This window comes from Bos indicus x Bos taurus, chromosome 20, assembly GCF_003369695.1.
Source record: "Bos indicus x Bos taurus breed Angus x Brahman F1 hybrid chromosome 20, Bos_hybrid_MaternalHap_v2.0, whole genome shotgun sequence".
NCBI classification, from domain to species: domain Eukaryota; kingdom Metazoa; phylum Chordata; class Mammalia; order Artiodactyla; family Bovidae; genus Bos; species Bos indicus x Bos taurus.
The window spans coordinates 5,151,974-5,296,152 of record NC_040095.1 but is presented as its reverse complement, the minus strand read 5'-3'; the positions used below and the strand labels follow the sequence as shown (position 1 = coordinate 5,296,152).

Below are 144,179 nucleotides of genomic sequence, written 5' to 3'. Positions count from 1 at the left end.
TGCCTCCTCCCTACAGAAGCCCAGCCCTGTGTTCTGTCCCCTGCAGCTCAGAGGGGGCCTGCCCTTCCTTTCTGCATCTGGCAGGCAAGAGAATCCACAGACAGACAGCACTGCCAAGTAAGTGCACTCTGGACCCGGGAGGTGCGGCAGGGGTGGGGTCAGATGTCTTGACTTTCTTAGAGCAGGAAAAACAGTCATCAACTTCCCACCCCCATGCGTTGCCCTGGACGGTGGGATAAGCAGTCTTTACCTGCCTTCCCTCCACTTTTAGAGAATAAATGAGTAAATGAAATGTCTTGTCTATCTGGAGCTTCTATTTAGACCTACACCACTTTCAAATTTGCTGTGGCCTCTGAACCAGCTTCCCTGCCTCCACCTCTTCCCCTCCTACCATGCCTCAAATGCAACCAGGTCTCCCTCCTGCTTAAATGCCAACAAGAGGTCTCCATCGCCTCCAGAATAAAGTCTAAGGCCTTGGCCAACTGGGTGCGGCCACCAAGCTTCCCAGCTTCATCTCTCGCTTTCCCATGAGTAGTGGGCACTCAGGCTAGGAAGCCACAAGCTCTCACCTGTTCTTCTGCTTTGCCTTTGGTTCTTCTTCTACTAGGGCAGCCTCCTGTCAGTGCTTTAGGGGTCAGCCTAACCTCCACCTCCACCCTGACTCTCTGTCTCAGTGGTTAGATTGTCTTCCTTCTTCTCTGCGCTGACACCTCTCTGCTGTGACCTGCACAGTTGCGTGATGTTTGCAGATCTGAGGCTCTCAGACAAGGACCTTGGGGTTTGTCTGTGTCCTCAGACCCTGGCACTGAGCCTGGCAGGAGGAATGGCTAATAACGACCTGAAGAACTGAAACGGTGCAGTACTGGATTTCAGCCAAGACACAGAAGGGTGTTTGAAACTGGAAGAGGTCGTCCTTGGGTTTTTTGAGAATGTCTTCTGTTTCATACAAACAAAATTTCTGTCCTTCAAGGAGATGATCATGGGCTTCCTTTCCATTTGCCAGTCACAAGGCCCTTCCTCTTCTTCCTCCCACAGAAATACATCCTTCCATCAAAGACACTGGACCACAAAGTGCCTTGAGTTATGACTGACCATTTTATGGCTCTAAATCTTATTAGTCCAAATGGACCGTAAGCTCCTCAAGGATAGATCTGTGATATTCATCCATCCATCCATCCATCTATTCACCCGTCCATCCATTTATCCATCCATCTATCCATCTGACCATCCATCCACGTAGCACGAATCCATCCATCCATCAGTCCTTTCATCCATCTGATCACTCATCTACCCATCTATTCATCCAACTATCCATCCATTCATTCACCCAACCACAAGTTCTGTAACAGGGTGATTGCCCCAGGTGTGGGTGACAGGAAAAGCCTGGTGTGGCAGGAGCAGCAGCAAGAACACGGGGAGGTGCAGCTGAGCGGGTGCTTCAGAGCTGGGAGGCTGCATCCAGGAGCCCTCTGTCTGGGTATCAGCAACACTAAGACATCGGCCTGTGTTTAGGCAGCACTGTAGCACTGAGCTGGCATTCCAAGTGCTTCATCGCTCACTCGTGTATACAAACATGCTCAGTAATAGAGATGTATTTTTCCTGTGATGTCACTTTCTCTTACATGATGTGAAGTGTCTACTTATATACACCATATATGTTATATATAAATAGACAGACACACAGCACGTATGTACAAGCACACGTGCACATTGCTTCTTTCTCCTCCCTGACACTCGGTCTACAGAAAATAATTCACTGAAATGCAGACGCTGTCATCATCATCTTCGTAATTATATAAGTACCACATCTTATAATCTGTCACTAAGCTGTGTCTGACTCTTTTGCGACCCCATGGACGGTAGCCCACCAGGTTCCTCTGTCCATGGGATTTCCCAGGCAAGAATACCCGAATGGGTTGCCATTTCCTACTCCAGGGCATCTTTTAGACCCAGGGATTGAACCTATGTCTCCTGTTTGGCAGGCAGATTCTTTACCACTGAGCCATCAGGAAAGCTATCACACCTTATACTTCTACATAATATTTTATATGTATATATATATATATATATATATGTATATGTGTATATATATATATATAATATATATAATATTATGTAGAAGTATAAGGTATATATATATGATATTTATATAAGTATAAATATATATATTTATATTTATATATAAGTATATATATGTGTATATATATATATATATATGATATTTATATAACTCTTTAGTGAGTACCACTTTACCAGGAAAATCAAACGCATCCTCAAATCGAATGCAGTCCCACTGGATAGGAGAGGTTTGGCTGCCCCGTCTCACAGATGTGGAGCCTGAGGCTCAGAGTGATGTAGTAGAATGGGGTGCTGGGGTGCGGGAAGCAGTCCTGGAGCCCAGGTCTGCATGATTCCACCTCCCTGCTGCCTCCGTCCTAGAATTTCCAGACCCAAAGTGACCTGAGAGAGTGGTCAGACGGTTGGCTGAGTCAGGAGCTGCCTGTGGCTGCTGAAGAGTTCGCCTCTATTTAAAGAAAGCGCCATTCAGGAAACGGGGACCACGGCCATGGCTGCACAGACCAGCTGGGCTCCGGGGACTCGTTGGAGCTGCCCAGCCATTAAGAGCCCCTGCACAATAGATGCACTGACCCAGCAGTCAGAGTTGACCCCCAGAGGTCACTAGCCCCTGGTCAAGGAGAAGGAGCACAGACCCGTGATGACTTTTCCCGTGGACCACACAGGGAGGGGACTGGGCCGCCTGGGAATTTGTCCAGGCCTTCGAGGTCAGACTGAGAATCATATGCACTAGCTTGGGTTATGTGTCTGACATCCATTAGGTACTTTCACACGCATTCTCCTAGTTACCCTTCAAGAAAGGTACTATTAATATCCCCATTTACAGAGGAAGAAAGGGCGGCACAGAGAGGTCACGTGTCTGACCCAGGCTTCCACAGCTACTAAGCAGGAGAAGTCTATTCAGTACAGTGTAACATCCATCCATCCATCCATTCATTCCCTCATTCGATAAATGTTTATGACATGTCTCATAAACACGTACCAGACACTGTTCTAGGTACTTGGAATTCATGGGTAAACAAAACTGACAAAATCCCCACCTTCATGGAGCTGGCATTTGAGCGCCACAGTGCCAGAGCCTGTTCAGTAACTACAGAAGCTAAGAAAACTAAGACGCAGTTCTTGCCTTCAGGGTGCTGTTGTCCAGTGGAGGAGACACATCGACGGAAAATTTAACGGCACTGTGGAAAGTTCAGGATGTTTTGATAGGGGTTCGCAAAGGGGCTGAGAGAACAAAGGATGGGCATCAGGGAAGGCTTCCTGGAGGAGGTGTTACCTAAATTGAGCCCTGCAGAGAATGAAGCTCGAACCTGATCTCTTTTGGCTGCCGCACCCTTAAAGACCTTGACAAAGCTTCCTAGACCTGACTTGTTCTTTCAAGTACAGCTTGGGTAAGAGCCCAGAGACAGCAGGCAGGTCTTGGGTTCAGGGAATTCTAGTTCTGGTTACAAAGGTCAGGGATCAACCCAGCTAAAGAGGACAGTGGGCTCCGATGGCCTCGGGCTTTCAGGAAGCACTGGTGAGTTTTAAGCAGGAAAGTGGCCCAATGCCACTGAGGGTTTCAAAGATCCCTCTGAGGCTGAGTAGAGGCTGAAGTGGAGGTGGAGAGGATGGTGGCTGGATGAACTGTGGGCTCATCCAGGCAATGGCAGTGGAACTGAAAATTGTTTTGTAATTTATCTTTTTAGAGGCAAAACTATCCTTGCTCATTAAAATACAAGGGAGGAAGGAAGGAAGGAAGGAAGGGAGAGATTAGGGAGGGAAGGAAGGAGGAAAGAAAGAGGGAAGGAGGAAGGCAAGAAAGAAGGAAAGAAGATGGAAGGAGGGGAGAAACATAACCAACAGCAAAGTCAAGCCAGCATTCTCTCTTGAAACATTTTAACATTTTATTATGAACTATTTCACAGGGATAACTGAATGCAGTTTATACTAAATCATAAAACATGATGATAAAACAAATACCCATAACCCCTCCACTCAATGTAGGCACTAGAACTTGCCAAGGCCATCCTAGCTGGGGCGGATCCACCTTGATGCCCTCCCCACCCGCATCCCCACACATCTAAACCCATTGTGAGCTGACCACACCCTGCGTTTCATCTGGTCTCTTCCCCTGCTTCACTCTTGTATTTACCAAATAAAACGTGTGTCTAATGTGCTTCTGTGCTTGTTTTCAAGCTTTATCAAAAATGCATCTTGGATCCTTCTGCAACTTGCATTTTAAGTTCAGTAGCCTGTGTCTCCAATTTAACCATGTTGACCCCCGTGGCTGCAGTTTTTTTTTTTTTTCCTAAATTGGGTTTCCCAGGTGGGCTCAATGGTAAAGAATCTGCCTGCCAATGCAAGAGACACGGGTTTGATCCCTGGGTCAAGAAGATCCCCTGGAGAAGGAAATGGCAACCCACTCCAGTATGCTTGTCTGGGAAATCCCATGGACAGAGGAGTGTGGGGTCGCAAAAAAGTCAGACACAACTTAGCGACTAAACAACAATAGTTGACGTACAGAAATGTTATATGTTACAAATGTACAATATAGTGATTCCCAATTTTTAAAGGTTACATTCTGTGAATAGTTACTAATAAAATATTGGTTACATTTCCTGTGTTGTACAGTGTATCCTTGTAGCATATTTTATATCTAATTTGTATCTAAGTTTGTGCCTCTTACTTCCCTTATTTTATACCTAGCACTTTGTACCTCTTATTCCCTCTATCACCCCTCCCTTCTCTCCACTGATAACCACGAGGTTGTTCTCTGCGTCTGATTCTTTCTTGTTTTATTCACTAGTGTGTTGTATACTTTAGATTCCACATGTAAGTGATATCAAACAGTATTTGTCTTTCTCTGACTGATGTATTTCACTTAGTATAATGTCCTTCAAGTCCATCCACGTTGCTGCGAACGGCAACGTTGTATTCTTATCACTGAGTGGCATTCCGTGTGTGTGTGTGTGTGTGTGTGTGTGTGTGTGTGTGTGTGTGTGTGTGTGTATCACGTACTCTTTTATCCACTCATCTGTTGATGGGCACTCAGGTTGCTTCCATATCTTGGCTACTGTAAACAATGCTGCTGTGAGTACTGGAGTGCATGCATTTTTTGAATCCATGTTTTTGGCTTTTTTGGATATATACCTAGGAGTGGGACTGCTGGATCATATCGTAATTCGACTTTCAGTGTTTTGAGAAAGCTCCATACTGTTTCCATGGTGGCTGTCCCAGTTCACACTCTCACCAATGCAGGAGGTTTCTCTCCACACCCTTGCCAACACTTGTAACTTACGTTATCTCTGACGGTAGCCTCGCTGACAGGTGTGAGGTGCTATCTCATCGTGGTTCTGATCGGTATTTCTCTGGTGATTAGCGATGTTGAACATCTTCTCATGCGCTTTTGCGCATATGCATTTCCTCTTTAGAAAAACATCTCTTCGGTTCTTCTACTCATTTTTTAATGGGGCCGTGTGTTTGTTTGACATGTGAGCTGTTCATATATGTTGGACGTGTGTGTGCTCAGTTGCTCAGTTGTGTCCAACTCTGTGAACCCCTTAGACTGTAGCCCGCCAGGCTCCTCTGTCTATGGGATTTTCCAGGCAAGAATACTGGAGTGGGCTGCCATTTCCTTCTCCAGGAGATCTTCCCAACCCAGGGATCGAACCCACATCTCTTGCGTTTCCTGCATGGGCAGGCGAATTCTTTACTGCTAGCACCACCCGGGAAGCCCGTATATGCTGGATATTAACCTCTTGTCATTCATACCATCTGCAAATATTTTCTCCCAGGATGTGGTTATACTTTATTTGCTCTCTAAAGTATATGGTGTATTCGACTGTGTGTCTATGACTCAACTTACTTACCCATCCTGCTGTCAGCGGGCCTGTGGATGGTATCCAGCTATTTGCCATCCAAAGAGAGCTCTTTTAGGCATGTGCGGGCACAGCTTGTGAGCACCTGTGCGTGTTTCTCTGAAGTTTCTCTAGGCAACCTTGGGGTAGAACTGATGGCTTGTGGGTCCCCCTCCATGCCACTGACCTAAGCAGGTCCAGCAGCCCCCACTTGGGTCTGGGTGCTGGTACGTGAGGAGGCAGGCCTAGGCCAGCCCCTGGTCATCTGCCAGGACTCAGTAGGCACCCCGTCTGTCCCTCACTTGCCAGCAAGACCAGCAGCCCTCCAGCTGGATACTAACCAGGTCACAAGAGAGCATCTCTCACACTCTGAGCTTGTTCCCTTTCCTCCAGCACTTGGGCGTAGTGAGGCTCTGTTCACAAGCCACTGGGCCCAAGGGAGAGGATCATAATAGCAGCTCTTGAACTGACTGCACCCCAGGCCCTGTTCAAACCACCTTCGGTATGTATCAACTCACCTCATCGTCATAACCGACCGCACAAGGTAGACACCGGATTACTCCCATTTTACAGATCGGAAGTTTGAAGTTCTGGCCCAGAGTAACCCGTGTAAGTGGAGAGATCAGCTTCAAGCCCAGGCAGCCTGGTTCCTGCCCTCCCGGCCACCCTGCCAGCCCACCTCCCACGAGGTGGAGAGAGCTCCTCACCACTCCTGGATCCATCAACACTCTTTTACTTGCAAAAAAAGGGGGAAAGAAAAGAAAAAAGAAACAGAATTCAAATGAATGAACAGAAGTAAAATGGAGGAGTTAGTGGATGACAAAAATAAATCCAGATAAGACAGGCAGGAAGCAGACACAAGGGCCTCCTGGGAGCAGGGAGGCGACACTCAGACACCCCTCTCTCTCCCCTCCCCTGACATCTCTGAATGTGCTGTCTTCATTCTCTTTACCACGCGAGGGGCTGCCTGCAGCCGTCACCTCCCCTTCTAGCACATCCACCAGTTAAGAGCGAAGGATACTGATCAGCTCTGCCAGGGCCCGCGTCCTCTCCTGGATCCTCGCTCGTGGCCGGGTGAGGTTGGGTGGTAGCCGTGCTGCAGAGAGGTTCCTGGGCCCCCGCTGTTCCCAAGAGGGGCAGGGCACAGCCACAAGCCCTGGGACCTGAGTGAGGGGTGAGGGACCGTGAGCAGGGCCACCGCCTGCAGTGATGGGTTCACCGGGACCCTGACCCTGCCAAGGAATGGAGGAAGCATGGGCAGGGAACCGAAGGCTGGGGGTCCCCACCTCCTGTGGGCACTCCTCACAGTGTGGGCAGCTCTTCCTTCTCAAGTAAGGCCTGGGTCTTTACCCAGGATTCAACTAGACTGAGAGGAAGTCCTCTTTTAACAGCTTTCTATTCGGCATTCCAGGAAAAGAGATTTCCTCTTGGGACTTTTAATCAGCAAAACCCTCCTTCCACATACATTACCCACGGAGGGCCCCAGGACCAGCAGCAGCGTGGACATCCAGGGCTAGGGGAGCTGCAGAGCCTTGGGAAGGGACCGGAGGTCCTCTCCTGACCTACTGATTACAAGCCCTGCAGCTCAGGGTGCCACTGGCCCTAGCCAGGGGGGCACAGGTCCTCACCCTCAGCGGAGTCAGCTCAGGGCAGAGGGAAAGGAAGCAGAAAGCTGGGAGGGGGGCACATGAATGGTCATGAGAAAATCCCGCATGGGTTGACCTGACTCCTCACTGCCCATCTCCCCTCTGAGGTCACCCAACCCTCACCTAGCCCTGTGCTCTGGCCACCCCAGTGGAACCCACAGAGTCTGATGTGTTCTCAGTGAAATCAGGTCAGGGAACATTCGAGAAGCAACTTGGGGAGTCCAGCAGACACAAATCTGGACAGGAGAACAAAGCCGACCTGTCCACCAAGGAAACTCAATCTGCTTAAGGCTGGCGCTCCCGTGTGACAGAGAAGAAAGGGCGCCTTCATGGGCCCGGCCCTGCTGCCTGCAGCACGGGGCCCGTGGGTGCCCTGTCCGCTCTCATTTGTATCCTGGGACCTGCTCGCCCCTCACAGCCTGGGGGTGAGTGTGGAGAACCGCACCCCCACCCCTGCCCCGCCCCGCCCCGGGCCACCGAGGAGAAGGGAGGTGGGAGGAGAGAATCAGGAAAAGCCCTGAGTGATTAATGACCTCAAGGTTAAGGCTCTGAAGATGAAAAAAAAAAAAAAAAAGACAGTGTGTTTTTGTCCTGAAATTGGCTCATGGACAGATTAAATTTAGGAGTAACTGGGGCAGATACGCAGGGAAGCGTGTTTCCTTAATGAGCCTGTCTTTATTTAAGTGCTTAATCATTTACTGGGCCAAAACATCTAGAGGTGACTCCAAAAGTCCCCGTGATGGAGACCCTGATGGACTGTACCCTGTTGATAGGTTTCAGGGCCGGGCTCCCGTGACCCGGCCTTGCCATGCCAGTGGGGTGAGGGCGGGCGGCACCAACCGCCAGGATGGTGCAGCTATGTCGGTGCCCCCACGACACAGCCGCTCTGCTCAGGAATAACAGTCTTGCATGTCATTTTCCTAACAGGGACGTGAATGAGAAAGGCAAAATCAATTTGGGTGGTGCTTCCTCCTCCTGCCCTGACACCACCTCCAGCCGGCTGTGTTCCCTCCACTGCACTTCTCATTCATCTAACAAAGTGGTTTCAAACAATCAGTATATGTCCTGTGTGGGGCAAAAGGGCATTGAAGAAAAAGCGAAGAAAGCTGGGTTCAGAGGGAAGCGTGGGGGGAATGAATGGGAGGAGCTTGGTCACTTTTAGGGAAACTATCCTGTCTGAAGGGTCTTCCCATGTGGCTCAGTGGTAAGGACTCTGCCTGCCAACACAGGAGATGTGGGTTCAATCCCCGAGTCGGGAAGATCCCCTGGAGAAGGGCATGGCAACCCACTCCGGTATTCTTGCCTGGAGAAGCCCATGGACAAAGGAGCCTGGAGGGCTGCAGTCCATAGGGTCACAGAGTCAGACACGACTGAAGGGACTTAGCACACACATATTGTCTGATACAGTTTTGGTGGATGTAGGCATGATGCTTTTGTCAAAACCCATAGATCTGTAGAACCCAGAGTGAATCTTAATGGAAACTATGGACTTTAGTTATTAATTATAATAATATCCTAGGATTGGTTCAGCAGTTGTAACAAGGGCACTGCCCTAATGCAAGATGTTAGAAATAGGGAAATGTGGGGGTGGGGTATGGGAACTGTCTGTATTTTTTAGGCAATTTTTCTGTAAACCTGAAACTACTCTGAAAAGTCAAATCTGTTTTTTAAAAACTATAAAAGACCATAAAAGGGGGCTTTATCTACACTCAAGCACCTGCAGAGACATGCTTAAAACCGTAATCTGGTTGATGGTCCTTTGGCCGTGGTCACATGACTGCCTGTGGGAATGGGAGGGAACCATGGTTTAGTGAGTGAGCATCAGCAGGCCCTGCCTACTTGCTACATTTCTATGGAAGTTGGGGAAAGAAGCTCATTATTCCGGGAAATATAGCAGAACCAAGATGACGAGAGGCAGAGAGAGGCTATAGCTCAAACTATAGCTACAGAGAGATGTCTATAGCTCAAAACAACAGAGTCAGCAGAATAATAAGATTTTATATTTTTGGGGGGGAATCTTTTCTTTCATAATACAAATTGTGGGAAAGCTAGACAAAATGTTCTCGGTTGGTGGATGTGCATGAAACGCTCATCAGGCCGTGGAGAGCTGGAGCCTTTAAGGAGGAAGGCCAAGATTTTTGTATTGAACAAAAGAGGACACAGACTAGAACAGGTTGAGAAACACTGTGCACGTGAACTCACCACCACCCTGCGAGCAAGACGGCATGACTCCCGCTTTCCAGAAGAGGCAACTCAGGCTCAGAAAGTTGATGTCCCCTGCCCATGTCACGCAGCTCAGGAGCTGCAGGGACAGAAGTTGAACCCCAACGAGACGTGCCAATGCAGTAGTCGTCATTACGAACAGCGTGGTGTGGGGGCTCCAGAGGACACCAGTGGTGCTCCTGGGGAGAATGGAAAGTCACGGCCCAAAGTCAGCAGGCCAGCAAGTCACCCTCCGCCTGCAAGGGACTGAAGTGGGGGGGCCCCCACAGGGCTCTGCTCCAGGGGAGAAAGACCTTAGGGGGAGAAAGATCTTGATGCCATCCAGAAGCCAGAGGCATCAGCCCAGGAAATACAGTAAAAGTCTCATTCATCTGGATGTCACTCATGTGGGACACTGTCAGCCCAACCTGGGCTGAGTTGAGTGAGATCCAGGCTGTCCCAGGTGTTAAAAAGTTTATAGAGCTAATATGGGAGGGAGGGCACTTAATCAATCTCAATCAGCTCTTCGGGAATTTCAGATTATCTGTTTTGTTCTTTGGTTGTTGTTTTTGTTTTAAAGAAGGAGCTAAGGTCTTCCTTGATGGCTCTCCCGGTAAAGAAGGAGCTAATTAGATCATGCAGTGCGTGTAAGCTAAGTCGCTTCAGTCGTGTCTGACTCTTTGCAGTGCTATGGACTGTAGCCCACCAGGTTCCTCTGTCCATGGGATTCTCCATGCAAGAATACTGGAGTGGGTTGCCATGCCCTTCTCCAGGGTGTCTTCCCAACCCAGGAATCAAACCCGTGTCTCTTACATCTCCTACACTGGCAGGTGGGTTTGTTACCGCTAGCACCACCTAGGAAGACCCAAATCATGCAGTGGGTGATTTCGAATGTGTGTTTCCCTCTTCCTCCTAAAAGCAGGTGAAAGAGGACTTCCAAAGGGCTAAGTGTCATGTGAGGACGTGAAAATAATAAACGCCTAGGAACATCATGATGCAGCACAAACGCCTCAGCACCGTCCAGCTGGACTTTGCCATGGTGGACATGTCCTCTACCTGCCCTGTCCAATAAGCCACTGGCCACTCCTGAAATGTGGCTGCCACTCCAGAGAAACTGCATGCATCATTCTATTTAAACAGTTTAGTTAAACAGTCATATGTACCCAGTGGCTCCCACTTTGAACAGGGCAGATTTAGATGGTTCCCCTCTCAGTGCTGTGACTTCTCTCTCTTTTAGTCCAAGTTGTTATTCTCACCAAAGCAGCCATGACAACAACTCATCTTCCCAGCATGGTCCCTTGTCACGGAAGCCCTTCAATTCAGTTCAGTTCAGTCGCTCAGTCATGTCCCACTCTTTATGACCCCATGGACTGCAGCATGCCAGGCTTCCTGTCCATCACCAACTCCCAGAGCTTACTCAAACTCATGTCCACTGAGTCGGTGATGCCATCCAACCATCTCATCCTCTGTCGTCCCCTTCTCCTCCTGTCTTCAATCTTTCCCAGCATCAGGGTCTTTTCCAATGAGTCAGTTCTTTGCATTACGTGGCCAAAGTATTGGAGCTTCAGCTTCAGCGTCAGTCCTTCCAATGAATATTCACACCTGCCAATTGGCACAAACCCTGGGAGAGAAGGGGGCTTCCCAGGTGGCTCAGTGGTAAAGAATCTGCTAGCCAATGCAGGAGACACAAGAGATGTGGGTTTGATCCCTGGGTTGGGAAGAACTCCTGAAGGAGAAAATGGCAACCCACTCCAGTATTCTTGCCTGGGAAATCTCATGGATAGAAGACCCTGGTGGGCCACAGTCCAAGGGATCACAAAGAGTCGGACACGACTGAGCACACGCTGGGAGGAGGGAGTTCTCAGAGCAGGAGAGAAGAAAAGCGGCCCAGAGAGGAAAAGTGACTTTGCCAAGGTCTCCTAGCCTCTGAGGGGCCGAACGGAACAGGATCTGAGGCCTCTGCTCTCAAGAGGGTGGCCCTGCCAGGTACTCTGAGCTATAAGATACAAACATTTGCCACCAACAAACAAACATATGTATCAAGCATTAGTCATGTGCAACAGCCCGTGCCTGCTTTAGGGACACAGCATTGGAGTCAATAGATGGGACCCTTTCTGTTCCCTCTGCAGTTTCCTACCCAGTAAGCATGTCACAGGTACCCAGGTACCTGAGTTGAAGGGCTACTTCTTTGGAGTCAAGGGCACAGGTCAAGAGACCTTGATTCTTCAGCATCTTATTCTCATGAGGTACTCTGTACTAGGAAAACAATAAGAAAGAAAAGTTTCCACTAATGAGTATGTTTTGGAATCACTGCAAGCAATATTTCTCCTCCAGAAGACTGACAAATGTTCATCAGCATTTTCAGGAAGTGTGCAGGAAGGAGGGTGGCAGTCGGGGAGTGGACTCGGTTTGGGATTGGCTTGCCTCACTTGTAAACCCTGTCTTGGTCCACTTACCAGCTGGGTGACCTGGCAGGAGCCTTTCTGAGCCTCAGTCTGTGCCTCAGTAAAATGGGGACAGTGGGGACACTGCATCTTATTTTGGACAGGGCATGGGTCTGGTCCAGCCTAGTTGATCCTCCGTGATTGATGGTTTCCTTTTTCTTCACCTGGCAGCAATATGGAGGACAGGGAGGAGAGGCTGACCAGGGATGATCTGGCTGGCCAGCCTGGGCAGAACTCAGTCACCAGATAGAGAAGTACTTAACTGTCACCAGGATCCCAGCAGAGCGTGCAACACACTGGACGGTGGAACGAAAGGCAGGACACACACTCTGCCCTGAGTCCCCCAACTCCTCACTGCCCCTGAGGCTGCCTATCCCAGCTTAGGGTCCTCCGTGCAAGCACAAGTCAGCTTCAAGTGGGGACCAGAGCCAGCCCTCAGAAAGGACGGACGGGCCTGCGCACAGTCCACAGGCCAGAACCCACCACAGCCCAAGTCAGGGCCCGTAAGACAATGCAAGCGACCTCCTGGAGCCACCCAGGGACAGCCCGCTCAGTCAGCATTGACACAGTTTTCTATGTTCTTTCCGGTAGAAGCAAAATCAAAATGTAACATCTGCTTCCCCGAGGCCACATCTTTGGATGGCAAATCAAAGACCAGGCTGGGTCCTGGCTCTGTGACCTTCCTGCCATGGACAAGTCGCCTCCTTTCACGTCCCGCATACTGGCTCAGAGCCTCTAGGAAAGCGAATTCAGCTGTCCAAGCCTTAGTTTCCTCTTCAGAAAAAGGGCAGTTCAAAACCTCTTATACTTGGGTAGCACTGGGCTTACAGCAGGTATTGCCTAAACCAGTGGTTCTCAAAGTGGGGTCCTTGGGTCAGCAGCGGCACCTGGGGATTTGCTAGAAATGCAAATTCTCGGATCCTGCCCCAGATCTACTGAATCATACTTCTGGGAACGGGGCCCAGCAATTTGTGAATTTTAACGAGACCTCCAGGGCTTTCTGACACTCACAATTTCAAGGCACCGCATTAAGCTGTCTGGGGGTTATCAACAATCTCAAAACCCCTTCCAGCTCCCAGTCGGACTGCAGCCCTAGCCAGCCAGACCTGGGGAAAGTCCTGGTGCCTCTACTCCAAGCTGCTGACCTTGGGCAAGCTGCTTGCTCTGAGCCTCAGTTTTCTCATCTTTGAAATGGGCGTAATGCATGTCTGGCAGTTTGTCATAGGCAGCAGATGTAATTATCTCAGTGCCTGGAGCATCACAGGAGCTCGGTAATTGGTGGGTCTATTACTGTTGCCAGTTTTCCTCTTAAGTAGGTACAAGGGATTTTTGTTCTCAAAAAGGGTAAAGTCCTCTGGCGTGAATTCCCAGCCACCCTGCCATCATCCCCCCAATGATGTTCCCCTGAGGAGCGGTGAGTAAATTACCCAAGGGCCCTCTGCTACCCACCGAGGAAGGCTTTCCACGTCCGAATGAGGAAGAGGATTTCAATTACCCAGGATTACAAAGGAGGACCTCGGATGCACCATATGGCCTGGGCCTGGCCGCCCTGACGTTCTGCCTGATCGGAGGCTCTTGTGTGAGATATTAACATAATATCCCCTCCAAAAGCGATTACAGAGTTGCAGGCAGCAGAATGTCATTTGGGGGCCGCAGCCCGCGCTCATCAGCAGCGATGACTAAACAAGCTAATCAAATCAGTACAAATTTGCACATGGGCCTGGCAGCTGGGCCTGAGATCGCCGAGGCGAAGGCATAATCCTGCCAGAGGACGGCTTGACTAATGGGCTCCCGGTGGGCAGCCAGGCCTTGGTGGGCTGCCTGGCCAGTCTGCCTGGTGAGGGCGGCTGCACACACAGGCAGCCGGAGTCAGGGTTCCAGAAGGGACAGAGACCAGGTTGCTGCTGCTGCTGTTAAGTCACTTCAGTCGTATCCGACTCTGTGCGACCCCATAGATGGCAGCCCACCAGGCTCCCCGTCCCTGGGATTCTCCAGGCAAGAACACTGGAGTGGGTTGCCATTTCCTTCTCCAATGCATGAAAGTGAAAAGTGAAAGTGAAGTCGTTCAGTCGTATCCGACTCCTAGCGACCCCATGGACTGCAGCCTACCAGGCCCCTCCATCCATGGGATTTTCCAGGCAAGAGTACTGGAGTGGGTTGCCATTGCCTTCTCTGAGAGACTGGGTTAGCAAACAGCAAAACGATGGGGAGGAGCAGGAAGAGCAGGGGAACCTTGCACCAGCCCCTCCGCCTCGCCGTGTTCTGTGGTGCGTGTATGGAGAGAGGGACAGCCAGAATGGCTGCCACATGCCAGAGGAATGTGGGCTCCAGAGGCTGCTGTGATTCAGCTTTCAGTTCTCTCATTTGCTGTGTGTCCTTCAGCAAGACGCTTAACACCTCTGAGCTCCAAGCCCTCATTCATAAAATGGGGATACCCAGTGAGCATTCAACAAACAGTGACTGTTGTTGTTAAATTGCTCACAAACTTCACATGGGCCTTCGATGTGCCAGGCTCCAGGCTCTGAGAATGCCAAGGTAAGGAGGGCACTGTCCTTCTTTCAAAGAACACATCATGTAATGGGGGCTCCAGATGAGTAAGTAGAATGCTGACAGAGGAGAGAATAGACGGTTGAGAGCACCGACCAGGGACTCCCCAGCCTTGGGGACCTGGGGCATCCCCTGAGAGGAGCTATACTACAGCTGAGCTGCGGCGGGTTGGTTGAAGTTATGTAGCAGAGTGATGGCAGAGGTAGAGCCTGGAAGTCAGGAACACAAGCACCTGGCCAGGCAGCGGGAGTCCCCAGAGGGGCAGACAGACACCTGCTGCCCAGAGCAGCAGGCAATCTGCCTGGGGCGGGGGTGGGGTTCACAAGTCAGAGACCGAAATCAGAAAGTACAGCCACGTCTCGGGACGCTGGGGACGCAGGCACACATGGCACTGGAGAACTTCATCCGCCAGATCGTGGCTCCCAGGAGGCTCCTCTGTCCATGGGATTCTCCAGGCAAGAATACTGGGGTGGGTTGCCATTTCCTTCTCCAGGGGATCTTCCCGACCCTGGGAGCAAACCCACACATCTCTGACATCTCCTGCATTAGCAGGCAGGTTAGAGGATGAGATGGCTGGATGGCATCACTGACTCGATGGACGTGAGTCTGAGTGTACTCCGGGAGTTGGTGACGGACAGGGAGGCCTGGTGTGCTGCGATTCATGGGGTCGCAAAGAGTCGGACACGACTGAGCAACTGATCTGATCTGATCTCTTTACCCCCAGCACCACCTGGAAGCAGTCCATTGGGCCACAAAGTGTTGGACACGCCTGAGCGACTAACACAGCAGAGGAAGCAATAGGAGCGAAAAGTGGTTGCAAGGTGACTGCTTATCCGGCCTCGCCGTGAGCCTCTGGGCAAGACCCTTCCCCTCCGTCTCCGGCGTGGGAGGGCCCGGCCTTGTGCCTTCCAGCCCCAGTCATCTCCTTTCTACTTCACAAGTCACCACAGCCTTGGAAGCCTGCATGATGACCGATTTGATATTTGTCTCAAAACAGAGGCACCCCTATTTAAAAATCACTCATTTCTAAATGAAAATATTTTTAAATTGCTCATTTGAACAAAAACTTTGTAACAACCGAAGAGCCAGTATCATTTGCCATCAATAGAAAATAGCTGTGAACAAAACAAGGCGATACACCACTACTCAGATGCTGGCACTTCCTGAAGACTCTGGGCCTCGGGTCTGGAGTGAAGGGGTGGAAGAGATGAGCAGATGTCCTGGGAGGTGTTTAAAACACCCCAACACCTAGGTGAGACTTTACCAAGGTGAGACTCCCTCCCTGCAGAGTTGTAAGGGTTGGAAGAGACCTGGAGAGGGAACGCAAGCCTCTCTGGGTAATTCAGTGTCATTCAGTACCAAGTGTGTGGAGCCCCTCCGTGTTCTTGCAGACCACAGGTAAGAGCACATCCACTTGCTCTGCTCTTGGGGAAATGCTGGCCCCGATCGCCTTGAGCACCATTTCCAGTCGTAAACTCTTCACTGCTGTGAGTGTACCAGCTCCACAGAACAAGCAGAAGTGCCGGGCATGACGCATCCATCCTCTCTACTCCCACCCCAGTGACACAGACCTCAGGACATTCCTGGGAGGGCTGTGCCCCGCTGTGCCCCATGCGGCTCAGCAGGCAGAAGCCCCCTGCCTTTGAAAGATGGCCATGCTCCGCGTGCTCTGCTCAGGTTCCTTTTCAGAAAGCTCTCAGGGAAGACCATCCACGTTCCCTCCCATGGGCCTGCTTCACAGACATCTGTGTCCACAGCCTCCCTTCGCCCACAGGTCCAGCCCACCCCGACCCTCGACTCCACTCCAGTGACTTGACCCCAACTCGGGAACAGAGGCAAAGCCCACGGGGCCCAGGCAGCTCTGAGCCGCCCCTGCGGGGCCCCCATGCTGCCTCCCTCCTGACTCCTCCCTGCACCCCTCTCAGAACACCTGGCTTCAAATGCTCACTCTGCCGCTGGCCGTCTGGACAGCACACCTCACCCCTCTGCACTCAGGGTCCTCATCTGCAGTTATATGACTGACCTCAGGGGGTTGTGTCAAGAGGCAAATGAAACAGGGCCGACATCACAACAAATAACTATTCAACAGACTGAACAGATGAATGAATGAAACCAGCTGGCCTGTGACTGAGACCTGAACCAGAGGTCACATCCAGACCCCTGGGTTCTGGTCCCAGTCCAGAGCTAGCCGACTATATAACGCTGGGCAAGTCATTTTGCCCCACTGGGCTTCAGTTTCCCCATCTGTCAGCAAAAAGACTGGACTTCAGTTTCTGCAGAGGTTGCTCTCAGTGTTAACTGGTAAGCTATATGATTCAGTGTATGAGACCAGGAAGAAGGTGTCTGCAAGCCCTTGGTCTCCATGAAGCACAGTCTACACCTGTAGTTTCTCCAGCACGAGGCAGTGTAGCCAGGAAGCTGGTTAGCTGAGTGGGTAGGAAAAGTAAGTCGGCATAGAGTGTAACAATGCAGCTGGAAATAACAACCCTGCCATGTCCTAGCTGTGGGATGATCTTAAGAAAGTCATGTGAGCTGTGAGCCTCAGTTTTCCTCATCAGTAAAATGGGGATAATTTTCCCACCCTCTGTGGCATTTTAGAAGGCTCGAATGAGAATACTGATTCCTACTACTTGCTGGTTCCTGCTACTACATGTAACAATCTCTTAAGGAATGATAGAATCCTTATTTTTCACATTTTTAATTATTGTTACCCTGGTACAAACAGCCATCACATTTAATATAAGGGCCTAAAAGTAGGGGCAGGAAGTGAAGTCACAGGAGTTTGGGGTGCTTGGTTCTCCGGCCCCTCACAACACACCTGGGACAGCAGGTCCCAACAAACCTGGAGGGGCACAGAAGGGTGGCAGCGGGGCCTCAGCTGAAAGGGGAGGCCAAGTCTCAGGGATGGATGGCGGTCCTGTCTGCCTCTGACCCTTCTCAGCCCAGCTGAGCACACACTTCCCTGGGGCCCTGGAGGCTGGTATAGAAGCCAGATACCCAGCCCCATCCACGCATCCATGACTTCTCCAAGGCCCATGCCACAACCTTAACTAACAGATATAAAGAATGCCGGGCACACGTGTGTGTGAGCACACAGCAGAGTGGCTACTGGGGCTGGACACGAAACAGGCCCTGAGTGTAAGTCCTGGTCCCACCGCCCACGAGCTTCGTGGCTGGTGCAAACCCTCCGCCCTCTGGGTCTCAAGTCTCCTCCTCTGTCTAATGAGGGCAGCGTGGTGAGGGTGACGTGGCATCACACAGGGAGCCCATTAGCATGGTGCTGGTTCATGGGGCACGCTCCTTTCATCCCAGTTGCTCTGTTTTGCTTTAAAGGATGGTTGTGCATTTCCCATTAAGCCAACCCGGGATGACAAAAGGCAAAAATCAGGAAGGGCAAGCCGGCCTTGAAACCAGCCCCTTGGCTCTCTGTGAACTCCATCATGTGAAACGGATTTCAGATGGGGGATCTCTATCCTGGCTGCACATCCAGATCTCCTGGAGAGCTCTGAGGAATCCTACACTGGGGCCACAGCCCAGGCCAAGTGGTTCAGACTCATGGGGGTGGCACCTGTTGCAGGATGATGTAAAGCCCCCCAAGCACACCCAGCGTGGAGCCAGCGTTGAGAATCAGGGGCTTAAATCAGAAGGACGAGCTCAGGAGTGAGACTGGCCTGCGTTGGAATCCTGGCTCTGGAACTTCTAAGTGCAGCTCTACATGCAACACTCAACACACCACGCAGTCCTGAGCTGTTCAAGTGTCTAAAATCAGCAATAACAACACAACCTCACAAGCATGGGATGGAGAGTTCGCTGAGACAGCAGGTTCTGTGCTCTGTGCATCACTAGGTACTCCAGCTGGTTACTCTATGAGTCCTTCCAATAAATTTGAACTCACAATATAACATTAGGGAAAAGCAAATTTAGCCACAAATATGTGAGACCATAGGATCTTCCTTGGTGGCTCAGATGTTAAAGCATCTGCTTACAATGTGGGAGACCTGGGTTCAGTCCCTGGGTCGGGAAGATCTCCTGGAGAAGGAAATGGCAACCCACTCCAGTATTCTTGCCTGGAAAATCCCATGGACGGAGGAACCTGGTTAGGCTACAGTCCATGGGGTCGCAAAGAGTCGGACACGACTAAGTGATTTCACTCACTCACTCATTTGAGACCATAACATTTACTTATGTATTTATTTATTTTGGTTTGCTGGTTGGAGTCTGTTAAACCCCACCCTGTCTTAGGAAACAAGTAAGACTACCAGGTATGTGTGCAGTACAAGTATTGTAAAGTTATTCAGTTATTCAAAGTAGAGTCTTTCTCCAACAAACATGAACGCTTTCCCAGCTTGGTCTTCTTTTTTTTTTTAATTGGAGTTGACTCGATGGACGTGAGTCTGAGTGAACTTTGGGAGTTGGTGATGGACAGGGAGGCCTGGCGTGCTGCGATTCATGGGGTCTCGAAGAGTCGGACAGGACTGAGCGACTGAACTGAACTGAACTGATACTTGCTTTACAGTTTTGTGTTAGTCCCTGCTGTGAATCAGCTATATGTATACATATATCCGGGGCTTCCCAGGGGGCTCAGTGGATAAATAATCCACCTGCAATGCAGGAAATGCAGGAGACATGGGTTCGATCCCTGGGTTGGGACAATCCCCTGGAGGAGGGCATGGCAACCCACTCCATTATTCTCGCCTGGAGAATCCCATGGACAGAGGAACCTGGTGAGCTACAGTCCATAGGGTTGTAAACAGTCAGACACGACTGAGCATGCACGCATACATACGTATATCCCCTCCTTCGTGAGCCTCCCTCCCACCCCAACTCATCCCACCCCTCTAGGTCATCACAGAGCACAGAGCTGAGCTCCGCGTGCTATGCAGCAGCTTCCCTCTAGCTAATTATTTTATTAATACACATGGTAGTGTATATATGTCAACCTCAACCTCCCAATTCATCCCTTCCCCCACTGTGCCCACGTGTTTATTTGGTTCTTCATGGCTTTGTTTCTAGGAAGGAATCTGGGAGCCACTAGAGGTTGCTGGGAGCTAATAAAGTCAGACTGGGTGGATGCTCCCTTCCCCTTCACAGAAGGGCCCTCGCCCCCACTGGCTGTTTGCCTGGTCTTGGAGGAAGTTACTTTTAGTCAGTTCGGTTCAGTTCAGTCACTCAGTCGTGTCCGACTCTTTGTGACCCCATGAATCGCAGCACTCCAGGCCTCCCTGTCCATCACCAACCATCCCAGAGTTCACTCAAACTCACATCCATCGAGTCGGTGATGCCATCCAGCCATCTCATCCTCTGTCTTCCCCTTTTCCTTCTGCCCCCAATCCCTCCCAGCATCAGAGTCTTTTCCAATGAGTCAACTCTTAGCATGAGGTGGCCAAAGTACTGGAGTTTCAGCTTTAGCATCATTCCTTCCAAAGAAATCCCAGGGCTGATCTCCTTCAGAATGGACTGGTTGGATCTCCTTGCAGTCCAACGGACTCTCAAGAGTCTTCTCCAACACCACAGTTCAAAAGCATCAATTCTTCGGCGCTCAGCCTTCTTCACAGCCCAACTCTCACATCCATCACATCCATACATGACCACTGGAAAAACCATAGCCTTGACTAGACGGACCTTTGTTGGCAAAGTAATGTCTGTGCTTTTGAATATGCTATCTAGGTTGGTCATAACTTTCCTTCCAAGGAGTAAGCGTCTTTTAATTTCATGGCTGCAGTCACCATCTGCAGTGATTTTGGAGCCCCCAAAAATAAAGTCTGACACTGTTTCCCCATCTATTTCCCATGAAGTGATGGGACCCGATGCCATGATGTTCGTTTTCTGAATGTTGAGCTTTAAGCCAACTTTTTCACTCTCCTCTTTCACTCTCATCAAGAGGCTTTTTAGTTCCTCTCCACTTTCTGCCGTAAGGGTGGTGTCATCTGCATATCTGAAGTTATTGATATTTCTCCCGGCAATCTTGATTCCAACTTGTGCTTCTTCTAGTCCAGCGTTTCTCATGATGTACTCTGCATAGAAGTTAAATAAGCACGGTGACAAGCAGTTGCTCTGGGACCCTGCAAACCTGCCCTGACTACAGAGTGAACCATCATCCAAGGATGCATGGTACAGGGGGAATGTAGAATGTTCCAGAAAGGCCAGAGGGAAGAGGAGGACTCCGGAAAGCTGGATGTCAGGCTCGTGAAGCTCACTGGCTACGCAGCTTTGAGCCACTCCTTCCTTCCACCTCTTGAGCCCTGGTGTCCCTCTCTGTGAAAGAGTCGTCTCCAGGGCTGCCGACAGACCTCCCCTACTTCCTGTGCGGTTTCGAGGTGAGATGCTGTGGAAGAGCACTGACTGAGTTTCCTGGGGCTGCTGTAACAAATCACAAACTGGCTGGCTTAAAACAATGAAGATTTATTTTCTCGCGGTTCTGGAGGCCGTAAGTTTGAAATGGCAGGGCCGTGTTCCCTCCAAAGGCTCTACGAGAGATTCTTCCTCTGGCTTCCAGCTTCCAGGGAAGGCATTCCCTGGCTCTGGGCTCCGTCACTCCACTGTTTACCTGTCTGTCCTCTCTGTGTGTCTCTTCACATGGCAGACCTTTTATCTAAATGAGGCCACACTCACAGGTTCCAGGAATTAGGATATAGGTATATCTTTTGCAGGAGGGCAGACGGCTTCCCAGGTGGCTCAGTGGTAAAGAATCCACCCGCCAGTGCAGGAGATGCAGGAGTCATGTATTCAATCTTTGGGCGGGGAAGATCCCCTGCAGGAGGAAATAGCAACCTACTCCAGTATTCTTGTCTGGAGAACCCCATAGACAGAGGAGCCCGGCGGGCTGTAGTCCATGGGGTCACAAAGAGTTGGACACAACTGAGCACACATACACATCTTTTGGGGACCACCATTCAGGCCACGACAGGTAACTTGCAAACCATTTTAGTGTTTTCTGAACACTACTACTATTATTTCTATTATGAGGTGACCAGTAGGTCTCAAAGTGCATGCTAATGTGATAGACTGGTGATGGACGCCTGGAGAGTAAGAACACACCATCGCTGAGCGTCTACTACATGTCCGACAGTGACTGCTTCTCACCATTAACCTCACTTTATCCTCACACCAACCCAGCCAGGATTCCTGCCACCTTCCTCAGACGGGGAACCGGAGGCTCAGACCCTGGGAACTTGGCCAGGGTCACTCACAGAATAAGTGGTGAAGGTGGCATTTGAACAGAGGCAGGCTCTGACTCCACTGGCGATGCAAGTAACCACCATTACCACCAACCGCAGCAATCCACATCCCCCTGTCACCCTGGCCAGAAGCCCCTGCTCTTCCTTCTTCCCCAGGGTCCCCATTCAAGGCATCATCCTGATGTTAACTCTGCACGGTTCTCAGATCCACAGCCGCCTCTCGATCCCTGCATAATGCATGGTTCGGTCCTACATCACCTCACTCCTGGACCACTGCCCAAGTCTGCCCTAATGACTGTCTGGATTTTGGTATTTCTCAACTCTCTGCTCATTAGATTCACCCTCCTCTCAGCAACTATGAATTTAGGAAAACTGCATTCCAGTCACGCTGGTCCAAATTCAACCTCATTAATTGTATGTACTGGAGAAGACTCTTGAGAGTTCCATGGACAGCAAGATCAAACCAGTTAATCCTAAAGGAAATCAACCTTGAATATTCATTGGAAGGACTGATGCTAAAGCTGAGGCTCCAATACTGTGGCCACCTGATGTGAAAAGCTGACTCTTTGGAAAAGACCCTGATGCTGGGAAAGATTGAAGGCAGGAGGAGAAGGGATGACTGAGGATGAGACGGTTGGATGGCATCAATGAGTCAATGAACATGAACATGAGTTTGAGCAAACTCCGGGAGATAGTGAAGGACAGGGAAGCCTAGCATGCTACAGTTCAGCAGTTGCAAAGAGTCAGACATGACTGAGTGACTGAACAAGAACAACAGTTGCGTGTACAGTACGGACCACTATCTTCTGGCCCCTGCCTTCCTTTTCAGCCTCACCTCTCACCTCTCCCTCAGCCACACGGCAAGTTCCCCCAGCACTGATGGGCCGGCAGCCCCCCACCTACAACATGCTGCTTGCAACTTAGGGCCTTTGCAAATGTGAGTCTCCCTGCCTGGAACATCATTCCTACCCTAGCCTTTCCGCCCCAGCTTCCAGCCTGCATACTCTGTGAGAGACTCGGTCTGTCTTGTTTTACTGTTTTATCGCTAGTTTCAGCATAAAGCCTGGTAAACACTTCTGAGTAACGAATCGACAATTTGAAAAAAGATGTCCACAGGCTGAGCTCAGTACCTCTTTTCTCAGCTCTGGAAGTATACGTTCCCTTGGGGTACCACATTGAAATTTTCCATCTCCCCCACCAGTCTGTGAGTTTGTCCAGGATGGAGGGGTTCAGTCTGAGGCCCCAAGATGTTCCCTGACATGCTTGGTTAGGTCTACCCCCACGTTTTCTATCTCTCTCAAAACAAAACAAAAAAAAGGTTTTCATTAATTGCCAGTCTTTTAATACTGGGTGACTTTAAAAAAAATTCTAAATTCAGAATTCTCTTGAAAAATATGCCCTGGCAGCCTGGTTGGGTCTCTGCATGACAAGGACAGGACGGGGTTGAGTAGCACCTGGCCCTTCAGCCAGAACATCTGCTGCCCAGTCCAGTCGTCATGGGTCCGCCCAGCTCACTTTCTGCATCTCTGTCATCTGCCCGCCCCCTCTGGAATGTGAATTTTCTGGTCTCAGATCATATTCATCTGAGAAACTCTTCTTTTGAGGACCCAGTGGTGCCCTTATTAGGTCTGTGCTATGCAGCATGTCTTATGTTGTTGAACATGAGGTCAAATAAGCTGACACTTCAGTGGGATTAAACCTGCTCTTCTTAGCAAAGAGGAAAACAAGATCAATTACATAAAGTCAAAGTGCCCATGAGATTTTTTTTTTAAATGCAAGCTGTCCAAAGTCAGTGCAGGCATCCACAGGGCCGGGTGCCCTAGGACAGTGCTTCTGCAGTTTCAACGTGGACAGCAATCACCCGGGCGTGGTCTGTTATCAGACACATTCAGATCAGCGGGGCCAAGCAGGGCCCTAGACGCTGCATTCTAAGGAGTGCTGGAGAGGATAATGCTGCTGGCCCCTGCTTCCTGTGCAGAAGCAGCTCTCTAGTGCCACCATCTTTTCCAGGCCATCCAGCTGTTCTTGGGTCAGCCACTCGCTCGGTGTCACCGTGATAGATCCCTTCGAGGATGCCTAACTATTCTTTTAGTCCAGGAAAGGGGGATGTGGGAAGCAAGGGACACACAGCAGGCAGGGTTGTGGCGCGTGGGGGGAGCTTAGCTGCCTTCGCAGCTGGGTTCCCCCTCCCCGCCACTGACCCCCTTAAGTCCCCCAGTGGGCTATCGGATGGGGTCTCAGACTGGAACCGCACATTGGGATGGGAGATGCTCCCAGAAAGACCTGAAGATTCAGGTTCAAGTTAACCTGAGTCACCACCACCAACTTGCCAACTTGGTGTTTGTTTTTAGCAGCGCTCGCAGTCAGGCCCGTGTTCCCAGTGTATTATTTTTCCAGGTGGCAGAAGGGAAGGCCTTTGCCCTCACAAGGTCAGAGATCTCAGAGGAAGCAGAAGCAAAGCTGACGCGCACAGAGCTGGTCCCCAGGGCTCCTCCTCTGGAGTTGTAAACAGGAAGTTGAAGGTACATGCTTCAGGAACACCCCCCCTTTTTTTTTTTTTTTTTTTTGCTGGTTTACTCTATAGCCATTCTGCCCATTCAGAGCAACCAGGGAGAAGATGATCCGAAAGCCTGTTGGCAGCCCTCTGAACCACGCTGGCCAGATCTGATGATAGCAAGGATGCTGGGCAAAGATTTGCACCCGGGGAGGGCACAGGCGGTGGTGGGTAGGGCTACAAGTTTCCGGGATGCACCCTCTGGTTACTCTAGCCCACTTTCCCCAATCCCTCCATGCCACCCCCCAAAGTAAATATTTCTCAGGGCCATGGACATTTGAGAAGCCAACCCCTGGGTGGTGACGGCAGCTGGCGAAGCTTTCAACAGCAGGCCAGAGGAGGAAGGGGAGCTGGGATGCCCAGGCCCATACCAGGCTGCTGGCTCTAGGCTTTCACTATTGTCCCCTGTTTTCAAAGTTCCCAGTCCGGAGGGGGCTGGGAAGGGCAGAGTTTGGGGATTTGTTGGGCCTAGGTATACATAAATAGCAGCAGACAAAATGTCCTTTATCAGCTATTTCCCAGGAAACAGGGAGAAAATTCTTCTCGTTGCCAGATTATAAAAGAAGAGGGAGACAGCCCTCTCTTCTTCCCTCTCCCCGTGCAGAACACTAAGTCACTGTCTGACACCCACCAGGAGGGTCCCTGTTGGAGAGAAGGCAGGGGCGGGCTGGATGACTTGGGCAGCTGCTGGGAAGACAGGTTCACTGCCAGCCGGAGCAGAGAAAGTCTTTCCCAGGAAAGGGGAGGGGACGTTAGCCTGCTGGGTAAACTGGAAATTATTAACCACAGGATGAGCAGAATTAAAAAGAGCTGAAAACCGATTGTTGGCTTTACCGGGAGTTATAAGCATGCTAGAGGAAAAAAGGACAAATATATTTGAATTTTTTTTTTTCCTGAATCAGGAAGCACCATTTCCAATAATTCTGTCAAGTAAAGCTCTCCAGTGTTCTCTCCTGCTGGCATTTCAAGGCTGGTTTTGTTATTTCTTCACACAGATGGCCTAGGAAACACTCACCCCACTCAATATATTTTTCTTTTCTCTCTCCCTGCCACCTTTTTCATTCGCCCAAAGAAACCGAATCTTTTGAATCTGCCCCTTTCTTGTTTTCTTTTTATTTCTGATTTAGATAATACTTTAAAGGGCCTGTGAAACTATTTACATCACAGGAGAATTTGAGATGCTTTTTTTTATCATAAAAATAATAGGTCCTACTTCCTGCCATCATCAGCTAACATGTTATGGCACATTTACAGTGTGTCTGGGTGTGTGCCATTGCTTTTCACAGACTGACATGTGGTAGTTCTATTTTCAGTTGGGTTTTTGTTATTGTCGTCATTATTGAATTGTATGTGTTCTTTACATATCTTGGGTATTAACGCTTTATCAGATATATGACTTGCAGACATTTTCTTCCATCCTACAGGTTGTCTTTTCATTTTGGTGATTGTTTTTTGAGAATTGCTTTAGCTTGATGCAGTCCCACTTGTTGATTTTTGCTTGTCCGCCATCCTGTTTCTTGGTATTTATCCAAAGGAAATGAAAACAGGGATATTGACAAGATACCTACACTCCCATGTTCACTGCAGCATTATTCACAACAGCCAAGGTGTGGAAAGGACCTAAGTGTCTGTCAGTGATGAATGGATACAGAAGATGTGGTACCTATATATACACTGGAATACTATGCAGCTGTGGGAAAGAAAGAAGTCCTGCCATTTGTGACAACATGGATAAAACTGGAGGGCGTTATACTAAGTGAGATAAGTCAGACAGAGAAAGACAAGTACTATATGTATTCCCTTATGTGTGGAATCTAGAAAAACTGAACTCATTAGAAACAGCAGAATGTCATTACCGGGGTTGGAGGTAGGAGAACTGGGGAGGTGCTGATTAAAGAGTACACATCTGCAGTTAGAAGATTAATAAGTTCTGGTAATTTAATGCACAGCATTTTTATTATAGTCAACAATACTGTATTACATACTTTAAAGTTGCTAAGAGAGTAGATTTTAAAGTTTCTCACCACAAAGATGAAAAGATCACTATCTGAACTTATTTGACATGATGGAGATGTTAGCTAACAGGCTATGGTGGTAATCATATTGCAATAAACATAATAAATGCATCAAATCAACTGACATTTATACCAATGTACACCTTAAATTTATACAAGGTAATATATCAATTACATCTCAATAAAAATAAATGTAAAAAGACTGATATGTGAACAAACCACCTAGAAAGTGAAAGTGAGGTCGCTCAGTCGTGTCCAACTCTTTGCAACCCAGTGGACTGTAGCCCACCAGGCTCCTCTGTCCATGGGATTCTCCAGGCAAGAATGCTGGAGTGGGTTGCCATTTCCTTCTCCAGGGGATCTTCCCAACCCAGGGATCGAACCTAGGTCTCCCGAATTGCAGGGAGACGCTTTAACCTCTGAGCCACCAGGGAAGCCCTAGAGAGTGTATCAAAACACAAAGCCTGGATCAATAGTGTAGGGCCCTGGGAGTCTGCATTTCTAATAGCTTCCAGGCAATGGCAGTGCTTCTAGCCTCTGGGCCACACATGGAGCGGCAAAACTTACACCCGATCTCCCCTAATCCTCAGGCTGGTGAAACTGATTTTATCAAAAGAAGTTAAGGGGTTTTCCGAAGGAGAGGGAGGAAGACAGGTGTGAAACGATACTCAGTTTTGGAACTGGCAATGTGGATGTGAAAAGGTGAGCAGATATATAAGAAAGACAGCTGCTGGCAGGGGCATGCTCAGGTTTGGGACATCCTCCTTAGCTACAGAGACAGAAATATAGGCCTTGGGCTTTGGAAAAGGAAAGATACAGATTCAAGTTCTGGCTCTGTCATCCCTAAGTGGATGGTCCTGGGCAAGTAATGTCACCTCTCTGAGCCTTAGTTTCCCCATCTGTAAAATGGGGGTAAAACCTACCACCCAGGGTGATTGTAAAGAGCAAGTGAAAAACCACACTTCCAGTACTTCACATGTGCCTACTGCCTGGTCCCTGCCCTGTACATGGGAGCTATTCACTCATTCAACAAACTTAACGAACAGCTACTAATTTTCAGATCTATTCTACACACTAATGACATAAAGGGAATAAGCTGATGTGGTCACCCTAATAATGACCTAATGACCCTCCCCACCACCAAATGTTCACATCCCAATCCTTGGAACTTGTGAATGTATTATCCTATGTAGCAAAAGGGATTTTGCAGGTGGTGAGAGGAGCATGGATTATCCAGATGGGTCCAATCTAGTCCCATGGAGATGGAAGCAGAGACACTTCCACATGTCAATATCTGAGCAGCAATTCTAAATCCTCCAAAATTACTCTGCCTATTAATAGATGCTGCTCAGAGCGACCTTGAGCTCCTGAGAGGAAGTCAGGATCATCTAAGACTCAGGTGTAGGCTTATGCTCCTCACATCTTGCAGTTCTCATCCAGGTAGGCTTCCATGTGCAAGAGATGGAATGACCTTCACCCAGTTCCAAAACTGCAGCTGCAGACGCCTGAAAAATCCCGGAGTCACAGCCACGTGCCCCACCAGCAGCTGCTCTTTGACCTGACTCTCTCCACTTAATGGAAGCTGGTTTTCCCTGGAAATCAAGGGGGATAGTGGGATAAGTCTTGAGCAAAATCAATCACTCAAAAGCAAAAGAGACTGGCCTGGGGCAGGATGGCGGCTGTTCATTCTTGAGAATATCTGTTCCTGGCTTTAATACATACAAATTTGAGCCCAGAAGATTTTGGTCTGAAAAGTTACACAACCATATACTAAGAGGTGTGCTTTTAGGCCCAAGACATTTTTATATGCTCCTGACCTTTGTACAGGTGTTTACGCTGTGTGTTACCTGTACTGCATGGCATCTGCAGAACGTATGTAGCAAGCTTAGGATCCAGTGCATTAAACAGCTGATAACTGGCCGCATTAAGGAGGCTGGCTACAAACCAGCCACTGCTGAGCATTTCATGTGCATGAGGAACAGTAACACGACAAGAGCAAGAACAGGAATCCTAACTGTGCTGAATACTGGCTTTGAAAGCCTGAGCTAGCTACGTAAGTCTCAGTCCCTTCATCTGAAAAATGGGAACAATATGACCATATGTCATCAATTCTAAGATGCAATTTTTCACATGGTCTGAAATCAGACCATGCCATACAACCAACAGAGTTTTGGATGCAATTAGAAATGGTATCGCCCACCCAACAATGTTGTTAGGAGGATTAATGGAGATCACTACACTTAGAAAATTCTGAGCCTTGGCTCTGACACACAGTCCTAAAATATACATCAGCAAGTAATACTTAATTTCTGTCTCCAGCTCTGGGCTCCCCTGCCCCTGTCTAGTGATGATCTTAACTTGTCCAAGTAGGACCCTGATTTCCTTGCGCCATGGCCTGCTTCTCCCCAGTCTTTCCCTTCTTGGTAAATAGCACCACCTTCCACCAGATGCTCGGGGCCAGAAATATGAGTCATCCCTGAGTCTTCTTTCCCTCATTTTGGAGACAAAATCCATCCCCAAATCCCGTCACCTCCATCTTCGAAATACATCAGGAAATTGACCACTTCTCCCTACCTACCTTCTCCTCTGCTTCTACCACCCTAGCCAGAGGCACCATCCCCTGTTACAACCACCTGCCGACTCAGTTCCTGGCGGCCACCCTTGCTGTGTTCCCTCCCACACACCCCTGGACACTCCTCAACCACGCAGCAACCAGAGGATCCTTTAAAAACCAAGCCCCTCCCCTAAGGAACCCTACTACCCTCCATCCCACTCAGGGCAAAATCCTCAGTGTCACCTGTCAGAGTGCAGCAGCACGTGGCCTCTGACCTCTCATCCTCCCCCACGATGTTTCCCCCTGGCCGTCATGCCCCTTCCACTCTGGCCACCCTGCTGTCCCTTGGACTTGCCAAGTTCATTTCTGCCTCAGAGCCTTCACAGTTGCTATTCCCTCTGCTTGGGATGCTGCTCCCTCACCTCCTTCGGGTTCCTACGATTTTGTACAAGAAACAATGATGTACTCATATGCTTATTGTCTCTTTCTCCTCCTAGAAGAAAAGCTTCTTGAAGACTTTTATTCTACAAGCAAGACTTACCGTCTCGTTGGCTGCTGTATCCCCGGCACCTGGCAGCACCTGGAACATGGGTGAGCAACACAGATGTGTTGAGCGATTGATTGAATGGATTAGTGGACATCAGGTAAGGTTTTCAGACATGAGGATATGTAGGTACATGTGCTGTTATATACACATACATTTACATACACACACTATTCATATCTATATGTCCGTATCCATATCTACATTTATCTATAAAACACAAAGCAGAACATATTCATTCATAAAGAGATACACACCAAGATTTTATTTGGGGCTCTGTATCCACCGAAGAATTTTAGAGACAAAACAATACTGTATTTGAAGAAATACAAGCCCAAGATCATACCAGGTCTAGCAGTGGCTACTCAAAGAATGTTGGAGCTAGAAGGTTCTTCAGGATCTTCTAGCCCAGAGTCAACAAAACGTGTCCTGTCGCTTTCCTCTCTCGTGCCCTTGGCTACTCAAAGAATGTTGGAGCTAGAAGGTTCTTCAGGATCTTCTAGCCCAGAGTCAACAAAAGGTGTCCTGTCGCTTTCCTCTCTCGTGCCCTTGGCAGACATCACCAGTAGATCAAAGCACTTTCTCCCTCTGAACTTCCGAGTGCTTCTTAATGTATTGCTCCAGGCAGCCTCAGCCACTTAACTGAAATGACTTGATATCCCAGATCTGGCCCACCCCAATAAATTGCTGGATTGAGATTCTGAGACCCTAAGGGGGACCCTTATTCCCCCCCAGTTTCATAGCGCACCAGAGGCAAAGCACAGGCCATCACGGCCGGACACCTAGTCTGCAGTCCTAAGGTCAGACATTAAGCTGGAAGGGAACTTAAGAGATTATCTTTAATATGAAATCACATAGTCAGAAAGTCATTTTTTAAAAAGCTCTTTCATTACTTATGATTACTTCAAAAGATTTTAATCATTTGCAGCCAAAGGCAACTCACTAGTAAAATAACCTCAGGAATCAGACCACTCCTGGCTTTCAGGAAGACACTAAATAGAACCAATTTAGCAGTCAAGAGATCAAGAAGAAATTCTTGCCTTTGGGGAGACCAAGAGACAGCTCAGCAAAAATAGAAAGGGGCTGAACAGCTTGAATGGTGGGAAGTGGAGGAAGAGCAACACATTTTCCAACTAAAAATGGAATCACGATTGTGCTCAGATTCCACTCCAAGGAAGGTAACCCTATCCTCAGCTCAAGACTAAATCCCAATTGTCCAAGCCAAACACACAGTCCCATTCCTCTGACAATAATAAGCACAAAACTGCCTATGACACATTTCTGACCATGGTCCTGCTGCAGGACTCTGGGGAAAGTTTGTTCACTCTTAAAATGAGAAACACAGAGAAATTCAGTATCTCTTACTTATGTCAAAAAATTGTTGCAACTGAGTGTGATGACTGGGCTGTGGCAGCCACCTGGGCACCATGAGGGAAGCAGCCTAAGGCAGGACTGATAGGCCTAGCGTGTCAAAGCAGTGAGACGGAAGGAAACGGGATGCTTGGGAACATAAAGAACAAAGGAGTCCACAGGCCCTGAAGACACTCTGCCTTGAATCATAGATCCTCCTTTGTTTAAATCATTGAGTTGGATTTCTGTTACCTGCCTCCAAAGCACCTTAACTGGTACATGAAACCACCTCCCATTTCCTTCGAGAGATTCAAACAGGCCTAGTCAAAGCTCCAGACATTTCCCAACTCCCAGACACTGCACTCCCACTCTCCTCGTTGTGTAAAGACAGAGCAGACAGGGTCTGCTCTGAAGGCAGCTAGGAAAGCTCTACCATTACCAAAACGTGTTCCTGGTCTCTGAATACCACTCTGAGTCAGGCATGGTTCTCTTTAGGCAGGCAAAACGTCCTGGGATGGAATAAGTCCCCTAACTGTGAAGGAACTAATCACATCTCTCTCTTCTAAGAAATGTAGGCAGTAACTATTCCCCACTGAAGCAGATGCAAAGACAGTAACGCATGTACAGGGGTTTTATTAAAGGAAATGCCCACAGGATTAAATGGGGGAGGGAGGGGGGATGCAGACAGCAGGCAGACTATGATGCACTTTGACCCTGAGTTAGGGAGAGGGGAGACAGGGTGGAGATGCCCTAGGCTGTCATGCTGCAGCAACAGTCTGGCAGGACTGTCCTTCTGCCAAAGTCTACTGTGAGAGGAGTCCTGTGTCCGCCAAGGATGGACCACCTTAGTTTTCCTGCCACACAGATGCAGCAGGCCCCTGGTCACTTACACACCCTGCAAGTAGAGGACTGCAAGGAGCATTCCCTGGCTGTCACAGGCAGCTGAGGCGGGGAGGCAGGGCATGAATGGGCTCCCAGCAGGGTAGGGGGGAAGGAGACCCAGGGATCTAGCTGGGGACCAATGTCTGTGTGACGGTCACATTCCCCGTCACCCAGGGATTCTGTCAACCTCTCAGTGAACTCAGCTCCGTCCACCGAGGTATCATCTGGGCACCTGGCTGTTGTCACTGTTGTGAGAACTCCAGGGCACGGTGTGGTGTGGGCCAGGGTAGCATGAGAAGACGCAGGGCTCACAAGGTCCAAGAGCCACAAGCATCTGGGTATTAGGGTCACTCTGGACTGTTGTGGGTCATGCACTTTGGGGCAGTTTGACATAATTCATCTAGTGAACCTCAGCTGACTTCTGACTCATTGTGTTGGAAGGATATGAGCTTGGGTGCTGCATCAGAGAGGCAGACACACAGAAGCTTAAAGGAGAAAGCAGTCAGCACGTCCCCGCGCATCAGTGGGGGTGCAAGGCGGCAGCTGGGGCCCGGGCTCCAGCACTCTTCTTGCCCTGCCCTCCCCTGAACACTGCAGAACCACGCTGCCAACAGCATCGCACTGATGGGATAATGCTGTGGCAGCACACGTGTGGGGCTGGCCTTGCTCTAAATGCTTTAGAGCTCTGAATCCTTTAACCTATATCCTATGAGGCAGAGAGTAGTAACTCAGTTTTAAACAAAAACAAAGCCCTCCACCATCTGAGCTCTTGCAACCACACCTATCAGCCAGTTGGGAGGGTGAGGCTGAAGGCTCTCCCTTTCAGAGACAGACACCGGGAGTCCGACGGCCACTGCGGCTGCAATGAAGGCTGACAAATGCATTCTTCGGCTGGGCAGGCACGTGCAATGTAGCCAGTGAAATGTCTCCTCCTTTGCCTGGAATGGGTCTCTCAACCTTTCTGTCATGATTTAGGCTCACTTTACCATCATTCAAGACTCAGTTCATCTTCACTGGGAAGACACTCCCACACCTACCCTGACTAGGTTAATGCCCTCCCCACCCGCCACCACTACCCCAACACAGGCTCTCATAAGCTTCTGAGATTCCTTCTATTTCAGCCCTTATCATATATTATTATAAGATCTCCCCTGGGCCACAGACCAACAGACATTGTTTGGCCCACAGTATTTCTTTCCATTAAAAAAAAAAAAAAAAACAAACAGAAAAAAAATCATACAAAATCTCTTTCTTTTTTTTAAGTTAATTTTTACTATAAAATAATTACATGTGGACCTAGTAATGGGCACCTTGTTCATTCAACAAATATCGAATAATTCTTTGAACATCTACAATGCTGAGAAGAACTGAGACAAAGTCAGCTTATCCTCATTCTAAAGAGAGGGAAAATGAGGCAGAGAAACTGCAACTTGCCTAAGGTTAAAACACCCTTAAGTGCGTTTTCGCCTTAAAAATCACAAAAGCACAGCCACACTGGGCAGTCATTCTTGTGTAAGACCAGTCGACTGGGGCTGAGTAGCTCCCTAATTCCTGTGCAGAAGACGCAGGACTTTTCGCACAGACCCCACCAGGCCCTACTGTCTCATGCACGTCCGCTTCACTTTATTTATGTCGCCTCCCTGGCCCTGCAGGAAGAAGGGGTTGCAATCCCCTGGACCATGGGTTTCTTTGGGGGCAGGGCGCATCTCTTCTGGGTGTACCCTGCACTTGGCACACTGGGTACGTTCAAAAGCACTTGCCAGGCGTGCAACTAGATCCGTGGAAACATTCAGAATTAAAATTGCACTGAAGCGGCAGCTTACACTCCGCCCACCCCTCTCCCCAAAGGATCTATATTTAATTGTCTTTGCAAAATCAGAGCCTGCGAGCAACTTTGCACTGGAGATCCTTCCCAAACGTCAGAAATGCAGCAGCTTGGCCAGTCTCGTGCCCCAGCCTATTAATAGCCTCTGGCTGTGTTTCCTGGGCAGCCGCATTGTTCTTAGAGGCAGAGAGGCAAAGGATACCTTCTAAATCCAACCACCCCCACCCCCAGCCTCATCCATCCCTCCCTGGCGCCCTTCCTCCCATCTCTTTCTCCGAACAGCACACCCTGCTGCGTATTCTGCAGGAGGGCTTTTTATTTATTTATTTTTGTCAGCACTCCTCAGTGTGGTGGGGATGGGAAATAAGAGCCCTGGCCCACGTGAAAGTGCTTTAGCGGGGTCTCCAGGGAGAATCCTGTGCTGCCTGCAGCGCCAGAGGTCACTGTCACCTTGGCCTTGAGGTGGCCTGTTTACCAAAGTGAAATGAAGATATCAGTCAGATGTCAGGGAAATGCTAATGGCGGGCGCCAGGCTGGGAGCCGGCGAGGTGATCCCTTCCTTCCCAACCCTGCAGCACAAAGGCCTCAATGACTTAGCAACTCCGATAAGAGGTCAGCAGGCAAATGCCAGGTCCCTGACGGATTGCTCTTCCCGGCCAGGCTGCAGAGTCTTCCAGGCTGCCTCTCACTTTTCCACATCCAGTCTATTCAACTGCAGGAAGGGTAGGTGTTTGAAACCCTGGCCCGCCCTTTCTCTATCTCCAGCAGGAAGAAAGCCTCGTCTCTCTTGGGTCCCAAGGTCTGGAGGCACATCATTATGCTCCCGCCAGAGATAGGAAGCGTGGGATGCTGACCACATCCCGTCACTTAGCAGGATGGATGGGCCTGGATTCCGCAGCAGAAAAGGATAGGAAACAGTGGGCTCTGTTTATGGCTGTGGGACGGGTACACAGCCGGGCAGCCTCCCCACGCTGGGCCTCCTGAAGAAGTCACCACTGAACCAGGACCCCAGCACCCTGAGGCCAAGAATGAAAGGCTGTTAGGTCTGTCTCCCAGGGAAGCGACTCCCTTTCACATTCCTTCTATTGCTTTTCCACCCTGGGGGTTAACACCCGAGATGAACTTCTCCGGCTCTGCTTTGGGGAGCCAGGGTCCATCTGCGCTAGAGTCGGCTAGCATGCCATCGTCTTCAGGCAGCCCGTTTCCACCATCCCAACATCAGCTGGCTCCTCCTTTGGGTTCTTTTGTGAGATGCTAAAGAGTTACTTTGCCCGTATTGTCTGCATTCATTATCCAGGTTTTCTGCAAGCTCTCCTTTCTCCCCTATCAGTCAACCTGCTGCAATTTTTCTCTGGGCTTTTTCCTCTAGCCCTGCATGGGTCAGGATAAAACCCGTGCCTCCCAGAAACCCTGCCCTGCTACTCTCTAAAGTGAGACCACTCTCTAGTCTGTTGATGTCATGTCAGGGTAAAACAGCAGGAAGATCACATTTTTCCACATTTCCAGAATTAAGTTGAAATGATCACCAATTCACAAAGCCTCTCCTAGCTGCTTATGAAAGGGTAGTGTTGAAAATACGGTTTCGTTTTTCCTGCTGCAAGGCCGGGGATTAGAAGAAAGCCCCCTGGCTCCTTCTAAGCCTGAGAGTAGAACTTCGGGGTCCAGGTCACCGACCTCGTGACTGGGGAGTGCTGCCAGTGGGAGTCTGCAGCAGGAGTGCACAGCCCTGCAGAACTGTGAGCGCACTGCTTGCCAGCAACCTGTCAGCGGGGACTGGGGAGCTCGTCAAAGTCTGGAGGGTGGCTGAGGGGCTCCCCTGCGGGAAACGTGCTGCGAGGTGAGGATGGAGGGAGTGAAGTCCCCGGATCGGTGTGCACTCCATTCTCCCTCTTCAGGTTTCACGGGGAACGGGGAGCATCTGGGTGGTGGTGAGCATGGCACAGACGATGAAGAAAATCACCCACTGAAAGCTCAGGACAAACAGTGACCGCACAGTCTCAAATTGTCCTCTCCTCTTCAGGAAATCAAGCGATGTTAGAAGGGCTGGCTGTGTGTGCGTTTGGGTTTTTCTGAGGATGGAGGGCTCTGCAGAACCACAGGGGCTGGGGGCTCAGGCGGAGTAAGTGTGAGGCCTCACACTCGTTCCTCTCAGTTGGCTATCTTCCTTTTGTGCCCTCCTCCCACCCCCCAAGTGGTTCCCAGCACTGGAAGCTTGCCCCCTTGGGACGGTACCACCCAGTCTTTCCCAACCTCTGGTGTCTGGTTGAGTTTGCCGAATAGGAGGCACCAAAGAGAAAGAAAGTGAGGAAGGGAGAGAGGCTGGGGCATTTCTTCCCCACTGCCATCTTCCTAAAGCGTAGGTCTCTAGCAGCTGTGTGACCCTTCAGACCTGGGGCTGGTAACAGCTTTCGCTATTATGAGACGTATCAGTTATCTATTGGTGTGCAACAAATCATCCCAAATGTAGGGATTCAAATCAATCGTTACTTATTTGCAGATGATTCTGCAGTCTGGGCTGGGCTCATCTGGGCAGTTATTCTGCTGGTCAGGGATCACTCATGGAGCTGCCATCATCTGACAGTTTGACTGGCTATTGGCTGGGCGCCTTGGTTCTCCCCTATGTGGCTTCGCATCAACCATTAGGCTAAATCAGGCTTCTGGACAGGGAAGTCTCAGGTCATCTTCCAAGAAGGTGAAAGCAGAAGTTGCAAGGCTTCCAGAAGCCTTGCTTTGGACCTTTCACAGTACCACTGCTGGCACATTCTGTTGACCAAAGCAAGTGCCAAGACTAGGCCAGATTCAAGGAATGGGAAAATGGATTCATCTTTTCATAGGAGCAACTCCAAAGTCTCTTTGCAGAGGGGCCTGGATACTGGAGTGGGAAGAATTTGTGACCCTAACTTGAAATCTAGCACCATAGTTTCTGAATTTATTTCAATTCTTTGGTTCCCTTAAGTTTCCATTCCTATGTGAGTGGTGGCTTCATCAGTGTCTATTCAATGGAATCATCTGAATGAAGTTCTATTTCCTGCCGGGACTTTGAAAATATACCTTTTAATAGTAGCACTAGCTCCATTCACTGTATAGTTATTATCATCATTGTTGTTGACATGTAGTCCTTGACTTGCTAGCAGTTTGATTTGCAGAGTCACACTTTTATCCCTTGTCTATTTACAACCGTGGCATTTTACATCCAATGCAGCCCTACTCATATGAAGAAAAGCTATCTCATCAGGAGCAGCTGACACGTTTCCAGAACACACCAGGGCCCAAACACTATCCAAGAATTCTGTGTGGTCAAGATCTGACTTAGCGCACACAGCAGCCTGAGAAGGAGGCACCACCTCACAAAAGAACAAACTAAGGCCCTGAGAGGCAGCTAGTTTGCTCCAAGTCATACAGCAATTGGGAGAATGACAGTCAAAAGCCTTCCAAAGAAATTTTTTCTGATTTTTGACACTAATGATATTCTCCCAGCTTGTGTAAAGTCAGAAATCACAAAGGATTTAAGAAATTTGAATGGTGTACAACATCACATACTAAAATGGACACGATTCGTTTTCCTTTGTACAGTGTAGCTGATATCCACATCAGAAGCCTATGCAACGTGTGGGAAATAAGTATACAGCATATGTTAAACTCATCCCTATTTGTGCTGATTTCTATAGACAGCTAAGCATCAGACCCGTGGTCTGGAGCGCATTCCTGAAAATCAGGCATGGCTGATGCGATTCTGTTTTCTTGTTGCTATACAACACAGACTGTGGCCTTTGCTCCTCTCCCCTGGGGTTTGCTCTGAGTATCCACCGTGCTCAAGCCCATCCACACTGCTTCATTATTGCAGAGCTGCTGGTGCTAAAAAAAACCAAAAAACAAAAATCAGATCCTTGCACACAAACGAGTTTCTGGGGCCTGGTTAGTAAAACATACTTCAGGAAGCATTCATAACCTCCACCCAGCTGCCTACTTTTGAGTGAGGTTCTCAATGTCCGAAACAAGCAAAACCCTAGAAATATAACCCCATTCGTTTTGTGGAAGGTGCCTTCTGTCATTGGAGGACAAAATGGTTTTATTCTCCCACCTGGGGTGCTGCAGTAGCTTTCTGATTGGCAGCCCTGCTTCCTGCCTTGTGCCCCTCCAATCCATTCTCCATCCAGAAAACAGTGATCTTCTTAAAACACAAATCAAGTCGTCTGTCTCTTCCCTGCCTCCAAAACTACCACCACACAACATCTCCCCCAAACCCCTTCCTAGATTATGCCTACATTTCAGGCCTTCTCCTGATTGACTGCCAGGCTCCAGCTGCAGATGCTGCCTCACAGACATGCCAAGATCACTTTCTGCTCAGAGGTGTTGCACCTACTGCCTTAGGGTGCTGTGCCCTCAGATCTCTGTATGGCTGGCTCCTTCTCATCAAGTCTCCCCTTGAATGTCACCTCCACCATGGAGCCTTCCCGGCTTGCTCTTTCACATGACTCAGTTTCTCTTTAATCCCAGCACTCATCACCAGCAATATGTTTCTGGTTATTCAGTTATGTATTCTCCTTCCCCCATGAGCAAAATGAGCGCCAGAGAAGCAGCGTTGTTTGGGGTCACAAACACAACCCACAATTTTGGGTCAGTCTCCAGGCAGCTCCTAGTTCAAAGTTCTAGCCATCGCACCAGCCTGCTTCTGGAACAAGTGCTGGCATTTTGTTCTCAGCAGCTTTGGAAATCAGATCTCATTCCCAAGCCGTGTGACTCAGTCGGCAGTAAGAGAGAAGGGTGCGATGAGGACACAAAGGTGCCTTCAGTCTTCAGAGAGATAGCAGCCCTCCAAGGAAGCGAGTCACAGATAAAGGCTGAGAATCAGTCCCAAAGGCTGCCCTGATTGCTGGAAGCTGTCCCCCTCTCAGACCCCGCCAGCTCTCAGCCTCTCACAAACTCAGCCATCTCCCAGCCTTTTGAATGTGCCAGTATCGCCTAGCTACGGAATTACCACGCAGATAGGGCTCCAGGGATGAAATTAGATTTCCCTTTGCAGAACAAAGACAAACACACACTCTTCTAGCCCATCCTGGGAGAGCTGCATTGGGAGGGCCTGCTTCCGGGCCAGCCATTCAAAGCCCATGGGCTGTCTTGCTTGCTTCAGCAGTTCCTGGCAAAGTGCAACGGAGTTCTCCAGCTTTGAAATCTAATTGCCTGCCCATGGCTGTGAATCCCTCTCCAAAGGCAAAAAAAAAAAAAACTGTTTTAAGTAGGAGGGGGAGGGGCAGGGGGAGGGAAACAGTTCTCACGGAACCAGCCGAGATGAACCCATTTAAGCTTTGACATGATACCTTTGGGGGAAGCCAATTGTTAATAGTCTGAGAAGCTCCTGTTTAAAAGAGAAAGATCCATAAATGCGGCTTCTGTCAGTAATGAGAAAATGGAAATCACAGGCAAAACCAGAAAACTCATTCCCCCAGAATCTTAATGATCTCCAAGGTAATTGTGCTGGTTTCTCAAATCAAGGCGTGAACGGTGACAGCTCTGGATTTTCCTATGAGGGTCAGACAGGTTCATGTTTTTTTAATTGGGCTCATTTCTAAGCCATGTGCTTGTCATGATGCCTTAATCCCTTCGCTGTCCCCCAGAAAAATGCTCTCCCTCCGTGCTTCCCGCAAACAAATGCAGCTTCTCAAAGGGGATATGAGCCTCCCTCTCCTGCAAACAGATTTATCATATGACTGCTCTGCTGTGGGTGAACTTGCAGTTCTCTTGCATAAGAGAGCAATTTCCTGAAGGTAAAAAAAAAAAAAATGGAAAACATCAAACTGCTGGCCGCTCCTCGTCTTCCATGTAAATATCTTGAGCCTCAGCTCCCAAAGATAACGGGAAAGAAGAGGTTTTATTTCAGGAGGATGAACAGCAATCTTTCAGATGGCAAATGCTTTCTTGCATTTGTTTTATTTGGTGGGACGTACAACCAGGAACAGATTCATTAACAATTTTAAGAGTTCCACAGGCCAAAAGCTACCTTCTGGTAAGATCTAGCAGGTTAAAGTTCAACAATAATTAACAAATTAGAAAACTCTGCCATTATGGCTGAATATAAATTAATGGCTTTAATTAAGGATGCTTAAAACAGGAATGGAGATCTTAAAAGTAATCAAAATTATAATGAACCTTAGGATTGAAAAAAAAAAGGGAAGTGTAATTTCTCAAGTATGCACAGAGGTGTGAACGGTGACAGCAACCATCAGTTCAATAATGAAGCCCCAGCTCTTTGCCTGACACTGGCCTTACCACAGTCTCAGGGGAGCCTCAGAGCTGTCTTGGCCATTTCACTTGCCTTCCGGCTCCCAGCTTCACCCCACCCTGCGAGGGCAGTGAGGCCTGTCCCAGGTCCAGTGCGAAGGCTGGCTCTGCTAGTGGGGATGGGCTGTCAAAGAAACAAGAAGGAAGGAGGGAAGGCGAAAAGGAGGGAAGAGACTGCCATTCTACATTCATTCACAGATCCGATGAATGCTTGTCACACTGTGTGCAACTCCCGCTAGGTGCCAGGGAGACAACAGTGAGCAAAGCAAGACCCCCTCCAGCCCTCTTAGAGCTTATGGAGAAGATCATTTCAACCACATCAGCATAAATAAACACAGGACTGTTGCCTTGCTGACTGCCGCAGAAGCACATGGGCACACAGTCTGAGCACAGGCATGACCGGGAGACAGGACCCGGGTGGTGGGTCAGGGCAGTGTGCCCAGGGCAGGGGAGGCCAGGGTGAAGGGCCACTAGGTCTGAGTGCTTTCATGTCCTGCCTAAGTGTTCTTACAAGTATCTCTTACTCACATCTCACACCAGCCCTGTGGGGCAGATGCCATGATAATCCCATTACAGACAAAGTCCCCTTAGGCTCAGATAGGTGATAGTGCTTGCCTAAGGGCACAGAGCTTATGATGTGGAAAAGAACCAGACACAAAACAAGGCGGACCTGTCCCCAACGCCATGACCTTGAGCACACAGCCCTCCTGGGAATGGCAGGGCCAGGCAAGGCCAGCCTCCCCCTCCTCCCTCAGGCAAGTACACACACACACATTCATGCTCTCGCAAATGCACACTCATAGACTCTCTCTTTCTCTCTCTTCACACACACACACACCCTGCACTCTTGCTCTCAGAAGCCACGGTGACCCTCAGCCTGCTGCCAGCTTCCCCACCTTCTTCCTCCCCAGTTGAAATGTTCCTTTGGGTCAGGTGGGACTCGCTATGAGCAAAAAGAGATGCTGAGCTCCCACCAGGGATGCAGCTGAGCAGCCTGGAGGAAGGGGCATCCTACCTGGGCCCTGCAACCTCAACAGGCATTTGACCCAGAGGGCAGAAAGAACCAGTGTTCCAGGCAGCTGGAAAAGTCTGCAGGTGTGAGAAGCGGAGCACTTTTGAGGAAAAGGGATGACGTCGACAGATGGCTGCCTCAGACCCCCTCCCAATCCTCTCCACCCCCACCCCACCCCACAGCCTGCTTCTTCTCCGCGATCCCCCATCTTAGCAGAGGTACAACCAGCCTCCCAAGGGCACGAGCCACAAACACAGGCGGCAGGCGCCCTGGCACCTGCCCACTCACAGGTCCAAGCTGTCAGCAAATCCTAAATATAGCCCAAATCTGCCCACCACTCCGCCCCCAGCAGCTCCCCCCAGCTCCTCCCTCTGCTGCCGCCGTCTCCTGATGGTGTCCCACACCCCCAGCCCGCACCCCTGGAGCAGCCACGACAGCCTTCACCTCTGCACACCAGAATCCCTGCTAAAAACTACCCTCCGGGGTGCTGCTCAAATGCTCCTCCCTGACAAGGCCTCCCAGCCCCGACGAGATCAGATCCCTGTTTCAGGCCTCATGATATGATGTTCTTCTCCTCCCTGATGCTCAGCAGAGCTGACACTTCTACACACACGTCTGTGATGACTCAGTCTGATGGGTGGGTCTTGCACCCAGCAAGCCTGCTGTAAATTTTTTTTGCGTGGACAGGAAGATGCTAAAGCCCAGGATGTTTGGCAGAGATGGGGCCTGCAGGGGAAAAGTCGGGGAGGGACACATCCCCAGAGGGTCTCAGGTACCAGGCCCAGTGACTCCAGGACAAGATGAGAGGTCTTTCTGGGATGGAAGGGCTGCAGTGACTTTCTCCTCCCCTGGCGCAGGAAGACTTTGGAAAATGGCCAGCTGGCTTTGGGCTCACTGCAGGGCCCCTCACTCCACCAACGAAGGTGGACAGCTGAGGAAACAAGCTGGCCCCGGGAAGGTGTCCAGAAGATGGGGTGCTGACACCTGCCGCCCACAGCCAGGCGGCATCTTGGTCCCCTCCCACACATGGCTGCCCAAAGACGCCCAAGCCGCAGCAGGGCCCTGGAAGTCGGCACATAGCCAGCACCTTCCTCGGGCTCCAGAAATCCCAGCCACGTAGCTGGGGAAGATGGTGGGGGAACGTCTTCTTGATGGGATGGATGACGCTAATAAAGGTTCTGCCGCTGCCAGAGAGGTAAAGTGGTCGATGTGCTCGTTCGTGATGCCTCCAGGCCAGCAGGCCAGCCAGAGAGCCCAGGCGGTTGTATCAGTGTATCCAAAAGAGGACGGTCCTCTGGATCCACGACCGTGGTCCAGCCAGAAACACCATGAAAAACTCCACTCCTGAGTTCACACAGCAGGCAGCACAGCCTCCCTTCCAGGAGCAGGGCCCCGGGGCTATAGCCGACCCGCTCCTGTCCCTGTGGGACTGAGAGCTGGTTCAGGGTGAACAGGCAAGGGGCTGACAGGACTCGGGCCCTGGGTGTGTCTGGTTTATTCCTAAAAGAAAGTGGCTTTGCAGGGCATCAGTGGAGACACAGACACAGAGAAGATACTGTGGACACAGCAGGGGAAGGAGAGGGTGGGACCGACTGAGAGAGCAGCATTGAATCATATCCACTATCAGGTAAACTCAGATGGCCAGCAGGAATTTGCTGTTTGGTGCAGGAATTTACCGTTTGACGCAGGGGCTCAAAGCTGGTGCTGGGTGACAACCTCGAGGGGTGGGATGGGGTTGGAGGTGGGAGGTTCAAGAGGGAGGGGACATATGTGTACCAATGGCTGACTGATGCTGATACATGGCAGAACCAACCAGTATTATAAAGCAATTATCCTCCAATAAAATAAATTAAAAAAAAAGAAAATGGCTTCCAACATTTAAAAATCAGGCAATTTCACATCAAAGTCTAGAATTCTAGCTTCTCTTAGGAAAATGAGGATTCCATTCCCTCCGGGCATTCATTGCCCAGAGTGGGTCCTGCCACCTCCAGAGGGGCGTGAGCTCTGCTGCCCATCAGGCCCCTACTCTCTGAGGACTCATTCTGTTCTCTCAGCTCTCTGGCCTCGGCAGCCTCCTCATCAGCATCTGAGATGGACAGACAGTCACCGAATAATCCTCCAACTGGGTGATCAGTGTGCGGCGGGGGACATGGAGGAGGTGGGGGGGCGTTCCTGAGGCCTGGGCCTGACGGGGTTGGGCGCCTCCCGCTATGGAACTTGGGGAAGCCTCCCGCTGGTCCCCATTCACTGGGGTCACCCCATCCTCTCCTAAGCGGTGGGGGAGCTTCAGACCCAGCGATGTTCTGGAGCCCGAGGCAGCCAGGTGTGGGGTGAGTCATCCAGCCTCTCCCCGGTACAGATGCCACGGAGCACACCTCACATTCTGAACGACATCACCGCTCATTCATGCCGATAAACCCATCCCCCTGAACAGGGAGCGTCTTCAGCAACTCCAGGCATGACACCCACTGCACCCCAATGTCAAAGCCCCCAGAACTCTGCAAGGCCTCAGCTTGATTCAAGGCCACTCCAGCCTGTCCCTGGGCCCTCCATACGTCACCCTACCCTATCCCACAGAGCCTGGAGCCAGTGCACGCCCCTCACGGGACGAGGGGCCCCTTCCCTGCCCTAGTTCACCGCTCCCTGAGCACCTTCCCTTCTCTCTGCCTTCATCTGTCCCTCCCTGACCTCATTCCCAAGGATCCAGGCCAATCCCCCCAGGAGGCCCTTCTGAGGCCCAGTGTGACCACTCTCTCCTGAGTCCTGGTGGTTTCCACAACAAAGTGCAACTGGAAGGAGCGGCTCACACATCTGTGCATGGCAGGGCCAGAGCAGACCCAGGGCTGGCGTAAGGACGCCTGGAAGCGGCCTCTTTTTACCTCTCGTTCTGCCTCCCCACCCACCTTTGGGCAGCCCCTCTCCAGGCAGCAGCCCCTGGAAGACCCGGGGCTCACTTGCCGGCGTGGCGAGCCCGTGGCAAGAGCTCTCTTTCCTATTGCTCCAGCCAAAGTCCCTCCACTGACCCTCAGCAGGCTGGACCCCGCACTGTGGCCAGAGAGAAGGGTCAGCCCTGTCCACGTCACACGCGGTGAGATTAGAGGACACACTTTCCCAAAGGAATAAGTTTCTAGAAGAAGAGGGTCTGGAGGCCAGCCAAGCACACACAGCCAGTGTCACTGGCTCTTCAGCTGTGCGTCTCCGTAATTGCACATCTCACTCCGCCGGGGCCTGTGGCTGGCTCACCTTTGCAGCCCCTCCAGGGCACTGCTTTACACCCTACACATAAGCTGGTGGAATTAAACTCTGTAATCGACATGATCTCTGCTAGGAAAGACCCTGGTATATGTACATCCTCAAAGTGCCAGGAATCTTCACTTGCTCTCCCTAAACAGACAAAAGCTCCTGGAGAGCAAGCCTGGCTTCTCTGTCTTCAGTGTCATCCATGGTCTAACCCACAGCGCTGGGCACCAGGCTGACCAGTAACTCCCTACCGATGGGAATCCTAGAGGACATCCTGGACAGAATAGAGGCTTCCCAGTCGGATGGAGCTGGGTTTAGATTGAGGTTTCCTCCACCTCTTAGTCACCATGCCTTCCTCAAGGGATCAGTCAGGATTCAAGTGGGGAAAGGCCACGAGGGGCATGGGACAAGGGCTTTATCACTGGAATTTGACCTTACACCGTGCGGGAGAAGGAACGCTGGGACAGGGAGTGGGTGAGTCAGGTGGCTCACCAGCCAGGATCCAGGAAGTCGAGTGGGACTGGTGGGGGTGGTGGGGGTGGGTGGTGGTTAGTGGGGGAGAAATATGGGAGCTGCTGCCTCCATGCATCTGGGAGAGGAGAGCTGGACACAGAGCCAAACAGAGCAGAAGCCCCCAGGAGCCTCTGGCCCCTCTGCATCTCACTGCCTCCCCCCACCTGCAACGAGGTCTACGGCGAGTGTGGTCCCTGCCCACCTCCACTTCCGGATTCTCACACACGTACCTCCTTCCACCAGCTCATGCTCACAGCCATGCAGCAAAGGGCCTTCTGAACAGCATAGTCCAAACTGCCACAGTCAAATACTGGATCCCTCTGGGCCTCTGTTTTCTCATCAGTGAAATGGGGATGTTACTGCTTAGCTCAGAACACACCAGGCACACATATTTTATTATAGTTATCACTTCTATAATAATAATATATTATTATCTACTAACTTTTGCCAGAATCTGGTTACTTGAGGAAATTCTGGCCCTTCCCTCCCACTGCAGCAGTGTCTTTGAGAACTTCCACCCCTAATTATTCAGACAGAGAAAGACAAATACTGCAGGATCTCACTTGACCATGGCATCTGAAAATGCAGAACATATAGAAACAGAGTAGACGGATGGCTGCCAGGGGCTGGGGGTGGGGAACGGGGAGGCGCTGGTCAAAGGGCGCACACCTTTCAGTTATAAGATGAGTAAGTCCCGGGGATCTAATGCACAACATGGAGACTATAGATAACAACTCTGCACTGTACACTTGAAAGGTGATATGAGAGTAAATCGTAACTGTTCTCACCATAACAACAACAATATGGTAATTATGTGAGGTGAAGGATGTGTTCATAAGCCGTGTCAGGGCCAAGACTTTGCAATATACTAATGTATGAAATCATCACATTGTACATCTTAAGCTCACACAATGTTATGTCAGTTGTTGGTGCTACTTACTGCTAAGTCTGACTCTTTGTGATCCCATGGACTGGAGTCCTCCAGGCCCCTCTGTCCATGGGATTTCCCAGGCAAGATTACCGGAGTGGGTTGCCATTTCCTTCTCCAGGGGATCTTCCCAACGCAGGGATCGAAGTGTGTGTCTCCTGCATAAGCAGGCAGATTCTTTACCACTGAGCCACCACATATCTCATTAAAGCTGGAAAAGAAAATTCCATCCCCAAAGCCTCTGCCTCACAGAGCAACCATGACTAAATTTAAGTCTCAAATTTTAAATATTAATTACTGCCCCAAAGGAATGCCCTATGTCTGCAGCGCTCTGGCCTTGCACAGGGTCCTCTGTCCATGGATCCATTTAGAGGACGTTCCTGTTTCCCACCCAGCATGTGTCAGGGGTCACACTGGTATGAGAGTTATACAGGTGGAATGAGAGTCTGACCTTTCAGGCACACTCTCCCTAGCCACAGCTGCAGCCTAGGGAGAGTCCCCACTTCCTTAGGGAGCTCTCATTCCACAGCTCCTAGCTACAGTTTGCCTCCCCAAAGGACAAAACCAAATGAGTGCCTTGCCAGGAAGCAACAGCCATCCTGTGACTTCAGAAGGCATCTTTCTCTGGGGACTGCAGAGCTGGTCCGTGACGTCTCCTGGGCTGGCATTGGAGGGTGCTGGGAGGAGGCAGGGACTCAACTGCTTGGGGAGATAGGGAGAGGGAGAGAGAGAGAGCACAAGAGCAGTGGTAATACCATGGCGACGCCGAACACTCCAAACAGATCTGTTTAATTTGAAGACTAACAGTCAGGGAAATAGAAGGACAACTTGCTCTGGGCTGCTCACAGGTCCCTGAAGGCTGGCTCAGATGAGACCTGGTAGGAGGGACCCACCTCCTCGGAGATGGGGAAACAGGCTAGAAGAGGGGAAGGAACAGGTCCAGAGTCACCCAGTGTGTTAGCAGCAGCTCCAGCAAAAAGGGCATCGGCTCATTTGTTCAGTTGGGCAACATGCTTATTGAGTGCCTACTGTGTACCAGGCTCTGGCCCACTGGTGTGTCCCATCCCCGTGCCTCTCCCTGAAGGGCTGCAGAGGCCAAGCACTGTTCAGGGGTCCAACACAGCCCGTGCTTGGTGTGTACCTGCAGGGGGCTGGCATGTATGAACTGCATGCACTGCCCCATCAGAGACTGTACCATCACTGTGGCCTTTCCAGACTGACTCACCAGGGGCAGTGATGGTACACTGCACTTCCGGGGCCACCCTACCATTCATTCATCTCTGTCACATGTATTAACCACAAATCCCAGGCCCTGAGTTTTAGAGCTGAAATGTCCTCAGGAGGCCAAAGAATCACCTAATCCAGTGGTTACTAAGCCTGGGGGCTCATCAGATTACCTGGGAGCATTTCAGACATTAGTGTGAGAACGGTCTCCTTCTGCATACACACCGGGGATGCTCCAGCTGTACAAGAGGGTATTCAGTAAAGAGTCCCCCAGCGTGTCCTCCCCAGAAGCAGACACTCTTTCTTATGTACTTCTAGCAGGTCACCATATGTGTGCAGGCACAGCTGTTCCTACACTCCTCTACGCACGCCCAGTCCACACACCATTCCCCATTCTTGTTGCCAGTGCACGCTGATGCATCCATCATTATGCCAGGACGTGAAGCTATAACTAACTTTTATGGCTGCGTAGTATTCCATTGAGTGGACCTGGCCCCTTATGGATGGCCATCTATGGACATTCTAGTTATGTGCTCAAGCAAGGCAGCAGCATGTCTTCCTAGCACTTAGATTCCCTTATGCATAAATCTTTGTGTACTTTTGTGAGTTTGCTAAAGGATATTAAGGAAGTTAAAAATGACAGATTCTCAGTCCTTCTCAAAGAAAGTTTGATCCCACTGGCCTGGGGTGACACCCGGGAATCTGAATTACAGAAAGCTCCCCCATAACTCAGATGGACACTCACCATGGGAGTTTCCTGGTTCACCTTGTGAAAGAGGAGCATGCTGCCCAGTGAAAATAAGTGGCCTGCATCAGGTCAGTTATCAGCTCCACCTCAGTGCTGTGAAGAGCCTGATTGCATCGTCACTGCTACCGGTGGCCCGCATGGACGTCCCTGAGGGCGCCCCAGGCTCTCCCCTGGTCACTGCTTAAGTGGCCATGGAGCCTGGTGAATCCCAACCAGTCCCAACTTCATTAATTTTATTATGTTTGATATCCAGATGGACACACAAGAAGCCAGTCACAGTGGCTATTTCTGGGGAGAAGAGTTGGCATTTGGGAGTCAGGGTAAAGAATGGAATTTTTCAATGATTCACACAGGAATTATGGTCTTTTTTTTTTTTTCAAAACCTTCTACGTGCAAAACAGAAAGAAGCAGAGAACACCTGGGTCGACTATTAATACGTTCACTGACTGCACAATCTTGAACAAGTTGCTGTCCTTCTCTGAGCCCCGGTCTACGCGCTACAACACGGGTGGGCGGCAGTAGATGCCAAATCAGCTCATGGACGTGACACACTCGATGGAGCTGTAAACGGCACCCACACGGCCGCACGGAGCGTCGTGAGACAGGGGAGCGGGCGAGGTTTTCATCATTCTGTAAATGGGCAGAAAAACACGGAGAAACAAAGGCCATGAGCTTGCGGTTGGCCATAAGATAAGGTCGGGGTGAGGGCAGCAGGCCCGGCTCCTGCTCCTGCAGAAGCCTCCACCTTCAGGCCCCGGACCCCGTAAGCAAGTCACCTACTGCTATGCTTTCTGCCCAGGGTGGCCCCGTGGGGCACACAGATGCGTGGCGCAGGCGTGGAGTACATCTCCCTCCAGACCGCCTGGGACCTGTGCCTGGGACGGGCATGCACGGCCAGCCAGGCGTAGGAAAACAGGAACTACCTGCCTCTCCACAAGGAGCTTCCCTGGCTGGCCTTCCCTGGGAAGCAGCAGCATTTCATAGGATTAAAGGGCTCAGAGAAGTAAAGGCCAGGTGGAAGGTGGATGATGGGCCAGGAGTCCCTGGTGAATTATCTTAACTACAGGAAAAAAAAAAAAAAATTGGGACATCTGGGAACTGTTTCCAGAGCTTAGAGTGAAAACTCTTTCCTTTTTTTTTTTTTTCTGTTGGAACAAAGGCAGTGGGTATGCTTCCCTCTCTAGAGACTGAACGTGGATAGTTTTTTGGAAAGTCAAAATCTGGGCTTCTGTGGGTCAGATGTGGTGGTATGCAAATGTCTTCTTCCATCCCTCATCCCCGAGTCAGACAAAATTGAGGGTTCTGAACACTTAGTGCTTTTGAAGTTTTGAAAGAACTGGCGATCTTGGGCCGAGCAGCACCTGGCAGCACCAGGAATGGCCTTCACGCTGGCTGGTCTCTCAGAGGAGGCACGCCCCTCCCGCTCGCCAGCGTCCCCACCGCCCCAGCCACGCCACAGCTGCCTGCATCTCTCCCGCTGTGCCACTATTGAAGCCCCGAGGTTAGGCCCTAAGGTCCTGCCAGGCTAACTCTAGCTACCATGCTAAAGTCCTCAAAAAGAGTCGCGCTAAACCCACTGCCTTGCTGTGAGATGCATCCCTGGGATGGTGCCAGATGGTTTACGTTCCAATGACTGATTTCTACTATTATCTGCTGGCAAAATTAGTTTCCATGAGCACATCTGAGTTATAAGTCAGATGATCTGCTGTTTAAGGATTGTGTGATTTAAGGAAAGCTGTGTAACATCTCCGAACCTATTTCTACAGGACTGATGTGAGGATAAAGCTGTATTATTATTATTATTGAACACATTTCGGGACTTTGGAGGTTGACTGGATGATTCTTTTGCTTCACATGGTACAGCTGAAGCCCAGGGATGGTGGGAAAGTCCAAAATGGTCTTGCCCATACGCCTGGTATTCAGCTCCGACCACCATCTGGGGTCTCAGCTGGAGCCGTCTGCCAGGAATCTCGGTTCTCCTCCACGCTCCTCGACCACATGGCTGCCTGTATGCTGTGAAGGGCAACCCAAGAGGTGAAGACAAGCTACAGATTTCTTAAGACCCAGAAGTTACCCAGTGTCACTGCCATCACATTCCATTGATTATAACAGGTGTGAGGGCCCGTGCCAAGATTCAAGGGAAGGACAAATGGACTCTGCCACTGGTACGCACACAGAAGTTTTCACAAAAAGGCACGGGAGGTAGGAAATATTTTTTTTCAGTCACTTTGGAAATACAATTTTCTACAAAGACTTTCACAGTACCCAATAAACGGAAGGCTGCGTATGTGCTAGGTCGCTTCAGTCATGTCCTGTTCTTTGCAATCCTCTAGATTGTAGCCCGCCAGGCTTCTCTGTCCACAGGATTCTCCAGGTAAGAATACTGGAGTGGATTATCATGCCCTCCTCCAGGGGATCTTCCCAACCCAGGGATTGAACCTGCGTCTCTGGCATTTCAGGCGCTGAGCCACAAGGGAAGCCCCACACAGAAGGTCACCAGATGGTCAATATCAAAACCAAATTGACTATATTCTTTGCAATGGAAGATGGAAAAGCTCTATACCGTCAGCAAAAACAAGACTGGGAACTGACTGTGGCTCAGATCATGAACTTCTTATTTCAAAACTCAGACTTAAATTGAAGAAAGTAAGAAGAACCACTAGCCCCTTCACATATGAACCAAATCAAATCCCCTATGATTATACAGTGGAGGTGATTAATAGATTCAAAGGATTAGAGCTCCTAGACGAGGTGCCTGAAGGACTGTGGATGGAGGTTCATAATACTGTACAGGAGGCAGTGACCAAAACCATCCCGAAGGGGGAAAAAAAATCCAAGAAGGCAAAGTGGTCACTTGAAGATTTACATATATGAGGAAAGAAGAGAAGCAAAAAGCAAGGGAGAAAGGGAAAGATACACCCAACTGAAGGCAGAGTTCCAGAGAATAGCAAGGAGAGATAGGCAGGCCTTCTTAAATGAACAATGCAAAGAAATACAGGCAAAAATAGAATGGAAAAGACTAGAGGTCTCTTTAAGAAAATGGGAGGTATCAAGGGAACACTTCATGCAAGAATGGGCACAATGAAGGACAGAAATGGTAGGGACCTAAGAGACACAGAAGAGTTTAGGAAGAGGCGGCAAGAACACACAGAACTATACAAGAAAGGTCTTAATGATCCAGATAACCACGATGGTGTGGTCCTTCACCTAGAGGTGGACACTCTGGAGTGAGAAGTCAAGCAGCCTTTAGGAAGCATTACTATGAACAAAGCTAGTGGAGGTCACAGAATCCCAGCTGAGCTATTTCAAATCCTAAAAAATGATGCTGTTAAAGTGCTACCCACAATATGTCAGCAAATTGGAAAACTCAGCTATGGTCACAGGACTGAAAAAAGTCAGTTTTCATTCCAATTCCAAAGAAGGCCAATGCCAAAGAATGTTCAAATGACTGCACAATCACACTCATTCCACATACTAGCAAGTTAATACTCAAAATCCTTCAAGATAGGCTTCAACAGTACGTGAACTGAGAACTTCCAGATAAACAAGCTGGGCTTAGAAAAGGCGGAGGAACCAGAGATCAAATTGCCAATTCCAGAAAAACATCTACCTCTGCTTCATTGACTATGCTAAAGCCTTTGACTGTGTGGATCACAACAAACTGGAAAATCCTTACAGAAATGGGAATACCAGACCACCTTATCTGCCTTCTGAGAAACCTGTATGCAGGTCAAGAAGCAACCGTTAGAACCGGACATGGAACAACAGACTGGTTCCAAATTGGGAAAAGAGTACATCAAAGCTGTGGATTGTCACCCTGCTTATTTAACTTATATGCAGAGTACATCATCTGAAATACGGGGCTGGATGACTCCCAAGCTGGAGTCAAGATTTCTGGGAGAAATATCAGTAACCTAGATAGGCAGATTACACTACTCTAATGGCAAAAAGCAAAGAGAAACTAAAGAGCCTCTTGATGAAGATGAAAGAGGAGAGTGAAAAAGCTGGAGTAAAACTCAGCATTCAAAAAACAAAGATCATGGCAAACAGATGAGGAAAAAATGAAAACAGTGACAGATTTTATTTTCTTGGGCTCGAAAATCACTGTGGACAGTGACTGCAGCCATGAAATTAAGACTCTTGCTCCTTGGAAGAAAAGCTATGACAGACCTAGAGAGCATATTAAAAACCAAAGACGTCACTTTGCTGACAAAGGTCCATATAGTCAAAGCTATGGTTTTTCCAGTAGTCATGCACGGACATGAGCGGTGGACCATTAAAAAGGCTGAGTGCCGCAGAATTGATGCTTTCAAACTGTGGTGCTAGAGAAGACTCTCAAACTCTTTCTTGGACAGAAAGATCAAACAAGTCCATCCTAAAGGAAATCACCCCTGAATATTCATTGGAAGGACTGGTGCTGAAGCTGAAGCTCCAATAGTTTGGCCACCTGATGTGAAGAGCCGACTCATTGGAAAAGACCCTGATGCTGGGAAGGATTGAAGGCAGGAGGAGAAAGGGACAACAAAGAATGCAATGGTTGGATGGCATCACCAACTCAATGGACATGAGTTCAAGCAAGCTCCGGGAGATGGTAAAGCACAGGGAAGCCTGGCGTCCTGCTGTTCATGGGATTGCAAAGAGTCGGACACAACTGAGCGCCTCAACAGCAAACAACAAGAATACATAGGAGACTACCAACAACGATGTTAATTTCATTCATTTATTCATTCCACTGAGCCACTGGAAAACAACAACTGGAAGAGAAAAGTTTCTTTTCCCAGGAAGGTGAGGCTGGCCGCAGGATGCTGGAGCTGCTGGAGGCAGCGTGCCATCACATGGGATCTGCCAGGGACCATCTTGCAGTGTATGGGGAGGGCTTGAGACAGGTGTGCCAACCGAAGTTATTTTTGCTAAAGTAGTTTGGGTTCAGGTTTCCCCCACTTCTTGTCAAAGAGATTCCAATGAACGCTCCATTCTTGCAGCCCTCACAGTCAAACAGAAAGGACCCACATGCAGCAAATAATTACACTTCAGTGTCAGAAGGGGTAAAACAGAGATGTACGTGGGGTATTTTGAAGAGAGGGGTTGGGTTCATTTTCTTGGAGGCAGATAAAGAAGTTCTGGAACATTTCCTAGAGGAGGGCCCCCCACTCACAAAGCTACCATGGGGCTAGTCACACTGACAGGCTCCGTATGTACCAATGCAAGAGATGACAGAGTCCTAGGACAAAACTGGTAGAGACCAGGTGACCCCGCTTTAAATCTGCCCCCTTCCTAACTTCCTTAATTCTGGAGTTTTTAGAACTGGCTGCCCTGGCATCTATCACACAGAAACAGAACCTCCTTAGCAAAAGCAGAGTCTTTTAATAGACCTCCAGAGGTTAATGGGCCTGCCAGATCTTTGACATTTATTGGATTTTACGAGCTAGTGGATACAACTCAGAGAGCCGATCAGATGTTCCAAATCGATGGCCCCTTGGGGTACTGTCTTCACACAGAACCACAGCAAGGTGACCTTGGATGCCTGAGTGGGGAATGAACGAGAGAGGAGGTCGGCTCCCAGGAACTGCTAAAGTTCAAGCCCTGCTCGGCGCCTGTGGCCTCCCTCCACCCCAGGTGCTTTGTCCACGGAGTGTGTAATCGTGCGTCGCTTCCACCTCACCCTGCCTGCACAGCCACAAGCAGCAGTCTCCTTTTCCAAAGCCCCTCCCCAGGGAACTCTACCCAGTGCTCTGTGGTGACCTAAACGAGAAGGAAATCCAAGAAAAGGGGAGATATATGCAAACATACAGCTGAGTTACTCTGCTGTACGGCAGAAACTAACTCAATATTATAAAGCAAGTATGCGGGTGTGTGCTCAGTCGCTCAGTTGCGTCCGACTCCGCGACCGCATGGACACAGCCTGCCAGGCTCCTCTGTCCGTGGGATTTCCCTGACAAGAATACTGGATTGGGTTGCCATATCTTACTCCAAGGGATCTTCCTGGCCCCGGGACTCAACCTGTGTCTCCTGCATTAGCAGGCAGATTCTTTACCACTGCATCACTTATATCCCAATAAAAATTAATTTTTAAAAATCCCTTGTTTTATTCTACAGACATTTATGGGAAAGCTTCATTATGATGTCACTTAATAAACGAACATTTCCAGGACTGCTGCTCTGCACCAGGCACAGTTCAAGCAAAAGGGACCCAGGGAAGATTGCGACTTGTGCCTTGCCCCCCAGGAGCTTAGAGTCCTGTGGGGGAGCCTTCCAGAAACCCAGGGTCTGTCTGTGCCCTGGCGCGGGCCTGGCAGGAGAAACCACAGAGGGAGCAAAGGCAGTAGAGAGGAAGGCATGCTGATCTGGCAGGATTAGGGCAGCCTCCCAAGCAGAGGGCATTCTGGCTGAGTTCTCAAAGCTATGAAGGAGCTCACCAGGCAGGGAAGAAGAAAAAAGGGCATCCAGGTGTATAACATGGAAAACAAGGTATAGAACAAACACAAAAGTGCAGAGACTGAGAGATTCTGTCACCGGGCCATGCAGACTATGGCAGGGACACGGTGCTTTCCTCCCTTAGCAAAAAAGAAAAAAAAAGTCTCTCTCCCTCATTTTTCACATTTTTCTCAGCTTGGCAAAAAGAAAAACTTAAAGGCTGGAAAGGTCAGGGAAAAGATACTCTCTTACATTGCTAGCAGCAATGAAAATTACTATGGAGCTTTTCAGAAAGCAATTTGGCAATATCTGCCCAATTTAAAATATACATTAAAATGTTGTTGTTCAGTCGCCCAGTTGTGTCCGACTCTTTGCAACCGCATGGACTGCAGCGTGCCAGGCCTCCCGGTTCCTCACCACCTCTCGAAGTTTGCCCAAGTTCATGTCCATTTTATCGATGATACCATCCAGCCATCTCATCCTCTGATGCCCTCTTCTTCCGCCCTCAATCTTTCCCAGCATCAGGGACTTTTTCAATGAGTCGGCTGTTTGCATCAGGTGACCAAAATACTGGAGCTTCAGCTTCAGCATCAGTCCTTCCAATGAGTATTCAGGGTTGATTTCCTTTGAGATCAACTGGTTTGATAGCCTTTCTGTCCAAGAGACTCTCAGGAGTCTTCTCCAGCACAACAAATTTGAAAGGATCAATTCTTTGGTGCTCTGCCTTCTTTTTGGTCCAGCTCTCACAACCATACATGACCCCTGGGAAGACCACAGCCTTGACTAGACGGACCTTTGTCAGCAGAGTAATGTCTCTGCTTTTCAACACACTGTCTAGGTTTGTCATAGCTTTCCTGCCAAGAAGCAATCGTCTTCTGATTTCAGGCTGCAGTCACCACCCACGGTGATTTTAGAGCCCGAGAAGAGGAAATCTGTCACTGCTTCCACCTTTCCCCCCTCTATTTGCCATGAAGGAATGGGGCCGGATGCCATGATCTTAGTCTTTTTAATATTTAGTTTTAAGCCAGCTTTTTCACTCTCCTCCTTCACCCTCATCAACAGGTTCTTTAGCTCCTCTTCTGCCACTCTAATGGCAGAAAGCGAAGAGGAAATACATTTAAATATAAATATATTTTAAAATATATACCTGACATTTGACCCAGAAATTCCTTTGAGACTTGTGTGTGTGTCTACACACACACACACACACACACACACATATATTTATATTTAAACACACAAATAAAACACCAGTATGAAAGGCTATATTTACATTAATATTATCATAACACTGTTCACTGTGAGGCAATAAAAAGGAAATCACCCAAACACCTATTAATAAGAGACTGGTTAAATAAAATATGTCATACCCAAGACATGAAATTCCATGGAGCCACAAAAAAGGCTGAGAGAGACCTCTCTAGTTACTGGCCTAAAAGAATAAGCCTGGTATATGGCAGAAGTTCTCTTCTGCAATGTAACTGGGGTAGGAGTTAGTCAATTAAAAGTCATGCAAAAGACACATTGTTTTTTATATTTTTAAGCTTAAACCCTATGAATGAATACTTCTAGATTTTAAATAATTTCTCCTCTTGTGTTAAATTGCAAAGTGCTGTCACAGATTCCTCCTATCCCCTGTGCATGCTCCTTTGCAGCGTGACTGCTGTTTCTTTCATCAAGAGGTCATTTCCGCTTCCTACGTCTTGAAGCTGGGATGACTTTGTGATGTCCTTTTACCAACTGGATGGAGCAGAAGAGACTGGGTGGCTTAAACAGCAAACATTTCCTTCTCACATCTCTAGGAGCTGGAAGTCTGAGATTGGGGTGCCATCTTGGTCAGGTTCTGGTAAGAACCCTCCTGATTTGCAGCAGGCTGCCTTTTGCTGAGGGCTCACAGAGTGATGCAAGAGAAAGGGCTCTGGGACGCTGATCCCATCACCTCATCCAAACCTAGTTACATCCCAAAGGCCCCGCTTCCACACACCATCATACTGGGGGTTAGGGCTTCAACATATGAATTTGAGAGGGACACAAACATTCAATCCATAGCAATAGGTTATTATTGTTTTAAACCAAAACATTTTGTGGTGGTTTGTTACAAAGTAAAAGACACCATATTATTTCTGATCTTTACCATTGCCTTGATTGCAAATATTTTTAGAAAGCTACATTTGGCAAATCTTTCCTAAGCTTTTAACTTAATTTTCATAGAAACGAGATGCTCTTTCTTTTATATGCTCATTGCATTGATTTATAAAACATCTAATTGCAGAGATACAGTTACAAGTGCAACAGCATAACCAGATTTAGAGACCCAAACAACCTGACTCCTGTAAGCCCAGAAGTCAACAGAGGGAGAGAAGGGCACCAACACACTAGAAGGGAACCTGCTGGCCAAGAGCGTGTCCGCCCTCCAGAGACACCCAAGGATACGTTTACATGGGGAACAGAGAGCAAGGCGAATCCAGCAACTGTCTGTAATAGGAGTTGGTAAAAAAAAAAAAAAAGTCTTTATCCTATGGTTAAATAAGAAAAGCAACTACAGAGAAATTTATATATTGTGTCCCCATTCTAGAAAAACAAAAACAACATATTTATACACAATAGCAAGAGCATGAAAAGCTACACGTCAGACTGTTATTGTTACTTCAGGGGGATTAAAGTAGAGACAAAGAAAGGAAGAGAACCAGGAAGAAAAAGACAGAAAGTGCTCGTGACATTAAATAAAACTGAACACATACAGGCCATAATCATACTGATATCAATATGTAAAACTTGAATAGAAATACTAAAGGTAAAATGGACAAGCAAAATGATGAAGAACACGAACAGCTTTCAGCTGGAATTTCTCTTATTTAAAACAGTTTTTATTTAAAAAAAAAAAAAAGAGAGAGAGAAGAGAAAAACAAAGCCATGCTCTCAGATATGTGCTATAGTACTTGCTGATTGCTGTGCCAACAACGTATTATTACATCCACTGGATATTAGTTATCCCTGCTCTCTGTTTGCATGTTTTTGTGTATTTTTAATAATAGGCACTACATTCTAGCTGGCTTTATTTGCATATAGTTTTATATTCTGTGATTTGATTATAAGGTGTTTGTGGGTAAAAGAACTGTCTTACACAACTGGGTATCTTGAAAATGTCTGTTCATAATAGGTGATCAGCGAACATTTGTTAGCTGAAAAGAAAAAAAAGGGAAGGCTTTACTATGACGGCAAGTTACTGATTCAAGAAGTTGGAGAGTCTGACTTTTTTACCAGCCCTGAGTGAATGCACTGGTGGGAGTACCATAAATAACAGTAGTGCCAGACTCCCAAGGGCTTAAACAATGAGGAAACGTGCTCTTACATAACTAATATCCAGAGGAAGAGCAGCAGCAGTTCGGGACATTACATCCAGACTCCAATGCCCCAAAGAAAATAAGAATGGTTTCTTTCTCTTTCTTTCCTAGGAATATAGAAAACTGTCCCAGAAACCCCCATCAGACTTCCTCTCATGTCTCATTGGCCAGATCTGGGTCACATGCCCAAGCCTAGACCAATCACTGGTAAGTGGAAGAGGGCTACCATGATTGGCCGAGACCATCCATAGATCAGTACAGGGTTCCGTATGCGCATGGACAGTATGCAATTCTATCACATGAAAACTTCCGTGGTTTTGACAGCATCTCAAGGGTCAACACTCTGTTCAACAAGAGTTGACTTCTCATATATCTGCATGCCATGGCAAGGTTCAATCACTATAAATTTTTCTCAACACCCCCTCTGTTTCTATACTCATCTCATAATGCACCAGTAACAAACGGTTTGTGGAACAGCCCTGGTCAATGGATCACACTTTGAGTAACACTGGCCTAGACTACTCAGAATCTCTTTCTAGACTTGGGATGGGGCAGCTTCCCCCAACTCATGTGGGGCAGGATGAAGAGCTGAGAAAGTCAGGGAAACGTTGGCAAGGCCTGAAGGTAGAAAGAAATTTGGGTAGACAATCCACAGTGCTCCCTGCACCACACTTCAACAGAGGCTACTGGGTGTGATTAGGTGAGATCAAGTCACGTTCCATCCACAACTTTGAGAACAACTTTATACACACTGAGATGGAGTCTTCACTGGATCCCACTGCCTTGTCCTCCTCTGGGGCAGTATGAGTTAAGACTATCACTCCTGAGCAACATCCAAGACTGAAAGCAAAGAGTCTGGTCACAGTGGCTTGGAAGGGAGAAGAGGACTGTTTGGCGTATCTGGCCTGTGTCAGTTAGGATAGGTTAGGTTATGTTGCAAAAACAGAAAACTCCAGATCTCAGTGGATTATGACAACAACAGTTAATTGGCTATGTGCCCAGCAGAGTCCACTGACTCTGCTCCAGGACTTCCTCAGGACTCAGGATGATGGAGAGACCCTTACCTGCAACATGGCTACTTTTGTGGCAGAGAATAAATGAATATGCAGAACCGCACAATGACCCTTACAGCTTTCCCACAGAAGTAACACACTTCATTTCTCTCACGTTTCAGGTTGAAACAGGTCACATGGGCAAGCCTGATGTTAATGAAGCAGAAAAGTATCATTTTACCCAGGCGAGCAGGGAATTCAGTCTCTCATGGCCCCACTTCTGAGCCCGAGATCCATTTCTGTGAAGAACAGCTCTCTCCACACGTCATGTAGACTGAAAGTCCTTCCTGGCTGTGGACTCCATTATTACTTTGATGTGATCTTCCTCACAGAATAAATGCTTTGTGGTGACTTCCCAGTTAAATAAAGAGCTGAGAATTGAAGACACTCTGGTAGGTTCCATCCAGATGTTTTCATAGCATCCTTACAGTAACTTTCTAAAGGCAAGCACAACTGTTCCCCCTTTATGATGAGGGAAACTGAGGCTCAGAGATGGTGAATAACTTTCCCCAACTCTTAAATGATAATAACGATTATCTATCATTAGTAATATTAAAAAAAACCCTGCCTTTATCAAGAATTACTGTATATCATGCACTGTTATATACTTCACTTGAATAATCTCATTTAAAGTTCAAAACAATCCTATGACATAAATACTATCATTTTATTTATTCTAGTGAAGAGGAACTAAAAAGCCTCTTGATGAAAGTGAAAGAGGAGAGTGAAAAAGTTGGCTTAAAGCTCAACATTCAGAAAACAAAGATCATGGCATCTGGTCCCATCACTTCATGGGAAATAGATGGGGAAACAGTAGAAACAGTGTCAGACTTTATTTTTTGGGGGCTCCAAAATCACTGCAGATGGTGATTGCAGCCATGAAATTAAAAGATGCTTGCTCCTTGGAAGGAAAGTTATGACCAACCTAGACAGCATATTCAAAAGCAGAGATACTACTTTGCCAACAAAGGTCTGTCTAGTCAAGGCTATGGTTTTTCCTGTGGTCTTGTATGGATGTGAGAGTTGGACTGTGAAGAAAGCTGAGCGCCGAAGAATTGATGCTTTTGAACTGTGGTGTTGGAGAAGACTCTTGAGAGTCCCTTGGACTGCAAGGAGACCCAACCAGTCCATCCTAAAGGAGATCAGTCCTGGGTGTTCATTGGAAGGACTGATGCTAAAGCTGAAACTCCAGTACTTTGGCCACCTTATGTGAAGAGTTGACTCATTGGAAAAGACCCTGATGCTGGGAGGGATTGGGGGCAGGAGGAGAAGGGGATGACTGAGGATGAGATGGCTGGATGGCATCACCAACTCGAATTTGAGTAAACTCCGGGAGTTGGTGATGGACAGGGAGGCCTGGCGTGCTGCAATTCATGGGGTTGCAAAGAGTCGGACATGACTGAGTGACTGAACTGAACTGAACTGATAGGTGAAGAGACCATGGCTGAGAAAGGTAAAGTTGCTCAACTTGCAAAAAAGAAGCAGAGTCTGGCACTTTCCTGATGCCCGGTTGTTGGGACTCTGTGCTTCCTCTGCAGGGAGCTTGGGTTCGATCCTTGGTCAGGGAACTAAGATCCCACATACTACACAACATGGCCCCAAAATAAAATAATTTTTAAAAGAAGCAGAGGCCAAGCAGAACCCAGATCTGCTCAAGTCCAGAGCCCGATCTCTAAGCCCAGAGCATACTACCTGTCAAGGATGAAGACCCACATGAGGGCATCCCAGCCTCCCCAGATAAGGCAGGAAGGAATGCAGAATATGGAAAGGAGAGGGAAGGGACTTCTGAGGGGCAACAGGAGTGTCAGAACAGGCTGAGTGCCATGCACACTCCAGAGCATCCACTGCCGACTCTGGTGTTCCCTGAGACCCCTCTGTATCTCCTCTAATATGTTATTTTTGCTTCCTGATCAGTTGGCCACAGGATTCCCTAACTGTGGTGAATGTATGCTGTTTTTCCTGCCCAGAATCCCTTCACTTGGAAACAGTACCCTGATTTCCTTTGGGTAACAGCTCCTCCCACTTGGGTCCATGTGGGTTTTAGTCATCTTGAAGTAGGCTTCTTTATTCTGTGCAGTCACCTGTGGCTTCTCATAGTTCTAGAAATGCCAGGCGGACAATCGTGGTTTGGGGAGGGAGAAGGAGGGGCCAATGGCTGTCCCTCTCCACACCCCATGGTACAGAGGCACAGGGTGGAGACGGGCAAATCTGTCTAGAAGCCATTGGTAACTATTTATTTGGGTGGCTCATTTAAGGGCGAATTCACCATTTCATGAATCTAGCAGGTGGGCAAAGACCACCTCCCTTTACAAATCTGAAATTCACTTCCCAGCCTCCAGTACGGCTAGGTAGATGCCACATGAGCTAGGCTACTATCAGACATCCCTTCCAGGGACAGCAGCATTGACACATTCCACCAGTGACACAGAGAAGCAGGGACTGTACGGCAAAGATGACAGTCATGAGCCAAATCCTGTTCCCAGTGGCAACATCAGCCTGGGATGCAGGGTCCAGCCCTGCTGGTGCCAGAGGCAGCATCTGAGACCAGCAGAAGAACAGCTGTGTGGTTTTGGAAGTTGTTTTCTAGCTAAGTGACTTTTCAAGCCTGGGTCTCTGGCCCTTGGAAGAACTCTGGAAGCCAGCCAACCAGCAACATTTAAGAAATCCTTTTATATTTCAACTGGTCAGGTTTGGTTCCTGTTTCTGAGCAGGGGCAGAGAATGCAGAGCCAGTCTTGAGCAAAAGGATGCAAGGACCGGTAAGGATCTCCGGAGCTCACCCTACGCGTCCTTGACTGCAGTCTGACCCCTGGAGACCAATGAAGAACTTGAATTTCTTACACAATCCCAAGGGAAGGAGAGATGGAGCCAGGAGCGCGGTTCTAACCCTTCTGCTAAACTGGGCCACTGGGGGCTATGGTGCGCGCAGTGAAATGACCTGCAAACTTTTCTGTGCACCAGGAGGGGAAAGTTAAACAACTCCCCTTCAATACTTTAAGAAATACATCCCTGGACGTGAATTTTGGTTAGCTGTAGGAGGGAGGGGGGAAGGATGAGAAGAATGGGGACAATGGAACCTCCCCTGGCACCGAGGAAAGAGTGAATCCCTTGCCTACTCCACTCACGGGTTCTGGGGCTAAGTGAACTGGAAATACGGGTTAAACGGGTCACCAAGGGCCCTTCAGGAAAAGGAGGACACAGCAGTCCTGGGGTTCAAAGAGTTCCTGGTTTCCCCTGGCTACAGGTCCTCCTGTGCCTGCACATACCACAGAGTCAGGCTTCCAGAAAGCCTGGGGCTTTAAGCAGGCAGAGTCTGGTGGATTCCAGACATTCTGAGCCACAGACAGCAGCCCCCATGCCCCCAGCTAGGAAAACCTTCCAAAGCTCTCTTGGAATTTGGCTTATTTGTCCGTAGGTTGTTTTGAGATTCGCAGTAGAGAATCAGGGTCTTAATTCAGAGAAGTCAGGAATATACATTTAAAATGCCAAAAAGCAAAAGCTCATTATTGCTATGCCAAGAGAGAGGCAGCCATCCCACACAGAACCCCTCAGCTCCAAATTTACAACTGCAGCCAACTTCTGAAGTTCAAGTCCTCCTACAAGGCTGGGCCCTGGCTGTAGGAATTCAGTTGTTGTTGGGTGGGGGGGGGTGACTAAAATGTTCTAAAATTGATTGTTCTGATGTTTTCACAACTCTGTGACTAAACTGAAAACCATTAACTTGTATGCTTTAAAAGGCAGACTGTATAGTATGTGAATTACATCTCAATAAATCTGCCACGTTATAACACAAAAGGAGCACGAACAGGGTAGACTGGCTTTGACTCTCAGCTCTACTCTGGGTTAGCTGCGGGACATAAAGCTAGTTCCCTAACCTGGCGGAGCCTGGTTCTGAAATCTCAAAAGTGATAAGAAATGATCAAGTTATACTTCTGTCCTGGACTCAATATGAAGAGGAGATGAGAAGCCGTCTGTGATACTGCCCAATTCAGTAAGTGGGCGCCTTATCAAATCCCGGTTACACACCAGACGCTAGGGACCCAGAGACGGATGGAGCTGCACTCCTGCCTTCACAGGGGAAACAGCTCAGGGTGGGAACTGGGCAGGGACCTTTTGTTGGTGCTATGATGTCAGTGCACTGACTCGGAGGCCAGGCTGCGCAGGTGGGGCTGGCCGGAGGGCGCACAGGACAGACTCCTTAGACGCCTCCCCTGACCCGCAAGCCCTGCGGCCTGGCGCTGTCATCAGCCTCCTTGCTCCCGCCAAGGTACCGCTTGATCGGAATGGAGTCCTGGGCACCTACTTGGGTGCTTCTGTCCTGCCTGCCTCTCCACTGAGACTGGCAGCTCCATGAGAGCAGGGCCCTTGTCTGTCTTGGTCCCCAGTGACCCTGTGTCCCGTACTTAGTAAATCAGATCAGATCAGTCGCTCAGTCGTGTCCGACTCTTTGTGACCCCATGAATCGCAGCACGCCAGGCCTCCCCGTCCATCACCAACTCCCAGAGTTCACTCAGACTCACGTCCATCGAGTCAGTGAGGCCATCCAGCCATCTCATCCTCTGTTGTCCCCTTCTCCTCTTGCCCCCAATCCCTCCCAGCATCAGTCTTTTCCAATGAGTCAACTCTTCGCATGAGGTGACCAAAGTACTGGAGTTTCAGCTTTAGCATCATTCCTTCCAAAGAAATGCCAGGGCTGATCTCCTTCAGAATGGACTGGTTGGATCTCCTTGCAGTCCAAGGGACTCTCAAGAGTCTTCTCCAACACCACAGTTCAAAAGCATCAATTCTTCGGCGCTCAGCCTTCTTCACAGTCCAACTCTCACATCCATACATGACCACAGGAAAAACCATAGCCTTGACTAGACGGACCTTTGTTGGCAAAGTAATGTCTGTGCTTTTGAATATGCTATCTAGGTTGATCATAACTCTTTTAATTTCATGGCTGCAGTCACCATCTGTAGTGATTTTGGAGCCCAGAAAAATAAAGTCTGACACTGTTTCCACTGTTTCCCCATCTATTTGCCATGAAGTGATGGGACTGGATGCCGTGATCTTCGTCTTCTGAATGTTGAGCTTTAAGCCAACTTTTTCACTCTCCACTTTCACTTTCATCAAGAGGCTTTTGAGTTCCTCTTCACTTTCTGCCATAAGGGTGGTGTCATCTGCATATCTGAGGTTATTGATATTTCTCCCAGCAATCTTGATTCCAGCTTGTGTTTCTTCCAGTCCAGCGTTTCTCATGATGTACTCTGCATAGAAGTTAAATAAGCAGGGTGACAATATACAGCCTTGACATACTCCTTTTCCTATTTGGAACCAGTCTGTTGTTCCATGTCCAGTTCTAACTGTTGCTTCCTGACCTGCATACAGATTTCTCAAGACACAGGTCAGGTGGTCTGGTATTTCCATCTCTTTCAGAATTTCCCACAGTTTATTGTGATCCACACAGTCAAAGGCTTTGGCATAGTCAATAAAGCAGAAATAGATGTTTTTCTGGAACTCTCTTGCTTTTTCCATGATCCAGCAGATGTTGGCAATTTGATCTCTGGTTCCTCTGCCTTTTCTAAATCCAGCTTGAACATCAGGAAGTTCATGGTTCACATATTGCTGAAGCCTGGCTTGGAGAATTTTGAGCATTACTTTACTAGCGTGTGAGATGAGTGCAATTGTGCGGTAGTTTGAGCATTCCTTGGCATTGCCCTTCTTTGGGATTGGAATGAAAACTGACCTCTTCCAGTCCTGTGGCCACTGCTGAGTTTTCCACATTTGCTGGCGTATTGAGTGCAGCACTTTCACAGCATCGTCTTTCAGGATTTGGAATAGCTCAACTGGAATTCCATCACCTCCACTAGCTTTGTTTGTAGTGATGCTTTCTAAGGCCCACTTGACTTCACATTCCAGGATGTCTGGCTCTAGGTCAGTGATCACACCATCGTGATTATCTGGGTTGTGAAGACCTTTTTTGTACAGTTCTTCTGTGTATTCTTGCCATCTCTTCTTACTTAGTAAATACTCCTTAAATAATTGCTGAATGAGAGAGAGAGCATCAGGATGATGCTTGCAGGAGGAGAAGGAACTTGCCAAGGGAAGAAGCCTGGGTCCTCCGGACTGAGAGGACCAGAGACAACTCGGGGGAAGGGGAGGGCAGGGGTGGGGCATTGGCAGGAGAGGAAGATTGAGACATGGTGGGGTGCAGCCCCAAGACGAGACCTGCCCTTCACTCTGGACTATGGAGTTGCCCCCTCTCTGTCAACTCCAGTCTAGGAAAAACCCCCATAGATTGCAGGAGGAGTGTGGAGTGCAGTCCATGTGTTTCCATAGTAACCATCACCATGGCACCAGAGGCTAGGATCCAACTTCCGGCATTGCTGAGGTTCCCGGAGTGCCTGTTCCCCTCCCCTAAGCATCCTCCGGTTCACAACACAGAAAGGAGACACAGCTGGGCCCCACACAGGGGCTGTCCTAGGAGAGCTGCGGCCAGGTGCGGGACACAGGCTGTCAGGACTGCACGTCAGACACCTCACAGCAGACACACCTGCCAAGGGCAGAGGCAGCCTGAGTGTTTTTTACTAAGAGTTTCAATTTGCATCGCTCTGCTCAGGCAGGGGATGGGGAGTCCAGTCTGAACATGCAGCATGTGGCAGAGCCGACTTGCCTCCATGAGGGTGGGCAGGCTGGGGCACGAAGCTCAGGAGGCCTGGAAAAGTCCCAGGTCCCTCAGCACCTGTCCCCACCGCCTTGTTGAGCCTCTGTACAATGTACCCATTCTGTACAATGGGAAAGAGAATGATAGTACCAGCCCGTCTCAGACATCAGAGAAACAAGCACAGTGCCTGACGGGTACTTGGTAAGTATCGAGTAAGCAGCTTAGCAAACAATGGTAAGAAGTACTTCCATCTCCCAGGCAACAAAGCTACCCATCCCCGTCTCCTTCCCTCTTTGCCCTCTTCCCTGCTCCCCGGTCTGTTCAAGCCCAGTTGTGTCACTTGAGCTTCAGATCATCTGTTCTCTGCCACACCCAGATCCCCAGAGGAGTAACCACAAGTTCCTGAGTCACAGACACAAGTTCTAACCCAGCCACGGTGACTTGCTGGCCTTGTGACCCCGGGCAAGTTGAGTCATTTCTCAAGTGCCTGCTCCCACTGAGATTTCTTTACTTGAGAGACTCAGAAACAACCAGACTGGCTTCAGCCCCAGAGAGCGATGAGGTTAGGGTTCCAAATTTAGCTAATAAAAATAAAGGTTTCCCAGTTAAATCTGAATTTCAAATAAACCACAAATAACGTTTTAGTCCAGGTATGTTTCAAATATTGTATGGGGGCACACTTGTACCAAAAAAAAAAAAAAAAGAGTCATTGTGTATCTGAAATTCAGACCAAGCTGGGTTTCATCTGGCAAACACAGCTGTGGTGGCGCCTTATAACTCATGACATAGGCTGGATCTGGAAGTTCAAATATAACATCATGAGGACCTTCTCTCTCTCTCTCTCCTCTCCCCGTTCCCACCTTGGGCTTAGCTTTCTGAAGCCTCAGGGAGGCTCACTCCTTGAGGGGAGTGGAGTACAACCACCACCTGGGCCCTCTCCTTAGAACATGCGATGCAGAAGATGCTCCCTGCCTTCCAGGCCCCCCTGCCACCCTGTCTACTTCTCATCCTGTGCCCACGCTGAGCCTGGACTTGCCCAGTGATCCCCCTTGTCTGCACGTGGCACTTAGGGCTTGCTCCCCTAGGCTTGCTATCTGTCAGGGCCCAGAACCCAGTGACCCTTTCCCATCCCTTTCAACCACTGGCTCCTTCTCCCCACTCAGACCACAGTGGAAAACAGCAGCTCTTTGGAGGTGGCCTCTGACCAGGGCACCCACAGCCCGCTGTCTATCTCTTGGACATTTTCACTCTGGACTTCAGTTTCTGGATCTGTGGGTTGAAGGGACTGGACTGAGCCAGAGGCTGCAAACGCCAGTGCCACGAGGGTTCAAGCCAGGGTCTGAAATAGAGGCGGCAGCCCCATTTGAAAGGGAGCAGGCGCCACCCAGCGCTGCCCAACCCGTCAGGTAGGACAGCAGGCCCAGGGTCGCTAAGGCGCCAGCTTTTCCTAAAGAACAAGAAATCTAAATAGAAACGAAAAGAAAAACTCTGTTTTGAGGTCTGCGACCTCTGCCCTAGGTGGACTAGCCCTGTGAGCAGGGCATGGCGCTCAGAGGCCTTTCCGGGAACCACCCGCGTAGATGCCTGTGGGGACTGTTTCAAGAGGCATTCTCCAGCCCCACCCAAACTCTGCAGCCAGCACCCAAGAATCTGCATTTTAGCAAGCATCCTCAGATGCTTACACTCACTAAAATTTGAGAGCTACAAACTCTGGATTTTCCATTTTAATAGGAAATTAAGCTCTTCACTTGAGGCCATTAAGATGGTGGCAGGGGTGCCCTCCCATCTTGGTATTTTTCTCCCCAGCCAGGCCACTCCTCACCTCACTGCAGCTCTGGAACATAGCCCGCGAAGGCATCCAAGCTTTGTGGAACAGGAGTTCTTACCACCTGCCCATCCCTGGGCTGGTCATGTTGGCACAACCTGGAGGGCAGGGATGGCAGTCGAAAGCCTGAGACTCCAAGAGGGAGGTCACTGGCCAAGGTCACAAGGCCATCGGCAGAGGAGCTAGGGTCCCCTTAGGGAGCTTCCCACCAGGCCAAACTATGGAAATGGTTCCCCCCAAATGGAAACAGGCAGAAGGTAATCATGGTGCTGAGAGAAGAAAGCTCCTCTTGCCTCCTGATGAGCTGCTAACACCAGCAGGGTAGAATGCTAGTCCCCTCTGATCTGGAGGAGGCCACGGCAGGGCCCTGAGGTGGGGGAGGCGGGAGTGGCTCTGATAAGAGCAGACGGCTCTGGGGACAGGACAAGAGTGGCCGCAGGCATCAGCTCTGAAGGGCTCCCGCGGCCCTTGGCGGCCCACAGCACCTCACAGAAACAGCCGTGGTGGCTGCCCGCCTCTGTGCTTCACCTCCCAGCCCTCAGGCCCACTTCCCACCAAGTCCAGCCTGAGTCCTGGGCATCTCATCACAGTCCTTAAGCAGCGTCAGGCCCTGGCCTAAAACATGTGCGTCACAGTCTTGAGCACAGGAGGCCCCGTGCACCCGGCCGCTGGGGGCCCCACAGCACTGTGCCTTGGGCTCCCTCTTTTCCCACTCACCTGGCCATGGGTAAGCGAGGCGCTGATTCAGAGTCGGCATCCATGGAGCACCTGCTGCACGCCCTGTCCTGTGCTAGCGCGAGACTGAATCAGTGTGTGCTGCTTTGAAAGTACAGAAGCGCCCCGCTGCCTGCTATGAACTCGGGACGGAGCAGGCGGAGAGGGAACTGTCACCTGGGGAGCCACCGGGAAACGTCTGGTGAAGGAAGTGGCCCTGGAGCCAGGATGGGAAAGGCGAGGGGGGTCCGGGGCGCAGACGGGCGAATACGGGAGCAGGCCCTGTGGCGCCAACTGTGTACAAAGCGACAGAGGCCGTTTCCAGCCCTGCCCATCCTGCCTCCCCGACACGTCCTTCTGCTCCTTAAACCCAGGGCTTCACAAACTTCAGTCCTTCACGGAAAGCCCTCGCATGTTTGCCATATCCCTGTATAACCTGTGCTCTTCTTTACGTCACATTTTTCCTTAAATCAACTCACCAATTTCTGTTTTATAAAATTTCTGTTTGGAGGGGAGGTGGGTTGGCATACTTACAGTATTGATGCTACGTATAAAATAGATAACGGATGAGAAACTACTGTATAGCTCAGGGAACTCAGTGCTCTGTGGTCGCCAAAATGAGAAGGAAATCCAAAAAAGGGGGGATACATGTAAACATATGCTGTATGCTGAATTCACTTTGCTATACAACAGAAACTAACTCAACGTTGTAAAGTTACTATCCTCCAATAAAAATTAGTTTAAAAACTTAAAACCTTCCCGAAAAATAAAATAAAATTTACGTTAAGAAGAATCTTAACTTTACAGTAGCAATTGGAAAATGGGCTTCACATGCCATAGATGATCATCATAAAAATTTTGTTGCTGTTGTTCAGTTGTTCAATCACGTTCAACTCTTTGCGTCCCCATGGACTGCAGCATGCCACGCTTCCCTGTCCTTCACTATCTCCCGGAGTTTGCTCAAACTCATGTCCACTGAGTCAGTGATGCCATCTGACCAGCTCATCCTCTGTCGCCCCCTTCTCCTCCTGCCCCGAGTCTTTCCCAGCATCAGGGTCTTTTCCAAAGAGTTGCCTCTTTGGATCAGGTGGCCAAAGTATTGGAGTTTCAGCTTCAGCGTCAGTACTTCCAATGAATCTTCAGAGTTGATTTCCTTTAGGGTTGAGTGGTTTGATCTCCTTGCTGTACAAGGGACTCTCAAGAGTCTTTTCTAGCATCACAATTCAAAAGCATCAGTTCTTCGGCGCTCAGCCTTCTTTATGGTCCAACACTGATATCTGTACACAACTACTGGGAAAACCATAGTTTTCAACATGCAGACATTTGTCTGCAAATAAAGCTACTGCAAACCTAGACAGCATATTAAAAAAACAACTATATGACTTCCTTGGTGGCGCAATGGATAAGAATCTCCTGCCAGTGCAGGGGACACAGGTTAGATCCCCGGTCCAAGAAGATCCCACATGCTGTAGAGCAACCAAGCCCATGCTCTAGAGCCCACAGGCCACAACCACGGAGCCTGAGTGCCACAACTACTGAAGCTTGTGTGCCTAGAGCTGGTGCTCTGCAGCAAGAAAAACCACCACAATGATAAGCCTCTGCGTGGCAACAAAGACTGGGCCCCACTCACCGTAACTAGAGAAAACCCGGGAAAGCAGTGAAGACCCAGCACAGCCAAAAGTTAAAAAATAAATAAAAATGACTTAAAAAAAAAAGAAGCTAATGTTCAATAAAAAGTAATTTAAACAGCTTTAAAAACCTACCCTAAAATTAAAATAAGATATTTTAATAAAATGAAATTTATATTAAGAAGAATCTTCCTCTCACGGTAACAACTGGAAAACAGGTTTTACTTGCTATAGAGAGATCATCATAAAAATAAGAACACTGAAAGCAAGATAACATTCCTGACACCCAGCCAGGCTCCGCAGCCTTGAGAGGCGCTCAGTCTGCAGCCTGCTCTCTAGCTGTCATTAGAGAGAGACTAGCTGGCGGTAGGGAGGTGTCGGGGACACCCGAGCACCGAGAGCTTCCTGACAGCATCGGGGTTGAGAGATGCTGTCTCTGACGCTTTTCCTGTGTCCCTCACTACAGGTGCCCAACAAACTACTGGTGTTCCCCACACCGAGAGAAGCTGGGTCCCAGCCAGAACCTGAGCCAAACCCCAACCATACACGTGTCTCCACGGTCCCAGCAGCTGTAACTATGCTCACAGGAGACCCTGAACTTCATGGCTGCGCCTGGGGCCTGCCACGGCGGGTGAGTACTTTGCAGAAAAGCAGTACCCACAACCACCGCCTGGGCAGCACCGACCACCATCATAGTGAACATTTCTATATCCCCTATCATGTGCCAGGCCCTGTTCTAAGCATTTCCGTGCATTAAATCACTTCACCCTCACAAAAACACTGATGATGATGGTGCCATGACTATTTCCACTTTATGGATGAGAAATCTGAGGCACAGAAAGGTTAAATACCTGCCCAAGAGCCATTCTATCCTTTCTACATATTGGATTCCCATATACAACTTCATTTTTCTATTCTTTCTTTCATCTAGCCTTTGAACAGATATACATTGAGTATCTTCTGTGTTTCTTATGAAGCAATAATTATTTTTAAGTGAAATTTGCTATCCAGCTCCCTGTGTCCTTTGACTCGCATCCCCTGGTCCCTGCATCCTCAAATGGCCTGCAATTGCCTCCAGGGGCTGTGCTGTGGTGCCCGGCCTGGATGGCTCATCGGGACCCAGGCACCCATCCCTCTGGCTTCCAGGGGTGTCGGAAGCTGACGACTCCCACTGAGTCCTTCTCTGGGAATTGTGTGGACGTCGTTTCTAGTCCTTCCCCCTGGGGATGGTGGACAAGCAGGGACCGAGTACTGCGGAGGAACAAAACGGAAACCCCCTTGATTCATTCAATTCAGGATAACTCTGCAGGCCCCCGACCCCCTGGGGATGGGCTGAGGCCTCCGCTGCAGCCACATCCCAGCCCACCTTCTCCTGCGAGCCCCGCCCACCTTCCATCACAGGTGTGGTTCCTGAGTCCACTCTCCCAAACACCTCCTGCTACCTGAGAAACTCCACCGAAGATGCTGTCCAAAAGCATCTGCTCCCAACCAGCGCCGCACAGCTCCATCTCCCCAGTGGTCCTTCCCCAGTAAGACCCAGGTGAAGGGAACCCAGGTGCGTCTGACCTTCTCAAAGGGCCCTGAACCCCCAGGGTCCCCTCAGCCTCCACAAGCCCTGAAAGCCTTGGGGGTGGGTGGGTTTCTTTATTTCTGTGTTTTAATACATTCAGCTAATTAGCTTCATTCCCAGGCCCCATTACTCTTTCCTTGAGAGGATCAAGTGGATCATGGCCTCAACGCTGATGACAGGCAGGCGCTCAGGCCACAGGGGAAGACACACTCCTTCAGGCTCACAGAGGGCAGCCCTGAGAAGGAGAGAGAAAGGAGACTGGATGGCGGGGAGTCAGGGAAAGGTCACTGCTCCCCAGCCTCTCTCCGCCTTTGAGCAAGGAGGGTGGAATCAGCATTTCCCCTCCTGCAGGAGCCGCATCCCAGGCAGAGGAAGGCCCTAGGGCTAATGGTCCACCTTGACTCCTCTCAAGTGGCCCGTCTTTAAAAATAGCCTACATCTGCCTCAGGCCTGACTCTACCATTTCTTACATTTAATCGCAAATTGCTGTCTCAGCAATTCTGCAGGCTTCTCAGTCTGCTCTAAACCCAACAGATAAAGGCAGACAAAGATGGAATCAGAACCTGCAGTCCGTGGAGGTGATCTGGGATGTGGGCTCACGGTAACCCTGCTCAGCATAAGCGGTTTCCCAGATGGCTCGGCGGTAAAGAATCTGCCTGTAACGCAGGAGCTGCAGGTTCAATCCTTAGCTGGGGAAGATCCCCCAGAGAAGAGAATGGCTACAGACTCCAAGTATCCTTGCCTGGAGAATTCCATGAACAGAGGAGTCTGGCAGGCTACAGTCCATGGGGTTGCAAAGAGTTGGACATGACTGAGTGACTAACACTTTCAGTAGAACTTAGTCTGAGGCAGCTCCAAGGTCCCCAAGTCCAGGCCCTGCTGAGAACCACAGGAGGGAGCACTGGGCAGCCCAGATACAGTCCTTCAAAGAGCAGAGGGACAGAGTGGCAAGGGGGCCGGCGGCCCGGCCTGCCAGCACTCCCAAAGACCTGACTCCACACCTAGTCAATGAGTACCTGCTACGTGCCAGCCCGTGAGGCAGCAGCTCCCCAAATCTCTGATCTTTACAGAGATTTAAAAATCACTAAGGACCCCAAAGCACTTTTCCTTCTATTTTTCATAGAAGAAACTAAAGAATTACACTGAGATTCATTCATTCATTTAAAAATAATAATAACATGGTTACCAAAAGGTAAAGGAAGAGGGGAAGGATAAATTAGGAGTATGGGATCGACATACACACACTACTACACATAAAACGGGCTTCCTGGGGGCATTAGAACCTCCTGCCATTGCAGAAGATGTAAGACGTGGCTTCAATCCCTGGGTTGGAAAGATCCCCTGAAGGAGGGCAACGGCAACCCACTCCAGTATTCTTGCCTGGAGAATCCCAGGGACAGGGCAGCCTGGTGGGCTACAATCCAGAGGATGGCAAAGAGTTGGACATGACTTAGCACTCACGCATACATAAAATAGACAAGGAACGAGATTTTACTGCATAGCACAGGGAACTATATTCAATATTTTGTGATAACCTATATGGAAAATAATCTGAAAAAATAATTTATATATATATATATATATATATATATATATATATACAAAGTGGGTCACTTTGCTATATACCTGAAAAAAATAGATCAATTAAAAAAACTCATTACAGCTTCACATGTAACACATTTTATGAAAATAAACTATTTTACAGAATAAAAACATTTCATGAGAAGGTCATTGTTTCATATATTTGCAAATCTCTTCAACGTCCAGCTTACAGAAGACAGCTGGATTCTCTGATCAGCTTCTACATTTGGTTTGTTCCAGTATCTTGTTCTGGTTTAAATGTATAAAGGAAATCTGGTCTCACACAGATTATGCAGCTGGAAAAGGGAAAACGTATTCTAATTGCCTTTACAGATAATGATGAATATTCTCTGGTTCTATACCAGAACTTGACAAGTGTGAAGGGTTGTTGCAATGGAGGATCTGAAACCACGTCAATGAACTCTTGTATTCTGTCACATTAAAATTCACTGGTCTATCTTGCACTGTAACGAGATCTTTTACCCAGGCATGATTTTATAACATTGTATAACATGGTTCATTTGAAAAAGATGGCCTCACTGACTCCTATAGATCTTCCAAATATTGACACATTATATTACACAGCATCAAAAATTCAAATCCATTAGTATCACCAGAGCTCTCATCAGAGACTGTTTCATGAGAAGCTGTCAAGTTCAGAGCAGCAGATAAAAGTTTTCCAAACTTCTAATTTTCACTTAGCTTGAATTTTATTACCGGTGACAAATACTGCCTGCTGCTTTCCTCAAAGAGACAGGTTCACTTTGCTCATTTTTGAGAAAATATCTGCCAAATACTCAAATCTGAAAATCATGGTGTATCAGCTTTCTTTCAAGTAAAAATGGTGTGCCATGAAAAAAGCCACAAGTCCAGAAGATAGTTAATTCACATGTGTTCTCCTTGACCTTACCTTCAACCAGTGTGTTCTGGTCTGCAGCAGAAGTGCCTTATATGTGCTTCCATTTTTTTTACACAAATCATTAAAAAGACAGGTACTCAAGGGTGAGATGTCTATTGATAAAGTTAATCATATTACTGCTTTATTAAAGACATTCTTAAGTGAAGCTGGCATGTGAGTGATAGTAAATGACACAACAATTCCTTGTACCCTTTGGTGCCACTTCCTTGATTGGTACTAAGACACCTGCAGTTTTACTACCACCAGTCCAAATATCAACAGGATACAAAATGCAAGCAATGTCCCAGGGTTTGTATGAAAACAGTTTAGCTCGAGAGCCCCCTGAAAGAGTCTGGACGATCCCTAGGGGTCTGCAGACCTGCTTCTGGAAACGGGTACAGTAAAGAAAATAAACAACAGAGTTCATATTCCTAGTAAATTATTAGTAAATACTGGCTGCCATCATGGGATACCTACTATATACCTTGCACTTTATATCGTCTTTTATTGGCATATAATTGCTTTACAACATTCTGTTAGTCTCCGCGGTACAACAAAGTGAATCAGCTTTCGTGTACATTATTCCCTCCCTCCTGCACCCTCCTCCCATCCCTTCACATTATATTTCAGTTCAGTTCAGTTCAGTCGCTCAGTCGTGTCCGACTCTTTGCGACCCCATGAATCGCAGCACGCCAGGCCTCCCTGTCCACCACCATCTCCTGGAGTTCACTCAGACCCACGTCCATCGAGTCAGTGATGCCATCCAGCCATCTCATCCTCCGTCGTCCCCTTCTCCTCCTGCCCCCAATCCCTCCCAGCATCAGAGTCTTTTCTAAGGAGTCAACTCTTCGCATGAGGTGGCCAAAGTACTGGAGTTTCAGCTTTAGCATCATTCCTTCCAAAGAAATGCCAGGGCTGATCTCCTTCAGAATGGACTGGTTGGATCTCCTTGCAGTCCAAGGGACTCTCAAAAGAGTCTTCTCCAACACCACACTTCAAAAGCATCAATTCTTCGGCACTCAGCCTTCTTCACAGTCCAACTCTCACATCCATACATGACCACAGGAAAAACCATAGCCTTGACTAGACGGACCTTTGTTGGCAAAGTAATGTCTCTGCTTTTGAATATGCTGTCTAAGTTGGTCATAGCTTTCCTTCCAAGGAGTAAGTGTCTTTTAATTTCATGGCTGCAGTCACCATCTGCAGTGATTCTGGAGCCCAGAAAAATAAAGTCTGACACTGTTTCCACTGTTTCCCCATCTATTTCCCATGAAGTGATGGGACCAGATGCCATGATCTTCGTTTTCTGAATGTTGAGCTTTAAGCCAACTTTTTCATGCTCTCTTTCACCTTCATAAAGAGGCTTTTTAGTTCCTCTTCACTTTCTGCCATAAGGGTGGTATCATCTGCATATCTGAGGTTATTGATATTTCTCCCAGCAATCTTGATTCCAGCTTGTGTTTCCTCCAGCCCAGTGTTTCTCATGATGTACTCTGAATATAAGTTAAATAAGCAGGGTGACAATATACAGCCTTGACATACTCCTTTTCCTATTTGGAACCAGTCTGTTGTTCCATGTCCAGTTCTAACTGTTGCTTCCTGACCTGCATACAGATTTCTCAAGAGGCAGGTCAAGTGGTCTGGTATTTCCATCTCTTTCAGAATTTTCCACAGTTTATTGTGATCCACACAGTCAAGGGCTTTGGCATAGTCAATAAAGCAGAAATAGATGTTTTTCTGGAACTCTCTTGCTTTTTCGATGATTCAGCAGATGTTGGCAATTTGGTCTCTGGTTCCTCTGCCTTTTCTAAAGCCAGCTTGAACATCTGGAAGTTCACGGTTCACATATTGCTGAAGCCTGGCTTGGAGAATTTTGAGCATTACTTTACTAGCGTGTGAGATGACTGCAATTGTGCGGTAGTTTGAGCATTCTTTGGCATTGCCTTTCTTTGGGATTGGAATGAAAACTGACTCACCTAGAGCCAGATATCCTGGAATGTGAAGTCAAGTGGGCCTTAGAAAGCATTACTACAAACAAAGATAGTGGAGGTGATGGAATTCCAGTTGAGCCATTTCAAATCCTGAAAGATGATGCTGTGAAAGTGCTGCACTCACATTATATTTAACACTCTCCAAAAAGCTCTGAAATGCACCTAAGTATTCTCTTTGTTTGGAGAAGTGGCACTTCCCTGGTGGGGCTCCCCTGGTGGCTCAGATGGTAAAGAATATGCCTGTAATGCAGGAGACCCAGGTTCAATCCCTGGGTCGGAAAGATCCACTGGAGAAGGGCATGACAACCCACTCCAGTATTCTTGCCTGGGAAATTCCATGGACAGAGGAACGTGGCAAGCTACAGTCCATGGGGTCACAGAGTGGGACATGACTGAGCAACTAACACTTTTACTTTCAAAAACCTCTGAAATGCACGTAAGTATTCTCTTTATTTGGAGAAGTGGGGTGACTGACTCCAGGACAATATAGCAAATCTATGGGAAAGATCTAGATTAAAGCCAGACTTCCTGATTCCCAAGGCCACTTTTGTTCTTTCTACTTCTGCTAAGCCAAGAGGAAGAGCAGTGTTCTGGGCCCTGACTGCTTTGAATTTCAATAGTTTCCTACAGCTGACCAAAAAAGATCCAGTCCCTTCCACTTGGCATTCAAGGCTTCCCAACCCAGCTCCACCTCCCTTTTCCAGCCTGCCTTCTATGAATCCCCAGTCCAGCCACGCCAGGATCCTTCCTTTTCATCCAGACTTGCTTTGGGTCTTTTCGGAGCAGTGACCTCCAGCAGGAGCCCCTTCTCCCTCCCATCTTGATTGACTGTTGGACTCCCACCAATCTTTTCAGGCTCAGACAACCTCTTCTTTCTAATCGTCTGCATCTCTTATTTGTGTTGACATCAGGTAGCATGGTCTGCCCACAGCTGCTGATCAATTCATTCATCCACTCTTCAAACCTAATGACCCATCACTGGACCTCAGGCTCCTTGATGGCTGGCACCACACTGGTCTAAGAAAATTACCTCTTGGGTCTTGTACTTAGAGCCTCCATTTCCCGCTCTGTAAAATGGGGATACTAGTACTCTACTTCAGAGAGCTGTGGGGAGCATTCCACTAATGAATGTCAAGTGTCTAGTAATCTGCCTGGCACATAGGAAGGACTCAATCAACATGAGCTGCTTTCATTACTGTCATCAAAATAATCACTCTTGTAAAATATCATGAAGGGAGAGGGGGTGAGCACCTCCTACACCCAGCTGTTTCATGGTCCACTTTCCCATAATAATGGCAGGTCTGGTAACACAATGCATTTGAAGCCAATCTAGAAACAGGATAATGTGTTCAGATATTTATTATTTTGGTCTTTCTGCAAGCAGTTCTATTCTGAGGGCTTATTCCAGCTGGTTCCCTGTGTTCTGTTCTTCATGCCTGCTGAAACTCCATGGATCTGGGAAGTCTGAAAATAACTGAACCAGGCCCTCCAGCCAGGTTGCAGAGAAGGCCCAGGGCACCCAGAGCCCCGACTGAGCCTGCAGTGGGGTTGGCTTTGTATCAGCTGAGCTGCCTTCCTCCTTCAGGTCCACCCAACCACCCTCTCTGGGCCCCGAGGAGGAGGCAGCCCCTTCAGCCCCGCTGGGCACTCAAAACCAGAGACAGTCAGTGCGTTAAACTTTGATCTCTGCTGCTGTCACTCTCATCAGCAGACTAGGAGGGCTCTTGGGTTCCAGGCTCTGCCCTGCCCGAAGCAGGCTGGTGGGCTGCTGTCAGTGCGATGTGTTTGTTTTTAAGGTTAGTGAGCAAAGCGCCCCAGGATGCCAGCTGCCTCAGGTTTGGCTACTCTCTTCTCGAGGTGTGATGCGATCTTGGCATTGTGTGAATTCTGAAGAAGGTAGGACGTGTGCGTGAGCTCCAAAGGACGACTCAAGTCAATCACTCATGTCGGGGCTCCCGGGTTCTATTTCCAAACATGCTTCTGGCCTGCGGATACTGTTGTTAGAGACGGTGAACCACTCCCTGCAAAGACCTGATGTCATTTCCAGCTCGTTTCATCATCTAAGGCTGGCACAGAAGTTCTGCCTGATGCCACTCAGGTACCATTTCTGTGGCCTTGGCTCAGCCACGGTCACCACAGTGATGCTTGTACTTTCTACACGCCAGCCACTGGGCGCAACTCTTCACTGCATTGTCTAGTTTCAAACTGAGCACAGGCCTGGGGGGACTGTGGATCTGTTTGACCGATGAGGAAAGTGCAACTGCCAAAGGATACATCCTCTGTCCAAAAGACACCACAGTTGGACCCAAGAACCAGAAACCAAGGCCAGTGTGATCAGATTCCACAGGGGTGAGGGCATTTGCTCTACTCCACTTACTCCCGCCAATCTTCTTTGCTATTCATCACAGTTGGCTGAAATGAACTGGCAGAAAGTTGACACGAGCATTCTGGGAGAGTCTCTGCCTGCACCAGATCTTTTACCCATTGAAGTATCTTATTTCCTCCTGGAAGAAAGAAAAAGCCTTGCAAGGCAGGGATTATCACCCCCAGCTTAGAGGAGAGGATTTGGAGGCTCAGCTTGTGGGCTGACTTGCCCAGGTCCACACTCAGAGTAGGATCCAGACGCAAGCGAGTGTGAGCTCACAGCCCAAGCCCTTCTTGCCACGTTCACCGCTCCAGCTGTGTTAGGACACCTGGTCCTCCTGGGAGAGACAAGGGAACCTTTCCCAGACTGAATGGGCACGACTAACAGGTGTGCTCCTTGTCAGTGTGTGGAGAAGGGAGAGGAAAAGCCCAATACCAAAAAGATGTGGGGGCAGGGGGCTGCTGCGCAGGGGCGACAGGCAGAGACACAAGAAGGCAAGTCCCGTGGTGCAGGAGCAGGGAATCTGGGGACAGACAAGCTGGTCCTGTGACAGACCATTCCTTCCATCAGAACCAGGATGTCTAGCCCTCTGACTCTGGATCTTTCCAAACTTCAGGACTCAGTTAAAGCAGCACACTGCCTGCAGAGCCTTCCTCCAGCCCACAGTGAGCCCAGTCTCCATGAGCAATTTTTGTCTGTGCCTCTCAATCTGTTTTTCAATTATGTACATACTGTAGTCTGTCTCGAGTGTCCTGAGATAGAAAGTCCCCATCAGATGGGAGGTTCCCGTTGAGATAGGAAGTTATTAAGAGGGAGGGTACAGTCCCATTCGTTCCTTTTCTTATATCTCACAGAGCCTAGAAGACTAGAATAAACAAATATAGGCTCAAATATACGTGGTATTGAACCATTCCCATTTTACAGATAAAAACAGAGGAACTCCTATAAATTGCGTCAGCGGCTCCAAGGTTATCGGATTTCCCTCTAACATTAAATCTCCTGATTGCTACTACGTCCCCAGTCAAAGTCAAGCAAATGGACTGAGGACAGGGAAGAGTGGGAGAAGGAGGTAGGGGAGAGGAGGTGGGAGGAAAGGCAAAAAGACAAGGGTGGAGAGGGGAGGAGATGAGGAGGGAGGAGCAGGAGGGGGAGATGAGTAGGAGGAAGGGAGGAGATGAGTGGAGGAGGGGAGGAGATGAGTGGGAGGAGGGGGAGGGGGGAGCGGATGAGTGGGAGGAGGGGGAGGAGATGAGTGGAAGGAGAGGGAGGAGATGAGTGGGAGGAGGGGGAGGGGATGAGTGGGAGGAAGGGAGGAGATGAGTGGGAGGAAGGGAGGAGATGAGTGGGAGGAAGGGAGGAGATGAGTGGGAGGAGGGGGAGGAGATGAGTGGGAGGAGAGGGAGGAGATGAGTGGCAGGAGAGGGAGGAGATGAGTGGGAGGAGAGGGAGGAGATGAGTGGGAGGAGGGGGAGGAGATGACTGGGAGGAAGGGAGGAGATGAGTGGGAGGAGGGGAGGAGATGAGTGAGAGGAGGGGGAGGGGGAGGAGATGAGTGGGAGGAGGAGGAAGAGATGAGTGGGAGGAGGGGGAGGAGATGACTGGGAGGAGGGGGAGGAGATGAGGAGGGAGGATGGGGAGGGAGAGATGAATGGGAGAAGGGGAGGAGATGAGTGGGAGGAGGCAGAGGAGATGAGTGGGAGGAGATGAGTGGGAGGAGGTGGAGGGGGAGAAGATGAGTAAAAGGAGGGGAGGAGATGAGTGGGAGGAGGCAGAGGAGATGAGTGGGAGGAGGAGATGAGTGGGAGGAGGAGATGAGTGGGAGGAGGTGGAGGAGGAGAAGATGAGTAAAAGGAGGGGGAGGAGATGGCTGGGAGGAGGGAGAGGAGATGAGTGAGAGGAGGGGGAGAGGAAGGTTTTGATCTGGAATGGGACACAGCTTTAAACTGAAATGGGTGTAAAATCAGACTGGAGACAGAAATAGCACTCTTTTCTCAAGCATGAATTCTATTTTTCCCAATCTAAAATGAGATTTTTTTTTGCCATTCAAACCTCCCCTTCTGTGCCTGCTTCACCGAGATGTAGATATAACTAACTTCATCGACTGTGGAAACCTAACCTGCCATAGAATGAACTACATCTGGGACTCTGTAAGTTAATCTCGACAGAAATCTGGCAACAAGGTCAGATCTTGAAGCAAAACAAAACAGACAGCTGGGAATTTGCAGCTCTGCCATGCCTCACGTGGCACAGCACAGACAGCCCCTGAGAGGTGCTCCAAGCTGGGTGCAGGCAGGAATACTTTACTTCTAGCTAACATTTAACATCCTGGGGACCCCCGGACCCCCCACCACATAGCCTAACACTGGAGATGCTCCACAAACATGTCACCTGTTCCTATCTCTGAGTTTATAAACACAGCCAGCGACTGTCAGATTTCACCACTTTCATTAACATCAGGATTTGCAACTAATCTCAATATTGGCCACGTTTCAGATTTTCTCTACATGGTTTTCATATTTATTCTTTTGGGCAGTATTATTAGTAATGAGCCTCAGAGATGATACGGGCATTCTGGGGATTTATATTTATATAAATCCCATTTATATGGGACTGTGACTTACCTGAGCCTTCGCACCTGGACCATTTTGACCAAACTGGGTCTGTCCCATATGCTGTATGTCTTGCTCTCATGTTTTCTCTCACATATATTATGTTCCAATTTATGTATTTGTTAGGTTTCCTTGTTTTGTGTGTCTTCACCTGCTTAAAAGTACTGACAGCCATGAGGACCAGAAGCGCTGGTCTGCTCTTCACCGTAGTTCCCTGGGTCTAGTGTATAACTTGGCACTAATACAATGCCTGGTATACGGTAGGTGCTTAACAAACATGTGTTGAATGAATGACTGAACGAATGGGGCTGGGTTACACGTCTCTTAGCTCCTTTCAACAAGAAGAGCCTCAGGCTCCGTTCCACCAGAGGGTCTTTGGCTGCCTGACCCCAGCAGGCAGCCCTTTGGGAATCGGCTGGCGATGCCCACACAGCGTTGGGACCCCAGATCCAACATTCAGGGTGGCTGCAGGTCCTCTGTTTGTGCAGCTGGGACCAAGGGAGACTGATCATGGGGGTGATCTCAGGCTGCAGGCCTGGACAACAGGCCCACCCTGGAGCTTACTTGACACCTGCCTCAGTCAGGACCCAGCTGGGGAAGGGCGTCTCCAATTCCGGCAGAACTGCCTGCACCCCTGGGAGTCAGCACCAGCGTGTGCGCCCCACACAGAGAACAGCAGGAGAGGCTGTTGACAGGTGGGAGGGCATATCCACTCCCCCTCAACCGGGCCCAGGGGTGACCCCAAGTTCGGGGAGACGCCCTTTGAGAAAGCAGGCCATGCATAATAATGATGGGACTACACCTCGATTCTGAATGATCTGTCCTTCAATGCACTTACAGCAGGTGCAGGGCAAAGCGGGGCCGGAGGCACTGGCAGAAGCACCCCGCTCCTACCACATGCTGGACTCTGGGCCCAACCCCAGTCCTCCAGGCTGCCTTCCTATGAAATAAGCTCTCTCGTGGCTTCCCAGAATGCATCTGCTCCTTCCCGCCGCAGTCCTGGTGCTCCATCAGCCTCAGCCACAAGCGCCCCCTAACCAGTCTTGTCCCACCTCCATCAGCCTCAGCCACAAGCACCCCCTAACCAGTCCTGGCCCACCTCCAAGCCTCCAAACTACTGCTTCCTTCCCAGGTTGCCCTTCCCTCAGGAGGTGGCTGCTCTTTATTGCTATTTAGATCTAGGCTCAAACATTGCCCCCAAGAGAAGCCTTCCCTGATCACCTACTGATCTGGGCCGCAGATGATTCTGACTTTGACGTTGTTTGTTTCTTGCTGGCTTGTGAGCTTCAAGAACTGAGATCAGGGGCCCTTTCACTTGCTCTTTTAGCTCAAACTCCAGCACAAGACGGCGTGTGGAAGGCACTCGATAAATACTTGCGTGAACAGATAAGAGACCGGGAAACAGTCTCTGCGAACAAATGAGATGCTGGGAAAGGCTGAAGGCAGGAGGGGATGACAAAGGACGAGATGGGTTGATGGCATCACCGACTCAATGGACATGAGTTTGAGCAAACTCAGGGAGATAGTGAAGGACAGAGATGCCTGGCGTGCTGCAGTCGATGGAGTCGCAAAGAGTCGGACACGACTGAGCGACTGAACAAGAACAGAGAGGCTGACTGAGTGAATGCACATGCTCAGTTAAAACACAAAGGACCTGCCCAGCTTCCCAAGGTCCTGCCAATGCCAGGCCGGTCCAGTAACAAGACCAGTCCCAGGATCTGTGGATGATGAGGTGGAAGCTCTTGAGAAGAGTCTCCCTATGTCAGGATGGGCTCTGGGTTTATGCCTAGTTATTTTTATTGAACGCTGACTACCCGGCAAGCAGACATGGAGGTCTTTGTTTAATTCACAGCCTCCCTGTGCATGGTCACCATGGTGATTCCCACATCAGGGATAAGCAGACACACTTGAGGATGTTAAGCAACTGGCTCAAGGTCTCTTGGCTATCAAGTCAGAGACCCCACTCAGCCTGGCCCTGGAGGCCCACTGCTCAGACACCTCACTCTCCCGCTTCCCCACACACCCCTACGTCAGTCCCCAAGTCTAGGGAGGGGATGAGGCAGGAACAAGAGCTCTTTGAACGAAGCCGTTCCTACAAACATCCACCAGGACCTTGCTCTGTGTGAGTCCCAGGGCCCAGGGCAGAGGACACAGAGCCACCGGGCTGCCCCACCCTCCTGCAGCTGCGGGACACCCATGTCACAGGGAGTCACCCATCACGTGGTCTTCTGGAAAGCTTTTCCTTAATTAAGGGTAATCAAAATTCCTCTGGTTTTTGTGGATTTCTTAAAATTCCTCTAGTGGGGTGGGGAGGGTATGTGGAGTGAGTACTAATGTCTAAATTCAGCGGAGACCCTTGAGGTGGTAGGGGGATGGGAGGGGGAGTTTGGCCAGACAGTAAGCTGACTGGGTAGGCTGGCCTCCCAGGCCTTGCCCCAGTTTGGAGCCATTTCCGCCCCCAAAGTCCTACTTCCCCCCTCTGCAGCCCCAAGCTCTGTACCTTGGCAGAGGGCCAGAGGGCACCCGCCTAGGGAAAAGTGCCCAGCTCAGCATTCGGTAGCAAGCCTTGGAGTACAGACACCAGGACCTCTGTTGAGACCCTGGAATTTTTTAATTTGAAGCCCCAAGTTCGCTCTCTCTTGCTCTCTCTCACTCCCTCTCATTCATTCATTCATTCCTGGCACGCTGCACACGCTCCCCTCCTCCCACACCCCAGCCCATTGTCATTCTGGTGGCATTTCAGCCTGCTGCAGGCGTGGGGAGGCTCCCTCTTCCACATTTCTCTGTTGAATCCCTGGCAAGGACAAAGCCGGTAGGAGCGAGATTCGCTAACTAGCTTTTCAGTTTCATGGCCGGAGGTTGTCAGGACAGTGCAGAGGAAACTGCCAACGATCCCGAGCGCGGCCCATGAATCTGGGGCAGAGCAGGCGAGAACAAGGGAGCGCTTCAGCTGGGGTGGGGGTGCCGGCAGCCACTTGGATGAGAAAGTTCTCTTCTTCCAAATTTCTTTGATTCAGATTCTGTGCTAATTAAAAAAAAAAAAATCGATTCAGCAGTTTTCAGCCTTCCTCAATAAAGTGTTTAGAGGGCTAAGAAAGAAAAAACAGAAACAGTGCTCTGGAGATCCTTCTCTATGGGGGGATGAGGACCAGTCGGTCACAGGTTGCTAGGAAGTGGGGGTTGTTAATTTGAGGAAGAGTTGTCATATTCCCGTGTTCTCTGCATTCTTGGATGATAGCACACATGTATGTCCAGATGAAGGCACGCTGTCAAAATGAAAAGATCTGCATCCCAACCTCAAGCTCAGCCACAGAGCTGCTGAGTGGCCGTGGGCTGGAGGCTCTCCCTCTCTCTCTGGACTCTCAAAATGGAGAGGATTGAATAGAACAAGGCCTAATATCCTTTCTCACCTCTGTGCTTCTCTGCCTTTACCAAGCCCACCAGGAATCTTTTCATCCCCTCCAGTCTGAGGTCTCTGGTCTCCTGAGCAGAATCTCAGATGGGTCTGAATCTTAAGGACTGGTCTGTGACCTCCCGAGAGGTGAGTGACAGAACAGTGGCATCAGGAAGAATGGGTTTCATTTAACCTGTCGTGCCATCCAAGACTCCCCAGCTGGATATATTTGGGCAAGTTAACACAGAAGAATAACGTTGTGAACTTTCACTGGGGTTTTGTTTTATGGTTCCCAGAACTTCCTCAAATATATTCTCTTTCAAATACATGCCTCACAACTACCCTATAAGTGAGGTCCTATCATTCGCCCTTTTACAGATAAGAAAAGTGAGGTTCACATGCCCAAAAGGCTGACCAAGTCTAACCAGAGCTCCTACCCAGCACTTTGGTTTGCTCCGGCCTAAGACAGACAAAAGTTGCTCCCAGAGAAGCAATTTGTGCAAGGGAGAAAAGTCAGGCACATTTTGCCAGATCCTTCCTTCCAGGTCCTGGCTCCTGTGCCACCCCACACTGCCCTCTATTTGGTTGTATCTGTCCAAGGCTCTTAGCTGCAAGCAACATAAATGAAGTATGGGTGATTTAAACTGAAAGCAAATTTATTAAAAGGATGCTGAGCAGCTCACATATGAGACAGGAAGGGTGGAGAACGAGGCTTAGAAGGTAGGCAGGAATAAAGGGAAGTCACACAGCCAGAATCACAGCTCAAACTCTTGCAACAAAACCAGCCCAGCAACGTCACCACTGCAGCTGCTACAAACACAGAGTCTGTGGCGCCACCACCGGTGCTGTCTCTGCTAACCTTGGCCACGTGTCTGCACCCGAGCTGCAAGGGGAGCCGGGAAAGTGTGTACTGGGCACTTCCACCTTCTATAGGAAGGCTCTGCTGCCCAACAAATCTTAGAGGGTGGAGGCTACCCCCAAAATAGGAAGGGTATTGAAATGCCAAGTGACCAAGCAGATGGTAAGTGTGCAGGTAAAGTCAGGTCAGGCCAGGTAACAACAACAAAAAAATCCTAAATCTGAATGACTTTAAAACACCAAAGACTTATTTCTTGATCACTCTACAGCTCCATCAAGGGTCAGCTGAGGGCTCTGCTCTAGGTCACCCAGAGCCCAGGCTAATGGAGCATCTACCATCATTGCCAGAGAGAGAGATCTGGAGCAGTTATTACAGAGTTTAGTCCAGAAGTGACATCACTCTACTCCTGGCTCATTGGCTGGAACTAGTCACATGGTCCTGCCTTGGGGCCAACATGTACAATACTGCCTTGGGCCTAGAAGGCAGAGAGCTGAGAATACCTGGTGATGTCCACAGCCCACTAAATGGAACCTGCCAATCAGAGCCTTCCTCGGGAGGGAATAGAAGAAAATGGCACTGGAATGGAGGCAGGAGACCTGGGTTTCATTTTGGGTTGAGCCACTGGGACCTGTACATTTCTCTAGCACCCCTAAAAATGGAGAAAACCCCCACTTTGAAGTGTGATCCCAGGAAGCAGTCCACTCAAATATTAGCAGCATGTGGCAGCAGCAAATGCTCAGCACACAGCCCACCAATGAAGTCCTGAACAGGCTTGGAGAAGCCAGTGCCAGGAGCGGACCCAGGCTCCTGGAGCTCAGGCAGGAAGGCAATGTTGTCCTCACCCACAGGCTCTTCAGCGGCTGCACTGTCTCCCCAGAAAGAAAAGCACTTCTCGGTAGCCCCAGGATCCCTCTGGAAATTAACCCTCTGTGAACAACAAGAGCTGAGATTTCCGGTGTGTTCACAGGCCTCTTGGGCCCCATTCTGTTTCAGCTGCAGAGAGGTGCCTGCCAGACTGAGCCCCAGGAAATCAGGGAGTGGGGCACTGTGAGCAGCGTCTGCTGACTCCTGAGCGGCCTTGCACCCCAGCCCTTCCTAAAGCTGCAAAGCTGACACTTCCAAAGGAGTGAGAGCAACTATTGGGAACATTGTGCCCCGTGATCCACAGACTAAACATTTAAGCTTCTTTCAAGATCCAGTCCTGGAAAAAGTGCAGGTGGAACTTCTGAGACAAGTGGGTTTCATGGACACAGCAGAAACCACTAGTTCCTCCCAACACACACTTGCCGCTTCTTCCTTAAGAATACGTACAGCAGTTTTTAACCAGGGGTTGTACCAGAGGTCCAGCTACACTTCCCAACCTGCTCCACAGCGCTCTAGGGCCTGGTGACTTAAGCAGCCCACCTGGGTCAGAGCTTTCACGATGGCAGAGGAGCCTGGGAGGCTAAAGGTCATGGAGCTGCCCTGTCGGTCTTCCTCCAGACTTTTCCATGAGACAGACGAATTTCTGTTATTTTGTGGTTTATAATTACTATTGATAAAAGCAAAATTCAACTGTGCAAAGCTATTGTAGAGGCAGAAAAGTAACTGTTAATCACTCCTGTCTTTGAAGGAGCATGGGGCTTGTTAAAAGTGTGACCTCATGTTCGGATGGCCTCTTTCATGGGCCTGGAACTGGGTTTGGAAGAGAGGGCTTGAAAGGCATCATCTGTGGGGCAACCTGTCAGGCAGGAGTATCCAGCATTTCACAGGCAAACCACGAGGCACGGAGTGAAGATGAGATGGAGCGAGTAAGGGAAGAGAGAAGGTGATGAGCTAGGACAGAGGCTGGTGTGCCCATGGGGAGAAACAGCTGACCATGAATCCCTCAGGACATATAAAGTCATCTAAGAATCTAAGTCGTCTAAGGAATCAAGGTGCTGCATTTCACAAGAAAATCCATAGACTAAAATGAACACAGTAGAGGCTGGAGTTCTGATGCAGCAGTGACCATGGAGAGGTTGCAGAAATTGTGTCGTGGGGTCAGGCTTGGCCTTCTGCAGGGTCTAGGATAGTGGTGGTGGGCAGAGGGCGGGGTGGGCAGTGACAAGGAAGGAGTGAGCAGTCTGAGCCAGATCTCAAGGGGCAGGGACGCCCTAGCCAGCATCCACCACGTGAGATACTTCTTGCCGCTTCCTCATCCGTCTCCCTGCCCCAAGTCTCACCAGGTCCAATCACACCCCATGTTGCCCCAGAGAAATCTTTGTCAATTTTCCATCTGGTACTCCTTCTGTCCTATTTAAAGCCCACTGTTTCCACTCCAAGGTCAAATTTAATTCCTGAAATGGTAGCATTTGAGCTCCCAGCTTATTTCATCCACCTCATCTCCTGCTGGTCCCCACTCTACCCCAAATACATGCTCTGCAACCCCACGGGACTGGCATCCCTCTGCAGAATACATCCAATGCTCTTCAAGATCCTGGGCCTCTGCTCAAGCTGGAACCTTCTGCCTGGGGCTCTGATCCTCTCTCCTCTCTATGTGCTTATCCAGGAAAGGTCCTTTAGTTGCAACATACATGAACTCTGGCTGGTTTAATCAGTAAAGTGATGCAGTAAAGAATATGGGGTGGGGCTTCCCTGATGGCTCAGTGGTAAAGACTATGCCTGCCGATGCAGGAGACAAGGGGTTTCAATTCCTGATCCGGGAAGATCCCACACGCCACAGGGCAACTGAGTCTGTGTGCCACAACTATACAGCCTGTGCTCTAGAGCCCAGGATCCACGAGTACTGAAGCCCGTGTGCCCTGGAGCCTGTGCTCAGCAGCAAGAGAAGCCATGCGAAGAGAAGCCCACACACCACAGTAGAGAGTAGCCCCTGCTGGCCACAACTAGAGAAAGTCCTGCACAACGAAGACTCAGCACAGCACCCCCCCACCCCCCAAAAAAAGGAATACGAATGGCTCCTGGAATCCCTGGGAGGGCCAGAGATCCAAGCCTAGAGATGACATGGACAGGAGTCGCCCCTAAAATCACAGCACTGGACATTCCACGGAGATGCCACCGCCCCAGTGCTGGGTCGGAACAGCATCAGGTGCCTCTGACATGGACTGTACAGATACTGGACACCCCTGTGGGGCCCCCACCACGGCCCTCTGAAAGCAGGACACCACCTTCTGGCAGGGAACATGCTTTCTTCACCTGCCACCTGCTGCACCAAGCACCACAGTGGCCTCTGATAGCTGGAGTGGAAACCATACGCTTAGGAAGTGGGGAAATAAGTCTCTGGGCTGCCAGGTAGAAGAGGTCTCCCCACCCTACAGAGACTCACAGGCGGGGATGGCCCAAATGAACGAACGTGTTCAAAGGCACTTCCATAAAGAAGGGCAACACCCACCACACTCATGAGGACTCTGCTTGAATGTCACCTCTTGTGGGACATCCCCACGGCTGACTTGAGCAGTTACCTGCACCCTCTGTACCCTTGGTACCCACTTCCATTCTCAGGAACCACTATTGATGACCTCCCTCAAGGTATGAACGTGCTTCTCTTTACAGACAAGAGATGCAAGAGCCAGAGGGGAGATGTCAAGGATATTTTCAAGGGCACCATCAACCAAAGGTAATCACTTAGGTATAAGTGGCCAGCTGGAAACAAGGGTGAGAGTTGGGAGTAGAGGTTGAGGTGGGGAGGTTGACAAAGAGAAGCTAAAAAACCAACATGCCAAAAAATAATCGCCCTTTTGGGCTTGTTGATGGGGGTCGGAATTTTCTACCCAAACAGGCAAACGTTCCTGATCCGGACCCATTGTCAGAATCTCTTAGGAAACTTGTTATAAATGCAAATGGCCATGACCCACCTCTTGGGAATGATTCTGTAGATCTGAGGGACGGCTGGGCATCTGTATTTTTAATGAGGTCCTTAGGGAATTTTGATGAACACCAAAGTTGAAGAAAGACAAACCAAAGACATCTATAAAGGTATACGTAGTGAACTAGGTGGATTTATAGTCATTCCTAGACATGATCTGAAGGGATGGGGCCCAGGAGAAGGAAGCTGATTCATTCACGCTTTTAGCCAATCATTTGTTTGTTAGTTTCTATGTTCAGTCATTCCACAATAATGGATTTAGCGGAGCAATGTGGTCAGGTTTGTATCAGTCAGGATGGGCTAGATTATGCTGCAGTAAAAAACAACTCCACTATCTCAGTGGCTCAAAACAACCAAGGTTTATTTTTCAATCCTGCTGGTCCATTAGGGGCCAACTGGAGCCCCTACTCCACGACCTCTCATTTGGGCCCAGGATAATAGATCAGCCACTATCTCAAATTGTGCTGGTTATCATGACAGGTGAAAGGAGAATTCTTGGAGGGTCTCATGTTAGTACTTAAATATCCCAGCCCAGAAGGGACATGAATCCCTTCTGCTTACAGCTCACTGGCCAGAACCAGTTACATGGCCCCCAACTAACCCTTTGGTTCAGGACTGCTGCACCTCCATACTACAGCAGGACGGGGCAGAGGCTCTATCAGCAAGACAAAGCCTTCCCAGACACCCTCAGCTTCTATCTCCTCGGTCAGAACTGACACCTATGGTCACCCTTAGCAACCCAAGGAATCTGGGGCAGACACTTTAACAGGGCACACTGAAGCCCAAGAGAAAACTGGGTTTCGATGATAAGACAGGGAGTGGATACTGGGTAGGCAACTAGAAGCAAATGAATCAACAGGGGAGTCACTGGAGAATGACAGGTAGCATTGTCTGTGTGAAAACAGAAGACAGACAGAATGGATCCAGATCCCAACAGCAGTAGCGTGGACGGCCCAACTGTGAGCCTGGCTTCCCTGAGGCCATCAGTGCAGGGGCTGGCTAAGAGGCTCTCTATGTAATCAAAAGATCAAAACTAGCAAGTAGCAAGTATAATTCAAAATACATATTGGGACTTCCCAGAAGTCCAGCTGCTAAGACTCCACCCTCCTAACCACGGGGCCAAGGTTCAACTCCTGACCAGACAACTAGATTCCACATGTTGAGACTAAAAGATCCCGTCTGCTACAGTGAGGGCTTGGAGTGGCCAAATAAAAACAAATACTTAAAAAAAAATTATAAAATAAACACATATTAATCAAGATTTCTGCCCCATAACAGACTACAACTGAGTACACTAGGAAGTTGTATCAAGGCCATATTATTAGCTATTAGCTATTGAGTGCCAACTATGTGTCAGGTTCCGCATACATACTATCTGTTTTACAACAACAAATAGCAAGTATTAATATTCTCATTTTACAGATGAGCAAACTGAGGCTCAGACTGGTTCATGGATGGTTCAAGGTCACACACATGATAAGAGAGGTTCCCAATCCAAACTCAACCCAGATTTCAAACTTCCCATTCTTTTCTTACATTATATCAGATCACTTCTTTCACTAAGCATCCTTTAGTAATAAGAATTTGAAATGACAATGTGCTAAAAACATTGCAGCCTGAAATGTTATCTAAGATGCACATTTGGTGGGAGAGGCAGTGATAGTATTGATCGGTGCTGAGGACACCTGCTTATCAAAGCCTTGTTTTCTGAGTGTGTGTTTGGATCCAGTCGGTCATTAGAGATTCTGGAAAACATCACAAAGAAATAAACAAAAAGCAGCTGAGATCCCTTGGTGCAGATGTAGCCAATATACTACAGACAGCAAATTTCGAGAAACGCCGTATACTGTCAATTAAAAAATGAACATCTGTATGGCCTAAGACTTAGTAAGGCTCTTTGGATGAACATATGGAAGCAAGGAGAAAAAGGGCCACACCATAAACATGAATGAGGACCAACAACCTGTCTAACCCAACTGGGCGTGGTGTCTAAATGCAGCCCCGGACTCTGGAATGCTCCTGAAAGACTGGAAGGATATCAAGGCAACCCACAGATTTCCCTCTAACCTTAGGGCCTGCTCTCAGCTCCAGGCTCCTAGCTCAGTTCAGTCATTCATTATGGAAAGCTCACTGGATTGCACCTGACCCCTCTGTAAACACAGCCAGTATATTGATGATATTCTGCCATTTGGTGGAGGGCAGTATCAAAAATCTTAAATAGCCTATTCCTATACTTAGAAGAGTTTTGCCAAGAGAACACACTGGTCATAGCAAACACCCTCTTCCAACAACACAGGAGAAGACTCTACACATGGACATCACCAGATGGTCAACACCAAAATCAGACTGATTATATTCTTTGCAACCAAAGATGGAGAAGATCTATACAGTCAGCAAAAACAAGACCCAGAGCTGACTGTGCCTCAGATCATGAACTCCTTATTGCAAAATTCAGACTTAAATTGAAGAAAGTAGGGAAAACCACTAGACCATTCAGGTATGACCTAAATCAAATCCCTTACGATTATACAGGGGAAGTGAGAAATAGATTCAAGGGATTAGACCTGATAGACAGAGTGCCTGAAGAACTATGGATGGAGGTTCATGACACTGTACAGGAGGCAGTGATCAAAACCATCCCCAAGAAAAAGAAACACAAAAAGGCAAAATGGTTGTCTGAGGAGGCCTTACAAATAGCTGAGAAAAGAACAGAAGCTAAAGGCAAAGGAGAAAAAGAAAGATACCCAACTGAATGCAAGTTCTAAAGAATAGCAAGGAGAGATAAGAAAGGTTTCCTCAGCGATCAGTGCAAAGAAATAGAGGAAAACAATAAAATGGGAAAGACTAGAGATCTCTTCAAGAAAATTAGCGATATCAAGGGAATATTTCATGCAAACATGGGCACAATAAAGGGCAGAAATGGTAGGGACCTAACAGAAGCAGAAGATATTAAGAAGAGGTGGCAAGAATACACAGAAGAACTGTATAAAAAATCTTCACGACCCAGATAATCATGATGGTGTGATCACTGACCTAGAGCCAGACATCCTGGAGTCCAAAGTCAAGTGGACCTTAGGAAGCATCACTATGAACAAAGCTAGTGGAGGTGATGGAATTCCAGTTGAGCTATTTCAAATCCTAAAAGATGATGCTGTGAAAGTGCTACACTCAATATGCCAGCAAATTTGGAAAACTCAGCAGTGGCCACAGGACTGGAAAAGGTCAGTTTTCATTTCAATCCCAAAGAAGGGCAATGCCAAAGAATGTTCAAACTACCGCACAATTGCACTCATCTCACATGCTAGCAAGGTAATGCTCAAAATTCTCCAAGCCAGGCTTCAACAGTACATGAACCATGAACTTCCAGATGTTCAAGCTGGATTTAGAAAAGGCAGAGGAACCAGAGATCAAATTGCCAACATCTGCTGGATCATGGGAAAAGCAAGAGAGTTCAAGAAAAACATCTAGTTCTGCTTTAGTGACTACGCCAAAGCCGCTGACTGTGTGCGTCAGGACAAACTGTGGAGAATTCTTAAAGAGATGGGAATACCAGACCACCTGACCTGCCTCCTAAGAAACGTGTATGTAGGTCAAGAAGGAACAGTTAGAACTGAACGTGGAAAAACAGACTGGTTCCAAATTGGGAAAGGAGTACATCAAGCCTGTATATTGTCACCATGCTTATTTAACTTATATGCAGAGTACATTATGCAAAATGCCGGGCTAGATGAAGCACAAGCTGGAATCCAGATTGCCAGGAGAAATATCAATAACCTCAGATATGCAGATGACAGCACACTTATGGCAGAAAGCGAAGAGGAATTGAAGAACCTCTTGATGAAAGTAAAAGAGGAGAGTGAAAAAGTTGGCTTAAAGCTCAACATTCGGAAAATGAAGATCATGGCATCCAGTCCCATCACTTCATGGCAAATAGATGGGGAAACAGTGGAAACAGTGTCAGACTTTATTTTTGGGCTCCAAAATCACTGCAGATGGTGACTGAAGCCATGAAATCAAAAGACACTTACTCCTTGGAAGAAAAGTTATGACCAACCTAGACAGCATATTCAAAAGCAGAGACATTACTTTGCCAACAAAAGTCCGTCTAGTCAAGGCTATGGTTTTTTCAGGAGTCATGTACTGATGTGAGAGTTGGACCATAAAGAAAGTTGACCGCTGAAGAATTGATGCTTTTGAAGTATGGTGTTGAAGAAGACTCTTGAGAGTCCCTTGGCCTGCAAGGAGATCAAACCAGTCAATCCTAAAGGAAATCAGTCCTGAATATTCATTGGAAGGACTGCTGTTGAAGCTGAAACTCCAACACTTTGGCCACCTGATGCAAAGAACTGACACATCTGAAAAGACTCTGATGCTGGGAAAGATTGAAGGTGGGAGGAGAAGGGGACGACAGGATGAGATGGTTGGATGGCATCACCGACTCAATGGACATGAGTTTAAGCAAGCTCCGGGAGTTGGTAATGGACATGGAAGTTTGGTGTGCTGCAGTCCATGGGGTTGCAAAGAGTCGGACACGACTGAGCAACTGAACTGAACTGATACTTAGAAGATGGTTAAGAATCCTCCTACAATGCAGGAGACCAGGGTTCAATCCCTGGGTTGGGAAGATCTCCTGGAAAAGGGAATGGCAACCCACTCCAGTATTTTTGCCTGGAGAATTCCATGGATAAAGGAGCCTGGAGGAATACAGTCCATGGGCCACAAAGAGCCAGACACAACTGAGCGACTAACATTACATTACATTATATACTTAGAAGAGCAAATTTCCCATTTACTCATTATTTTTTTTCATTCATCCATATTTACCAAGAGCCTATACGTACAGGCACTATTTAGGTGCTAAGGACACAATGATAAAACAGACAAACCCTTCCTTCATGTAATTTAGAAGTTAGTAGAGGAGACACTGGTTAATTAAATAACTTCCCCACCCAAACGTAAACTTGTGACTGTATTATATTATCAACATTGGCTGGGGACCAGGAATTACGCTAACTAGAATGTCAAACTGAAGCTTCATCCTCACCAGAGCCCTGAGGAACTAAGGCTCTGAGACATGACGCGACTTTCCCAGTCACACCACCCCAAAGCGATGCAGCCAGGATTCCAATCCAGTGTCATCTGATGCAGAAGCCCTCATGCCTGGCTGCTTTTTCATATCTCCCTTGGCAAATTATGGATCTCATTTCCAGTTTCTGCCCTCTCTCTTTTGGACATCCAGGTTTAGCCTTGTAGTCGTTGACATAAAATATTCCAGTCCTTAGTATGTACAATTCACAGGGCTCAGGCAATGTGCTACAGACCAATTGTAACAATGAGAAGCAATGATTATTTTTTCCTAAAGGATATCTGAAAATGAGATCACTACCTGGGCCAAAATTAAAACAATATCTGCGTAGAAATTTCTAAAGATCCTGGATTATTAATACAGCAATGGCGCTCCCTGGTGACAGTCATTGTATATTACATGTCTTTGTATTTTGGGTGTAGTGGAAACTTACTGCAACTCTGGATGAGTAATAAACCAGGAGAAGGGAGTGACAGAGGATGAGATGATTGGATGGCATCACCGACTCAATGGACATGAATTTGAGCAAATTCCGGGAGATAGTGAAGGACGGGGAAGTCTGGTGTGCTGCAGTCCATGAGGTCACAGAGTCAAATAGGACTTAGCAACTGCACAAGTCTTGATTACTTTCTCTTCATTCCCTTGACCCCACCACAACCCATTTATAGCGATTCCAGACACAAGGTCACAGCTATAAGATTCAACCTGTTTTCACAGTTCAGAATTCTAGCAACTAGGATATGATACAAGGTCCTCATGAGACTGACAAACGATTAAACCATTTGCTGTCAGTCTCCAGGATCACTTATCCGTTTGGTCATGATGGATTAATCCATCATCCCCTGCTTTTTCTGCAAGTGGTGGCTACAAATGACACCCTCCTCCACCCACCCCCAACACAGACTGTCTCTCTGACTTTACCCCATGATTATAGGAAATGGACCAAAATGTAGTTTCAGCTAGGTATTGAGCTATGGGCTGGAAACATGGTGATGAACAGCAAGCTGCGGTCCTGGCTCTAAAACTTTAGCCGTGGGAACAGGTGGCCAATTTACCTATAAATTATTCACTTTCAATTATAATAATTGTTACAAGAAAGAGGCTTTGAGAGTCTATAAAAGTGAGATAAAACCAATTAGGTCAGAAGGTCAGAAAAGTTTACCCTGAGGAAAGAGAGTAAGATGTGCCTGTCAAAATGGAGAAGAGGCTGGCCAAAGTGATCAGAGAGTTTAGAGAAGAATGAACTTGGGGGCCCAGGCAGCCTGAACCCAGGCCTCTCCTGGGGCTAAAAGTGGGTGATAAGTGTGGGAACAATTAGGAGAAATAGTCATTATGAAATCCCCAGGATGGCTGAAGTATTAAGAGATAATGTTGGTTGTTAACTTAACCTTTGAGGAAGAGTGAACTTGAGTTAAAGGCTGAGTATAAACTATAACACCCCAGTATTCATTTTAAGGGCTAAATGCTTTTACATGGGAAATGTTGGAGTGGAGAGCATCCATAATAGAGAGATCTCTATTATTTCTTTTCTTAGGAGCCAAGGATACTGAAGAATTTATTATTTACATATCCTCCACTGCTTATGGAAGATGAGGAAATAACAATGCCTAGGTTATGGGCAAGAGTTCAGTCAGTAACAGGCAAAAGCTGAAAGGAAGAGAGGATAGTGGTGGCAGTTCCAATGATGAATTGTAGCTACAAAAAAAAATAAGAAAAAAAGCCTTACCTTTGATATCAGCTAGCTCACAAAATGTAGTACACCTTAGCTTAAACATCGCCAAGATTTGGATTCAGGAGACCTGACTTCAACCCCTCCTCTTGCACCTTTAGCTAGGTGATCAGGGTAACAAACTCTGTGCCTCCATTTTTGGATCTGCAAAATAGCGATAATAACTGCTTTTTAGATTATGAAGTAGTGTATATAAAGTACTTGGTATCATGCCTGTAATATTCCAATTACTCAACATTCACTTATTATTATTATAGGCTTCCCAGGTGGCTCAGTAGTAAAGAATCCACCTGCCAAAGCAGGGGACACGGGAAATTAGAGTTCTGTTCCCTGAGTGGGGAAGATCCCCTGGAGAAGGAAATAGCAACCCACTCCAGTATTCTTGCCTGGAAAATTCCATGGAGAGAGGAGTCTGACAAGCCACAGTCCATGGGTGTTGCAAAGAGTCACACAGAACTGACCAAGCAAGTCAAAAAAAAAAACAAAAAAAACTATCCGGAAGGAAATACACACACACACAAAATCAGGGAACTTTTTTACAGCACAATTTTATGTTATTTTTCAATTTTCTAAAATAAGTATGTATTTCTACTAAAATCAGAAGGGGAAATAAAACCCACAATTTTTGAATTTAAAAAATGTGACTAGTCCACTGCTTCCCACATTTCCCAGATCATATTTGTTGCTCAAGAAGGGCGTGGGAATACATGTAAAAATCACGGATTCCCAGGCCACGACCTAGAAATACTGAATCAGAATCTCTAAGGGACAAACCTGTTAACCTATGCATTCAATCAGCCTAGCAGACGATTCTTAAAATCAGGTACTCTGGGAATGCGCAGATTTAGAGCGAGGGGGCAGTACCGGGTGAGGGCGAGGAAGGCCAGCCCATGCTGCAGCAATCACTAGGGCCTACGCCTACAAGTCCCATCCTGTCCCACAAACTGGAGACGCGAGCCCGGAGCCTGCCGGTAGATGTAGTTTCCGTCCGCCAGATCTCTGCCTATAAGAGAGAGGGAGCTGCCTGCCGGAAGACCTCCCGCCCCACAATGCAAAGGTCAGCGGTGACGTCATCCGGAGAGCGTCCGGGACGCGGCGGGTGGTTTCCGCCGCCTCCGGCAGCAGCTCTGCTACCTGAAAGACTGCTGCGGCCGCTGTCGACGCCGCCGCCGCCCCTTCCTCCTACGTCCCCGCCGCCGCCGCCTTCTCCTTTTCGGGCCCCTCCGCCGCCTCTCCACGACCTGGGCCCTCTGTTCCTGAGAGGAAGCCTTACTCGGGCCCCTTGGCGGGCCCGGCGCGTAGCCATGGCTGACGGCGGGGGCGGCGGGGGCACCGGCGCGGTGGGCGGCGGCGGCGCGGGCCCGGCCTCGGCTGGGGCAGCGGCGGGCGGCGGCGGGGCCGGCGGGAGCGGCGGCCCCATCAACCCGGCGTCACTGCCCCCGGGCGACCCGCAGCTCATCGCGCTCATCGTGGAGCAGCTCAAGAGCCGGGGTCTGTTTGACAGCTTCCGCCGGGACTGCCTGGCCGACGTGGACACCAAGGTCAGCAGAGGCGGCTTGGGCTCACGGGGGGCGGGTGGGCGTGAGGCTGCTATGGCTGCAGCTTCGCATTTCCAAATCCTAGAGAAAAACAAAAGGTACTTTTCAAATCTCAGCAGCGAGGAGACCGCTTGGGGCAGTATAGGAAGCTTTCTGAGGGATGTCCACGTGCGTTCGGCTTCCCGCCCCATCCTTGCTCTGTGCTGCTTAGCCCAACAGCATCTCTGAACTTGGGGACCCAGTACGGGTTTTACAACCTCGACCCTGTATTTCCCAAGATGAGACTCCTTTAAGCACAACAGTAACAAATCTCAGTATGTTAACAACACTGGAGAAAACCGGGTAAGTAAGCAGGAATGGTTTGAATGCACAAACATCAGCCTTTCTTCCTTTTCTCCAGCTCAGTGATTTGCAGGCTTGAGTATGCAGTGAATTAAGGTACGTTTTCGTAGAAGCAGCACCCGTATTTTGTATTCCATCATTGGTTGAAAGATTCTCCGTTAGATCCTAATGCCATAGGTCAACCGACTAATACTGTTTCACTTGACCTTGCCCAGATTCATTTGGGTTCAGTGAAGTCACCGGTGTTAAGTGTCAGACAAAGAGTGGTCGCCGAAATCTTTTTTTACTCCCTTTTCAGAAGTTTCTCTCACAAGACTGTGGTTGTAGACATAGGAGGCTCTCTTACTGAATGGGCTCCTCTAGGGAAGTGATTTCTCCTCTCTGAGCCCAACATGGAAATCTTTTGCCTACCTCACAGGAAGATTGTGAGCTTAGAACTAGGCCTTAAAGATAGGTTATCCATTAAACATTTATTGGTGAGGTTTCTGGACACAGAGTCAAGCATGTCACTATCCTGTCCTCAAAGTGTATATTCTGGCGTAGAAAACTGAAGTGTAGACCAGATAATATGTATAGTAAGTAGCGTATACTGTTATTCTCCAATATTAAAAAACTCACGGAGCAGTTCTCTCCTTGAGATGGGATACTTAATTTTTCTTTTTTAACATACGTATTGACAGAACTTTCACGTTTTCCAGTCCTGGGTACTCTCAGCTTCCCATCGCAAGTTCTCCACTATGTTTCTTATGTCTCATTAGGTTTTACGTGGCCTAACCAATGTAGTATACATTTGTTTTAGTCAGTATTGAGAATCTGTTGGGGTAGAGGGAAGCGGAGCCTTCACCACTTAACACCCCCTTAGATGTTCTTTCTGGTTGTCACCAGGTTGCTTTAGTCTTGAGGTAGTGTGTCTCCAGGCACATCCTTTGTTGCTTTAGTCCCAGGTTTCTCATAGTGTGGTCCTGGGATCATCAGCATCAGCTAAGAACTTGTTAGATTTGCATATTGTTAGGTTCCACCCCAGACTGCAGATGTATGGAAGGGAATGTGTACTGCTGATGTTTGTAATTTACTTTGCAATGCATCCAAAATATAAATAAATAGAATGATAGGTTAAGAGAAAGTGGTAGTATAATAAAACGTTAGTGACAGGCACTGTAGATCTTTCACTTCATGAACTGAAGGGATTTTTCTATGTTGTCAGGGTCTGTTAAGGTTAGAGTTTGGTTGGTGACATTAGCTGTCTTTTGTCCTTTTCAGTAACCAGTCCTACCTAAAACTGGGTGAATTATTTTGAATAGTAAAAGATACAGTATCAGGATTGATGGTTACAAGTGACAAATCTAACTCTAACTCCTGTGAGCAAAGGGGGAGAATCTATTGACTCGTGGGAATCCAAGGAAGGATAGAATTTAAAAAACTGCCAGAAGGGTAGGGATGCATTTGGAACCAAGAATTCTCCACCAGGGCTATCTAACCCTATGTCACTGCAGAGCAGAGTCATCCATTTGGTTACTAGTACTTTTGGTTACATCTTACAGCTGCTTCCTCTCAAAATGTTTCCAGTTAAAGGAAAAAAAAAAAAACAAACCCAGGAAATACCTACATTGTCTAAACCTGGGTCAGGCAGCCACCCCTGTGGCCAGGAGAATGTAGCACCCACTGCCCTATCCTTGTGAAGAAGGGAAGGTAATTACCAGGAAGAAGGGCTTGCTAGGTGGATAGTACATGGGTATCTTTGAATTTTAGTCCTCATCCATCTCCCTGCCTTTCTCTTTTCAGGTTTGGTGGAGAGTCTTTGTTTGTGAGTCATGGCCTTTGGGAAGAGCCCACTCACAGAATTGAGGCCTCTTGATTCCTTTGTCAGTGTCAAATACCTGACTGTTAACAGACTTTTGCCAGAGTAACACTGCATAGTAAACCAGATCTCAGTGGCTTATAATAAGCATTTGTTTGCATGCTGATGGGACTGCAAGTCAGCTAAAGTTCAGCTGATCTGGATAGACTTGGTGGCTCAGCTATAGGCAACCTGGGCTTAGATCCAAGCTGTGGTTGGGAGAAGATCTCTGCATGTGTAGTTTTCCTGCATCCCAGGCCCAAGGGACAGAGGTTGCAAAGAATAGACCCTCATAGGAGGTCACCAGAGCACCAGAGCCATGCCAGATGCCACAACCACGTTAGGACTTCTTGTCAGCGACACAGTATTATCAAAGTGAAAGTCACTCAGCCGTGTCCAACTATACAGTCCATGGAATTTTCCAGGCCAGAATACTGGAGTAGGTAGCCTTTCCCTTCTCCAGGGGGTCTTCCCAACCCAGGAATCAAACCAGGGTCTCCTGCGTTGCAGGCAGATTCTTTACCAGCTGAGCTACCAGACGCTTCATTGGCCAAATAAAATCACACTGCTAAATGCAACCTCAAGGGGCAGGGAAGTGGTCCCTGGCCACAGTGGGAGGAGAGAGGGGTGAAGTGTGAAACGGCGATGCACACTGTTACACCTGGTTTGGACAACAGCAGCTGATGGTAACAGAAGGTCTTGGAGGCTCAGAATGCACATTGTGTTCACATGCATCCCTTGTGTTCATCCAGTTCCTTTCTGATTTTGTTCTCCTCATACTAGTTGGCTTTAAGAGAGCAGTGCTGCCAGTCAGGCTCCTCTGGGGACTTAAGTTTTGCTTCCTGTCAGCCTCTCCCAGTGTTCCATAGACTTTGACTTCAGTCTGTGTTTGTGAGGGCTGGGTGGCTTCATTTTACACAGAGGCTTTGCTTGTTGCTGAGAATACCCTATGAGGTAAGTGGGGCAGTATTTGTTTTACAGATGGAAATAACTGAGACTCAGGTTGGTTGCCTTGTTGAAAGTCAGAGAGCTAGTAAGCAGTAGAGCCGGGCTAGAACTCAGTTCCTTTGTTTTGGAAATGGCCTGGGTCTGACCTTGACTTTGCCACATTTTAGCCTTGTAGGCAAGTTGTTTACTTTTTCTAAACCTAAATCCTTGAACATGAATGCAGAAGAGAGCTAATAGGACCACCTTCATAGAGTTATCTGAAAAGTAATCGGCGCAGTAGAGCCTCTGGCCTCAGACCTACCTGCCAGGTGGTGCTAGTGGTAAAGAACCTGCCTGCCAATGCAGGAGACATAAGAGACATGGGTTTGATCCCTGGGTCTGGAAGATCCCCTGGAGGAGGGCATGGCAACCCACTCCACTATTCTTGCCCGGAGAATCCCATGGACAGAAGAGCCTGGCGGGCTGCACTCCACAGGGTTGCAAAGAGTTGGACACAACTGAAGTGGCTTAGGAGAAGGCAATGGCACCCCACTCCAGTACTCTTGCCTGGCAAATCCCATGGACAGAGGAGCCTGGTGGGCTGCAGTCCATGGGGTCGCTAAGAGTCGGACACGACTGAGCGATTTCACTTTCACTTTTCACTTTCGTGCACTGGAGAAGGAAATGGCAACCCACTCCAGTGTTCTTGCCTGGAGAATCCCAGGGACGGGGGAGCCTGGTGGGCTGCCGTCTATGGGGTCGCACAGAGTCAGACACGACTGAAGCGACTTAGCAGCAGCAGCAGCAGAAGTAGCTTAGCACTCACACATGCATGCCCTAAAGTGGGCACACGTGTTGGTCATTAGTCCACGCTCTGCTGTGCTGTATGGTGGCCTTCATAGACATGCTAGGAGTGTAATTAAGGACTTGAAATTCTGTATTCCTATGAAAATCTGTGATCTGAATGGCAAATTTATAAAAGTTTGATGTGTGTAACTTCTGACCTTGACCCCCCCCTTTTTTTTTTAATATTTTAGCCAGCTTACCAAAACCTGAGGCAAAAAGTGGATAATTTTGTGTCAACACATCTGGACAAGCAGGAATGGAATCCCACGATGAACAAAAACCAGCTGCGAAATGGTCTGAGGCAGAGTGTGGTTCAGTAAGTAAGCAGAATTGAAAGTGAAAAGGCAGTAACCACAAGTGTGACTCCAAAGGCCAGTGAAAGGCCCTGTTTGGTCAAGTGCATGGTCTGCAGCCCACCAAGCTCCTCTGTCCACGGGATTATCCTAGCAGGAATACTGGAGTAGGTTGCCATTTCCTCCTCTGGGAGGTCTTCCCAACCCAGGGGTTGAACTTGTGTCTCCTGTGGCTCTTGCATTGGCAGGCAAATTCTTTACCACTGAGCCACCTGGGAAGCCCCAAGTGCATGGTACCTTCTAGCAAATATGACATACAAGTTGCAGCAGACCCCCACCCCCACCCCCCAGTTAAGTTCAAGTAAGCAAAGAACTCAGTTAAAATTCTTGACACCTACAGAGGCCTCCTGTGCACGTCTCTACCAGGAAAGGTATTCCAAATTGTAAGACATATTTCAGGGTCTTTGAAGTTTTCAGTGTAGCATGAACATACACTGAAGCTCATACCGATATATCAGTGAGCCTTGGGCAAGAGCAGCTGGATCTTCTCACAAGCCGGTGTGAGTTACACAGACTTTCTGAATCCACATGACCCCTCTAAAGTGCAGTGGTAGTGTTCAAGAAGGCATGAGGTTTTATTAAAGTGTATTTTTCATAATAGCAAACTGGACCTCAGTTAATGAGGTGCTATTGATTGCACATCCAAGTGACTTCTGCGTGTCACTGGGCACAAAAGTGGAGGTGGCTCGTGAAATCTGGTGTCCTAAGATAAGCTTTTTCTTTTTTCTTCTTAATACCAGTGCTTATGTTCAGGTTTTCTTGATCCTCTCACTCTCCTGGAATATCTAAAAGCTTGTGATGCTTTCCTCTTTAAAAAGAGAAATGGTGGGGAATTGTGGTAAGTGAAAAAAAACAGTATCAAAAAGATACATGGTGCATGATTCCACTTCCATAACATTTGTGAACTGACATGTAATTATAGAGATGGAAAATAGATGAGTGATTGCTAGGGCTTAGGGTTGGAGGGATGTGAGTGTGGCTAGGAAAGGGTAGCTGAAAGAGGGTGGGATACAAGTGAGTAATTGTGGTTCATGAGGTTTCTTACGATAAAATTGCACAGAGCCGCGTATGCAGACACACAAATGCAGCTATAACTGGGATGTAAATGAGGTCGAGTACCCATGCTGGTTTTCTGGGGGGTTTTGCCCACCCCCTGCCTTTTCGGAGGTATTGTTGACATACAGCTTATTGGTTTCAGTTGTAATTAGTTTCAAGCATTCAATTCATGTATATTTTGAAATGATCACCACAATAACTAGTTAACATCCATCACCACATATGGTTACAGAACCTTCCCTCTTATGTTCCTGGCTTCAATATTGTACTGCAGTTGTGCACAGTACAAGCTTTAGAGGTATCTGGGTAAAGAGAGCATGGACCTCCCTATGTATTTCTTTGCAACTTTCTATGAATATATAATTTCAAAATAGAAAGTTTTGTAAAGTAGAAAAGAATGTTTATTAACATGCTGGCACTTCAAATATGGCTGATGAAATCTGAATCTTTCTAAATGTAAAATTTATAAAAGCTCTCAAAGTTAGGGAAGAAGCATGATTCCAGAAGATGCCCAGTACCTTGTCATTCTGGATTCATTACCCCATGGCCTTGTTCCTCTGGTGAGCAGACTGGCACAGGAGTCCTTCAAAGAGAAGGGGACAGTGGCTGCTACGCACAGAACAGTTGTTTCACATCTGGCACTGGTCCTTATATGAGTTATTGCTCAGTCTCAGTTCAGTCGCTCAGTCGTGTCCAGCTCTTTGCAACCCCATGGACTGCAGCATGCCAGGCCTCCCTGTCCATATCAACTCACAGAGTTTACTCAAACTCATGTCCATTGAGTCGGTGATGCCATCCAGCCATCTCATCCTCTGTCATCCCCTTCTCCTCCCGCCTTCAGTCTTTCCCAGCATCAGATTCTTTTCAAATGATTCAGTTATTCACATCAGGTGGCCAAAGTATTGAAGTTTTTGCTTCAGCATCAGTCCTTCCAATGAATATTCAGGACTGATTTCCTTTAGGATGGACTGGTTGAATCTCCTTGCAGTCCAAGGGACTCTCAAGAGTCTTCTCCAACACCACAGTTCAAAAACATCAATTCTTCGGCCCTCAGCTTTCTTTATAGTCCAACTCTCACATCTATACATGACTACTGGAAAAACCATAGCCTTGACTAGATGGACCTTTGTTGGCAAAGTAATGTCTCTGCTTTTTAATACACTGTCTAGGTTAGTCATAACTTTTCTTCCAAGGAGTAAGTGTCTTTTAATTTCATGGCTGCAGTCACCATCTGCAGTGATTTTGGAGCCCCCCAAAATAAAGTTTTTCACTGTTTCCATTGTTTCCCCATCCATTTGCCATGAAGTGATGGAACCAGATGCCATGATCTTTGTTTTCTGAATGCTGAGCTTTAAGCCAACTTTTTCACTCTCCTCTTTCACTTTCATCAAGAGGCTCTTTAGTTCTTCTTCACTTTCTGCTGTAAGTGTAGTGTCACCTATATATCTGAAGTTAGTGATATTTCTCCCAGCAATCTTGATTCCAGCTTGTGCTTCATCTAGCCCAGCATTTCTCATGACGTACTCTGCATATGACTTATTGCTAGTCCTTAAAAAAAAACTATTTGACAGCTTAAGTAACAAATCAGATGAAACTTTTTTAACCCTACCTTCTAAAAGATTGGCAACCATATTAAGAAAATAAAGCACAAAATAATTTAAATATTTGAAAAGGTGCCAATAATGGCATGAAGACTGTCAGCATTACTCTTAATTTCTAATGTGTGTTGATATCATCCTTGAGGTATGCATGTGGCACTTCTCTTCATATACCCTTCATGTGAAATGTAACACAGAAAAGTGCTTACAACAGAAATGCAGTATAACAAATAATTAGAACATCCCTGTAGTCCCACCCAGGTTGAGAAATAGAATATTACCAGCACCCTGCAAACCCCACGCCCTACCCAACCCAGCCCTGCCTCCCACCTCTCCTGGTACCCGTCCTCCTCTCAGAAGTTGACCATACTCCTCACTTGGATGGTCCTTATTTCCTTGCCTTTTTTTTTTCCATAGTTTTACCATCTATGTAATTATTCCCTGCTTTTCAGTTTGATCTAGAATGTATTTAACCTGAAAACATGAATTTGGATGTCATACTGAGACATTTGTCTGTGATTCCTGCTAACATTTTGAATTTGAGGCAAATTCTGATGACGTTTTACAGTGAGGATTCACTCCTTAACCCTGCCAGTGCGACACTGCAGCCCTCAGCACTGGCTGACCAGCCCCGCTCCGCTGCTCAGGCCCAGACGCCGTATCCTAGTCTCCAGCCTGGAGGAACCCATATGATAGTTGTTTGTTCCATCTTCTGTTTTAGGCACCTGACAATACTTCTTACTTCCACCTGGCACTTTTAAAATCTCCAGGAAAGGGAGCTGTACTCTTGGTTTGTTTTCAGTGGTCAGATTTTCACCTCCCGTAAAGACATCTGTCCCATCACTTCATGGGAAATAGATGGGGAAACAGTGGAATCAGTGTCAGACTTTATTTTTCTGGGCTCCAAAATCACTGCAGATAGTGATTGCAGCCATGAAATTAAAAGACGCTTACTCCTTGGAGGGAAAGTTATGACCAACCTAGATAGCATATTCAAAAGCAGAGACATTACTTTGCCAACAAAGGTTCGTGTAGTCAAGGCTCTGGTTTTTCCAGTGGTCATGTATGGATGTGAGAGTTGGACTGTGAAGAAGGCTGAGCGCCAAAGAATTGATGCTTTTGAACTGTGGTGTTGGAGAAGACTCTTGAGAGTCCCTTGGACTGCAAGGAGATCCAACCAGTCCATCCTAAAGGAGATCAGTCCTGGGTGTTCATTGGAAGGACTGATGCTGAAGCTGAAACTCCAATACTTTGGCCACCTCATGCAAAGAGCTGACTCATTTGAAAAGACCCTGATGCTGGGAGGGATTGGGGGCAGGAGGAGAAGGGGATGACAGAGGATGAGATGGCTGGATGGCATCACCAACTCAATGGACATGAGTTTGAGTGAACTCTGGGAGTTGGTGATGGACAGGGAGGCCTGGCGTGCTGCGATTCATGGGGTCGCAAAGAGTCAGACACGACTGAGCGACTGATCTGAACTGGAAAGACACCTGGGAACCTGACCCAGGAAGCAGGGTGATGGAGGTTGATATCAAGTCCTTGGCTTGGACTAAGGTGAGGTGGCTTTGCTTCCCCGCTGACCCACAGGCTGCTGCTGACCTCAATGGTCCGTGGGCACACACTGTCTACTGGGGTCTGTTCGCAGGTGCCCCTGTACTCTAATGGCGGTCCATTTACATCTAAGCTTCCTGTTGATAAGCTGTCTGTCACCACTGGGTTTAGGGAGCACTTTATTGACTGCTCAGCCTAACCAGCTCAGGGCCTGTTTCTCATCTCACTCATCGCTGTGTGTGTGCTCAGTCGTCTCCTGGGCTGTGCTCTGACACACCATTTGCCCCATTACCTCAGGACCTATTTTTACCCAAGCAAAACCTTGAATGGCCTAAGAACTCCAGTCTAAAGGAAAGTAAGTAAAACCTGTCTACCACACTTGTGAATGGTGTTTGAATATTTTAATCCTTTGAGGAGAACAATTCAGTTTGACCCTGCACGGACTAGGTTCCAAACTCTTCAAATGTGATTGTTTCCTATGACCATAATCTTCCTTGCTACCCACCCCTAATGTTTGAATATAAACATTTTGACTAATTTTTGTTCTATTTCAAAAACCACTGGGGCTGTATTTTAGCCCCTTAGAGGCTTAGAAACAATCTATTTCTTGTCTGTTCACTTGTTTGCTTCCACGTTACCTTGTACGTAGCACAGCTTGAAGGCCTTTGAATTGCTGATGATGCTGTAAGCATTCCCAGCCCTGACTGGTTTGTGCTGTATAAGATTTAGGGCTTGGTAGCCAGGTTGCTCGGAGAAGGCAATGGCACCCCACTCCAGTACTCTTGCCTGGAAAGTCCCATGGGCGGAGGAGCCTGGTAGGCTGCAGTCCATGGGGTCGCTAAGAGTCGGACATGACTGAGCGACTTCACTTTCACTTTTCACTTTCATGTATTGGAGAAAGAAATGGCAGCCCACTCCAGTGTTCTTGCCTGGAGAATCCCAGGGACGGGGGAGCCTGATGGGCTGCCGTCTATGCGGTCACACAGAGTCGGAGATGACTGAAGCGACTTAGCAGCCAGGTTGCTGCTGGGGCCCACTTTTGCTTTGACGTGTAGAAGAATAGATACTGAAGGAAGTGGAGTCAAGTGGGAGGCATGCTGGCTTTGCTAGATTGAGGTTTTCAAATCTACCCATGGCGTCGATTCTTTCAACCATACTGTTACTGTTTGTCGTTGGTAGAGTTTTGTTTGGTTCTTTTGTACAAGGTTGCATTGGGAGTGACTGAGATTGTGAATTAGGAATAATGACTTGCCCTCTAAAGACATCATGGCTTGAACCCTGTGTGCACCGTCCTTTGAAAGCACTCTCTCATGGGGCTGTATCTTGGACCAGGTGGATACTTCTTGCTCTCTCCCATGACACTTGCAGGCTAAATAATGCAATAATCTGTTTGTCTTCTCAAGGTCAGGGATGTTGGAAGCTGGAGTGGACAGAATTATTTCCCAGGTGGTGGATCCCAAACTGAACCACATCTTCAGACCACAGATAGAACGAGCAATTCATGAGTTCCTGGCAGCCCAGAAAAAAGAAGCCGTGCCAGCACCGCCTCCAGAGCCTGAAAGCCAGGACCCTGCTGCTCCATCCCAGGACGCTTCCTAAGGTCAGTGTCCTGCCTTCTGTCCAGGAGCATTCACCTCCGGCTTGTAGACCCAGGAAATGGGTAGAAAAGGGACAAGCCATTACCAAGGTTCACGTTTCTTATCTGTTCAGAAAAGTGTTTACTGCAAATGGATTTCATTTTGTTGTGAGTAATTTTTTACTGAGAACTAATTAGTAGCCTTTTCGTATGTCAGTGAGTGTGATTTTCTGTGCCAGCAGAGCTGAACATTTAAGCCATGAATAGATGCTTCATTAGAAACCAGCTGGGATGCTGGGTATGCACACGCCAAATTCACATTAAAGTCTTGTTGTGAAATTGCCTAAATGAGTCTCTCCCCCGGACATGAGTTAACTTGGGCTTACAATTGGAATAAAACCAGTGGTGCATGCTAAAATGCCTCCTCAGTGGTGCTTAGAACCCGCTTTAAGCCCTCTTGGGTTTCCTTGTAGTATTTATTAAGGATTTCAGTTTACCACTGTCAGTTACCATGGGATTCCTCTGCTCTGAGCACCCTTTTTTTCTTTTTCACATTTGAAATTAATTTTAAAAATCAGCTCTAGATGCACAAAACAGTGCTGTTTGCAGGGGTTGGGAGACATTAACAAACATATGCAGTTATCACAAGTAAGCCGTGGTGGACTCAGCCATCTCGGGTAACCATCACGGTGTGCCTTCCCCCCGCATTCTACATTGGTGTTCTCTCTGAAAGAGTCTGTAATGTGTCTGTTATTTTTGATTAGTAAACTAAGCATTAGGGAGAGAACAAAGCAAGAATATCAGGCTTGCGTGGGGAACTCATGAGACAAATTGTCCCTTTGTGCTATATTAGGAGAAAACCTCAGTTCCATTCTGGAGTGTAAAACATGCACTTCAAGGCTTTCTAGCTAGCTTAATTCCTTTGGGAGCATGAAATTAAACATAACACAAAACTAACATTTTGATTTGATTATCTTTCTTTTTAGAATATGCCTGACATGTTTTGGAAGCTCCGTTGAATTAATGGTGAAGAACTGGATTCAGTTACGTAAGAGTACAACTTCAGAATGAAGACAGGCTGAAGTCCTCACTGACTTCAGAGTTCAACGTTGACTGTGGGGCGGTGTCCAGATAGAATAGGGAGCAAGTGGGGCTGTAGAAAAGTTGACCATGTGGGCCCCCATACTGTGCTGCCCCCCAGCTAGCCTATCCAGGGGGTGACACCCAGTAGACACTACAGACATGTTAAAAAACACTACATCACTTTGGGGTTTGTCCTGAAGCAAACCTATGTACTTGAACTTAGAGACTGTGTATGGATTTTAGGGTTTGTGCTTGAGGATAATCAGAAGCTACAGTGAAGGAACATAACCAGCCCTAAAGATGCAGTTTCAAAGAATTGACAGTAAAGGTTAGCCAGGGGTGGTAGGGTTTTAACAATGCTTATTTGATACTATCAGTTTCTGAGAGTTGCAAATCAGAGTTTACAAGCCACTAGCGTCAAATAGCTGTAAGGCCACTGCAACTCTCTTGTAGGTGACTTTTTAGCTTCCACTTCCTTTCCCCTGCAAGAGGGGTCAAAACACGGGACCCTGGAATGCCTGAGGAGATGCAGACTGAAGTGTAAGAAAAGACACTTGCAGGCTGTCTGTCCAGGGCTTCTTCCTGTCCTGCAAGGGCTAGTGAGTTGGGTGTATTTATTTTATTCTCATCTTTGTGTTTTTTAGAAAATGAATAAAGTGACTTGAGTTTTGTAATTAACTCATTTGATACTCTGAAACTTCAGCTAACTTTAGACCCCAGGTACATAGAGCATAACCTTTCTCCTCCGTCTGTGCCGTTCCTGTACAAACACATGACTTGGTGGCAATGAAGGGCTGGTGGACACACCTTGGAGCTACCACCGTCCTAAAGCTAGTGGGTGTACCTGGAAGCGGTCCTCTCTTCCCCGGACCATTGCCGGTCCTCCTCTTTAATTGACGGCCGTGTGCTCGTTCCCGAACTTGCAGAAGGATCACCAGGGGATTTTAAACAACATGCAAAGTCTGATTCAGAAGTTCAGAAAGACCTAAAAGTTTCTGACAAGTTCCAAGTGATGCTTTCACTGCTGACCCTTGCCATTTTGCATCCCAAGCTTTGGATGATATCAAAATTTACTTCAAACTAAGAGTCTTTGATTGTTAGTTGAGGCTTCTCCTGGATATTGTTACTCAGACTTTAACCTGTTCCACCTTTACCATCAATAACCACAAGTTAGGACTGCACTTCTGTGTTTAGCAGGATGTTTGGGCAGCATATGCCTTTGTTTTAAAGCAAACTGGCGCCATGTTTAGAGCAGGTGGCAGTTAACTTCTGCAATGTGTTCTGCTTCCAGGTAGAGCAGGTTGCTGCCCTTTTCAGTTTGGGATTCAACACCCGGGTCCTCAGTGCCCAGAGACGGGCCCTCCAGTCAGTCCTCTTCGCTAAGAGGCAGATACGGAAGGACTGCAGGCCTGTGCTCTGCAAGGAGGCCTCTCAGACCCGGACCCCACTGGTCAGGACCATGGGCCTCCTTCCCAGGGAGGCCTCTGCTCCAGAAGGGAGGTCTCAACAGAGCCCCTCTCAACCCCACCAGCATTCTGCCCGTCCACCACTGGCCTCAACCTGCTGACCGGGCAGTATGAGCAACCCAGAGAAGCTTCTTCCTCTCCCCAAATTCGCAAGTGACTGTGTTGTGCATCTTTTTGGCAGACAGTTTTGGTCCGTCTCAGTTCTCTTTTTTTCCGTTATTATAGAAGGATGTACCAGTTAGTGAGAAATACTCTGATTTTCACATAATGTTAAATATGCCAAAATACCAAGGAGATCATTGTTAAAAATCATTGTTATATCCACTAAGAGTCACCATAGACCAGAGGGAATTTTTTCAAATGAAATCATCAGATTACAGAAGTACCTAGACACATTACTACTGTTGGGACAGAAGGCTGACTTTGACTTAGCTGAGCCAAATTGAAATGGAAGTAGTTCCCACATTCCCTTGAGTAAATGTAGTTAAGTGGGCAGCCAGGGAGAATGAGAGCAAATAGCACTTGGGGGGCTGGGACGTCCAAAGCCGCCTCCTCCCTCAAGAACTGGTCACCTGCTAAGCCTTTTTTCATTCTCACCGGAGTCATGCTGAGTATTAGGCTTGCAGAGCCTAGAAAATGATCTGTGTTCTGAGAAAAAGCGAAATTCCTCCCTGATGATGAGGCCACCAAAAACATCTCACCCCTAAGCACCCTTGCTCCAGCAAGCTCCTAAACAAGAAACTAGCTGTCTCAGACCTCAAGTCTTCTTTCTCTGTAGTTGGAAAAACCACTAACATTTGCAAAAGCCTCATGAAGCACAGAACTAACCTCTGTAAGACATCAACAAACACCAGCCTTTAGGAACCATCCAAGCCTTGGAGTCGTGATGAAATGAAGAACCCCATGTTCATGTTTGCGGTCCAGTTCTTTGACACGGGGCGGCATCTCCCACTGACTAGAGACTGCTGCCCCCAGCAGCTTTCCAGTTACTAGCCTGGGCACTTCATTGGCATCACCAAACCACCATGTCCACCCAGTTGTGACTGTATAACCCTTGGCTTATAGTGAAGTTTGTGGCTTCTAGATCAAGATTGTCGAGCATTGTTTCATCTTATTTCTGTCATTTAACCTTAGCTTCTATTTACTCAACTGGGGGTGTAGGAGTTCCCATGCATTTTGTAACACTCACTAGTAGTGTAGACTGAATATATACCAGCAGATTTCTTACAGCAATACTTCTGAAAGCATAACCACCCAGCCACCAGCGGGAAGCATCAGCATCTCCTGGAATTGTTAGAAACGTAGCCCTGACCCCAGATCTACCAATTCAGAGACTTACTGTGGGGAGGAGGGGTGGGTAGGGGTGGCAAGCAAGCCTTTCATACAATTGTAATGCACACTAAAAATCATTTCCACTTTAAGAAACCTTTTTGGAAAGTTGGCAATGCTGACTGGTAATGACAGTTTAATTAGTGAACACACATAGCACCTACAGAGTGGGTAAATGTGTCTCTTGTTCCGAAGAAGCAAAACTATTTCTCTGGCTAATTCTGCCATTAGTCCCTTGCAAGGACTGTGCATTTGGCCTTTTTGGCTTAGAAATGTCTGCATGTAATTGAAGGTTCCAAGCTTTCAAAAGCTTTAAGCCATCTTCTGAAGATGAGTTTGCTACAGTCCATGGGGTTGCAAAGAGTTGGACATGTCTAAGTGACTGAACAACGAAAACAGCAGAATTTTACCAGGAACTCTGCAGAAAAGCCTTCAGTGGCTCTTCAAGATAGAGAAGAGATGTCTGTAGAGACCCAGCAAAGGTCAGGGCCTGGCTTGTGCCTGAGGCTGGCACCAAGGTTCAGGCTTGGAAGTTGCGCCTGGATTAGCACTGGCAGGAGGCCAGGCCCTGCCTGCTTGGCTGCGCGAAGGCTGCTGAAGAGGGGGTGGGAAGGAGACAGGACAGCTGGCACAGCCAAGCTTTCTTTGGTGCTGTGTGTCGCACCCTGTCCGTCACCTTACCCGTGGAGAAGCCAGGAGGGCAGCCTTTATGGTCTGGCCCCTGGGGACAGGCTCAGCTCCAAGGCCGTGCCGTAATAATGACCCATCCTCTCAAAGTAGTAACGCTGCCGGAGACTTAGCCAGTCTTTCTGACTCCAGTCTCCCAGCTGCCATTTGGCCATCCTTCCCGAGATGCTGCTTTCATCAAGCATCCTCACTCACAAACCTTTGAAAGTAAGAATAAGTGAACTAGTTGCTTACCAGATGGCAGACATTTCCTTAGACACAACTTCATTTAATCCTCATAACCCTGTTATGTAGCGTCTCTCCTGACTTTTATGGATGAGGAAACCAAGACTTACTATTAAGCAGGGAACTATGAAGTATGGAAGCAAGGTTTGAACCCAAGCCTCTGTGAATTCAAAGCCTGTATTTTCCCCTCCCCCTCACCCTTTGCCACTCTGCCTCCCTGTTAATTAATAGAACAAGTTCAAATTTGTCAATGCTCCAGGGTCCATCCTTCGTTCCAAAGGTAGGCCCAAATCGAGTCAACTTGACATCTCAACACAAGCCCTTAGTACTAGCCAGCGTTTGCCCCTTGCACGTCACAGGGCAGAGTTTGCAAACTGCCAGGCCGCTCTGCTGCGCCTCGAACCACGTTCTTTCGGCCAAGGAATTGCGACTGTTGTCTCTTATTTTGTTTTCAACTATTTACCAATATTTCTAAATGGGGAGATTCCACGTAGATCTGTATTTCTGACTCCTGAAGGAGAATGTCAAGGTTTAGAAATGCCTTTGTGTCCCACGGATAACAGTCAGCCCATGTGACGGCAGCTGACCATTTCAGATGGCAGGTGGGACGCATGGGTGCCACTGGCTGCCTCACCCATTTCCATCCCCCTACTGGCCCCTGAGGACGTGAGAGCTGGACGTACTTCCCCCAGAGGGTCATCATCTTGTGATTAAATTATTCAAAAACATCTCTTTAGCTGTCTTCTAGACTTTAATTTTTCATAAGAGACAAGATGGTTAAGTTACGTGAGTTGGGCTCTAGAATTCTCAAGATGGGAAGCAGCCTGAGGTTCCCTCACATCCCTGTCTGGGCGCCCACATAGGACCACCGGAGGCGGTGAGGGTGACGGCAGAGACGGCAGGGAGAGGTGGGTGGAGGTTCGACAAGGCACCAGCACCCAGCGTTCTCAGAAGCCTCTCAGAGGTGCCCGAGTGGCAGTGTCCCGGAGGCAAAGACAGAGGGAGGTGTGTCTGTAGTTAATCTGCATATGGACATGGAACACCAAACTGGTTCCAAATCAGGAAAGGAGTACGTCAAGGCTGTGTATTGTCACCCTGCTTATTTAATTTATATGCAGAGTAATCCGGAGAAGGCAGTGGCACCCCACTCCAGTACTCTTGCCTGGAAAATCCCATGGACGGAGGAGCCTGGTAGGCTGCAGTCCAGGGGGTTGCTAAGAGTCAGATACGACTGAGCGACTTCACTTTCACTTTTCACTTTCATGCATTGGAGAAGGAAATGGCAACCCACTCCAGTGTTCTTGCCTGGAGAATCCGAGGGACGGGGGAGCCTGGTGGGCTGCCGTCTATGGGGTCGCACAGAGTTGGACACAACTGAAGCGACTTAGCAGCAGCAGCAGCAGAATACATCATGGGCTGGAGGATACAATACAATACTGGGCTGGAGGAACCTCAAGCTGGAATCAAGATTGCCGGGAGAAATATCAATAACCTCAGATATGCAGATGACACCGCCCTTATGGCAGAAAGCAAAGAAGAACTAAAGAGCCTCTTGATGAAAGTGAAAGAGGAGAATGAAAAAGTTGGCTTAAAGTTCAACATTCAGAAAACTAAGATCATGGCATCTGGTCCCATCACTTCATGGGAAATAGATGGGGAAACAGTGGAAACAGTGGCTGACTTTATTTTTCTGGGCTCCAAAATCACTGCAGATGGTGACTGCAGCCATGAAATTAAGACACTTGCTCCTTGGATGGAAAGTTATGACCAACCTAGATAGCATATTCAAAAGCAGAGACATTACTTTGCCAACAAAGTTCCATCTAGTCAAGGCTATGGTTTTTCCAGTGGTCATGTATGGATATAAGAGTTGGACTATAAAGAAAGCTGAGCACCAAAGAATTGATGCTTTTGAACTGTGGTGTTGGAGAAGACTCTTGAGTATCCCTTGGACTGCAGGGAGATCCAACCAGTCCATCCTAAAGGAGACCAGTCCTGAGTGTTCATTGGAAGGACTGCTGTTGAAGCTGAAACTGCAATACTTTGGCCACCTAATGCAGAGAGCTGACTCATTTGAAAAGACCCTGATGCTGGGAAAAATTGAAGGAGGAAAGAGAAGGGGACGACAGAAGATCAGATGGTTGGATGGCATCACCGACTCAATGGACTTGAGTTTGAGTAAACTCTGGGAGCTGGTGATGGACAGGGAGGCCTGGCGTGCTGCAGTCCAAAGAGTATTGCAAAGAGTCGGATACGACTGAGCGACTGAACTGAACTGAACTGAATCTGTGTATGCAGCTTAACATTTTGTAAATGAGGGTGAAGGGTAGCAAAAATGCCACCCCAAACTATGACTGCAGGCATTGAGGATATGCCACCACAAAATAGGCTGCTTTGTACATTATTTTGAGTTGTTGGCACTTGAACAGCAAATACAGGGAGATGCTTTTTCTGAACTCCTCTTATCTGCCTCAAGACAGATCCTCCCAAAGGAACTCAGTTGTCACAGAGGTCCCCTCTTTGGTGACTAGATGGATTGATCCAGCTATTTATTTCTCTCATTTATTTAAAGCAACAACGCCTGTATGTGGGAAGACATCCCAAGGGTACAAATGGGTTTAACAGGAGGAGTTTCCTGCTGTGTCCCTTAAGGACCCCAGAGACCATCACTGTTACCTGGGTCTATACAGATCCCTCCAGAGATGATCTGTGCATGTAGAAGCATGTCTTTATATGCTTATATAAGGTTTTCATGTCTTTAACTGGGACACACTCTACCTCTCTAATTGTCTGCAGAAGAAGTTCCTAGAAAGGGGAAGAGAGCTGGCTGGGTGCTGAGTAGTTCTTGGAAGTTGGGGGAGGGGGCGCTGGGGAAAATGGCAGCCACCCGCAGAGCTGTGAAGTTGATGCAATGATGTGAAAGGATCAGAATAAGAGGAGGTGCCCTGTTTTGAGAACTCGCTATGTGCTGCCCACTACAGCCACGACTTGAAGGGCTTCCATGCAGGGTCTCTGACTCTGCAGTATGAAGACAGTGCCCTTGTCCCCAGTAACAAAGAAAGAGACAAGCACTCACCTGAGATTTCAGGAACAAGTATCAGTGCTGAGAAGTTGTTCGCCTTCAAAGCCTGACTTTTTCTCCTCCAGTGTCTTTTATTGTGGGAAAATATGCAAACCGTGAAATTTACCATGTCAACCATTCGTTCAATGACAATATGTACCTTCATCTTGTTCTGCAAACATCACCACCATCCACCTCCAGAATTTTTACCTTCCCCAACTGAAACTCTATGTTCTTTAAACAATAACTCCCCACTCCCCCTGCCCCCAGCCGTTGGCACCCACCGTTCTACTTTGTCTCTGCATTTGACTGCTCTAAGAACTTCATATAAGTGGAATCATACAGTATTTGTCCTATCGTGACTGACATTTCACCTAGCATAAGGTCATTAAAGTCCATCTAGGCTGTAGCATGTGTCAGAATCTCCATCCTTTTTAAGGCTGTATAATATTCCATGGTATATACACAACACATTTTGCCAAGTGTAGCTTTCAACCACTGCACTGAACAAACATGCCTCTCAGTAGATGTTTAACAACTTTTTTGAGCAAACTTTTTCCTTTTCCTCTGAAATGATTTCAAACTTACAGAAAAGTTGTAAGAATAGTATGAACAACTTTTTCCTGAACCAGTTGAGAGAGGTTGTTGACCTGATGTCCCATCTCCCCCTAATACTTCAGCATATAATTCCTACAAATAAGGATGGTGTACTACAAAGCCACAGTAAGAGCAACAGGAAATTAACATTAATACAATACTACTGTTAACCCACAGACCTTCTGTTTTGCCAACTGTCCTGATTAGAGAAAGGATTCGGTTTAGAATCAAACACTACCTTTAGTTGTCACATCTCCTTCGATTCCTTCAATCTGGAATAGTTCTTTTTAAAGACAATGGGCCAGACCTTTAGTAGAATAGTCCTTGGGTTTGTCTGACGATTCCTTGTGGTTAGATTCGGACTCTGCATCTTGAGCAGGAATATTACAGAAGTGAATCTGTGTTCTTTCCACAGCACCCAATGAGGTGCATGATTCAGATTTGTCCTTTGCTGGTGACTTCCCTGGTGGCTCACATGGTAAAGCGTCTGTCTACAATGCAGGAGACCCCGGTTCGATCCCTGCGTTGGGAAGATCCCCTGGAGAAGGAAATGGCAATCCACTCCAGTACTATTGCCTGGAAAATCCCATGGACAGAGGAGCCTGGTGGGCTACAGTCCATGGGGTCACAAAGAGTCGGACACGACTGAGCGACTTCACTTTCACTTTTGCTGGTGATGTTCACCTTGATCACTTGATTAAAGGTGTGTCTTTCGGACTGCGGTTTTGTCCCTTTGTGTTTAATATTTCATGGGGAGGTACTTTTAGACTTTGTAAATATTCTGTTCTACAGTAAGCACCAAATGGTAATTTTCTAGTTCCATCATTCCTTCTACAGTTACTAGTTGACATCCTACTGCAATGAAAACCTTTTCTTGTCCTCATTTATTCTTTTATTTGTTTCTATTTGTGTTGATCCATGGATTCCTATTTAATCAATGTGTTCTATATTTTAGTCTTATTTCTTTTGATGCTCAAACTGTCCCAGATTTGGCCAGGGTGTGGCCCTCCATGCTGTTTTTTGTGTCTGTGTGACATTTCTCCACCTCTCTTTGGCACTTCCTTTCTGACACCAGAAGATGCCCCAAGCTCATCATGTACATTCCCTGCCCCCAACTTGGAATCTGCCATTTATCCAAGGAGGCTTGATCCTCTGGCTGGTATTTAAAAATCAAATCTGAGAGCTAGACATGCCTCTGCTCCCAGACCCTCTTGGGATTCAACTAGTTTCCTTCCTTTAACTGTAATTATTTTTCCACCACTTTCCCATTATCCTAAACACAGTAACAATGGATCAGTGCCACTATTTGGAACCCCTCTCCCATCACTGTCACCACCTCAAGCCCCTACGGATGCCTCTGACCCTGTCCTGGCTCCAACACCACACCCTGATCGTTGGTCCCCACTCTTTCCATGCACGCTCACCTTGCTCAGTCCCACCTGGTGGCCCTGTGACTATTTGCAAACCCTTGACCTCACCGACAGAGAAGGCAATGGCTCCCCACTCCAGTACTCTTGCCTGGAAAATCCCATGGATGGAGGAGCCTGGTAGGCTGCAGTCCATGGGGTCGCTAAGAGTCGGACAGGACTGAGTGACTTCACTTTCACTTTTTCACTTTCATGCATTGGAGAAGGAAATGGCAACTCACTCCAGTGTTCTTGCCTGCAGAATCCCAGGGGCAGGAGAGCCTGGTGGGCTGACGTCTATGGGGTCACACAGAATCGGACACGACTGAAGTGACTTAGCAGCAGTAGCAGCAGCAGACCTCACCGATACTCCAAGGTCCTATGGTATGAATGGGCCAGGGGGTGGTGATAAGCAAGAAATGGCTGGAGCGGTGAATCAGACGCACACCACGCGACAGCCCCTGCCTGGCAGAGCAGGCGGCTCAGCTGACTTCCAGCTTATCTGCAGGAGGAAACAGTAGGCGCCCCCCTGGACCGTGCAGACCAGCAGAGAGAGGCTTGGGGGTCAAGCTCACTCTTTCTTTTCCCTTGTTCTTGCTGTCTCGTCACCCCCACCCTGGCCCCGTCAGCGTTTTGGGTCTCTTGCTGTGGCTCAGTGTTGGCCCCTCGGGTGGCAGGCCACACGTCTTTCTGATGCCGGCTTATTTCTTATCACCAAGCTAGACCACCTGGTACATGCCAAATTTGGCAAAAGTCCACAAGCTGCGGAAACTAACAGAAACTTACTTATATTCCATAAGTTATTAATAAGCTGGGATTTTACCGGTGTTCCTTCCTAGCACAAATCTCTTCCTAGACATGCGGCAAGCATGGGTGAAAACAGAGAACACTGCTGGCTACAGTCGCCATTCAGTCATTCCACTTTTCCTCGTGAAGTGCACGCTGGGAACACCTTGTGGTTTGCAGTCGTCAGATGAGTCCCATGTGACCTGGAGACCCAGGACCGCTTCTCTCCAGCCTTGGCCCAGCCTCCCACCTCCTTACAAGTCCCCAAGGAGATGTTTGCGCAGTTGACACTGGCAGAGTGATCCTTTGTGATCAGCAAAGCCTCTGGCCCTACACCCTGACACAGAACTCCAGGGAGACAAGCTGGACCGCGTCCAGGGCTGCATTCACCCCAGCCAGCTCTCAGACAGCATGGCCTTGAACCAAAGCCAGCCTGCAGAGGGCGGCTCTGCCCGCTGCCCTGCGCTACACCCGAGTCTTGGAAGCCCAGGGAGGCACAGACCTCTCCTGCCTGAGGCAGAGGAAGAGAAGGAGAAAGGGGAGCAGGCGAGGCCCAGGGCGCACAGCTGGGCTCCGGGAGCAAGAGAGGGAGGGACGCAGGAAAACGGAGAGGCCCTTCCAGGGCTGTGTTCTCATCACAAGTCTCCAGAGCAGACAAGCAGGAGGTGGAGGATGCCAAGGCTGGACCTGAGGAGGCAGGGACGCCTCTGTGTCCATTCTTATCTCGTACAGTGGCAGAGTAAGGCGGTGACCCAGGGCACTGGGCCTGTGCTTGGAGACCAGTGACTCCGTGCTAGCCCCGCAGCTTCGCTTAGACCCTGGAACTGACCTATTTTGCCTGGGCTGGTCCCCCGACACACAGTCAGCAGAGGCCTCCAGGGGCGGGTTCAACTCCAGGGCAGAGTGGAGCAGGGGGAGGGGCCCTTCCACCAACCTGACAAGAGCTGTTGTAAGAAGCTGAAAAAGACGCATGGTTCCCAGAGATTGCCCTGGTGATGGTTTTTAGGTGCTGTCAGGTAAGACTGTGAACTTGTGGCCCATCCATTCGTGAGGAGTGACACAGCTACATCCTAGAGGGACAGAGTCACCTCACTCAACCACTACTTCTGTCATCCGCAGCTTTCTTGTCCTTTGTTCCGTAGACCCTGAGATGTGGTGCTCTGCTCCGTGGGGATAGACAAAGGATAGGCTAGAAACACTGGAGAAGGCGATGGCACCCCACTCCAGTACTTTTGCCTGGAAAATCCCATGGACTGGGGCGCCTGGTGGGCTGCAGTCCATGGGGTCGCTAAGTTGGACACAACTGAGCGACTTCACTTTCACTTTTCACTTTCATGCATTGGAGAAGGAAATGGCAACCCACTCCAGTGTTCTTGCCAGGAGACTCCCAGGGACGGAGGAGCCTGGTGGGCTGCCGTCTATGGGGTCACACAGAGTCGGACATGACTGAAGTGACTTAGCAGCAGCAGGAAAGGAATAGGAACGGGAGAGGAGACACTCATTCCTTGCATGCATTGTGTGCTCAGTCACTTCAGGCATGTTTGACTCTTTGCCACCCAGTGGACTGCAGCCCACCAGGCTCCTCTGTCCATGGGATTCTCCAGGCAAGAATACTGGAGTGGGTTGCAGTTCCCTCCTCCAGAGGATATTCCCGACCCAGGGATCGAACCTGCGTCTCCTACACTGCAGGTGGACTCTTTACCGCTGAGCCACGAAGGAAGCCCTCATGTCCCTCTGTTCGCCCTTTTCCATCCTTTATCAAGTGTGATAAAGGACCTGCAGAGCACCTGTCCATGCAGGGCAGGTAGTAAGCACTCACTAAATACTGTAATTGCTCACAGTAACAATAGCAGCTTCAGGTGTCGTTGCTAATGATTAATTTAACCAGAGTGCAGAGCAGCCATCACACCCCCATTTTACAGAAATTGAAGCCCAGGGCTAGCCCAGAGCTAGCTAATGGAACCAAGCAGCCTGGTTGCCCGCTGCCCTAAGGACAGCAGAGCCAGGGCAAGGAGGTCAGGGAGCCCAGCTCAAGGCATGGAACTAGAACAAGATCCAAAAGAGGAGGGAAAAGAGACTTTGGAGGGCAGGGGTGTGGATGCAGCCTGGGCACGAGGAGGGCTGGAGACAGGAGGTCCCGGCAGTTTGGAAGGATGCAGAAGACAGGAGGCGGCGGCCACCAGTCTGGACTCTGGAGGGAAACCCAACTGGGTGAATGCACCGCACAGACCCCTCAGTAGCCAGGACCTGAGGCAGACCCTCCTAACTTCCTGAGCCTCTGTTTTCTCATCAGTAACACAGGCGGATAGGGCGGTTCCTACCTCATGGAGCTACTGATGAGAGAATGTGCAGCACCCAGATGGCGCTAACGGTGAAGAACCCACCTGCCAGTTCAGGAGATAGAAGACACAGGTGTGACCCCTGGGTCAGGAAGATCCCCTGGAGGAGGGTATGGCAACCCACTCCAGTATTCTTGCTTGGAGAATCCCATGGACAGAGGAGCCTGCTGGGCTACAGTCCACGGGATTGCAAAGAGTGGGACATGACTCAAGCATGACTAGGTTATGACTAAGTCATGCGTGTGTGCAAGACTTAGCATGCACACACACACGCACGCAGCTCTTAATCATCACCCGGAGCCAAACAGAGATGACAGACCCATCCTTTCTGGATCCACCCCATGGTCACGCTGGAAGACGGAACCACCAGGACACTGCCATGCATTTTCCTAAAGGAAAAGTTTTCGTCAGAAGAAAGCTGCTTGGCCCACCCACCAGGCTCATTCCCACACAATTTGGAGGAGCTGGGTAACGCCCTAGCTTTGTCACTTCCTACCTGTGTGTCCATGGGCAAGTAAGTGACTGGTCCTCTCTGAACATCAGTCTCCCCATCTACAAAATTGCCTTGAAGACTATAGAAATTCTTTAAACAGAAACTACTGGTATTAAAAACAATTTTCAAAGCATGTATATATAGGTATAACTGAGTCACTCTGCTGTACAGCAGAAATTAACACAACACTAAATCAGCCGTGTACTTTGCTGCTCAGTTGTGTCCGACTCTTTGTGACCCCAAGAACTGAAGCACATCATGTACCTCTGTCCATGGATCCTCCAGGATCCAAGTATACTCCAAGAATACTGGAGTGGGTTGTCATTCCCAGCTCCAGAGGATCTTCCTGACCCAAGGATCAAACCCACATCTCTTGTGTTTCTTACACAGACAGGCGGATTGTTTACCACTGAGCCAGCTGGGAAGCCAATAAAAAAATAAATTTAAAAAGGAAGTATTGGTATTAATTTTATCTGGGGAGGCAAAATAACCAAGCTGGAGATAACACAGACTTCTGACTTTAGAGAAATCAGGCCAAACCCCAGCTTCTCTAAAAAGTAGCTGAGCAGCCTTGGACAAGTTTCTCAGCCTCTCTGCCTGCTTCCCTGTGTGGAGGAAATTACTGAGATAATGCCTGGGAAACCCTCATACCATCTAGTTGTAGTAAGAACTTACAAAATAGCAGTCACTATTGCGGCCCATTTCACTCTCGGTCTGAACCAGATCCTGGCCTGACCTCAACTTGTATCTCCCTCTGCTTTCACCCTGAGTTTTGCAATCGAGTGTAGCTTGAATACTAGTTTTGTGGGGCAGCCACCCAGGCCCAACCACAGTGTTGGTCTCATCAGTTCCACCTCCATAAACAGACAGAGGTGGTGTGAGTAAACACGTGCTCTCTGCTGGCCCTGGGAGCCACCAGCCTCGAAGGAGGCCAGGTGGAGGGTGCTTTGATGGAAATAAAGACCGAGCCCAGGAACAGAGCAGGCCACGAAAGGCCCTTGGCCAGGCAAGGCAGAACACGGGATGCTGAAACCAGAGGCATACGGGCCGAGTCCCCCTCATCTATCTCACCCCCCTCCACTAGCTGGCCCTTGCACCATCCCACCCTCCCCAGAGCCAGCATCTGTCTCTCAGTGCCCCCCGGGCCCCCAGGAGTGACCACAGCAGCAGTTTTGACAAAAGTCCACACCCCAGGCACACACAGCGTCTCATGAACACCCTCCCTACCCCGGCTGATGGCTGCCATCATTGAAGAGGAAACCGAGTCTCAGTAAGATGACCCACCCCAAATCACAGAGCTGGAGGGATGCCTGGAGTCAGAATCCCATGTGGCTCTGCACCCCAGCTTTCACCCTGCTCCCTGCTGGAAAATCGCCCCTGCCTGCCCTGGAGTCAACCCCCAGAGCCACTCCGGCTCCACTGACCCTGCCCTTGCCCGTACCAAGCAAACTCCACCACCCTCAGTGAAGCAAGCACGTTTGCTGAATGGATCCACAGATGGAAACAGAAAGAAGAATCCAAGTGGGAGTGTTTCTCTGAAGGACAAGGGCATGGATGGAGCACATCTCAGGACTTCACACACTGCTTTGCAAGCACTCACTCACTTCACCCTCAAAACCACCCAATCGGGTCTGCAGTCTTATCCTCATTTTACAACTGAAGGAGTAGAGACTAGAGGTTAAGTAAGGTGCCCAAGGATCACATCACTCTTAAGTGGTGGGGCTGAGCGTGGACCGGGGGCTGGGATGCTGATGTGGTGAGGACACAGACGCCTTCCCCTCTGTGGGGCCACTGCCCTGTGTGGACCTGGCCCAGCCTGGTGGTCACCACAAGTTAGGTCATCGAATAGACCCACAAGTAAACGTATTACTTCTCAGGCCCCTTGAAGTTCTAGGACAGTATAGGTGTAGAAAGCATGGATTCTGGAGCCACACCACCTAGATTCCTCACCCCGGCTGCCCCCAACCAGCCATTGTTCTCGAGTGAGTTACTCCATTCTCCCGTCCCTCACCTTTTCCGTCTGTAAAATGGGAGTTACAGTAGTGCCCGCCTCAGAGGGTTGATACGAGGAGCCAGTGAGTCGTCAGCATTTGTAACACTCTTAGAACATCACCTGGCACAAAACAAATTCCAACGAAGTGTTCACTAAGTTTAGGAAAAAAGGTATGTATGTATTGTTGACTGAAAAAAAATGCAGTCTAAAAGTTGAGAGTTATGTTTTGTTCAGGGGACATTTTTAGAACTTCAAGCCTAAGAGACAGCATCTCAGGTAATGCTAGGAAGACTGTTTTGAAGAGGAAGGGGGGAAACCAGGCTATATAGGTGTTTCTGCAACAAAACCAGCTAATCAGAACAAAAGATTCCTGTTAATAAAAGGACACAAGGTATCTCAAGTTAAAGAATTAAGTGCTCCTCTATGTATAGGAAGATGCAAGACTCTGGGCTCACAGACATGCTTCCTTTGATGTGCACCTCAGCTCTCTTGGGCCAGCATCCTGTTTTCTTATCCGAAGTTTCCTCAGGTGTACCATGCAGGGGTGGCCGCAATTTGATACCCACTAGATGGGCTTGGCAGTGGGTAGCCCCTTTATCTCCACCCTGAGGTCCCTCAGGGCTCACCGTCCAGGCAGCTGTCATGTAATGGCTTGAAGATGGCGACATCCTTTGTTTAGTGATTTGGTTACCAGTTTAGTTATATATATATATTTGGCTGTGCTGGGTCTTCAAACCGAGGTGCAAGGGTTTCTCTAGTTGTAGAGCATGGGCACACAGGCTTAGCGGCCCCACGACATGTGGGATCCTAGTTCCCTGACCAGGGATCAACCCTGAGTCCCCTGCATTGCAAGTTGAATTCTTAACCACTGGGCCACCACCAGGGAAGTCCCATGTACATATGCACACGCGCACGCCCGTGTGTGTGTGTGTGTGTGTGTGTGTGTGTGTGTGTAGTTATAACTCTACTGCATAGCTGTCTTAATTTTTTTTTGTTGAAGGTGACTTTGTGTGAACGTTTAAAATTAGACAGTTGTCTAAGCTAGTAACTGACCTGATAAAAAACATTACCTCTTGGTTTCTTGTGGATTTAGATACCTTTGCACAGACTCCGAATTTATATTCTGTTTTACTTCAGAGATGGACCTCAGGCCTTGATCAAGAACATTTGAGGGGAGAATGTTCCCCATTAATCTTGGCACTGGAGCCACTTTGCTCCCTTTCTGTTTAAGGTGAAACAACATGAAAAGGATAGTTTTAAATGCCAAAGTTGAGAACGCTGTGTTGCTAGGGAAAAGCTCAGAACAGAGCTCCTCAAAAGCCTTCAGGCGAAGATTAAAATGGAAATGACCAAAGGGAGCTAGAAAAGGGCCATTCCCGGGGGCGGGGGGAGGTCGGTGCAGAGCAGTCCAGAGAGTGTCCCCCTGTTCCCGGGGACCCAGCAGAGACCCAGGGCAGCGCCCACTCAGCCGTTCCGCACGCACCCACCGTCTGCGCTCTGGGAGCCAGGCCCTGGTGGGGCTACTGAAGTGTCAGGCCGCCTCCGGGGAGCTCACATCAACTGAGGGTGCGGCGACAAGATGGAAATAGAGCAGCCGGGCCTCACAAGCCCCCACGGCCCTGCTTTCAGTCCTGCGCGTAGAAGGACGGAGACAGGGCCCTCTGCCAGGTCCTCAGAGGGAGACCATCCCATCTCCTTGGAAGAAATACTTTGATAGAACGATCGGGGTGGAGCGTGAGACCCTTAGCACAGGTTCAAATGAAAAACGATTTGACTGAGTGGCTCAGAGACCAGGACACAAGGAAGGAAATGAGTCTCTCCCAAGGAGAAGAGGGGAGTAGATTCCGGGCAGAGGAATGGGAATGGTGGGGGCCGACGGGCGAGGCTGGAGAGATGCCTGCGGGCGGGCTGAGCAGTGAGAACGCGGAGCGCGGAACTGCCTGAAAGGACTGCGGGGGAGTGTATAGCGCAGCCCCAGGCCTCTGACACGCGCGCCACCCTGGGGCGTCCTTGCTGTCCTGTGGCGGTTTCCCACACTCGGGCTCCAAAGCGGGCTCCTCTGGTTTATGTTCAGACGTGATTCCCCTGGATGAGACCCTGCGTCGCTTCCACCAGCTTTCAAGTGTGGAGCCTGAATTATTCACCACGCAGCTGCCCGTGTTTTTCTTGGTAAGCACTGTGGGCTGAACGTTTCCGCGGTCTCCCCCCTCTAAATTCGTACGTTGAAGCCCGCACCCTCAAGACGACCGTATTTGGAGATAGGGCTTTTATGAAGTAATTAAGCTTAGGTGAGGCCGAGACCCAATGTAATTGATGTCCTTATAATAACAGAAACAAAGCAGGGAACTTGTATGCTGTCTCCCACCACGTGAGGATGCGGTGCTGTCTCCCACCACGTGAGGATGCGGTGCTGTCTCCCCACCACGTGAGGATGTGGTGAGAAGGCATCCCTCTGCGAGCCAGGAGGAAGGTGCTCACCATGCTGGCACGCATGGTCTTGGACTTCCTGCCTCCAAAACCACGAGAAAAAGAAATGTCTGTTGTTTAAGCTGCCCAGACTGGTGTGTTGCTATTGCAGCCCGAGCAGATCATTACAGTGGGTTTGTCTGGGGCGCTTCATCTCCATTCTTTCCAGCATACTTTGATCAGGGTCACCCGGGTCGCACCTGAAGGCCCTCTGGGGAAGGAATCCAGTGGACAGAGCACCCGAGGCCTGGCGGAGAAGCAGAGGTGACAGAGGATTCGGGTGCGCACGCCCGACTCTCATCCTGCGGGGAGGGGCGTGGCCAAACACTGCAGGCTTTCACTTACACGTGGCATCTGAAAAAGGACGCAAACGAACATGACGAAACAAAGAGACTCACAGAGGGAGAACAAACTAATGGCTACTGGAGGGGGAGAGGGAAGGGGAAGGGGCACAGCAGGGGCGGAGAATCGAGAGGTGCAAACTGCTGCTGCTGCTAAGTCGCTTCAGTCGTGTCTGACTCTGTGAGACCCCATAGACGGCAGCCCACCAGGCTCCCCCGTCCCAGGGATTCTCCAGGCAAGAACACTGGAGTGGGTTGCCATTTCCTTCTCCAATGCATGAAAGTGAAAAGTGAAAGTGAAGTCGCTCAGTCGTGTCCGACTTTTAGCGACCACAGGCAAGAGTACTGGAGTCGGGTGCCATTGAGGGCAAACTACTATGTATCAAATAGGTAAGATACAAGGATGTAACACGCCGCACAGGGGATACAGCCAATATCTTACACTAACTTTATATGGATCATAATCTTGAAAATACCAAATCACTATGTTGTACACCTGAGACTAATATAATACTGTAAGTCAACTCTACTTCAATTAAAAAAAATGGTGTGGCCGCTTTGGAAGACTGGTGGCTTCTTCCGAAACTAGAGATATTCTTTCCATACAATCCAGCATTCGTGCTCCTTGCTGTTTACCCTGAGTCAAAAGCTATGTCCAAACACAACCTGCACATGATACTCACAAGGACTTTAGTAATAACGGTCAAAATCTGGAAGCAATCAGGACATCTTTTAGTAAGTAAATGTATAAATGCACTGTAGTGCATCCAGACAAAGGGATATCACTCAGCACGAAAAGAAAGATGCCATCAAGCCACAGACCGACACAGAAGAACCTTGAATGCATATTCCTTATTACCAAATTCAGACTTAAATTGAAGAAAGTAGGGGAAACCACTAGACCATTCAGCTGTGACCTAAATCAAATCCCTTACGATTATACAGTGGAAGTGAGAAACAGATTCAAGGGCCTAGATCTGATAGATAGAGTGCCTGATGAACTATGGACTGAGGTTCGTGACATTGTACAGGAGACAGGGATCAAGACCATCCCCATGGAAAAGAAATGAAAAAAAAAGCAAAATGGCTGTCTGGAGAGGCCTTACAAATAGCTGTGAAAAGAAGAGAAGCGAAAAGCAAAGGAGAAAAGGAAAGATATAAGCATCTTTGGAATGCAGAGTTCCAAAGAATAGCAAGGAGAGATGAGAAAGCCTTCTTCAGCGATCAATGCAAAGAAATAGAGGAAAACAACAGAATGGGAAAGACTAGAGATCTCTTCAAGAAAATTAGAGATATCAAGGGAATATTTCATGCAAAGATGGGCTCAATAAAGGACAGAAATGGTAGGGACCTAACATGCAGAGGCTATTAAGAAGAGGTGGCAAGAATACACAGAAGAACTACACACAAAAAAATCTTCATGACCCAGATAATCACTATGGTGTGATCACTCACCTAGAGCCAGACATGCTGGAATGTGAAGTCAAGTGGGCCTTAGGAAGCATCACTAAGAACAAAGCTGGTGGAGGTGATGGAATACCACTTGAGCTATTTCAAATCCTGAAAGACGATGCTGTGAAAGTGCTGCACTCAATATGCCAGCAAATTTGGAAAACTCAGCAGTGGCCACAGGACTGGAAAAGGTCAGTTTTCATTCCAATCCCAAAGAAAAGCAATGCCAAAGAATGCTAAAACTACCGCACAATTGCACTCATCTCACACGCTAGTAAAGTAATGCTCAAAATTCTCCAAGCCAGGCTTCAGCAATATGTGAACCATGAACTTCCAGATGTTCAAGCTGGTTTTAGAAAAGGCAGAGGAACCAGAGATCAAATTGCCAACATCCCCTGGATCATCAAAAAAGCAAGAGAGTTCCAGAAAAACATCTATTTCTGCTTTATTGACTATGCCAAAGCCTTTGATGGTGTGGATCACAATAAACTGTGGAAAATTCTGAAAGAGATGGGAATATTAGACCACCTGACCTGCCTCTTGAGAAATTTGTATGCAGGCCAGGAAGCAACAGTTAGAACTGGACATGGAACAACAGACTGGTTCCAAATAGGAAAAGGAGTATGTCAAGGCTGTATATTGTCACCCTGCTTTTTAACTTATACGCAGAGTACATCATGAGAAATGCTGGGCTGGAGGAAGCACAATCTGGAATCAAGATTTTCAGGAGAAATATCAATAACTTCAGATTTGCAGATGACACCACCCTTATGGCAGAAAGTGAAGAGGAACTAAAAAGCCTCTTGATGAAAGTGAAAGTGGAGAGTGAAAAAGGTGGCTTAAAGCTCGACATTCAGAAAACGAAGATCATGGCATCCGGTCCCATCACTTAATGGGAAATAGATGGGGAAACAGTGGAAACAGTGTTAGACTTTATTTTTGGGGGCTCCAAAATCACTGCAGATGGTGACTGCACCCATGAAATTAAAAGACGCTTACTCCTTGGAAGAAAAGTTATGACCAACCTAGATAGCATATTAAGAAGCAGAGACATTACTTTGCCAACAAAGGTCCATCTAGTCAAGGCTATGGTTTTTCCAGTGGTCATGTATGGATGTGAGAATTGGACTGTGAAGAAGGCTGAGTGCCGAAGAATTGATGCTTTTGAACTGTGGTGTTGGAGAAGACTCTTGAGAGTCCCTTGGACTGCAAGGAGATCCAACCAGTCCATTCTGAAGGAGATCAGCCCTGGGATTTCTTTGGAAGGAATGATGCTAAAGCTGAAAATCCAGTACTTTGGCCACCGCATGCGAAGAGTTGACTCATTAGAAAAGACTCTGATGCTGGGAGGGATTGGGGGCAGGAGGAGAAGGGGACGACAGAGGATGAGATGTCTGTATGGCATCAGTGACTTGATGGACCTGAGTCTGGGTGAACTCTGGGAGTTGGTGATGGACAGGGAGGCCTGGCGTGCTGCGATTCATGGGGTCACAAAGAGTCGGACACGACTGAGCAACTGAACTGAACTGAAGCAAAAGAAGCCAATCTGAAAAGGCTACATGCTATATGATTCCAACTAGATGATATTCTGGCCGAAAAAAAGAGGCAAAACTATGGAGACAGTAAAAAGATCAGTGGTGGCCAGAGGTTGGGCAGAGAGAGATGAGCAGAACACAGAGGATTTTTGAGGCAGTGAAAATACTGTGTATGACATTATAATGATAAATACATGTCATTATACTTTCATCCAAACCAATAGAATGTAAAACACCAAGAGTGAATCTTAAGAAACTATGGACTGTGGCTGATTATAACATGTCAGTATAGGTCCATCTTTGGTAATGAATGTACCACTCTGGTAAGTGATATAGATAATAGGAGAGGCTGGGAACATGTGGAGGCCAGGGGTATATCGGAAATCTCTAACCTTCCTCTTGATTTTCTATGAACCTAAAATTGTCCCCCCCAAATGAAGAATTTTTTAATATCATTTTTAAATTTAATTTTTATTTTATAGTAGAGTATAATTATTTACAATTTTATGTTCGTTTCAGGTGTATGGCAAAGTGATTCAGTTATACATATACATATATTCTTTTATTTTCAGATTCTTTTCTCATACAGGTCATTACAGAGCCTTGCATAGAGTCCCCTGTGTTATACAGTAGGTCCTTGTAGATTATCTGTTTTATGTATAGCAGTGTGTATATGTTAATCCCAGGCTTCCAAGGTGGCTCAGTGCTAAAGCATCTGTCTGCCGATGCAGGAGACTTGGGTTTGATCCCTAGGTCAGGAAGATCCCCTGCAGTAGGCAATGACAACCCAGTCCAATATTCTTGTCTGAACAATTCCAAGGACTGAGGAGCCTGGCGGGTTACAGTCTGTGGGGTTGCAAGAGTCACACACAACTTATCGAGTAAACAATGACAACAATATTATATTAATCCCAAACTCCTAATTTATCCCTCCCCCAGTGTTTCTCCCCTTTGGGAACCATAAATTCCCTTTTGAAGTCTATGAGTGTGTTTCTGTTTTGTAAATAAGTTCATTTGTATCATTTTTTTAGATTTCACAAATAAGCGGTATGTGTGATATTTGTCTTTGTCTGACTTCACTTCATTCGCTAAGGATGATCACTCTAGGCCCACCCATCTTGCTGCAAACTGCATTATTTCCAAAATGAAGACTTTCCTTGAGTAGTGGAAAAGTGGAAGCATTTTATTTTTTAAGAGTCAAGAGTGGGAGCTATGTCAGAAGAGGAAATGTAGTCTTCTTAGTGAACTCTCTTTATTGTTTGCAACCCACCTTCACGCCATCCCCTCCTGCAGTTAGAGAGACTGGGGGACAGAGAGATTTCAGGGACTCACCAGAAGAGCAACCGCGAGTGAGAGTCCAGGATTCCTACCCCGCTGTGTCTGCCTGCACAGCCCCAGGGTCGCTTTAGTGTCAGTCTGTCCATCTCTGTGGAAGAGGCGGGGAAGACTGCAACAAGCATTTGGGAGCATCTGAAAGCTCATTTCAAACAACTGTGAGGAGGGCGTTGGATTATCTAGGCACATCTTCATTCAGGATTCCGGAATGCAGAAATTCTGCTCAACCCTGAACCCCACCACAGCCAGCCGTCGGAAAATATTTTCTGTCCCGTTGCAAAGGAGCCGTGCACAGGGCACGTGACCTCTGCGAGGAACTGGCATCTCAAGTCTGAGAAAAGGACAGAGCAACTCAGAATCTGTGTCTCCCGTGGCCTGTGTGCTGGCCCGCACAGCCCCAGGAAGCAGATGTGGCCAACAAACCCCAGCCCTTCGTGGCTACCACCTCCGCTGGCAGGGACTGCGTGACCTTGGCCGGGCCCTCACTTAACTCCTTGAGACACTCAAAGCAAATAAACTCCGTAAGGAAAAGCGCCCGTAACGTTTCCGAGGGCCAGACAAACTTTGGCAATCGCAGCATTTTAACAGATGACCTGGCCCCTGCAGTAAAAATAACCCTTCCCATTATAGCCAGATCTTGTTTTTTTCCAAATCGCTTTTGCCTTTCATTACACAGCCCAACCCCAAAGAGCCTTTCCTTTCATCACAGAGTGGAAAAATTCTTTTTTCTTTTCTTTAATTTTAAAAAATTTATTCATTTTTAGTTGGAGGATAATCCATTGATGACACTGTTGGTTTCTGCCATACAGCAACATGAATAAGGCATCGGTGTACATATGCCCCCTCCATCTCGAACCTCCCTCCCACCGCCCAGTCTGTCCCTCCTCTCTAGGTCATCATGGAGCACCAGGTGTGAACTCCCTGGGTCACACAGCAAATCCCCATTCCGCCATCTATTTTACAAATGGTATGTATGTGTTCCAATGGCACTCTCTCAATTCGTCCCGCCCTCTCCTTCCCCTCTGTGTCCACAAGTCTGCTCTCTATGTTAGGGTCTCCCCTGCTGTCCTGCAGATAGGTTCGTGAGCACCATCTTTCTCGATTCAAATATGGCATTCACCCAGAGCTGAGACCTGCTCACGAGCCCCAAGAGCCCCCCGCGCCCTGACCAGGTGCTTCTGGGGCTTTCACAGGAGCGCCTGGCATCTCGCGAGTTCTGGACACGCAACTCAGCACTGGCCATTTGTTCAAAGAGGGGAGGAAAGAGGAGAGGTACTCTTAGGACAGACCATTTTGCTGTGGTTTTATAGTTGCTTTATCTTTTTTTTTTTTCTAAACCATCTGCTCAGAGTAGGAGAATACTTTCCCACTGTTGTTTGGAAAACTCATGGGTTTTTGGTGTCAAGACTCCAAGGCATGTCAGCCAGCCTGAGTGGTACATTTGAGACAGCCCAGGGCTACAAAACTGATATAGCTACTCCTCCCTCAGGAGGGGTAACACAACCTCCCGTTCTTTAAGTGTGGGCGAAAACAGTGCATTTGTGATCGCCCCTCACTCATGTCCGATGCTTTGCAACCCTGTGGACAGTAGCCCACCAGGCTCCTCTGTCCATGGGATTCTCCAGGCAAGAATACTGGAGTGGGTTGCCATGCCCTTCTCCAGGGGATCTTCCTGACCCAGGGATTGAACCCGGGTCTCCTGCATTGCAGGCAGATTCCTTACCATCTGAGCCACCCAGGAAGCCCTCTGAGTCACACAATGACTTCCTCCAAAGACAACCTACGGAAATGGGGAAGAGGTAACTTGACACACTGACAGACACCACCTCAGCCAGGTGTCAAGGTCAACGTCAGCAGCCATGAGTCATGTTGAAAGTGTGTTCCCTTGACATGAGGTGATATGGAGGACACTTTGTCTCTGTGGTCTTCCTTCCCAAAACCTATAACCTCAATCTAATCATGGGGAAAATAACAGATAAAATACAAAACCAGTACTTCTCCAACTGTCAAAGTCATAGAAGCAAGGAGAGTTCTGAGAAACTGTCACAGCTGAAAGGAGACTTAAAAAGACATGGTCACTAAATATGGTGAGATCCTAGATGGGATACTGGAACAGAAAAAACACATCAGGTCAAAACCAAGGACACCTTGGGGGCTTCCCTGGTGGGTTAGACAGTAAAGAATCTGCATGCAGGGCAGGCGACCGGGTTTGATCCCTGGGTCGGGAAGACTCCCTGGAGAAAGGAATGCAACCCACTCCAGTATTTTGGCCTGGGAAATCCCATGGACAGAGGAGCCTAGCAGGCTACAGTCCATGGGATCACAGAGTCGGACATGACTAAAAGACTGGGCATGCAAGGACATCTTAATTGATATTTGTTAATAATAATATATCAACATTCATTAATTTTGATAAATATACCTTGCTAACCTAAGATGTTAATAACAGAGAAAACTGGGTGTGAAATAAATGGAAACTCTCAGTATTATTTTCATTTTTTTCCTGTAAGTCTAAGACTGACAATATCAAGTTTATTTTACAAAGTGAATGGATTTAGTTTCACAGTTTGCCTTCCTTTTTGCCTCCTGGCATCACCTTCTTACAAGCCTCGGCATCTCAGCTGGACTTACATCTTTTTTTTAATCTATTTACCTATATGTATTTTGCTCTGTCATTTTGGGGATTTTTTAAATAAAAAATCTATTTTTTATTTACATGCATTTAGTCTATGCAGTCAGTAACTTATCCAGAGATGGACACACCAGTATCCATCAGTCCCCCTCAGGCCTTTTTAAGGGAGCTCCCAAGGGTCTGGGACCAACATCCTATCTGAATGCTTATTGCATAGGCACTTGGCAAAATTAGATGTTTCACAGGGACGTGAGGTCTCCATTGGTCCCTGCTAGGAGCTATGAGTGGAAGAAGGAGGAGGAGGAGGAGGTAGAAGAAGAAGGGGGGAAGAAAAGGGGGTAAGGAGGAGAGGGAGGAGGAGGAGGGGAAGAAGATAAAGAATATTTGTAATGTGTTTTGCTGGTATCTTGGGAACTGTTTGGAAAGGCAGAAGACACAGGACCTCCCCAGCCCCTCGTATGATTGGATTGCACCCTAATAGCATACCCCGGGCAGTTCAGAGACCTCTCAGATTTACCCAGCTCTCCAAGGAAGCAAGAGACTCAAAGTCCTCAGCCCAGGTCCCCCTCTGTGTCCCTGCCCTGAGTGCACTGGGAAGCTCACCTCCTCCCTTGGTTTCCACAAGAGCTCACTGACACCAAGAACTCACTGGAATCAAGAGATGGGTTTGAAATTCAAGGGCACGGAGGGAGATTAGGAGGATTTCATGTCTTAGCAACTCCAACACTTTTCATCCAGACACTAGGCATTGCTCTCCATAAGCGGCCACGGGCTGTGGAGCCTGAAGGCACTTTCTCCTGGTCCGTTTGCTCCACAAGACCCCCAACACTACCCCCATCCTGGGCTCTTTCCTATCTCCTCCTCTTAGGAAAAAGGATAAAAATATCTTTATTGCTTGGGTTCTTATCCACGCCCTTGGAATCTGGGTCACACCTTACATCTCAAGCATCTCGCCAAAATGTTTTCCCAAAGACTGTTTCCTTCTTAGCAGGGACACTGCCACCAGCAGTTAAGAAAATCTTGGCCTGATCATATCTGACATCATTTATCAGTTCATCCTCTACCCTGGCCCTGCCCTTTTTGCCTTCATCTACCCTCTTCCAACCCCCAGCTTTTCATGTTAATCTTTGAAGCTGGGTTCATATAAAATATTTGTCCATGTCATCATCTTATTAAACTCCTACCCATAAACTTACCTTCAGTCAAAGTCGTAGGTGAGGCAAATGGACTTCCCTGACTTGGTTTAGGTACACATCTCTACTGGACACTGAAGGGAAACTGACACATTACAGAGCCACAGCTCTTACTGCTCAAGTTAGTCATATCCTTTGGGTGAAAATTTACTTCTGTAAATATTTCTAACAAGATAATAAGAATATCTGTGGACCCTTATATAATTACTTTTTATTAAACATGCTTTGGAATTTTCCCTTGGGAATTGAAAGACGCCATGAGCGGATATCTTAAGAACCTCGGTTTTGTTTTTCTTTGCTCTACTAGGAAACTCAGAGTTCAGGTTAGAGATCATCTCAATTAACTAGTTGAAATCTTATGACAAACATGGTAGCATAATCTCATATACCATACAATTTACCCAATTAAAGTATAATGTTCAATGGCTTTTAGGGTATTCACACAGCTGTGCATCCAATACGACAGTTGATTTTAGAACATCTTCCTCGCAGAAAAAGAAAACCCACATCCCTTATCTAGTCACCCTTTAAGCCCCATCTCCCCCTAGTCCTGGGCTTCCCAGGTGGCTCAGAGGTTAAAGCATCTGCCTGCAATGCGGGAGACTTGGGTTTGATCCCTGGGTCGGGAAGATCCCCTGGAGAAGGAAATGGTGACCCACTCCAGTATTCTTGCCTGGAGAATCCCATGGATGGAGGAGCCTGGTGGGCTACAGTCCACGAGACTGCAAAGAGTCAGACACGACTGAGCAACTTCACTTACTTACCTTAACTCCCCTAGTCCTAAGGCAACCATTAATCTACTTTCTGTGTCTGTAGATTAGCCTATTCTGCCTATTACAGATTTTCCTAATTTGCCTGCTACATATAAATGGAATCATACAATATGTGGACTTTTATGATCAGCATAATGTTTTCAAGGTTCATTCATGTTGTAGCATGTATTGTATTTCATTCTCTTTTATTAACAAATAACATTCCATTGCACAGACACACCGCATTCCATTCATCTATTCAAAAGTCAATGGATTCTTGGGTTTCCCCCACTTGTTTCTAATACGAATAGCGCTTCTATGAACATGAGCATACACGGTTTTACACGGACACATGTTCTCGTTTCTCTTGGGTGTATTGGGTTCACACCTAGGAGGAGACTCGTTGGGTCTTGCTGTAACTCTACGTTTCACCATTTGAGAAACCGCCACTGTGTGTCCAGTCTGCTTGGACCCTTCCAAAGTGCACCGTTTTATTTCCCCACTTCCATATTTCCCCCATGCTTATTCTTGCCATCTTTGATTACAGCCATGCTAGTGGGTATGAGGTAATATTTGATGATGGTTTTCATTCGCATTGCCCCGATGACTCATGATGTTGAGCATTTTATCATGTACTTATTGGCCATTTGTATATGTTCTTTAAGAAGCTGTCTATTCAGATTCTTTGCTCATTTTAAAAATTGGATCGTTTGTTTTTATATTACTGAGTTGTAATGGTTTATAAATTCTAGGTACAATTTTCTCATGAGATAAATTATTTGCAAATTCTTTCTCCCATTCTGTGAATGGTCTTTTCATTTTTTCATTGCAGTCCTTCAAAGCTTCCAATTTTTTCATTTTAATGATGTTGTGTTTTTTTTTTTTTCTTTTGAGCTCATGCTTTTGGTATTATACCTAAGAAACCATTGCCCCATCCAAGGTCACAAAAATTTATACTTCTGTTTTCCCCTAAGAGGGACTGTATCCCCTCATTCATTAGGCAGTGCCTTCTCATGCTCCTTGCAGGGAACCAATTTTCCTTCCCCCTCACACTATGGCTAGCACTTGGCATTACCCAGCTTTTTAATTTTCACTTATCTAATGGGTATCACTGACTCAATGGGCATGAGTTAGAGCATACTCCGGAAGATAGTGAAGGACAGGGAAGCCTAACATGCTGCAGTCCCTGGGGTCACAAAGAGTCAGACACGATTTATTGATTGAACAACAACAAAATGGGTATACAGAGTGAAGTTTCACATTGAACTTTTGAAACAAACTTCAACATTTTTTCTCCTTTGGGACAAATATGAGGGAAGTGGGAAGGAAAGAAAGAGGCAGCTGGCTGGGAGGGCAGGACCAGGAGGTGAATTTTGGCGGACTGCTTGAGCCCCGTGCAATCCTAGAGACAGAGTGGTCTTAGGCCACCGAGGGGAGAAGGAAGTACTGCAGACTGCAGTTGGACTTTGGGAGGATGGCTTCCCAGGTAGCTTGGCTGGAAGGCATTCAACCCAAACCTCCAAGGCTGGCTTGGCTGCCTCCCAGAGGATTCTGGGACCTCCGAGAGGCTGGAATCCAGCCTTATCACCAGGATGCCTCTTCTTCCCCCTGTTCCCTCTCACTTCTTTCTTGGGAATTAGAGACTCTACCTTAGGGGGACCCATATCATTTTGTTTTTTTCTTTTACTTTTATTGGAGTATAGTTGATTTACAATGTTGAGTTAGTTTCAGGTGTACAGCAAAGTGATTCAGTTACACACGTTTATTCGCTCTTTTTCAGATTCTTTTCTCATATAGGTTATCACAGAGTACTGAGTAGAGTGTCCTGTGCTATACAGGAGGTCCCTGGGGGTCATGTATTTTTATACATAGTGGTGTGTGTATGTTAATCCCAAGATCCTGGTTCATCCCTCCCTGACACCTTTCCTCTTTGGTAACCATAAGTCTGTTTTTAATATCTGTAAATCTGTTTCTGCTGTGTAAATAACTTCATTTGTATCATTTTTAAAAATTAGATTTCTGTGTCATTTTGTTTTAATCTTCACCTCCTTTGCTTCCTCTTCCATTCGCTCCCTTCCTCTCTCCTGTCCTCCTCTTCCTGCTCTCCCCACAGAAAGAGGGGGCACAAACTCATGGCTTTAGCAGCATCTGCTGGGACGCCAACTGCCTTCCCCCAGGAACAGAGAACCCCTGATACCTCCAACTTCTGGGTTTCATCCAAGGACCTTGGTTCTCTGGCCAGAATATTTGCACTGAATTCAGCAGGGTCTTCTAACTATTAAGATAACTTGCTATAACCCTAAAGACTTGCACGTGTAGAAGGAAGAGGTTGGTGCTATTTTGTTAAACCCTGACTGCAACTGCAGCTGGCTTGCCTAGGAAGAGCATCACCCAGTTCTCCACAGGGATAATGTGTCTCTTTTGGAAATACCTGAAAAGGCGAGAGATGTGTGCGGGAAACAGAGTCTAATTGCTCTGATTAAAAGGAAACAGCAGCTTGAAACTTGGCTAGCAGCTGCATGCCGACCTCTGGAGGAAGCAGGGTTTTTGAGAGTAAATGGGGGACTTGAGGGCAGAGTCATTTACTTTGGGGATGACACCCTTTGTTAATTGCAGACCTTCAGGAAACATCTGCTTAACTTGACAGCTGTGCACCGGTCACTGAAAACCAGCATTAAGTTGACAGGGACCGAGAGAGAGACCGTGGGGGCGGGGGGGTCGGAGACAGGGACCGAGAGAAAGAGACCGTGGGGGGGGGGGGGGACCGTGGCGGGGGGGCGGAGATAGGGACCGAAAGAAAGAGACCGTGCGGGGCGGGGCGGGGGGCGGGGGGGCGGAGACAGGAATGAGACTGAGTGCTCAGTGCGAACGGGGAATCAGAGACAGGAAGTGATCCATAAAGTATAAGCCCCTGGGGGCGGGTGTCTGGGAACACTTGGAAAAGAGCCCCAGGCTTCTCCATAATATGCAGATGTGGGCTCTCCGGAAGAAGGAACCACCTCCCCCCCACAGACTGGTGAACTTGGGGATACACAAACAGAAGGCATCTGGGACACACGTGTGGAAGCACACCCACCCACAGGCCGCGGTGCAGGACCAGATCTTTAACAGTGACTCTCTACCTTGCCTGCAAATTTGAACTGCCTGGAGGCTTTAAAAAATGTGACAGGCCTATGCCTCCCTTAAACCAATGACATTAGAATCATCAGACTTTCAGAGTTAGATCATCTGACTTTCAGAGTGATTTCAGCTTAGTGCTCAGCGCTGTCCAGAACAAGGGACCTTGACAACCCCAGCCGCAGAGAAAACTGATGTCAGATATCACCTCCTGAACCAAAAGACTCACCTGAGCGCACACTCCTTTCCTTCACTCATTCCCACTCCCCAGCCTTCTTCCTCCCTTTACCACTTGCTTCTTTACTCCCCTCCCCCAGGTCAACCGTGCCTCTCCCACTGGGGACACACAGAATTCTGGAATTTGAATTTCAGATAAAGGGCGAATAATTTTTTCAGCATAAGTATGTTCCATGCAGGGGTTTCCCTAGTGGTTCAGACGGTAAAGAACCTGCCTTCAATGCAGGAGATGTGGGTTCGATCCCTGGGTCAGGAAGATCCCCCGGAGAAGGGAATGGCAATCTCACTCCAGTGTTCTTGCCTGGAGACTCCCATGGACAGAGGAGCCTGGCGGGCTACAGCCCATGGGGTCGCAAAGAGTCTGACATGACTGAGCGACTAACACCTTCAACATGTTCCATGCAATTACACAACATACTCGTAAAAAACTGATCCGTGATATACACTAAAATTCAAATCCAGCCAGGCACCTAGTGCTTTTAGGTGCTAAATCTGAAAACCCCAGATAGGAACAACTTAAAAAACAAAAAAGGTAAAGACTTCTCCCACGGGGGAGTCAAAAGTTCAGGGCCGACTGCCAGGGAGAATCAGCAACTCTTTTCTGCTTTTCGCCCCCCGCACGTGTTATGGGTTCACAGCGCTACACGTTACCACCACCAGAGGGCGCGCCATGAGCGGGCGGGAGGAAGCGGCTTAGGAGAACCGGCAAGGACTAGTTGCCCTGCCCTCCCCAGCACAATGCTCAAGGATGGAGCAAGGAAGGAACCGCAAAAAGAGCATGAATGCTCAAGCAGTGAGTTAGAGGGAAATGGATTACTCTTTTAAACTAAATCCTCTTGCCGACAGCCAAAATGAAATCAGAGCGTAAGCTACACCCATGTGAATGTGTGTATGCATGCAAACGATTTGGGTTTGTTGGCAAAATTCTTTCACAAATGCTGTAACAGAATGTATGTGTATCTATACATAGGTATTTCTGGAAGTTCCTTTTTTGCATTTAATATATTCTAAGGATCGTTCTATAGTATTTGTTGTTGTTTAGTCACCAAGTTGTGTCCGACTCTTGTGACTCCCATGGACTATAGCCCACCAGGATCCTCTCTCCGTGGGGTTTCCCAGGCAAGAATACTGGAGTAGGTTGCCATTTCCTTCTCCAGGGGATCTTCCTGACCCAGGGATTGAACCTGTGTCTCCTGCATTGGCAGGCAGATTCTTTACCACTGAGCCACCAGATAAGCCCCTTCTATGCTATGTGCTGCTGCTGCTAAGTCGCTTCGGTCATGTCTGACTCTGTGTGACCCCATAGACGGCAGCCCACCAGGCTCCCCCATGCCTGGGATTCTCCAGGCAAGAACAGTGGAGTGGGTTGCCATTTCCTTCTCCAATGCATGAAAGTGAAAAGTGAAAGTGAAGTCACTCAGTCGTGTCCGACTCTTAGCGACCCCATGTTCTACAGCCCACCAGGCCCTCTGTCCATGGGATTTTCCAGGCAAGAGTATTCGAGTGGGGTGCCATTGCCTTCTCCTCTATGCTATATACATAGTACTAATTTCCTTGTATTGTTGTAGCCACGCGTTCCGGGAAACAAACTCACTCAGAAGGACAATGCAGATAGTGGAGTGCGGTTTATTACACCGGCGGGCCCAAGGCAGAGTCTCCTCTTAGCCAAGGACCCCGACCAGTTTTTGTGAAAACCTTATATACCCTAAGTGTACTTGCTCAAACCCACCTCTCCAAGTTCCTTGAAACTAGTCTGGATAAGGTAAAAGAGAGATATGATCAAAGTTAGCCCATGATTCATGTGTCACAAGACTAGATAAACAGTGGATATTTATCAATAGGCTTGTGGTCATACGCCGATAAACATGATGGAATTTACCACTTTGTTCTGGTACAGAGATAATTAGCTTATTCTTTCAGGCAACAGAGAGTCCAAGTACAAATCCTGAGGCTCTTTTATCCGGGGGTCTGGTTTCCCATTGGTATGCCACATCTATAGACACCGGGCACAAAGTTCAGAGTCCACTGGGAGGGTGACCATGCCTGTAGCCTAATGTTCGCAGCCTGCCCTAAGATGGAGTCCAGCTCTGTCTGTTTCCTCCTTCAGTATCTTCACAATGACCCTGTGAGGCAGGGGCCATGGTTATCATCCATCTTTCAGATGGAACAATCACAGCACAGAGAGGTGAAGTGACTTGCCCGAGATCACACAGCAAGTAACTAAGTGAGATTTAGACCTGGGCCATCTGTCTTCAGAGTACACGTGGCCCCGATGTATATATAATCATGCTTAATGCTTAATCACGCTTCTGCACTGCTTCGTTTTAACCAGGGCATCACAGCCTATGCTGTTGTGCATATGACCACATTGGATGGACACTGAACTAAAGTCTCAGTTTCCACGACTTCTGGCTACAAATGACACAGCAGCAGGAAAGCTTTGTGCAGTGGTGATTAGGGCTCTGCAAGGTAGACCCGAGGTGGGGCATACCCAGGTCACGTTTCCATAGTAACTGCCACATTTTGTTCCCTATCCCCAGCAACTGTGTGTAAACATCCCCCACCCCTCACTGCCACCAAAGACACGCCAGAAAGCAGAAACAGCCTGTGGAGAGGCACAGGGGCGCGCTGCGGAAACCCGGAGGAACGAGGAAGAGGAATTAACAGCAGTGCGGCAACACAGGGGGAGAGGCTGTGCGTCACGAACTGGGCGATCCAGCTGAGGGGCTTCAGGGCGAGTCCAGGCAGCAGCACCTCCACGCAGGCACCTTCCTTGTTAAGCATGCAAAGACTTCAAACAGGGCTTGTGCAGCAACATGAGCTGTGCCTGCTGGTCTCTGTGGAGCCGATGGATTGAGAAGAGAGAGGATCATGGTTCTTGCTGATTCCCAGAGTGGGACTCAGGGAGCTTGGGAGTGAGAGAGACTGTTCCTGTCCCACCTGTATTCCCCTAGAGACTAGAAGAGATGAGGATGAAGGGCACCCCGGAAGACACAGACTCAGCACTCCACCCCACCAAGGGGACTTTACACGCGGTGACAAAGTCACAGGGCCCAGAACTGGGGTGTGCTTTGGGGTGTCTGCCCCTGTGGGGGGGCCCAGATGGGATTTGCATAGAGGATCCCGCACTATTCTCCCCAGTGACAGAAGCCATCAGCACACATGCTGTCTCTCCGTTCCAGTGACGGGGTACGTGATGACCTAAACCTGAAAATGATTTTCCCTTATTCACTTGCAATGCATATTTGTCCTGCTTGTCTGGCATTTTTGTTGTTGTTCGTTTAGTTGGCTGCCCCAGTAGTTGCAGCAAGTGGGATCTAGTTCCCCTAACCAGGGATCGAACCCAGGCCCCCGGTCTTGGGAGCACAGAGTCTTAGCCACTGGACTACTAGGGAAGTCCCTTGTCTGGCATTTTGAACACCCTTCATGGCTTTGAAAATTCTCTCCTCCTGGGTCTGACTCCCCAGAGAAGCCAGAAGCTAAGGTGCAGGCACGTGAGCAGGCTCTCCGAGTAGATGCCTCAACAGTGGACTCTGACTCAGAGCCAGTGGCTCTGAGATGAAGCAGATGCCCACTGATGGCAGGGTGAGGGGGATGGCAGGGGCCAGGGGCCAGGGTTCCGTCTGGGCCTCCTGCGTGGTGGCTCTGCTGGGTGCTGGCCACGGTCTTGCTTCCTGGAGCTGCCCCACTGAGGCACGTGTGGGCCGGTTCCCACAGCAGAGCCTCTGACCTGGTTCTAGGGCTACTCCGGAGATGCTGGCAGCCCCCAGCCTTCTGCAGTAAATCCCGTTTCCTCCTAAACTCACTGCAGGTGCTTTCTGCAGTTTGCAGCCAAGCCTGCCGGAGACCTTCCTGTTGGCCCAGCATCTTTGAATGGGAGGCGTTGAGCGTGACGGCTGCGGGGTACCATGTTTCCCTGTCAGATACAGCCAACTCCTCAACTAACCCAACATCCCATAGGGGAAACAGACCTCCAGGTAGGGCCATTCAGATTAAACAGTGCTTGGGGTCCGTGCAGGAGGGTCTGGCCTCCCACCTCCACACTCTCTCCCATGCTGACCCATCCTCGCCTGTGTGGGCAGAATGAACTTTCTCAAAAATCATCTGGCTGTGCAACTGCCCAAGTGGTATCTCTGCTGGCATCCCCCACCCTGTGCCCACGAGGCTGCCGTGTGTGTGCGTGTGTGTGTGTGTGTGTGTGTGTAGAGGGGAGCGTCAGCAGGCTTGCGAGGGAGACAGGAGAGTGGGCTCAGGCACCTGTAACCTGGACCCCTCCCGTTCTCAGCCATCAAGGTCAGCAGCATCCCTTTCCCATCAGCCTTGGGCTCTCGTCACCCCTCCCTGCCTCCCTCCTTGGGGTGGTCACAGCCTCCCAAAGAGCGGGGAGCACATCGCTGCAGCTCCAGTCCCAGGTCTGCCCCACACTGTTCCTTCACCCCCCCACCCCCCCACCCCCGCCCCCGCTCAGGTGCACACTCACTCTTGCCTCACACCCAGTCATCAATGCCAGGAAGCTGTGGAAGGTCCCCCACGGATGCAGGGCGTCACCGCTGGAAAGCCAGGAGTTACCTGTGTGGCAAAGACTCTGAAGGCACCATTAAGCTACTGATTGTGAGACAAGGAGATGCTCATGCATTATCCAGGGGACCCTATGAGACAAGGAGATGCTCATGCATTATCCAGGGGACCCTAAATGTCATCACCAGTTGTCCTTAAAGGGGGCTTCCCAGGTGGCGCTAGCGGTAAAGAACTTGCTTGCAACACAGGAGACTTAGACAGGGGTTCGATCCCTGGGTCAGGAAGATCTCTTGGAGACGGCCATGGCTACCCACTCTGCTATTCTTGCCTGGAGAATCCCCATGGACAGAGGAGCCTGCTGAGCTAACAGTCCAGGGGTCACAAAGAGTCGGAGATGACCGAGCAACGCACACTTTCAGGAGCTCTGAGCCGAGGAACACCACCAGACTCTAGAAGCTGAAAAAGGCAGGGAACAGATTCTCCCCTCGGGGCTTCCAGAAGGAACTTTGGCTTTAGCCAGTGACCCTGATTTCAGAGTGCTCGCCTCCAGAATTGAAAGGGGAGAAATTTATGTTGCTTTAAATTGAGTCTGTGGTCATTTGTGACAGCAGCCCCAGGAAACTAATTACAGGGCTTTCCCACCGCCAGCCTGTGTTATCGGCCCCATTGGAGCCCCACCACCACCTGGAACTAGCTGGTGGCTCTCCCCCTGCTGCCAGGAGCCTGTGGCTGACCTGTCCGTCTTCTCCAGCAGACCCCACGCTCGGCCGCAGCCCTGTGACTCCTGTCTCCCCGGCACCCTCTGAGGGCCGGCACGTGGTGTGGTGGGACTGAAAGCTTGAAGCTTCGTCACTCATGGACTGAAGTACCCTAAAATGGGGATGCTCACTGCCTTCGGGAATCCTAGAAACTCCTCCCTGTGACCCGTGGGTCATCAGCCCTGGCCCCAGGACTCCAGCTGTCAGTTTCCTTCAACAGCTCTGATGGGGCCAAACCGGGGCTGAGACCCTGGTCCTCCAGGGATCCAACCCCTCAGAGGACAGCTTCTCAGCCCACATGCTTGGGATCCATGGAACATGAAATCTGGGAAGAGTGCCCCATCAACAGGGGACAGGAGCGGAGGACCTGGGAGAAACGCCTGGCACACCATTCTGTCCCCTCTCCCCGCTGAGCTCCAGGGAGTCCTCGGAGGGCATGGTTCGAAGCACTGGAAGGGTTTGCGTGGTCGCCTCTGTGTGCTCAGCTCTGTGCCCAGCGCCAAGGGCCCTGGGGCCAGAGGCCACGACTCTGCTAGGGATCTGTGTTAAAATTAGGTGATCTTGGGTCCTCTCCACCCTCCTTCTCTGAACACCTCTTCTATCCCCACTGTCCTGGCAACAAAGCCCCACGCCTGCCATGGCACTCAGGCCCACCGATCCCGGTCAGCACTCCCACTGGGCACGGGGCTCCAGCCTGCTGGGCTCCCTGCCGAGGACATCTGCTGAGGCCACCGCACCACGGGGCTCCACGTGGCTCCCGCACTGTCCCCTTCTCCATGCCATCCACGGGCCTGGGGAATCTCTGAGAGCAGCTGTCAGCGACCTAGAATCAGCATGTATGTTGGCTGAGGAAGCAGAGCAGAGGGAGCCTGCGGACAATGGGGAGAAGGAGTGTGTTTACCGTGATGGCTTCTCTCGTGACCACTGCTTTCCTCGGAATGTAGATCTGGATACCCTCGTCCTCCACGCCACACACCTCGTTACTCCTCTGCCCTCTCCTCTCCCACTCCTTGCTCATCAACTCCAGCCACACTGGACTTCTTGCCATTCTCTGAACCGGCAAGAATGCTTCCTGCCTTGGGGCCTTTGCACTGGCCGTTCAGTCTGTCCATCATGTTCTCCCCCCACCCCCCAGGCACCCTCATGACTTGAGCCATCACCTTTCGAAAACTTTGTTCACATGGCATTTTATAAATTGCCCTGTCCTGATTATCCAATTTAAAACTGCAGCCTCTCCAGCAGACCCAATCCCTGACCTGCTCATTTTCCTCCCTTTAAAAAACATAGCAGTTATCACCCTCAAAGAGTGACTTTTTAACCTTTCTGTTTATAATCTTTCTGCATTTGGGCAGGAGCATTGGTCTGTTTTGTTCAAAGATGTTTCTCCTGTACTTAGAACAGTGCTGTCACATAATGGGCCCTCACCAAATATTAGCTGAAGAAGTGAATGAATGAGTTGGATGAATGAGTGATCGGGGACACTTCACTGAAACGTGACAGTTAACCACGTCATGCAGGCAGAGGTTGAGCGGGGTAAACCACCTGGGGAAAAACGCTCCCGGCAGAGGGGACAGCTGGTGCAAGGGCCCTGAGATAGAAG

The 144,179-nt window shown here is 48.5% G+C and overlaps 1 protein-coding gene and 1 long non-coding RNA gene across 4 annotated transcripts; one reads left to right on the top strand and one right to left on the bottom strand.

Annotated features, from left to right (window-relative positions):
• Positions 1 to 26,878: 26,878 nt before the first annotated feature.
• On the bottom strand, positions 26,879 to 96,031 carry LOC113878911. Of its 3 annotated transcripts, XR_003507160.1 has the most exons (4): positions 95,926 to 96,031; positions 95,149 to 95,295; positions 29,597 to 29,635; positions 26,879 to 28,093 (listed from the first exon to the last, which is right to left on the bottom strand). It is a non-coding gene; the product is annotated as an uncharacterized LOC113878911 (long non-coding RNA). The 3 variants fall into 3 exon arrangements; XR_003507161.1 differs by lacking the exons at positions 26,879 to 28,093; positions 29,597 to 29,635 and adding an exon at positions 46,123 to 48,230; XR_003507159.1 differs by lacking the exons at positions 26,879 to 28,093; positions 29,597 to 29,635 and adding an exon at positions 82,803 to 83,261.
• A 209-nt stretch (positions 96,032 to 96,240) lies between these two features.
• BOD1 (biorientation of chromosomes in cell division 1) lies at positions 96,241 to 108,539 on the top strand. Its single transcript, XM_027520075.1, has 4 exons — positions 96,241 to 96,692; positions 100,833 to 100,957; positions 106,606 to 106,802; positions 107,765 to 108,539. The coding sequence occupies exons 1-3, from the start codon at positions 96,456 to 96,458 to the stop codon at positions 106,799 to 106,801; spliced, it is 558 nt and encodes a 185-aa protein (XP_027375876.1). The 5' UTR covers positions 96,241 to 96,455; the 3' UTR covers position 106,802; positions 107,765 to 108,539.
• The last annotated feature ends 35,640 nt before the right edge of the window (positions 108,540 to 144,179 follow it).

Excerpts from the sequence above, each read along its gene's own strand:
- BOD1 (XM_027520075.1), top strand. The coding sequence starts at position 96,456 with ATGGCTGACGGCGGGGGCGGCGGGGGCACCGGCGCGGTGGGCGGCGGC. Across the intron at positions 96,693-100,832 it reads TGGCCGACGTGGACACCAAG|CCAGCTTACCAAAACCTGAG; the intron begins GTCAGCAGAGGC and ends TTAATATTTTAG. Across the intron at positions 100,958-106,605 it reads CTGAGGCAGAGTGTGGTTCA|GTCAGGGATGTTGGAAGCTG; the intron begins GTAAGTAAGCAG and ends TGTCTTCTCAAG.